This window comes from Simochromis diagramma, unplaced genomic scaffold (assembly GCF_900408965.1).
Source record: "Simochromis diagramma unplaced genomic scaffold, fSimDia1.1 OVJJ01000321.1, whole genome shotgun sequence".
NCBI lineage: Eukaryota > Metazoa > Chordata > Actinopteri > Cichliformes > Cichlidae > Simochromis > Simochromis diagramma.
Window position 1 is genome coordinate 8034487 of NW_024386772.1, and position 144179 is coordinate 8178665.

A 144179-nucleotide genomic window follows, 5' to 3' on the forward strand; every position below is an offset into this window, starting at 1 on the left:
TTAATATGTTAAGCACCCCTGAGATGAGAGCAATTTGTTAAAAGTAAGCCTTCTTTGCTGCTAATTATTCAAATTTTCTTGCTCAAAAGGTGAAGGGTCTTTCCAAAAAGACGCTTTTGCAAAAAAAAATGCAGAGGACTTGAGAGTGTGTTTGTAAGAGTAATCTAACAAGGACAAGTAGAGCATACATGCACTGCTGAATGCTGAGGAATCTGATGGTGCTGAACAGTTACCGGTTATGTAACCGGTATGTAACCCCTTGTGACTTTCAACCAAAGGATGATGTTTCACTTTCAACATGATGGAAATATTAATATTGCACAAAGTTCCCACCTTCACTCTGGTCTGGTCTACCCTTCTTTTCATTATGGATATTTCATGAAGTAGTTCACACAAACACTTTTTGAAACAGAAAAAAGACAATTTAATATATAATTCGTTTACAAAGCAATTTTTTTTATTAATTATTAAAATAAACATTTCTGGCACAAAGCTATTTCATAAATTCGAAATTTGAAATTAAAACAAACTAACTGTGAAAGTAAGATACAGCATGCCTTGTTTTACATCTTTCATGTTATGTTGTTTTTAAATATTAAATATTAGCAGTAGTTTTATGGCAAGATGGTTGAATGAGCTTTTTAGGGCCATTCTCCTGGTGTAATTATTTTATTGTTACATTAACAGTCGATTATTTTTTAGTATGTGATGTGGTATGGGTAATATTACACACATAATGGCAAGAAAACTATTTGCAGGTTCCATTGACATTGTTCTTTGCAATCTATTTAGTTTGTCTTTTTATGCAATTTCTTATATATATAAATCATATTAACAGTCATCAAAAGACAAAAAACATCTGTTATACTCATTATAACTTTTAAATAGTGATGCATTATGATTATCTGCAAATTAAAAATCAGTTTAGAGCATTAAAACTAAAATAATACCATTGATAGCTAAGTAATATACCTGTTCCTTTAACAGGTCTAATTTGAAACCTATGAACACAAATATTATGTGAGTTAGAAATTTTTATCTGAATGTCATGTTATTAGACAGATACCGTACTCAGACCACAGTTTGATTAAACAATTTCCTCACCATGCTGAGTTTGTATTACCTCCAAAGCATTAATGGCAGCTGTACATCAGCCTTGGGGAAGGCTTTTATAGGCTAACTATTGATTTGAATCTGTATAGACACAGTATCTGCCCTCTGTCTCCTTTACTGCTCTCTGCCAATCACAAGGAGGTGGCGAAGGAGAGATTATAGCATTTGCTTCAAATTTCTGAAGTACTTCAACCAAAATTTTGTGTACTTCATATGAACACTAGCACTTCAAAGATGCTTGAATCAGTCCGTATGCAGCATTTCCTGGAAATCTTTTTCTAGTTCCTAATCATTTTCAAGCAAATTTCTTGTGTCTTAACTGTGCATGATATGATTTCAGGAGTGGGGAACAGCATGAAACCTGAGACATTTCAGTCATAGCTGCATGTGTGCAATTCTGGAACACAGTAAGAAGCTCACTGTGACAAGGTTTAATGTTTATAATGAATTAAACTCCCATTTCTTTTCCTTTGAAAAATATTTGAATCTAATTTCTTTCATAGAACAAACTATACAAACTGCTATACATAACTTCTATAAATGATGCCTTCGATTAGGAAGTGAGAAATAAATCAGTAGCCCCCAAAAATGGATTTGTCAAGTGATTCTTTTGCTTTAATATATAAATGACTGAACAGTTGCTTGGTGTATTGGCCGCTGTTATTGAGAAGTTAAATATAAATGGAAAGTGGATGGGACCCTGGTCAATCATAAGCTTGCAGGCAGAGATTTTCTTTCTTTTTGGCTTTGATTTGAGAGTGATCTTTCAAATCCAGAAACTCTGGCCTGTGATGTAATCGTTAATTATTAATGTACAGCTCCTATCCCCCCCTAGATTATAGTCATCCTCTGCTGCTTTTACAAAGCTTTCAAACTACCAATTTCACACTGGCATCTTTCCATCATCTTATTAAATAAACTCTAATGAAATCATTTAAAAAATTATAGTAATTGGGTAGTTCTAAGACAGAAGAGGTAAATCACAGGCTGTCTGACATTTTGCCAGCACATATGATTTCTGCTCACTGTGGCTTGTTGTTGTCTCTGTTTCAGAAACACTTCGCGGATAGTAGCCCCAGTGGTCAGTCCCAGAAAGCAGTAGTGCAACTTAAAAATGTCATGATAAGGACGCTTTTGAGTTCTATCTGTAATACAGCACAGCACTCTAGTGGCCACCAGGGTAATAATTGTGTGTGTGTGTGTGTATGTGTGTATGTATACTTTTATGGCTAGCCTACTGAGTTTAACTTATAGAGTTTGTGAGTGAGGTTCAGGCTGGTCTTCACTTTGGAATAAACCTTTAAAGGCCTCTTTGAGGTTCACGACTTGTGTTTTTTTTGTTAGGGTATGTGTTGTTTATGAGTGGTTTTATGTAGAAGTTTATACATACAGGATGGGTGTGTTTGTAACTCACACTAAGGTGTGAAGGCTTGGCTCTTTGCTGCTCATCTTTTTAGATTTGAGGAAAATGTTTGTCAGTACTGATGACTAAATATTAAGGTACTTATTATTCAAAAAAGGGTGTAAAAAGAAACATATTCGGCTTTATATGCATTCAGTGTATTCAGAAGACATTTGATGAGACAAATCTAATGAAACAGAACATCAAAATGAAGTGATGGAACAGCCGTGGCTTCGTTCAGCAAAATAAGATATTTTTTACATGGGTTGACATTTTGACACAGACCGTCTGTGTGTGATACAGAGAAAACGCTTGACTACTCATACAGACAGAAGGATGCGATGTGTTTATAAAACTGAGAACACTTAAGTATCAGTAACTCTTCCAGAAATGTACCATGGTCAGACTTCACTTTTCCTTTTGAGAGCAAATCTATTTACACAGCTAGAAACTAAAATAAAATGTCCTCACTTATGTGATTCGAAATAAAAAAACTTTGTTTTCAAGGACCTCCAAAGCATCGCTCCAGAGCATATTCATTCAGTGCAGGTGCAAGGCTACTTTTAGTGACATCATGGGCAAAAGCAGCAAATATAAAAATAGATGAAGAGAAGAATACAAAGCATTGATTACAAAAACACATATTGCTGTCTTTACATGAATCTTATTTTAAAAGGGGTAATTACCTTGCCCACGGATTATGGCCAACTGGAGAAGAGAGGGATTGAACTACCGACCTTGTGATTAGTAGACAACCTGCTCTTCCACCTGAGCTACAGGTGCACATGACTATATGGTTTCTCAATTTACCTGGAAACAGCAAGAGCCCTTGAATCCCAGGAAAAACCAATATAGACGTTATTGTCTCTAAAACTCATTATTTACAGCAATGCCTTTAGTAATTTGCTATTTAATAATACACGGACACGCACTCATTATAAAGGCTTAGTGACATTTGCTTTCATTAAACCATATCCCAAAAACCTGTTGAAACCACTGTTTTTTCTTTGCTTCTTTGGACTCTTACATGTAGAGATCTGAAGTCAAAATCCGTGATGTGGAAAAAAACACAGCAGGCAAGATTTTTGAAACAGCTTGGCAACACATGCCTGTCCTTTCATGTCATAATTGTTGGCAATTAAAATAACAAGGACTCTGAGGACATATTCAAACTGATTAAAGATTGAATAAATATTACTGATGTAACTCAGATGAAGACAAAGACAGACAAAATTAAAGGATGAAAAAACTTTTATGAGAACCTTCAGTGAAGGGGCCATGTAGCTAGCACAGATCTCTGTTTTGTGTGTTGATCTTGAACGTAAGAACAACTTGAAAGTGTAGCTTTACACGATTTATATACAGCTGAAAGAAACTCCAAAGTACAAAACTGATATCCATAGTTTTAAGCTCTGCATCCTTTATTAGGAAAAGTGTGCTCTCTTCAAATAAATGGGCATCAGACCTAAATAGTGAATAATTAGACATTAATGGGCAATCTATATAAATAATAGTTTTTCCATTTTGTGCAACACAAATATTCAACAAATTCATTTTAAAGTCTTGCACAGGATTCACATTACCATAAAGCTTAAGTTGCTAACAGCTCATGCACATTTTGAAAAAATGACTTCAACTTTGAAGAACTTTGAAGAAAAAAATATGGTCTCCATTTTCAAGTTGAGAATGAAAAACCTGATTCTTCTTATGATGCCCAGAATGTGCTTACAACACAAAAATTAAAAGATCGCATAAGTCAAATGTTAAGACTGCCCACCATGACTGGTACATACAACATGCCTTATCCTAGTATTTCTGTTTCTTTCTTTCTTTTATTTCTTTAACGTGAATTGTCTTATTTTCTTATCATCTGTCATCTTTTATTTATCTGTAAAAATAAAATAGTGTACTCCCTGGATATCAAAAAGCTGAAAGCTGTGTTTGTAAGCAGCTTTATCCTTTTGAATCAGCTATGAAAGTAGCTCTATCAATTTTCAACAAGGACATGTTTATTTATTCCAACAGGAATGTTCACAATTTTCCCAAACCTTGTGCCCATTTGCTACTCGTGCACTTGAAGGCTCACAAAGTGTAAAACTCTAAGCCTTCTATTCATGTTGTGGAAATAAAACAGTGATTTTTAACTCACCCAAATTCAAAAGAAAGGATCAGTTTATTCTATACATTAATGTAGAAATACTATATATTGATATTTGCATTACAATTTTGTTTAGATCAGAATCATCAGTCAAGGACACAGATGGTCAGTCAGGGAGTATAGGGAGCGGTCCAACCAATTTCATAGCTAATGCTGCCTACTCAGAGTGCATAGCAATTCTGCTGAGCCTGTTCTATTTGACATTGTGAATGTGTCATGTTCATAGGGATGGCTCCTTTCGAATCAGCCTGATGCAGCACTCACAAACTTCAGTCAAGCCTCACATCCACTTGAAAAAAAAAAGTCATGCAAGCATTTTTGCCAACAGTGAAAATTTCTCATCTGCCTGTATCTCCTTTAGCTGTATTAGCAAATCTGACTGCCTTAGTTGGCCAATCTGTAGTCTAAATGTAAAGGGCCGACTTAACAGTACTTGCATGGCCTACACACAAATACTAGAATACGTTAAATGTCGAGGCAATACATTTGCAGGTGGTTTTCATCCCATGTGTGTTAGCTATTTTTTTTTTTATTACTGTCTGTCAGGCACAAAGAAAATGATGAAGTGCAAATACCACTTATTACACTGTAATGTCCATCCCTATCTGTTGTTTTCATCTCCTATTATAGTGCCATGGACTTTTACAGCCTCCTCATCAAACAAAGGGACTGTTCAGCCAGTAGTGTGAAATCACATTTTAACGAAACCCACAGCAAAAGTAAATAGTTAAATAAACTGAAAAATAAAAGGCGTAACTTTATCTGCTTCTTTAAAGCTCCATTGACAGTTAATTAAAAACATCCTGCTTCTGTGATTTCTTGCTTTGGAAAAGCTCTTTCTGTTGGCTAATATTGATTGAAATGTACCAGGCCAGGGGATCCGATTTAATTTAAGCTCAAACAAATTCCCTTTTGATAATACTTTATGAAAGTTGGCTAAATCATTCTCAGTATAATAATGCAAAGTGAACAATGCCAGAACCTTGAATATTTAATGTATGAGAAAAATAAAACTCAAAGATCTCTTTACGCATTAAGTGTTTTAATTCCTCAAGTCTGTGGGAAACTAAACTTCCCTTGTCCACAACATGTTTGTGAGGATTTTCTAAGGAACTGTTTTGTGAGAGCAATGCCAAGGGCATGAAAAGGTAACCTGCAAATCTTTCTAAAAGGAGACTGTTCTCCTAAACCAAACCAGAAACAAGAGGGCTGATAACAACTTTCATTGTGAGATGTATATTTACTTTGCTGCAGCTACCCATTTTGCTTAAACATATATTTTTGCAGGACTTTCAAAATGAATCATATTGACCATAACAGCTGTACACTTGGAAAACCAATAACTATGGAAAAAGTATACTTATTAAAATTTTTATAGAAAAAGTCTGTATTAAAAAAAACTTTATCATGATGTTAGACATAGTCACAGCAGGTGCAACTTCACGAAGCTTTTAATATAGCCTATTCCTGATGCTTGTAATTGTCATATGTTTGCTCTCTAAAAATTAGCTACTTATTTCACAACAACAAATAGTTTGAACCACACATAAAATGAATTTGAATCAAGGTTCTTTGCACTTTATGCTGACTTATATGCAGTTATTATAGTTTTCTGTTTTCTAATTAGTTTGTATTTTTATTTTGTTTTGGTTTGCCAAGCGGATTTTCTTATTTCAGTTAAGCTTTTATTTTTTAAAAATGCTTAGTTTTTATTTTAGTTTTTATTAGTGTCAATGTTAGTTTTAGTGTTTTTTGAATATTATTGTATGGAGGGCATGTGTCGAAGGCAAGATGTTTTATTTTTTATTTTATTTTAGTTAGTTTTTGAAATTTTAGTTAGTTTTTACTTGTATCTTTTTTCTTATCAAAAACCGAAATATTTTTTTAGTTAACCAAACTAATTTTTTCACATGTATTTTTGGTTTTTAGTTTAATTTTAGTTAACTATAATAACGTTGCTTATATACAAATCTATTTTGCATTCAACCTGACCGCGAGCGCTTCTTCCTTGCTCGCTTTGTCCTGAGGTGGAATGAGCGTGACGTCAAAACGTCATCACGCAGAGTACTCGCGCTCAACAAAACGAGGCACGTTCGTTTCGGTTTGTTTTCACGGTGGAGGCTGAATGACAGAGCACGGCTGAAGTTGAGTTAAAGTGAGGCGATTCTGTGAAGAGTAAAGTTTAAACTGTGGGCAGCTGAAGACACAGGGTGAGGAATTTGTTCACAGACGGGGGAAAACGTGTGTATTTTTATTCCATCGGTTAATACACTGTCTAAGCTCAGACTAGCTGTGTAGCTAACGTTAGCCTCTGAGCATGCAGCATCCCTTGTGGGGAGTTGATGACGACAGGGTAGGAAAATAACACATATAGTCAATTTTTGATCCAAGTGATTGAATGCGGGTTTTTTTTTTAGTAAGGGCATAATTCTTCAAAGCAAGCTTTTTCTAGCTGTACTTAGTGCAGCATTGTATCTGAAAAGTCTGATAGCTTATTAGTTTGAAAATGTCATTTACTAATAAATGAGATAATATTCATTGTCAGAAATGCCTGTAGCGCTAGTTTGAAACCACCAGATGTGCAGTTTAAAAACGAGCATGCACACAAAAACAACAGGGAGGATTCAACACATAGCAAGCCCTTTAGTAATCAAGAATACCTGAAGCTGACTGGAGAGGGATTTTCATTTGCACAAACCTAGAAGAACTCCACAGTTCACACCAAATAAATACATGAGTGAAACATTTTGGTAGATTATTTTATGAGATGATTAGCAGCACTAATGTGTACCTATTATACTTGAATAGTGGTATGATTTTTTTTAGAGAAAGGGCCGGTTTAATTGTCATATGAGATAATAAACTGTAGGTGTAATAGAAAATGCAATTTGAAGAATTTATCTTAGGTCTACAGAAATTGTGATAGTCATTGTAAGCATAGTTGCATGGTGTATAAAGTTCCAGATGTATAATTTTGCTGTGGGAAACTAAACCTGTCCACAACATGTGGCAGATAATTAATATATAAAATATTGTGTTTAAAATTTTTAAAAATCTGCAAATACTCTTGCATTGTAAACTCCATGTACATATTTTTGTCTTTTTTTTTCTGTGCAGGGTTAACAAAATGTCTGAGTCTGTCATCAGATCGAAACAAGCTCAGAGAGAAGTCAATGGAATTCCAACAGAAGTCGTCTGTACAGAGTTCAGTAATTACATATTTGTAGTTCTCACTCAGTATGGCAAAATTGGGACATTGATCTCTGTCACACCCGACTCCAGATCTAATGATCTAAGCACCCCAACGTTCTCTACAAAAGTACTGCTGGGCAAAGATGAGGTACACTGGCTGAAATTGTTCACACAAATATCGTGTCAGTGTGATGCAAACTTGTTCACGGGACATCAGGCAGACTTGTTGCAACACAGGGTATCTCATTTCATGCTGTTAAAGGGCAAATGAGATTGATTCTGGACTGCTCAGGCGGATTGTGGCGAAATTAGATGTGTGCAGGCCTGAAGCTCAGTGGTCTGTTAAGATTTACTCAAGAAAACCTATTTCATCTCTGCATGAGCATGTCATTTTCTCACAGTCATACATTGCAGGAGAAGTAGTATCAGTGTCTTATTGGATTAATACAAAGTTTACTTGCTTATGAATACTTTTTTGTTATTTTTGCTCCTCTAGCCATTTTAAATGGTGATACTTGCAATGCTTGTTTCTTGTAAAGTGAACAACTGTTTTAGATCGAGTGAGAAAGTACATAGAGGTCATTACACAGGCTTTCTGTGCGTTTTGAAGTTTACAGTCATGACACAGAAAATTAAAGTGTGTTGTATGATTTCCCTGCAGGGGAACCTCAACAAATGAATTAGTTGTAGTCATAATGTGTGTGATTTAAGCGAACTGAACAAATAATGCTTTGGTGATAATCTAATCCCTGATTTTTCTCTTTCCAGCCTCTGACACATGTCTGTGCCAAAAACCTGGCAATGTTCGTGTCGCAGGAATCTGGCAACCGGCCTGTCTTGCTGGGACTGGCACTGAAGGATTCCTCCATAGATGCAATAAAACAAATTAAAGAGATGATCAAAAGTTGTCAAGTCTGGTAGGAAGTAATTAAAACGGACATGAAGCCTGTAGGCGGCGTAAAATACAGCTCGTCTGGATACACTGTCACGTTTTATCTCTGCATCTTTTTTAAAATAAAACTCCCCCAAAAATTAATCTGATTAAAACAATTATGTCTCCAAGACATAAATGTGCAGAGCAGATTGTCTTCCACAAAACATAATTTATGAAATGCATAATTAACTGTTTGTTAAAAAGAAAGATTTTCTGCATGTTGTTTTCCTTTCAAAAGCTCAATGTGTGCTAAGTGATGGTTTGCAAAATGATGTCATCACTGTATATTTTTTTCATTATTAACACTCTGGATTATTTTTGTCATCATCCTCAGAACTTTGTACTTTTGTGGGGAAAAAAAGCCTTTTATAGAACATATGATTCATTTGTATTTAAAGATGCATATGAACTTGGTTAAGATAAGAGCCTTGGTTTTGTCAAGTACATTTTGTTATTCATTTGTTCTATAACATCTCACTACTTGAGCTTTGATATTAGAACAATAGCTAACTTTTATATGCATTAAATGTAATTAATATGCTCAATTTTGTTTTGCTTCGTCAATTTTTTTGGTTTAAATGTAAGATGGGAGTAAGAAAAGCCTTTAGATGTCTTATCCTGGACCTATAGACCAAACCCCTGAAATATTCATTTAATTTCAGAGAAAAATGACCAGCTTTCTTAAAAGATTATTTTATTATAGCCATCTAAAAATTATTTTATTTTCTGACAGTAATATACAAATACTACATTTTTGTTACATTTGTGAAGTTGTATAGTCAAGTCCATAAATATTTGGAAACTGACACATTTTTTTTCGCTTCACTCCCACAGGGCATTTTAAGTCAAGCAGTGAAATTGTGATTGAAGTGCAGACTGTCAACTTTAATTCAAGTGGTTTTACGAAATGATTTGCAATTGGTTTTCTGTCTTTTTGATTTGCAACTATTTAGGAGTTAGGCCTTGGATAAAAGTGCCTCTCCCACTTTCAGAGGCTTAAAATGCAGTTAGTGACTGACTGAAGTATTGAACCCACGGACATTACCAAATGTTTCTCACCTTGAGATGCTCTTCCAGACTTTTAGCTACATTCAGTTACTGCCTTTTTGCATTCAGTTTTGTCTTCAGTAGCGCAACAGCATGCTCCATGGGGTTGAGATCAGGTGACTGGCTTGCACACTGAATATCCCATGACTTTGCCCTGAAAAACTCTTAGTTTGCTTTTGCAGTATTCTTTGGGTCATTATCCATTTGTGCTGTGAAGCACTGTCTGATCAGTTTTGCAGCATTTGGCTGGATCTGAGCAGAGAGTATAACTCTATACGTTTCACAATTCATCCTGCTACTTCTATCATATCTTGATTGTTTGATTGAAATGGGAATGGGACAAAACTGTGGTGGCATAGAGAGAGAAAATTACAAAAATACTGAATTATCCTAAAACATAAATGTATATAATCTATAACTCAGAGTATACATTTCAAGAATGTAATGTTTACATGTTCTGTTGAAATCAATGTAGCAAAAATATAAATGCACCTTATTTAATAAATCAATTTGCATATTTATGTCCAATTTTCAATGTTAGTATCTTAATCCAAATTTCATCCTAAGACATGAAACTAAAACCCTCACAGACTAGCATTATGTAACCAGTTCGCACAGCAGTAGTGCCTGAGTGTGTGAATTTGTAAGTGCATCAAATGAAACTAAAAGGAATGCCATCTTATATTTTTAACATTCTTCATGGAAGAAAACTTTTAACTACCTGTTTTCTGAGTTGAGCATATTCCAGGCTCTTGCTTTACAAAAGAATATCTTTCTCATGTTTACAAAAGATTAAGCAGACATTTCAATGGTGTATTAAATTAACACGTGATGAATTCCTTGTGTTTCTCCTAAATCAAACAATTTGTGCCTTTCTAATGTTTTTGTTTTCATTCACGTTCAATAAGAACTTGCCTCAAAAAATATGATTTAAACAAACTGAAATACTGAAACTGCATTGTCGACATAAAAACTGACCACAAAAAGCCCATCTGAGAAAACCCAACCCATGTAATCTCACTGTTCTGTTTCATAGGTCTGCAGTCAGTATAAATATAACGAAAGTACTTTTGTTATTTTTTTCCCTTTTATAATAATAGGGACTTATCTTGTCTGAAATAAATAAAGGTGATATAATATCACTTGATTACCAAGGCTGGAATTTAGAAAAGAAATGAACTTAAATAAATATGGTTGCTTTCCATTTAAAGAGATGATCAATTTTAACTCTTGCACTTGTTAAGGGTAAGTATTATTAGCATTTTCTCAGCAACGCCATAATGCAAATTGAGATACACTACAGCCCTCTTCACTTTGATCATTTTATTATAGCTAATTATCTTTGTATAGCAAGACAGTTTTCTAAATCAACGTTACAAAGTGCTTCTCACAGGGCAACAACATCATTACCACCCGATTTTATTAAAGTGCTGTGGTCATAGTTTGCCTGTGGGTTAAACAACTTGTTGCAGTTTCAAAATATATTCATAAATTAACTAAAGTTAGTATAAGATTGAAAACAAAGCAGCAACTGAATTCTTTCCTGTTACGTTTTTTTTTTTGGTTTTATTTTTTTTAATTAATGATATTTTTCACTGTTATTCACTTTTATTCCAGCCAGCATAGTTTAAATGAGTCACATCAACAATGTCCGCTGTCACATTATCAAGTAAAATAAAGCACAAGCATTTTTGGAGCACTGGGCGTTATTTTCTTTCACAGCTTTTATTGCCCTCATGATTCTTTATACTAACGTCAAGGAAAACTTATTAGGAAAAGACAAAGACAACATTTTTTAAATATTCAGTCACAAGTTGTGAGTTCATAAAAATAGTATGAACAGGTACTGAATAGCACTTTTTGTCATATAACCCGATGTTCCCTTAATGAGGCCAGGTCATATTTTACATATTTTATTATCTTCATAGCCAAGTAACCTTCCTCAAATTCCTCCTAGGGTCTGCCTTGAAGAGAAGACAAGAAGTAACTATAAATTTATCAACTTTTGTCAAAGTATCATCATTAAATAAAACATCTAAAGAAATGAATAATGTAGAACTAGAAATAGAACATAATAAAGCACTGCGTTCATCCAATTTCCTGTTGTTTCATGTAACTTTGCATAGGGGCGCTCCTCATTGATGAGAGGCTAGTAGAGCTTTAGTGCACTTGAGCATTCATCTAAATCCATCAGAGAATACCATCTCATCTTTGAATCTTATCTTAGATTTTTCCCCATAAACAGGGCAGAAGGCAGAGCCCATAGAAACGGAAAGTCAATAACAAAAACTTTACAATAATATGACAACGTAAAGAATAAGATGATGTTTGTCTAATTATACAAAACCAGCACCAAGGTGTCACTGAGTTTGTTGGTCCAGGCTCCTTTAAAGAAAGTCCTGCCACCGTCTATGTGATCTTGCAGCAACAGTCAGTGGTCTTGTTATACATGATGTATATAATATGAGAGGAGGCCGGCAAATGCTGCTACAGTCGGTGCAATCATCCAGTTCACCAATAATTCTTGGGGTCTGGGTGCATATCCTTGGCTGTGTCATAGATGATGATGATGGGTGATCCTGATGTGCCTTTCACGTAACCACTGAATTCTATGCGAATCTCTGCCTCTAGCCTCAGGTGTAAGCGCACCTGTGAGCGGAAATGTGCCGCACTTTCTGTCACTGAAGTAACGCGATGACGACAGGCGTCAAGTCCAGGTCACGTGAACCTTCCACCTGTAAACCTGTTGATTTGTGCCGCTTCCCAGAGTCGCCACTCGAGGATACGTTCAAATCTCTGCTGTTTATAATTTTATTTGTTATTTCGTGGCATCTCGCAGTAAATTCGGGTTCTATCGCAATATTTGTATACTCTATAGAAGCATTTTTTTATGCTCTCCGACTGTGTGGACTTCGACCTCTGCGAGACACCTGCCTCAAACAAGGAAGTCTAGTTTGTTGACTGCGTCGCGGATGAAGTCAACGAGCGGTTAGTAAATGGGCCTAAATTGTCACGTTTAGCTGTTCTGAAAATATATTTCACCCTTAAAGCTCGTCGTGTAATTTTGGCTCGTGGACAGTGACTTCTAAACGCGATAAAGCTACTTCCGCCCTCTCCGGGACAAGGAGATCTCTTTGTTGACTGTAAAGAAGGTACGAGTCGATAAGATCATTTGAACCACATTCATCTCTTTTCTTTAAAAATGGCACTTCTTGTGTCCGTTTAGCAAACACTATTGCCTTTTTTGTCTCGTGCCTAATGGGCAGCATACAGTCACTCAGTCAAACACAGAGGGGCCGTGTGCTCACTGTCTGTAAAAAAACTAAACCGACTTGGCGTGTTTTCTTTCTGTTTCAGATGAACCTTTCTTCGGAAGACATGGCTTCATTAACCGAAAATAATTCGTCTGCCCTGGATGCTTCAAAATCAGGCATGTCCAACATGACCATTATTGTATCAGGCAACGGAGCAATCATACAGAACGGGATGTTTTTAAACACAGTGGCTGCCCAGGCCCTTTCAGGGATATTCGTCTGGTCTGCCTTGCTAATAACTTGTCACCAGGTGAGTATGCACCAGTTCACAAAAGGCTTTCATGTAAATCACTGTAAATACGTGAAAAGAACTAAAATCACTGCATTACAAAGCATCACACGCTCAAAGATGCAAACGCATAAAGAGTTCAGCTCACCATTTTAGTGTAACAGAAACAGATGTGCTGCACTTCCCTGTCCAGAGGACAGAAACAAATTATTCTATTCCTAAAGGCTTATTAGTGCACTGACTTCACTGTCCCTGCTTTTACTGTTTATTTGTTTTGGTTCTCACCCTGGCACTTTCTTATCTAATTTAAAAGTATTACTTTATTCCCATGCAAGCAAGTAATTTAGTCCCTAACTTGGTTGGACTTCCTCACTTGTTGTGAGTGTGAGCGTTGTTTTACTTTTTAGTTGTTGTTGACTACTAGATTAAAACTGACAAAAATACCCAAGCTTATTACAGGACAATGAATGCACAGTGAGCCCTCTCTGTATGGGTAAGAACATGGCCACGATGAATGAGTGGCTCACCACAGACTACCTTTACCCAGAAACCATTTTATCACTGCTGCAAAGAAGTGTTTCCGCATGTGTGGTTGATGTGCCCGCTGTGCTGAGATGATAGCTGATCATTATGTTTTTTTCACTCATAGTGAATGCCAAAGAGTGCTGTGCACCATCAGCAGGGAAACCAACTGATTTTTTTTAAATAACATTTTCCACATTATAAAGGAAGAGGATTTTGTGTTCATGTTCACTAATCTTATAGCCTAAATACTGATTATGCACCCATCCAGAATCATTGGACTAAATGTATACAGTGTCCTATTTATATTAGGTAGTGTGATGAATGAAAGACACGTTATTTATTTAGATAAATAAGTTTGCGACATAGAGAGCATTAAAATGTTGCAATCAGTGATCCAAAAGCAATCTGTGTTTAGGGATTTGTGACACAGTATCGAGCCAATTGGTTTTCTATCTTTTTAATATAGTACATGTTTGGCCAAACACTTGCCAGCAAGACATCTTAATTGAACAAATAAACAACAAGTGTTCCACAGGGAGGATGCTGGCTTGTAACCGACATCCTTTGTGTAGCACAGGAGGGAATAAAACGGTCTGCAGGAGGAGTGTTGCAATGCTGGTGGTGTTTCATCTGACTCCGCTCCAGAGGATTGCTATAGACTCTTAAACTCACATTCTGAATACTAAACACATATCGACGATGACCTTAGATTCTCTGCTATAATGTTTCCAGTGCATTTTGGAGTAGCAATCTGTGAAGTTTGTGTGTGTATGGTGGGCTTATTGGTCCCTTTGAAACGTGAAGCATTTGGGATTAAGAACATCAGACTGAATTTATGTCATGTTTTATGACTGTATTATGTGTTCCAGGAGGCATTCTCCTTTAGCTACCATGTATACTTTAGATTCAGTCCTGTTCTAGTTTATTTGTGTATTCATTTTTCCCTTATCCATACTGTGGGCTGAAGCCATTTTTCATCACACAACTACGATTTGCCTGCGGAGTCAGAAAGGATATATATTTCTGTGTTTTAAAGCAAATTTAGGGCATCATTCTACAGTCTGCTTCACTATATGTGAAATGATGGCCACCGTTTTCACAGTAATCAGCCTTTAATGTGTAGGCTGAAATGGGGATGTGCTGAGTAAAGTGCTATAAGTGAGATTTTTAGATCCATTCATGCCATTTTTTTGCATTCATGTGAAAAAAAAAAAAAATTAAATTGGTAATAATTTTCTCAATTTCCTACAGCGCTGCAAAATGCTTTTAATTACACCCATTACCACGTACACTGAAGGGTTGTCACAAACACCAGTGCCGTCACCAGTCAAAGCACTCATCTTTTTGGCTTTGCATAAATTTGTGACAAAAATGACTGAAAATGATATATCTGAAGGATTTCTTTTTTATGCTCTACACAAGGTTAGAGTTCATTTAATGTAGAGAAAGTTCTGTGATCCACAGACTAGTTGTGTGCTTGTCTAAGGTGAAGTTGTAATTATTTTCTGTATCAGTTAATGTGGCAGTTCTTTTTTTTGAGTGACTGGATTTGTCAATTTGTCTTGATAAGATACCCCAAAATTATATTAAAAAAATCTCATCACAGCTTTTCTAATGTCCAACAATGTTTGTTTTAAAGTCTTTAGTAACCTTTTAAATTGAAGCTATTCAGTTTACAATTTAAAAAGATCAAAAATAATGGACTAAATGGATTAATTCTTATATAGTGCCTTTCTACTCTCCCAGAGCACTCAAAGCACTTTATACAACATTCAACCATTCACAGAAGCACTTTCTATCCTTTAAGTGCTTTCTAGCTAACATTCACATATATTCATATTCCGATGGATGCATCAGAGAACAACTTGCGGTTAGTGCCTTGCCCAAGGATATTTGGCATGCAGACTGGGGGAGTCGGGGAACAAACCATCACCCTTCCACTCCACCTAATGAGCTACAGCCAATCCAGAAATAACCACAAAAATAATCATACAAATATTGGAGGCGGTATGGTCAGAGTTGAGATAATGATGTTTTTATTTTTAGGCTAGATTGACTTGAGCTTGGTGGGATTAATTGGATTACCTCTCATATAGAGGTATCTGACTGATGAGTCATAAGTGTCTGCGTTTACTGAGGAAATTTAAACTGCTAGTCCTTTTTTTTTTTTTTTTTTCTTTCTTCAAATTGTCATTTTATGAAGAATGAATCTTGAGTTATTACCAGAAAATGTCATCTCTCTTTATTCTTTAATAATCACTCTACTTTAAGAGGTCGTTGTGCTTGACTGCATCCATTTTCAGCAATAGTATAGCAATACTGAGGAGATAATTTGACTAATTTTTCAGTGAAATTTTATTTTTTAGCTGAAGAGACACTACTACAGATATAACTCTTCCATATTTCCCAACAGTTTTACTGTCGATTTGTTAATCTTGACAGTCTTAGCCACTGTGGTTACGTATTAGCGTTGCATTACCCAAGAGCCCTGAAAGGAAGAACCTTCCTCAGACTTTTCACTACTTATCTAACAGATATGTGTTTTATTTCCATTTTATTTATTTAAGAGCAGACTGGAAAATGCCAATCCCTTTCTTAACCATATTAACAGTAGTAATCAATAAATGTGACTCACTGGTGTAATAATTGTTCCGTGTTTATGTAAAGCTTTGTTTAAAAGCTAAAGGTCACTGATAAGAATGATAGCTGAATTGTCTGCCATATGGTGCATGTGTTAGTTTACGTGTCGTCAACCATGTTTATAGAGGCAACTGTGTGTGTATGTATGTGTATGCACATGTGTGTAAAAATAATAAGTTAAGACTTTTTACCAGTTTGTTAAAACAAAGTCCAGATAGCGAACATATACTTAAGTAGGAGCTCCTCAATGTAAGGTGTGGTTAGTAATTTAGTAGCAGGAATGTTCTGGGAGGGTGTGGGAGGGTGGATTATCTTTCTTTATTCTAGACAACATGCCTCTTTTGTATTTGTCCTTTTGTATTCCATTGTGGCAGTCAGAAGAGTCGCGACAAGATAAAGTGCCGCAAGAAATAACACCATACAGATTAAAAAGAAAAAGATGACATGGTTGCACTCAGGAGTTTGATATGTCTGTGTTCACTCTTTGTGATATGTCTTGTCTGTTCTATAGAAACAAAAGGAACATTAGTTATTATCGGTATAAGAGTGTCTGATAAGCTTAAAGTTGACACTTACACATCACTAACTTCCTTTTTTAAGACATTTTCAGAAAGTGAGTTACAGTTTTATTAAGTTTGTTATCAGTATACATGACTTCTGACAAGAAGTATGGGAGCCCTATGGAATTAGCTGGTCATAAAATGTGACATGATTTTCAATAGCTGCTAAAAACCATGTACTTGTGGTTTTGTAGCCCAGAACTCACTTCTAGGTAGAGTACCCACAGTACTAAATTGTCTCCACCTAATGACAACCTCTCTAACTGGGCTCATTAGTAAATTTTAACTCTTGTTTTTTTTATGTAAATATAGTTTATGCTCATAAGTTTAGTAACTGTTTTGACCAAGAAATATCAATGGATGCTGTGTAGCAAATGGTTTGCTTTGCTTGTGGCTTTTTTTTCCTTCTTTAGCTCCAATGCACACCTACAATTTTGTTTCATTGATTAGACTCCAACTTTGCAAGCTCCTCACTCCAATATGCTAATTTGGGTGTTATTATACGTCTTTAGACACTTTTTGAATGTTTAAATAATACATTTAAGCAAGAGAACCCTTTTTGCTTCAAATTGTTGGTAATTAATTACAGTAATTGTAAGGTTAGCTGGGCATGTTTTGTTTTTTTACTGTTGTCTAGGTAAAAAGTAACTTTGATAATGGCACTACAAGCGCTTGTAAATTAAAATGGCTTTTGATAGACTTTTTCTAGTTACAAGATATTGGGGAAAAAAATATGTTAATTGAAAATCAAGAACCTTTACATTGCAGTTACTGAAGTTACAGTTGCGTGATAAAGTGTTTGCCCCTTCCTCATTTCCTAGTGTTTTGCATATGTGTCACACTTAAATGTTTCAGATCATTAAACAAATTTTATTTTACACAAAGATGGCCTGAATAAATACACAATGCAGTGTTTAAATGATGATTTCACTGATTAAGGGAGAAAAGTTAACCAAACCTACCTGGTCCTGTGTGAAATATGTCATTGCGCTTATGTTAAATCGTGAATTTACTGTGATTAACCACATTTTATGGAAAACTGAGTTCATTTTCACTAAACACACTCAGGCCTGATTACTGGAAGACTGTTAAATCAAGAAATCATTGAATAAAACCTTTCTGGCAAAGTTGAGCAGGCTAAAAGATCTCAAAAGCAACACATCATGCTGTGATCTAAAGAAAAACCTGAGAAACAAAGTCACTGACATCTATCAGTCTGTAAAGGGTTACAAAGCAATTTCTACGGCTTTGGAACTCCAGTGAACCATGGTGAGAGCCATTATCCACAAATGGAGAAAACTTGGAACAGTGATGAACCTTCCCAGAAATGACCAGCCTACCAAAATTGCTCCAAGAGCACATTGACAGCTCATCCAGGAGGTCACAGAATAACCCAGAACAGCATGAAAGAACCGCAGGCTTCACATGTCTCAGTTAAGGTCAGAGTTCATGATTCAACAACAAATAAGAGAATGGGCAAAAATGGCATCCATTGGAGAACTCCAAGGATATAACCACTGCTGAACAAAAAGAATGCACAGGCTCATCTCACATCTGCCAAAAAACAAATGGACGATCCCAGAGATTTTGGGAAAATATTCTGTGCACTGACAAGACAAAAGTTTACATCTTTTGGAAGGTTTATCCTATTACATCTGGCGGAAAAGTAACGCGGCATTTCAGAAAAGGAACGTCATACCAGAATTAAAAACATGAGTAGGTCAAAATTCCTCTACAGTGTTGTCAAAGACTCATCAAACAGTTGTTGCTGCTGAGGGTGGTCAAACCAGTTATTAGGTTTAGAGGGCAATCCCTTTTTCTATGGCCATATAGGGTTGGATTTTTTTTTTCCACCTTACTAATAAATCCCTTGATTTAGAAAGTGTATTTTGTGTTTACCTTTTTTAATCTTTGTCTAATATTTAAATTTGTTTGATGATCTAAAACATTTAAATGTGATAACAAGCAAAAAAATAAAAAATCAGAAAGGGGGGGGGTCAAACTTTTTCTCACTACTATATATTAGTACTAACAGCCATTGTTTAGCTGCTTATTAAAGGCGTTATCATTATATTACCACAGAACCTGTGAACAAGTTTTTCTTATACAAAACAGACTCGTTTTAATCTGATATAAGTATAAACATTGGGTTTTGTTGTGTTCAATTGCTCCTATGATTGTAAGTTTGACAAGACTGTATCAGTTTAAATTTCAGTGATACAAACAGTTGGGATATAACCCCCACCATATTTCCCAACTGCTTTATGTTGCAGCATTTTGCTGTGGATTTCTTAATCTTGATGGTACTAGACAGTACTTCCGTGGTGGCATTGCATTACGTCACCTTTAGAGCATCAAAAGGAACAATTACATTTAACATTTTGTCATAACATAAACACATAGTAAAACCCAGTCACTTTCTTAACTTTAATTATCCATACTTCATTTTAAGTAGGAGCTTTGAACATGACTGTTTTACATGATTGTAAAACTATCCTGTCAGGTGATGATTTTTATATAAAGTCTAAAAACTACAGCTGAGTTGTCTGCCATGTGATATGTGTGTGTTGCCAGATACACTACATCACATTTTAAATATAATTCAATTGAAACCAAGTCCAGTTACCGATCATATTGTTAAGAGCTGTACAATGTAAGGTGTGGTCAGTAACTTTGTTTGGGGAGGTCATTAAAATGGGCGTTGGGTAATTTCTCTTTATTCTACACAACATGCTTCTAGTATTTCATTGTGGCAGACAGAACAGTCAGGGCAAGATACAATGTGGCAAGGAATACCATCCAGATTAAAAAGAAAATGATGACATGGTTGCTCCTGGGAGCCTGGCATTTTAGTGTTTACACTCTTGTGGTTTATATTGTTTCTTCTCTGTAGAAAAATAGAATTAGAATAGAATTCAACTTTATTGTCATTGCACATGTCACAGGTACAGGGCAACGAAATGCAGTTTGCATCCATCCAGAAGTGCTTTAGCCATGATATAGATATATTACAATATATATTAGCAATAATATAGATATGTAAGTATATTACAGGAAAAAAAATGAATTAGTTATGACCCCTATATTACCATTCTCCACTACGGATGTCTGATAAGCTGAAAAACTTGATAAGTAACCATAAAGTAAAAACTTCAAAGTCCAAAGACATTAAACAATGGTGAGTTACAGTTTTATTAAGTTTATTATCAGTATGCAGTGATTAAAAAAATCTAAGCCTTATGGAGGCTGAATTGACTCTTGAAATACCTGGTCATAAAATGTGATAAGATCTTCATCTCTGCTACTGATATACATAAACATATTGATTTTAAGATAATAACATACTGACATTTAACATATAAAACTTGGTGTTTTTAATGATCTAAATCATACCAATAAATCATCTCCACTTAATAACAACCCTGTTGTAAATCCTTAACCCTTTTCATGTTTATGCAAAGTCTAGTGACTATTCTAATAAATATCAACAGATGTTGTTTGTGAGTAGCAAGTGGTTTGTTCGTCTCTGTTTTGTACTCAAGGAGTGAGGAGTTGGCAAACCTAATGTGGATGTCATTAGAGTAGTTGTCTGCACACTTTCTAGTGTTCTATTAGTATTTAAATGATGGATTCAGTATATACAAAAGCTCTTTTTGGCCAGCATCTTCATTAAAATTGATATATTTTTAACTTAAAGTTAAATTTAGAGTTAACAAATTGTTAAAGAATTTATCAGTTAATTCAAAAAGTGAAAAGGAATAAATGTCAAACTGCATATTCTGTTCTTGATTTACATAGAAAGATAGATGGTTTTCTACTTTGTATTTGATTCATATGAATGTAAATATGTGTTTTCTTTGGCCAGGTAACAAGTCATTTTGACACTTCATAAATAATGAATTAAAAAAAAACAATTATTTTCAAGTTGAGGTTGTAATACTCCTTATAACAGTTTTTCGTTGAACAATAAAGGCAGGTCTGAACCAATTTTCACATGTAGGCAGACATCACTTCTATAGTTATAGAAGTTATTGAATTCATAACCCTTTTTTGTGGTTCTGTATTAATGCTTGGCAATAAAAGGGTTATTTGTTTCCTAATTGTTCTCCTATGCTTTAACTATGTTTTCATTGCAGATCTATACACACCTTAGATCCTACACCGTCCCAAATGAGCAGCGCTACATCATCCGCATCCTGTTTATTGTGCCAGTTTATGCCTTTGATTCTTGGCTCAGCCTTCTTTTCATCAGCAACAACCAGTACTATGTCTACTTTGATTCTGTCCGAGACTGCTATGAAGGTAAGTATCACAAGAACCAGTACTGTGGGTGATGGTGTTCTTCATGGGCAGTCATTGTTACTTCCCTGCCTTTGTTTTATATGGCTGCCAGGAGTAGAAACACAAGGAAGTAGCCAAACTAGTTTTTCACAGCAGTCGTTGTTCTCATGTGCGTAGACCTCATTATTTCAGGTGTTACATTTCTAGGGTGAGTTGAATTTTTTTGGTGAATTTGTTTTGTTCCCTGGTTTGCAGTGTTTGTCTTTCAGGAAAGGTAATTTATTTTGGTTTGATATTGAAAATCCTGCAGCAACTTTCAATATGCAAATCTAATTTAAACCCTGTTCTCTAGGTGGCAGTTAGGTAGAGTAGCCGCTTTCTACAGTGTACCTATAATTATGAATTGAAGTTTTGAGACTAAAGCACTTCACCGGTGGCAAAGGTGAATCATATGCAAAATGGATTACAAGTAATTTGAGAAAGAAGAAAAATAGGAAATGCATTATTCAAGCGATTAGTTTCCAGTTTGCAGGCCAATTTTGTGGCTGATTGATAGTGCGGTGCATCAGGAAGCAGGAAGACTGGAATACCACCAGCGGCTACGGCTAAAACATAATGAACCTTCTCTTGACTGGACACCATCTGCATTAGCTTCATTAATCCCTCTTTAAATAGCAACAAAGGATTAGGAAGGGATTTCCGAGACACAGAACCCTTAGAAGCTTCTTAATGTAAGGACTAAAACATTTATTGTTATAAAATGTAGGACTAATTATTTTTTATCATGTGAAAGTTTTTTTCCTCTAAAATGATTTGACCTTTTTGGTGAAGTTAAACTTAAAGGTGATGGAAAATTATCCTACAGTTTAAATTATTCAGTGAAATGTGCTTGACATTTGGTAAAAAGACAAATAACTCTTCCTTTTTTGTTACAGCTTTTGTCATTTACAATTTCCTGAGCCTGTCCTTTGAGTATTTGAGAGGAGAGAGTGCAATCATGTCAGAGATCCGAGGGAAGCCTATACAGTGAGTGCACTCAGTTCTATGTTACATGTACATGATGGAAAGCTTTTTTAATGATTACGTTGACCTAGGAGTAATAAATACATTAGTTCAACTGGAACCAACTATAGTTGTTTTTTATGATCCCAAAAGGTCCAAAGTGCGTTTTCTACTCTTGAATTAGCATTTTGTTTGAACAGCACAGTGAAAGTGCTACCAATAAACTGCTGTGTTGTTCATAGGTGAGGCTTCTCTTTATCTCTCTGCTTTTACCCAGTCTTCATAAGCTGTGTTTATGGCTGACTCAGCCATAGGGCAGCTAGTCTGGGCCAGTTTCTCGAGTGTGTTCAGACTCTAATGCCGATCTCTGTTAAATGATGGTATTTCTTGACAGAGCTGGTGGAGACAAGATGTATAATGCTTATCTTGTTTAAGGATCATTCACCCTTTAGGAATTCAATGGAAACTCTGATTTGAGCTTTGTGACATTATCAGAAGCAGCCATCAGAATATGGACACACTGCATATAAAGCTATAAATGGTTGCTGACCATGCTATAAAAGGAAAACATTGTCAGCAACAATACTCAGATAAGGTATGACATTTAAACGATCTTTAGTTTGGTTCCAATGGGCCCAAAGTCTGCCGAGAAAAAATCCCCAGTACCATTACACCACCACCACCAGTTTGAAACATTGATACAAGCAGGTTGAATCGGTGCTTTCATGTTGTTTTCACCAACACCCCTACCGTCCGAAAGGTAGGAACTAAGATTCATCGGACCAGTTCTCATCTTCCAATTCTGGTGAAATTGCAGCTTTGTTTCATGCTCTCCTCTGACAGCAGTGGCACCCGGTGTGTTCTTTTCCAGCAGTAGCCCATGTTCTTCAAGGTTACATGTGCTGTGCATTCAGAGATAGCCTTGTGCATATCTTGGTTTTAACAAGTGGTTGTTTGAGTTGTTGTTGCCTTTTTCAACTTCAGGCAGTTGGGCCATTTCATCTGGCATCAACAAGACATTTTCACCCAGAGAATTGACACTTATTGGATATTTTCGTTTTTGGACCAGTCTCTGTAAATCGTAGAGATGCAGGAAAATCTCAGGAGATGGGCAATTTTTGAAATATTCAGTCCAGCTGCTGTTACCAACAACCATGCCAAGCTCAAATTCTCTTAAAGCACTACTCTTTACATTCTAATGATTGAATGGAGAAGAGAAGATGAATTTAAACAGGTTATCCTGTGCTTGTCTACATGCCTAAATGCATTGGATTGCTGCAATGCCATTGGTTGATTTAGATATTTGAGTTAAACAGTTGAAAAATTAAAAATAAAAATATTAAAAATAAAAAAGATATATACCTATATAGGTAGATATAGATACAGTATGTATAGATCCTCATGATCCAGGTGATACCTTCTAATGTGTTTTTCTGTCAAACCAATGATCCAAAGCCCAAATATACTCAGTTCACAGTAATCTAAAATATAGGCAGATAAAATGTAAAATCTCCACAAAAGCTTGAACAAATTGATGTCTTAAGTTTTTGTTTGAAAAATATCTTTTGTGTACTTTGCTTGATTTTGTTATCAGACATTTCAGTATTGACACAACTTAAAAACTCCTCATGTTCTGTTGACTTGACAGATCAAGTTGTCTGTATGGTACCTGCTGCCTCGTTGGAATGAGCTACTCCATTGGCTTTTTGAGATTCTGCAAACAGGTAAGCTTCAATCATGCTTTTATCTCTGCTCTAAAAACTCTCCTTCGGGCCTCTGAAATAAACTCGCACAAAGTGAAAACAAGAATACATCCAAAAAAAAGAAAACGAAAACCCTTCACTGTGAGTTATTATTCACTTCAAGTCTTCAGACTGCTTAAAAATGACAGCTGTTATAATTGGCTCTGTGTTTTTTCAGAGGATAACATCCATTGGTTACAAAAAGGAAAACAAAAGCAATCGAGGCCAGGTGAAAGCAGTTTGATAATAAACACAGAGCGATGATATGAGCTGTCAGCGCAGTGCTTCATCCCAGTGTCTTGGGATGCTGCACAAGCTTCCAGTCTAACACTGATGGATATTAGAACTGTCTTCAAAAGAAAATGCATAAAATGAACATTTTTTTAATAAGAAGCAAGTGATAAACACTCATTGTGCCCTGGCAGAAGTCCTCCATGAAATGTTTTAAAAGGAAAATCTTGCAATTTCTTTGAGGTAAAGCTATAAACAAGATAATTCTCTACGAGGGGGTAATTAAAACAAGACAAGAAGAAGATAGATCCAGATACTCCAGTATTTTTTTTGTAATTTGTTGTGTATCAGTGAAACGTAGGCCTAGAGAAAGTGCTTAATACTAAGCTTTCTATAAATCTAGCACCTTACAACTGATTAAATTCTGTTTTGCTTATGTAAACCAAAGCAAAGTCATTGACAGTTGCTCCAAACAAGCTTAAGTGGCTGCCATACATATTAATATATTTGAACTAAATCACTGAAGCACTTCATATCGATCACACAAAGCTGTGGTTCAGAATAAGAAAACACTGTTCTCTGTGAGTTTCTTTACAAGAAAGTACTTAAACTGGAAGAACGTGACATCTGATAGGCCTCGATCTACATTTACGGGTGTAACGAGCATTAAAATTCTTCGCACATTTTGAGAACGCGTCAGTTTGTGATTATAAGGGGGCTTAACAAATGAAATACTGATATGAAAAAGCAGCCTGGAGTCATGGTGTTTCTTGAAGATAAGGTTAGAGGATAAGCTGCTCTTACATCCTAAACTGTTCGATGACATTTCAGTTTTAAGTCATTTATCTCATTGTCGGATGCTTTGGGGAATCATTTTCTTGAAACTGAGCACAAGTGAAATCCCGTGGATGTGAATTGTGGCTGTTTTGCTTCCAAATAAACAAATAAGGTGCAGTAAAACATGGTATGACCGCAAAGTGTTGTAGTTTGATCATTTTAATAGGTTGCTGTACTTAATATTCTATCAAATGTGCAAATTTGTAATCACAAGTTGAATTAGGCTGACATGAAGTCGCCCTCTGTGAGCGAATCCTTCACCAAAGCTTATGCCTTGTTTTGGAATTTGAAATGTCTGGATCTGTTTGTAAAATGAAAGATTCTTCTTTTGCCCACTGTCCTCTTCTCAACCAAGTTTCATGAAACTCAGTTTAGTAGTTTTTTGTGTAATCCTGCTGACAGACAAACGAAAAGCTCTGAAAACATACCTCCATCTCAGCTCCTTGGCAGAGGAATAACGTACATCTTCAGCTTTCCAGGGCTTTGAAGAGCTTCACAATATTTTTGTGTCCTCAGCTTTACTGTTTTGATTGTTTCTTATCGCACTTCTAGTGTGTAGTGTGAAATCTACATGGTTAACACCAAACAGCAAAGAGACTCACTGACTAGTTGTTAGTCAAGATGAAAAAACATGCAGAATTACAGTGTCCTCTTACATATGTATCATGCAGTGCACTCTCACATGTATCTGAGATTAGTATTTAAGTGTATGAAGACTGTGGATTGCTTGGACTGAATTAATTTGAACCAGAAACCATGGTTGACTGTTAATCCACTGCAAACTATGGCCGTGTATTTTGTTTTCAATTTTAAGCATGGCAGGAAGTATCATGCAAATTACTTGCTTTGGGGATATTCGGGGCGACAAGCCTGCACTCGAATAGGCGTACGGTAAGTGAAAACTGCTGGTACTTGAGCTTCAAAGTAAATCGGTGTTCTAAACGATTATCGATGCCGTTTTGCCAAGCTGACCATCGTCACTGGAAATCCCTCAAGTTGAAAAGACCTGGTCTGTTGCTTTCAAGTGTAGCGGCAGTGATGGGAGTTTAGAGCAACCTCTTTCAAATTGGTTAGTTCTGGCTTCAATACACAACACAGAGTACCTGTCACTCTTGGGATGCATGCATGCATGCAGGTCTCAAATCGCTGCCTACTTTGTTGTTTCATCCACCTTCCATCCAGATCAGCATTAAAACATGTATCCTGTAGGTTAATTTAGCCAAATAATTAATATTTTACAATGATAAGGTGTTTTAAGTCTTTTAATAATTACAGCAATGATTTGTTGTATGAAATATGCCTGCTTGTTTTGTTGCTGAGAGCATCTGTCAGTTTGATTTAAGAGCAGTTAGCGTAGTTCAAAGACTGGATATGATAAATCTGCACAGAAACTGATGTTTAAAAACAATTTGTTGTTTTATGGGACGATGCTGCAGGACAGTTTCTTACCTTTGAGCAATTGCCCAGCAACCAGAAGAGATCCCAGGAAGTTGTTTCTCAGAGCCAGAAAATGGTTCAGTGCATAACCCCTCATAAAACCATAAAACGGTTATTTGTCTTTTAACCTGTTTATTACCATGTCAGGAGATGGAATTGTGGTTTTTTTTTCTTTCTTTTTTTCTTCATTTGTGTAAGCTCATACATTTATTAGCTGTACTAAATACAAACAATAACTGAATTGGTGTATACGACATATAATGTAAAAAACCATACCTTGTGAGGTGGGAAAATGGCTGGTGATGACATTAAAGGGATTGGGGATATAACAGACTGTTTTCGTCTGTCAGATGTGCAAACAGATTCTCACATCCTCCTTCATAGTTTCTTGATGTCTCATTCTGAATTACAATTTCTTCTTCAGGCGACTCTCCAGTTCTGTGTTGTCAAACCCATCATGGCAGTCATCACCATCATCCTGCAGGCCTTTGGCAAATATCACGATGGAGATTTTAAGTGAGCACCACCTCTTTTTGCATTTCCTTCTCCATGTATCATATGCTTCCTCATGATAGCCAGAAGGCTTGTTTGCTGTTTATGTGCATGGGAACAATTTGCAAATAGAGATAATTATATCACCTCTTCACAGCTGGCATGATGAAAATAGTTGAATTAAAAGTATTTATTTTAAGCTGAAACTGATGGATAGAAACTTCACAGGTGCCCTGCTGCGTTTGTCCCAGTTGTGTCACATGTGTAGCCACACTCACAGCTTCATTGGCATTGTTGATAATGTGAAGTTATTGCTTTTTGCAACTTTCCCTGAAATGTAGTGTTTTGAAATGAAAGCCCTTCATTCTTTTTCTGTTATGCTTGGAGGAGAAGCATTGCTTCATTTCACATTTTTACTTTGTCTGTCAAAAGCTGGGGATAAATTGCAGACAGAAAGATTTAATTACAGCATACTTTAGTGCTTCACATGTGCCAATAATGTTTTTAACAGAACAAGGAGAGTGTGATATATTCAATAAAATTAGCTTTAGCATATAATCAAAAGCTATAAAATCTGCAGGCCGTAAATTCTGCCCGACTTATTTTCAGGTGCTCTTCTGTGCCTCTTGATTCACCGTCTCTCTCTGAAGATTCAGCTGTGACAACACTTGTTTCAAAACGAAGCACAGAGTTCAATGAGGGCTTTATATAGAAGTATCCAATCAGCTTTATATCATCGCCCGCTTTTTAGAAGTTTAAAGTTATTATTTCTTCATATACTTCAACAGGAAAAATGGCAGTCAGAAATAAGTGTCTTTCTTCACATCTTTCTTTAGGCTCTGCAGTAAGGCTATAATGATTCACAGATTGTTTACTTATACGCTTTCAGCCAACCGTGCACGGTATACTGCATGGGAGTAATTAGTGTAGTCACAGCTGAATCCTCAGAGAGGCTCTCTAGAATGCAAAAAGGGTAAAAAGGCAGGCTGACAATCAAAAATGTCTGTTTACTGGATGCATCCTAAAAATAAGAAGGCTGTGTATATATAAAAGTCTTAACCTCTTGTTCAAAGAAGAGGACAAAAAGATGCGATATGGCTAAAATGTCCTCAAATTTAAGCTTGAAGAGCTGAAGAAGTCAAAACCCAAATAAGTAGACACTATCAAAAAAAAAATCCTATATATGTTTGCAAATTTACTATGCCGTTCTTCCAACTTTCTTTTCATGCAGTGTGAATGGAGGATACCTGTATATCACAATCATCTACAATATTTCAGTCAGCCTGGCCCTCTACGCTCTATTCCTTTTCTTCTTCGCAACAAGTGACCTGCTAAGACCGTACGAACCGGTGCTCAAGTTTCTCACAATTAAATCCGTCATCTTCTTATCCTTCTGGCAAGGTAAGCTCAGTGTGCGTGTCCCCTTTTTTTCTTTTCTTTGCCAGCCTATAGAATTATATAAATTGATTTAAAAATGTTGTCTTTTTGAAGGAATGGTCCTCGCCATCCTGGAGCGCTGTGGCGTCATTCCCAATGCACTTTTCATCGACGGACACGAGGTTGGCGCCGGTACTGTGGCGGCAGGCTGGCAGAACTTTATCATCTGCATTGAGATGTTCTTTGCTGCCATTGCCCTCAGATACGCCTTCACCTGCACTGTCTACCAGGAGAAAAAAAATGAAGTGCCAGGTGAGGGATGTCGTTTTTACAGAGAACAGAGGAAACAAACAATTGATTGTTACCTCTTGTCCTCGCCTTGAAAATCTGTTGACGTCTTCCCAGGCTAATTGCCCTTCTTCCCTAGAGAATAAGGAGTGACACTGGCCTGAAAGCCTGGGAAGTAAAAGTAATTGAATTGCCCTGTACCTCTTTAGACCAGCAACTTGGAGGAGTCACAATACCTCTGATTTAAGCGATATAGAAACTGAAATGTGTAGCTATAGATTTACACATTTGCACTTGAGTTAAATCTAGTGCAAACATGAACTATGTGACTGTTGGAGTTGCTGAGCATATAATTTGACTAATAAGTTAGAGAAAATTTGCCTTTGAGCAAACCAGAGGAAAATGAGGGGAAAGGCACTGTACTTTAAAAAGGATGAAGTGAGCGATGCTGCTTGCAAGAAAATTGCAATTAGAAGCTAAAAGATGTGTCTTCTGCCATTTTGCAATGTTTCCTGATATAGGAAATCCTACATTCCTTAAAATTCGTACCATACACAATTTCTGGAAATGCTGATGAAAAGGCATAGTTTCATTTAAACTTCTTTGAATTCAGAATTGAAATGTGGTCCACTTGGATAGAACAGTGTTTCTCTATAGAGTACCTCATTATTAGATTAGTTTTAAGTCACCCCGTTCAAGAATACAGCTGAACTTTGGGACAATAACATTCATATTTCCTCGGGTGTTGATATATGTTATTTCAGAAGTTGCCACACCCCCTGGTTTACAGTTTCACCAAACCTTGGTCAGCCATGCCTAACTACCACACCTTACGCTTCTCGTTGCACACCTTCGTAAGCCTGAGCCAGTGACCCTGAAACCAAAATCTGTTTGGTTTTTTTACCAGCCCCCCACCCCCTTTTTTATTTTTTATTGTTGTCTTACAATAAACAGACAGTACAAATTAAATATTTAGTCACTTGATGGCGACAAGCCCTATTTTTGGTCACTTAACCAGATCAAAAACCATTTTGTCTCTACAATGAAATCAATACAATGATCAAACAATCTTGATTGCACAGATTAGCGGATGTTTGGATGTTTTGAACATTTAGAAGTACTAACAAATTATTAAAACTTGATCCCACCAATAACTGGAATTCATTATTAAGGGTTTATTAGTTTGTTGTTGTTTTTTAAGACATGAAATTACTTTTTGTGACCACTTGCTAGCATTGCAATTGGGACGTTTTGATAGACATTATTGTCAGTACATGAAAACTCTACTCCTTTATTAAATTTTCAGTGAAAATTTAATAAAGTATTATGCCGTTATTTTTAAAAAATAAATGTTCACTTCTTTCACATTTATTTGCATTCAGATGGCCAAATTGATCACTTTTGTGAAATTTTTAAAGCAATTATATTGCAGTCTCATTTTGTCTGATCGGTAATGTGCCCCTGTCCTCGTTCCTGCTTTTCTACAGAAATTCTCCCACCAATGCAGAGCATTTCCAGTGGTCTGAAGGAAACGATAAACCCGGGAGACATGGTGCAGGATGCCATCCACAACTTCTCTCCAGCCTATCAGCAGTACACCCAGCAATCCACACAGGAGGTGACCCTGCCCACCACAAATGGAAAAGTGGCCACAGGCAGCAAGAGCTCCCGCAAGTCTGACAAAATCATGCTGATTACATCTGATGATGAGTACTAGGCATTTTTCCAGCAAGATCCAGGTGTTTGTGCCCTTCCCACCCCTGTTGCTGACCCCCTGGAGGAACAGCTTTATCTTATAGTGCATAAAGCTGGATTGAACCCAGGTGTTTAATTTTCAGTTTCCCAGTATTTCAGATGAGCTTCCTACTTCTGTCCTGTTTCAATGCTAATTTGACCACATGATGGATTACGTATTAAAATGAATAGCTTAATAGCCAGATATCTGATCTGAGTTCATATCAGCAGTAATAATTGCATGAAAACGACATGTCGCCTTCACTCTATCAGAGAAGACTGGAGCGCTGCGTTTTATTTAAATCAAGCTGCTGGATTTTCAGCTGTGTCGCCGATGCTGATTCTGTCATTATGTCACTGCTCGCGCTCTGGCCGTCTGAAGTGTGCTCCCTCTGATTCATGTCAGTTTCAAAGAGGAGATGATTAATGTGTGACTCCAGGTGGGAAGCAGGGAAGCCAGCGATGGCTGGGAGTGGCACTTCATGGACCGTTTCCCGCATCTGCTTGTTTGAAGTATTTGCTGAGCATTCCTCAGCACGGTTTCCTGACAAATGGAAGGATTTGTTCAAAGACACATTAGTTTTGGAGCAGGCACTTCACAATGCTTTGTGTCTACCGTAGCAGGGATAAACTGGATAAACCTGCCTCCTACAGTGTGGGAGTTACATTATTCTCATTAATTTCCTCAGTGTGCTAAAGAGTGAAACTCAGTGCAACTAGACAGCAGTTTACTAGATTCATTTTTCACAGTTCCTGCAGCGTTGTAAATACTTTTAGTGGCGCTTTATTTTGTTTTTTAGGCTGACACGTGGACATCACTATTTACATTATGATTCCATGTTCCAGGGATTGTGAAATCTGTACAGAATTTGATTAGTTCGATATGATATGATATGATATGTTCTGTTTGGAGTATAATTTGAAAGATCCTAATAATATTTATTGTGTGTATCTCAGGCCTAGATAAAACCAAAACCTGTGCTAGGAGAAAAAGACTTTTGCTCATTTCTTTTTTCCTCCTTTAGCAAACATGAGAGTTGTTTTAAAGCAGAGGCTAACAAATGCTTGTGAATTTTTATACCCTCTTGTGCCAATAATACCTGTCTTTCTGGGAAAGCAGAAATTAATTTACATTTGGGTATAAAAACATTCAAAATTGTTTTATTCTTGTTTCTTAATCAGCCAAATAAAATAAGAGTTTTCCTCCTCTAACTCACATTTGTTTTTTGTTTTAATGAGAAAAAAAGCCTCATTTGGAAATACAAAACCAGACAGAGTGACTCTTATTTATAGGAATAAATTTACCACACATTAAATAAGAGCAGAAACAACATAGATTTTATTTGTACATGAGGGTAGTTCATTAAGAAAACATGTAAATGAATGTAAAAATAATTTAGGTGTTTTTTCTTTTTAATAAAATTACACAAATCATTGAAATAAATATAAAATATATGAGCAGAGTAATGACAAGTCATGAATGGTACATACTCAATTTATGCTGCCTTTTTACTGCTATTTGACAGTCACTCTAAGCCTCGAGACATTTATCTCAAACTCACAAACGCAGAAGTTGCTGCTGTTAAACTAACATTCAATGTATTTCATCCATAATTTTAGCCACACCTAATCTGTACACATGCTCCACTCTTACAATATTAAAACTGACTTTCTACATGGCTAAAGTTAAATACTATAGCTTGTAGGACTGGCAAAGCTTGTGTGTTGAAGCTTATTTAATCAAAGACAGCTGATCACCTCGAATGCTTACTCAAGATATACAAGCATGCACATTTCTGTACATGCATTTGCTATAATTATTGTATGAAAGATTTAAAAAAAGATCTGTTCTATTACTGCTCCTTGGTATTAACTGCGGTTTACTTCGATGTAGAAAGAAAGCTGATCAAACCAAGGTTTGTATTCACCCATGGCAGGAGGGTTTTTTTTTTTATTTTCACCTATAAACATGTCTACATTAATGTATCTACATCTTTAACCTTCTTTAAACTTGTGTGTCTACTAGACTTTTTTTGGGTAGCTTAAGAAAAGAGCATGAATAAACTCTCTGCTAGGTCATACTGAAATGTAGAACTTAATTCACCCAGAGGAAGGTTTGTCCTCATTTAGGCACTGTACATAAATATATACTTTAAAATTTGAAACAGTTTTTTTTTTTTTTTTCAGGTAATTATTATTTAGGTGTGCTCATAAAAAAGTATTCACCTCAGACTCAAATACAGTAATACGTGCTAAAATTAAAGAAACCCTGATGTAGCTTAGTTTTGCTTGGAAACTAAACCACAAGAGGTCACTGTAATGCTATGCAGAAAATGCTTTTAGCCACAAAGCCTTTTTAGGTGAATGTGCTCAAGAAATAAGTTATGTAAACAGGTAATATGTACTCATTTGTCCAAGGCTTGACACATTCCTTATCTGTAAGAGGCCTGGGTGAACAGTCGTAAAAGAGCTTTGGGGTTCTTTTTGTTTTGTTTTTTGTTAAGCAGTTACAAAAGCATTGCAGTCACTGAAATTTCTGGCTTGACATATTTAGAAAAGTATACCAGGTTTAGTGGCTGCAGGGGCGGACTAGGTTTGCATGCAGGTTGATCTGTTTTAAGAGCAAATTTTCCTCATATTCTATTTGCAATATTCTTAATAATTCCTCAGTTAACGCTGCCCAAAAGCCTATTTTGCAAACTAAACACTTGGTTGAAATTAGGCACTTTTGATATTAGGCAGTGTTTCATGTTACACTCGAAATGATCAAATTTGACATGACAAAATATGATAGCTTCTACAGAAGGTCATCTGCAGCCTGCATGTAACCCTAGTTACTGTCCAAGTCGTGCATTAGATACATTGTGAATATGCTGAGAAGAACTATTCTTGGGCCATAAATACTCACAAGACTTAAGTTACGAAAACAGTTCTCTCGTTGTAAATTTGAATACTATTTTTTTTTTCCTTTTTTTTTTTTTTTTTTTTTAAGAGAAAAGTTCAGCATCCATATAATTAGACTTCAAAGACCGATTACATAATCACACCACTCCCAGCATAGTAAAAGACATAAATATAGAAAAATATGTACTATATAATGTATATTTATATAATGTATATGCTTATAAAACTAAGTATCAGGAAAAAAAAAAAGAACATGGGCTGTATTGACACAAACCAAATGAAAAATACAAAATGAGAGTAAGAACACAGCAATGCCCCTGCTTATAAATCACAGCAGGTTGTACAGCAGCAAAGTTCCCCATACTGTTCTTTGCAGCTATGGAACAGGGGAAGAACAGTCATGTCCTCTTAGCCAAGAGAAAATCCTGACATGAACAATCTATTGACTTCACTCCAAATTGGGAATGGATTCTCGGTAAGAACAGCTCGATTTCAAGTGAATTTCATATTTAAATATTACAAAATGTACAATGAGAGCAAGGCCTTTACTGCATTTAGTTATCTTGACACCACAGTTTCTAGAGACGGGCGTCAGGAGTTCTCTTGTAGAAGAGCGTGTCAAAAGAAAAGTAGCTGGTTACTGTTTCGGAAATACCAACACCGGCAGCAGCACTTCTTGTGACCCAGTATTAGGAATGATTTCTATTTGGACGGAGTTCTCAATCTAAGGGACAACAGAAGCAGTGGGAGCTTTGCCGTCTCTAGTCTGTAATATACAGTAAGCATCTTGAATTGCATCATACTTAAAAGGTCTGCTCTTATTATTATATCCAATATGGATTACCTACCAAGAGTTGCATACAAAGAAAAGAGATTAAACACCACTCAGTAAGTGCCTCAGCAGATAGTAGTAGTTCACTATCATTAGTTACATTCGGCACAACTTTCCTGTAAGTGGTCCGACCACATTGTGTTTTCACTTAGTTAAGCTCCAGTAACTGCAGAAATGCAAGCCTAACTTCCTTCTTTAAACAAGTGGCCCTGTGATTTTTTTTTTTTTTTTTTTTCTACTCACTGTATCTTAACAGTCTTCTCTAAGTGCTATTTGATGAAAGACACCATTGTCAAACGCATGTTCCTTAATCACTTTCCAGTTTTGCAATTTAGTCTAACCAAGTTTACCATTTAAACAGAATTTAAAAAACTTTCTACAATATATATCAAGAAACTTCTGAGTCAAGGGGCCACACACAAATGCAATCACATGCAACAGCTCCAACTGCCTACACTGTCTTTGACAACATAACATAACAGTAATTTTCAGCTATCTGTCAACTAGAATGTAGTTGACAAGAGAGATCGGAACCCCTTCTGAAATCTGACAGTACTCAGACATGTCTTTTCTCAGTTGCCAGTAGGAGGAATGAAGGCACAAATGGCACTTTTCAGAATATTGTACAAGGAAACACAGTCCAGTCCGACAAAGACAAATTCTATCGTAATGGGTGATTTTAACTCTTTCCAAATATTAATTTAAGGTGTTTCTTCAAAACTGCCAGATTAGATCACTTTTAGCTGTATATGAACAACTTTACTGCATCATTCAAACTTCTCTGAACTGTACTGGTATTGCTTTCTAAATAAGTTACTTATATAGGTATCATGGTTAAAAGACTAGTATAGCTTTTTAGCTAAACATTGGTCAGTTGTCAACAGTATAACGCAAAGATCCCTCAGAACCATTTCTACATAAGATTTCATGTTACTCAAACACTTAGTCAAGTGACTTTACTGCTTAGCACCTCCTAAAAGTGCTAAGCATATAAGTTTCCGGTGCCGCGTTTGGCTAGCTTTCAAAGGCATCTGATAACTGTGGCCTTGAAGAAGTGTCCATTTGACCTCACAGTGGAAAGATATCACCTCTGTGTTAAAATACATGTGAGATATTGCATAGATCACATGTAGAACTGTTCAAGGCAACAGACACAGAGGCTCATTAATATTTATACAAAGAAAATGTGATTTGGCAAAGACTTTAAAAGTATCCATACTGTCTCATATGCGTTACTTTAAACCTCTCGTATTTTATTCTTTACATCATAAAGTATAAGAGGTGTCCCAGACCATGTGCTGCCACATTAAGGCGTGTCAAATACTTGAAATTTGAGTAAAAGCAAATCTCTGCTATTAGTCATGGAGGTAGGGTCACAGAGGCCCGATAACCTGCCGGTGCTGGTTGTCAGGAAGGGGGTTTGCACAGTGCACAGACAATGTAGATTGTGTAAAAGAGACAATTAGAGGGAGACAGAATTGTGAATGCAGCATAACATCACATAGAGCTTGCCACCCCGGCCACCCCTCAGTCTAACTACCGAGCCTCGTCTCAGTGTGGGATGAGTGGGTTTAGACCAGGTCAGAAATAGGAAGGACCAGGCAGGCAAAGGAGAGCCCAGTCCTGTCAACACTAGGAAGGTGTTGAGAAAGCGGATGGGCTGGAGTTGTTTTGGCTGGTAGATTTGACGATGGTGATGACGCTGGTAGGTGCAACTTTGCCTGGTGAGAGAGGCCCTCTGGTCACAGTCCGTGCGAAACACTGCAAAGCCTCATACTTGGCTCGCAGTGCATCCAACTCCAATCTCATGCTGGCATTCTCACGGGCCAGCTTGTCCACCTCCTGCTGCAGCTCGGTCTTTTGTCTCTCCAGCTCCTCCTTTTGGGTAACACGTTTGATGCGGCAGCTCGCGGCATAGCCGCGGTTTTTCAGGGTCCGCCGCCGCTGCTTCAATCGCACAACATCCTCCTTGGTGAGCCCACGCAGGTGCTGATTGAGCTCCCGCACAGACATGGCAACCAACTCATCATCGCTGAGCACAGGGGCATTCTCACCCACCTCCTTCTTGACCTGCAAGACACGAGCAGTGCATGAAGAACTGTGTGCAGGCGTGAATCACTAAAACATTTTTCAAACTTCTCATGCTTACCTTTAAAGCTTTGCTCGTCTTAAAAGTAGTCGTCATTCCCTGCATGAAGACAAATGACCAGAATCTCACAGAAGACACTGAAAAGTAAAAAACATACGACCTCAAGTAAGTGAAACAGAACATATTATTGATGGACGAAAGTAATTACAATTAAGCAGATTTACTCAGCTACTTATGTTGGCAATTTAGAAGCAATTGAGGTAGTGAAGTTATTCTACTAGAATGACTGGACAGCATGTGTTACTTTGCACATATCATTAGTTTATACTACTCGGGTTACTTCTGCTGCAGAGTGCGTTAACATACAGGAATTTTAAACAGTGCATTTTAGTTCAAGCACTATATTTTAAAAACGAGATACTGATATTTTTTACTTACATGTTATTTGACATTTCAGATATGACAGATAAGCAGAAATGACACCCCCAGTGGTGATACTCGAGAAGTTTACTGCACAGACGTCACATCCCAGGGTTACATCATATGTCAGTGCTCATGTTTGTTTGTTAGTGACATAAATACCAGCAGATGGCAGCATGACTCTATTAAGTGTCAGCACTGTTGCTTGTCTGTCTTTACATATTAAAAAGAGGGCCGTGACAATGTAGTTCACTAGACCAGGCAAAATTAGAAACAGGCAACCTCTCTCCTGCTCGTCACAGAACTTTGCATTTAAGCTCTCTGCCTCAGTGATTTTGCCAGGGCAGTATTTAGAAAAGCCTCTCTGTACTCATTACAGTGAGCCACATGCTTTCCAGACTGCTGCCATGGCCAAAAAAAGCAAGAGCGCTGAGCTGCGATCCTGTGAGAGGCACACATCCCCCAAAGGCTCCATTTCAAGACCTACAGACCAGCTTGACTACGAGTGCACTGTTCCATGCTCAACAGATACCATGGAAACGCCCTGCAAATGGGCGTGGGAGTGTGAGTCACATGGTCACCAAAAGGGTAAACAAGTCTCATTCATAACCGCAACACAGCCCATACATAGTACAGAGCAAAAGAAAAAAAGAACAGCACTAACTTGTGCTGCTAACTTCAAGGCAACCTGTGTACAAAAATCCTCAATTCTCCTCTTAAATCCATCATTTATCTTCTGATCTGACATCTCTGGATTTACAGAGCAGCAGTCTACAGGATTCTGCCTCCTCATCAAAGCAAATCATCACATCAGTATAACATTTATAGTTCTGCTGAACTTTACAGGGCAGCATGTGGAAAATTCCTAAAGATAGAGTGTCACAGAGAAATAGTTTCCTTTATAGTCACTGATGTATTTTTGCTGGGAGACAATGTAGTCTATCGATTTAGTGCCGTCTCTCTGTGGTTGGATCCTCTTACACTGGGCTTTCCTGAGCTGCCCTATGCCCTTATTTAACGCTCGTGGATATATTTAGCCCGCAGTGCTGACACAAATTTCTGCCAACTAAACAATTTAAAGGGAGCAATGCGATAAGTGATACCCTCAGTAAGAGGGGAAATATTCTCTTCAGACCTATTAGCTGAAGCATTCGTGGAAGAAAATACTGTGGGTGTGGCTGTTCATTGTGTGATATATATATTTCTGTTAATACAGGGCCTCTAGGGGATTCTAACTCAGACCAGTAGTGCAGTGAAAACTTAGAAAAACAAATGCTTTTTTTTTTCTTCTTGTCTTTTAAACATTACTAAGTCATTGTCCTGAAATAGAAAATCAAGTCAGAATCCTAACTTGGAAAATAAACACATGGCAAATGTGTGTAATGAGCGAACAGCTACAAACAGAATCCACATAAACTTCGGTTTAGAGATTTAAGGAACATCTGGTGTGCTCGCTGATGTCCTTTATTTATCTGCAAAACATGCTGCAAAGAATTACATAACTGAGATTTTAGAGGCATCAAATAAAGATGATGAACTAAAATAAAACATTCCTCAAAAGCAAGCTGGCTCTAAACGGTCTAATTTAAGTGGTATTGCGTCAGAGGGGGGTCCCTGGGTATGTTCCTTGCAAAAATCATGGAAAAGCGGACTGGGGCCTCTCTGATCTTTATACAAGAGGTCCCCAGTCTGAACCAATATGCCAGATTGTTTGCCTGAAATTCTTAAGGCATGTGCTTATGTTTTTGCAACTTGCACAGGGACACGGCTTTCTTGATTAAGACACCAAAGTTTCCTCAGAGAACAAAACAAACCCCAGCAACCACACAGAGAAGACAGACAAAACACGTCCTCTCACTATAGTCAAGAAAACAACTTACGTTAGGCTTTTTTTTTTTTCTTCATAACAGTAAGGAAAGGAGTCTGGGAAAATACCTCAAAGAAAAGCCACAGTTGGCGGGTAAAGAACAAAACCACATTCCTGAGCGAACACACATGTGCAAACCCTCACATGCACACAGGCGAACCTTCGCTGAAGAGGGAACATGCAGTCTGAATATATCCTGCAATGCGCTCAGCTACGGGGGTGGAGTGGAGACAAACCCACTTGTAAAACAATGGCTGCAAATTTCACAAAATGTCTGGAATTTTGAAGTATCGCACATCTGTCACTTGGCCAAATAAATGGAAAACAGCCTGCGCATGCTTACGTGTGGAAGTCAGGAGTCTTTCTTTCTTATTGTTGTGTTCCTTTGAGGGACAAATTGTAAACAAAGTGCTTCATTTTTTTTTTTTTTAATTCACTTTCTCTCATTTTGATATACAACAAGCAATACTGTTTTATTCCTAACGACACCCCTCTGACGACTGATAACCAAATAAGTGCTCACTGGAGTAAATGCTCCACTGTCTATCCACTATAAGCACAAACATTTCACGGCTCTGCTTGTTTGCTGGGGGATTTGAGCAAAAAGCACAATGTTGCCTGCTGTGTTCTTTGAAGATGTACAGATGCATGTTATGAATATTTTTAACTAGTTCAAAAGCAAGTAAACCAGAGCAGAAGCAAGAAAACAGTGATTTTAAAAAGAATCATCTCTAGGCAAACAATTGTGGGACAAGAAATCCATTATAACCTTGCTCCACATCTCCACACCAAGCCAGTTAAATAAATGTATGTACCTTTCCTTCACCGATACCTCGTGGTTAAAGTATAGCTTACTGTTTTTGAAGTCAGGGATCGGGTCAAGTTCATGGCTGCTGTTCAGTTACAGCAGGTAACTGTGGGGCCCAGCCTTCCCCTAAAATAAACAGCGTATCAAAGACTTATGCGCTCACACTTCACTAATAAATGCAGAGCTGGCTTGTCTGGATTCTTTGTTTTTCTTCTCTTTTTGTGCAGGTTGGGGAGGGGGTTCAGCGCAAAGCAGACTTAATGCTGCCCTTGACATTCAACTTTAGTCTTCATGAGAAAGCGCTTGCATTTCTTGCACTTTTCTAAGGGGAGGGGGGTGGAGAGATTTCTTCACAGACTGAGGCACGCAGCACTCTGCTCTTTCTCCAGCGCAGCACATTTGGTGGGATATTATGTGAAGGAAATGGAGAGCATAGCTGAGCAGTGAGTCATGCTGTTTACTGGTAAAAGCGACAACCAGCAGCAGGGAATCACACCCTCCTGATCTGACATTTCCTGGAAAATCCCGTTGTTTCAGGGAGAGGAAGGAAAAGTACAGAGAACCTCAGAAATGGTTGGCATGACCAGCGGAACTTTCTTGCGGAAAGGGAGGAGATCTCACCGAATATCTGTGAGAAGATATTCTCCCAGTCATGGACACTGGTTTTCAGAACGATGTAAAGAATGAAAAGTGGACACATCGGTCCTTTTTTTAATTATAACTAATAATTAGTGAATAAAAGAAGACATATTAATATTCAGTCACTGCTAATAATAGTCCTAAAGATTTCGATAATGTTCTTTCAGGACAGATAGGTTGAGCAAACGTTTCGAATTATTTGATTTGAGTTTGAATCACAACAGAATCGAGAGTTGCATCCAGCTCCATCAGGAATCAACAGAGAATTCCCGGCAACACAATCCAGCAATATAATTACAGGAGTACCTCTGACACTTGCCACACCTCTGACCATAATGAGGTGAAAGCAGTGGTTTGAGATCCAGTCTTTCTGACAGAAATGACTTGATACAAGTCGCTGCCGGTGGCAGAGGGAACAATCTCGAATGCTATATAACTGCCAGGGAGTCACGTTTGACAGATGCAAGGCAGACCTGTTCAAACAATCGCCTCTTATTGCCTGTGTCCACTCTGGCTGGCATGTTCGGCTGCAAATAAAAATCACTGGCTTCCACAGTCAGTAATCAAAACTTGACATCTTTTTTCCAGTAAGAGGAGCAAAACACATCACAGCCAACGTGTTCTGTGTGAGTCATAGCATTGCTAACCACAAACATTTCACTTTCACAATACTCCACCACAAAAACGGTCTCGCATTCTGCACTGCTTTCATCCATCACCACTGTCCGGCAAAATGAGAAACAAAGGGAAGACAATTTGACCATATGCTGCATCTTCAGGGGAATTTCTCCCCCCCCCTCCCTCCCACTGTCCCATCCTGGTATGATGAGTCAGCTGCTGTAACTTCTCCATCCAAAAAAGATATCATCACTTTGGTGATTGAACCACATGTTAACCTCATGACAGGAGCACACACTGCTCCTACTGCTTCAGACTGAAAGTCAGTGTGCACCCACCAGAAACAACAGTGAATCATAAAGCCCCCCCTCAAGACATCAACCTGTGACCATCTAAGCGGAACAAGTTACTCAGACACAAATATTTTCCATATATTAATCACAAGTTTTTAAGTAAATGGCAAAGGGCAAACTGAAAGGTGGACATACAAGACTGCAAAGAAGATCATTGTGAGCTATTTTAGAGCCATGGTCAAAAATTAAATTAGTCATTGTAATTCAAGGTTTTCTTATCTTTACCCAATTCATTAAGAGTTATGCAGAGCAGGAATTATAGCTAAACACAGCGATAAGATAAAGTCTCTAAAGTGATTCATCGTTTGTGGAAATATGGGTTCCTTCTGCTGTTTCTTCTTTGTAGGCTAGTCAACCCTGGTGGTCTACCTCCATTCCACATCGTGCCCTTTGTCCCACATGTCTAAAAATGCAGACCACGTGTCGATTCCAATGTCAAAAGCAGGCTGGTATTCTGCATTATAGCACCCGCTATCAACCTCGCTGCCATGAGCTGGGGAAGAGCGCGAAAATTAAGGAGGATGTGAAAAATGTTGTACATGGATTTGTTTCAATAGGAAAGTGAGGAAGTTTATTTCACTTCCATTTTCCGAAAATCTCATTCAAGTCACAGAAATGCTATAAATAAACACACATGTGGGGGGGGAAAATGCAATTTTGGGGTTTGGGTTTTTTTCGTTCTAGAAAAAGTTATAATCTAAAACCTTAGAGGTTCAGGCGTGCTTAGTAATAGTATATAAACATATTTTGTAACACATTCTGTAACTTTAGCTTTACTTTTAATGAGAAGTGCGAAGAAATAGTGTGATTTTTATCGTCTTATTTTTCTTCCCTCCCACAATGCTGGTCGAAAACGTCTCCTCGCTCGTTATACAGTTTATAAAATTTATTAGCTATAATTTTTTTTAAAAGGGACCGCATTCAATCAGTGTCATAATCACCGCTGTTATTTTCAAAGAACTATTTCAAATCGCAGGAAAGCGGCAAAACACACGTTTGTTCCCCCCTTTTACATATTTTCATACAATTTCTAACTTCCTATATGCGACTGCTCGGAGGTCTGCGCCACTTTTGAAGCACTGTATTATGTATCTCCAGCACAACACGTGTCCGCCCGAAAGCAACAAATCTACGAAATCAACATGAGCTTTCATAACTGGGATCAAAACTTATCCTACGAAGAGGATGCACAACACAAGCCTGTTTGCGTGCGCCACTATGTCACCGTGAGAACTCGAGTAATTTAGAAAGGAATGTCAAAACATCTTCCCGAAAAAAATAAATAATTAAAAAAAATACAACCTCACCTCTGTGGACTCAGATATCTGTGGACCGGAGTGTGTAAAACTGTCAAAGTATGTTTCCTCGACAACCGGTGAAGCAAGTTGACAAACTTGGTAAAAAGCGTCCAGCACAGACGGGCAGCGGCGTATCCTCGTACTAAATTAACTACAAAACAACAACAATGTACCAACATTCCACGCTCTGCTTCCGCAAGCACTCACGTCACCGATTCCTCGTGACCGCCCCCTCCATTCATGAAAATAACTTTGTGCTGACGTCAGTCTGGGGAGGTGGGGTGGGGAGGGGGGAGGCCTGGGGGAGGCCATAAATAGAAGACAGATACTGCTGGCGACTGCTTTTGCTTACTTTACAAAACTAATCTGCACAAAGTCAGCTCACGTTGCCAGCATTAGCCAAGAAAAACTTCAGATTTCTAAAGGAAGTCATAAACCTGTTGCTCTCTAAGTATGCTCACCACCCCCTCCTCCCTCTCCTCCTCCTCCTCCTCCTCCTCCTCCTATATTTTTGAGTCAGCTCTCCACTACAAGGTATTCAAAAAATACCTTTGAGTGAGGGAAAACAGCGACCTCCTCCCTCAGACTTGAGGAGCAGCAGCAGCATTCCATTCCTGAGGAAAGTATGTGGTGTAGTAGCTCAGCAGTCCCAGGATTTCTCTTATTTTAACTGCACTACTGCCAATAGCGTCACAGGTTATTCTGGGTAATTAAGTACTGAATGTAAATATGTTAAGTCAGTAGCCTTTTATGGCCTCTACTTGTATGGCTTTTCCTCTGCAGCTATATGGTATTAGAAGATCTCAGCTTTGACCTGAACTATGGTGCCTGTTATAGTCAGATGCAGTGTGCTGACACTAGAAAACACTTTGAGCTGGGCAGCTGAAATTGCTGAAAACTTTTCTTTTCTTTTCTTTTTTTTTTTTTTTTTTGCTGTACAATGCAGTAAAACCCTGGGAAAGTGAACATCTGGATCCAAAGCCATCCAAATATGTAGATTTTGGTTGGTTTTATTAAAGTGCATACTCAGCCATTTGTGGTTATTTATTGCAGCATGTCTAAGCATGGACATGCTGTCAGGACGTCAGAGAAGCTTTTTTTTTTTCTTTGACCATTTTAGGCCAAAAGCAGCTTCATTATTGAATCATTTTTTGTTCCATGATGTTTAATGGTGCTATCTTTAGCAAGTGGTGAGGCGAATGAGGAAACAGAGCGGCACACAGACACGATGTCAGATCCATGACAAAAGCGTGACCTTTAGATAAAGAATGAGTTGTAGTTTATTAGTAAATAAAGAAGAAATGCTGAGTTGGCTTCTGGCTGGGCGATTCAGTGCGCTGAGATCTTTCTGTGCAGACTTCTCTCTGGTGGGTGGATGGTTTAACATTTACAGTTTTTCCAAAGCACTTGACAAAAACATTGGAGACTGACAATTCTGAGTCAGAGAGGAGTAGTCCTTTATACGATTCACAAAAGCTTGCTTACAGAAAAACTGACTAATTCCTTAGAACTGGTTTTTTTTTTTTTTGTACTCTGGCTTTATGCCAGACAAGCAGACTGGGATAGATTTAAAATGAATGTCATCATTTATGGCAAATGACTCAACAGTTCAACCTTTTCCCCCGAATCGCATATGGAATCAATTGTTTACTAAGGATGGTTGGCTCCGTCCTTTCATCTGTGCTGGAACCTGCTTCGAGTAAAAAGCAAATAAACCAAATGAGTAACCTTCTTTGTGTACAGGTTACTTGCATCACATCACAGATTATAGATGAGATGAGACACAAATGAGTTATTAGAATAACTGTTATTGGACTGTATTAAAGATGAGCTTGAGTAAATCAGGATCACATATTAAGTGAAATAAGATGATGGGATACAATGCAGAAAATGTAAATACAAAAGTGTGGTGCATTGCTTGTTTTCTAGAGAATGTGCAGACAGAGAAAAGAAAGAGATCAAACTGGAGAGTCTCTGCAGGACCACCGCGAATATTCTGCACCAGTCAGACATCCAGCTGCTCAGTCAATGGCATAACCCTCTGTTACTGTCCATCTGGCAGCAGTGTATGCGGATGACCTGAAATACACCCGACGTGTGAAACAAAACAAAAACAGCAAAACCATGTGCGGCAGACTTGCCGGGGTTTTTGTCAGATCGACGTGCTGTGGGGTCTGGGTTCTTGCGGGCAGTTTTGAATTACAGGAAGTAACAGTGACTCACTAATCTGGGTTCTTTCTGACTCAGACTTCTGAACTCCTAAGAAATCTGATCTGGTACAAAGAGGCCCACTGTTGTAAGGGGATCATTCCTTTTCTTCCAAATACTCCAAATGATTTGTTAGCAGAAGAATGGTTTTAAGATATTTATAGGATACTTTAAACTCACAGCCAATTAACTCACACTGCATTAAAAATAATAATAATCCTGTTTTCCTCCCAACTAGATCCTTCCACAATGTCCAGGCACAACTTGCTGAAAATACCTGACATATTAGACAGCCAGCTCTGGCACAGTCTGAGCTGTACGTAATTTCGAAAGCTAAAAAACAGCTTTTTTTTTGGACATTTGTAGACTTCACATGTGACACAAGATTTAATTTGGAGCATTTACTGAACATTCCACTGACTTCACCAAAATGTGTTTCATATGAAAGCACTTTACGTAACCAGCTGGCAGCTTAGAGCAGCATGGAAATGAACATGGTGAGGTTACAGTGGTAGTGATGGCAGTACTAGCTGGAGCAAACACTGGTGGACTGTTTAAAGTCTAATACCAAGATTCTCTTTTACGCTTTAAATGGCAAAAAAGGGAGTTTGGGAATTTGCACACAGCAAGAGAGCAGAGAGAAGGACAGAGTTATTTCTCTTTTTTAGTCCTGTCACAGCTGAGCAATGCTTAAGGAATGAACAGTTCACTGCTGCTGACTATGGGCGGGACTAAATATGGGCATTATAAAGTGTAACACTTTGATGCTCTCATTTTTTTCCCCTAAAGCTACTGATAGCTGTAAATTTGAAAAAAAAAAAGTGAAGATTAACACATTTAAAATGAACACTGTTAATTCTTTATATTCAGAAAAGTTTAGTCACTGTTAGCATAAAATAAGCCTCCGCTTGCAAAGTGACAAGTGGAGCCTGTCTTAATTAAACCCATCTAGAGTTTGCTGCTTCACTTTGAAATCATCATGCCACAATCTTAAGTTTTCTCTAAGACCTCCAGAAGAATATAGCAAGAGATTTTTTTTTTTAAATTATTTTTTGCAGCCACGATTCTACTCTCAGTAAAAACTGTAGATTTTAGATGGCTGCCAGTTTTTACTGAACCGGCTGCCAAAGCAAATCCAACCCAAGAGTGACAAAACCCCTAGTTTTAACTGGAGGAGCTGCTGGTAGCTCATGCAAGTGTTGCTGTCAAAGCAAAGGTTTAGATAATCAGAAAGAGATGGTTCCCTGTATTGAAGATGTGGCAGGGAAAATACTTTGATGTTCGAAGCAAAAAATTTAAGATTAAAATACATTTTGCCAACAGGCTGAGGCTGGGAGTTCTAGAATAATTTGTTCTGTCTAGACAAATCAGAGGCAGAGCTTTTTGGTTAAAGTAACAGTAGACATGTTTGTCACACCGGGAGCTTAGTAGAAGAAGAACTGACAGAAATGGTAAGGTCTGGGGTTCCCTCCCTTCTCTTGGGGGACTGGGCGATCATTTATTGAACTATAAATTCTGCATCATAACTAAGATTATTGGAATATAATATGAGGCTACCTGTCTGAAAAGTGAATCAGAAAGGGACATTTCAATAAGGCAATAATTAACCTTCAGTCCACCCTGGAATAACTCAAAAGGAAGAACTGTAAGGTGATTAAAGCCCAGAGTTCAAAAAGGATTTGATAGAGGAACTGCTGTTTGAAAACCCTCCTGCCTAAGGTCATCTGGCAACTGAAGGAATTTTGCATAGAGGAGTGGTTAAAAAATTTCAACCAGCCAGTGCCAGATAGTAAGCAATTATGCAAAAACTCTTAAAAAAGGTCATTTCTGCTAAAGGGGGCAAAAAAGCACCTGCATCCCTCCACAGAAGAATATTTAATCATCATATTTTAGTAGAATAGCTGATTGACCTGCATCTCATTCCAGACCTTTGGCTGCGGTGTTTTTGAAAGCGAAATGCAGTTCTTTTATTAAGCTTAAAAGCAGCCAAAGTTTTGCTTGGATTTAATTTTTTTCAATTAATTTTCACAAAGGATGAAAGTAATTAAACGCATGATGTGAATCAAATGAAGTGATGAGAGCTATCTTGTCTCTTAATTCAGAATAAAGCGCTTAAAACTCACAGTTCAAATGCAATGCTTGCCTTTTTGTCCTCCGACTTCACAAGGGAACACAAAGGAGACTAAAAATGAAGGTTAAATGGGAAAGAAAAGGGGTATTTTTTTCAAGCTCGATCAGTCTAAAGCTGTAGTGAGGAACAGTGTGCAGAAATAATGATGACTATGATTATGAGATGGCAAAATATCTGCAGACTCTGGCACAAGTGATGATGAAAAAGCTTTGCAAGGCACTGACTGAAACCCATTAAGCAAATGCCAGTAACTATGCTTAAAATGATTCACGGTTTTGCAGCATTTGATAGAGTTAGAGTGATGACATCTGCTGGCCATTTTTTTCATCTTTCACTTGGGATTTTAGAAAAAGACCTAATCAAAAAGCTGAGTCAAAGTATAAAACATTGCTGTTATTCTCATATTTTTCTCCAATAGAAAAAGATTTTGGAGATTCTATTGAAAAAAGTGACATATTTAAATATAAATATACTTAAATACTGTAGAGAGTAGTAAAATATTATTTCTGTCTCTTTATGTGACACTGATTTCAACTTAATTTTACCATAAACTATTTCAATTAACACATATTTATTTTTCACAACATGCGTTAACATCAGTAATTTTGATACAAAAACATTTTTATCAACACATTCTTGTTTATTTTTATTTTCATGTTATTAACACTAAAGGGAGAAGAAAAATGTGTGAATCTTTAGCGCCCCCAATTGGTAATATCACGTAATTACTTCGCTTTTTAAAAAAAAAGAAAACAAAGGAAAAAAAAGTTTTTTTTATTTTGGAGGTGACCGGAAGGTGTTTTAAATTAAGTATTGACCAATGACAGTACACACAAATATACACGTTCCTCTGCTGTGATGGTGCAAACCCTGTGGTGTACAGCACGTTTCCTTTAACGTGTATTACATTAGCATAGATAGTACTGTGACAGCATTATACACACATTATCTATGCTATATCAACAGTAAATGGAAACAGTTATGTATTATGAATCTATAATGTCGTTATTTTGTATAAGGACGCCCTCTGACGATCACCGCTGGCTCGTCAGCTTACGGGAACAATGACATAATACGACTTCCGGTTAAAAAAAACTTGTTACAAAGTTTTAAACAAAGTTATAGGAGAAGATTTGTCATGTCTACCAAGGCAGATGTGATTAAATGATAAGTTTTCCCCCGCAAATAAAACTGGCTAAACATATATAGTTTTTATTATTAGATTTTTAACTTTTTTTTACATATTGTAAACCACGTCTACTGGTACTGAAGCTGGGGAATAAAATCATAAAACTGTGATGGCGCAGTTCTGTCGTAAATATTACAGATGAGGGTTAAAGATAAGAATACCACCATGATTGGAAGAGTTAACCATTTTAATCTGTAAAAGTAATTACACACAAATGTTTGCTGCATAGACATTTAAGGATACGACGAACTATTTTACTTTGAACTGATTGGAAATGCCTTAATAATAAAAAGTTGAGAGAAGAGAGCAAGTTCGTATACGGAGGTGACGCTCAAAGTAGATGTACATGATCCTCCCTGGCGCTTGGTGGCGCTTGTTACTTGTTACTTGTTGGTATTATCGAGTAATTTCAGTCGAGAAAAAGAAGCCACCACGGCTCTGTCCGTCTGATAGCTTTGAGGCGGTGAATGACTTTTTTGTGTGAAGTATATCGTCCAGGTATCATATCAGTATGACTTTTATTGAGCATATTAATCAAACGAATTACGGTTGATTTAAATTAAATGAAACCTAACGCCTGTTAGTTGTCAGTGTTAACGTTTAACGTCGTGCTAATAGTCATACTAGCCATAGTTTTCGTTGTTAGCCTAGCATTTTTTGTCTTGTGTGTTGTAAACATGTAATTAATAACCTTTATAGTGCTAAGCGGCATTGAACGCATCCTTCTTGCTAGTCTTCTTATGCTTTGATTTACTAGCTGTAGAGATTTAGAGCGATTTAAACTGCTATTTATTACTGGTTTTTAACTTTGCTGTTGTTACTAACCTCATGTTTATTTATTGTTTTGTTTTACACAGGCTACACATATGACACATACATGTCTCCCGCTCTACTTTGATTGTAATTGTGCCTACCAGTAAATATGAATCGTCCAAAGCCTACAACTCTTAGGCGCCCCAGTGCAGCGAAACCATCAGGTCGGACTACTTGTGCAACCAAATCCAATCTTAGCTGTGTGTTCCATGTTGAATAGCACCTAGGCAGGAGAAACTAAAATTGTAACATCTGCATTTTTGCAGGCCATCCCCCTACAGGAGATTTTATTGCTCTGGGCTCTAAGAGCCAGGGAGGAGAGCCGAAAGCCCCTGCTGTCCTCCTGAAGGCAACCTCTACAAATTTACCTGCTGACCGCAAGAGAGAGACTTCCTCCACTCTGCCATCCTCATCAGGGCTAGCCAACCTAACTAAGCGGCCCAAACTATCCACCACCCCTCCTGTCAGTGCCCTTGGACGTCTCGCTGATGTTGCTGCAGTGGACAAGAGGGCTATATCGCCCTCAATAAAGGAGCCATCAGTAGTACCTATTGAAGGTAACTTTGAAGCCTGTGCATTTCTGAAGTTTTGTAAAATTTGAGATAGAAATGTCAGAAAATCTTCAGGTGACAACTGACAAGGAAAGTAAAAAAATATGTTTCTCTATGGCAGTTTCTCCAGCAGTGCTGTTGGACGAGATTGAAGCTGCTGAATCAGAAGGAAATGACGATCGCATTGAGGGATTGCTGTGTGGAGCAGTGAAACAGCTCAAGATGAACAGAGCCAAGCCTGACATCACACTTTACCTTAGCCTCATGTTTCTGGCCAAAATCAAGCCCAATGTTTTTGCAACTGAGGGAATTATTGAGGTAATTCTTTTAACACAGTTATTCTTCAGTACATATACACAGATGAATAATGTATATCAGCATTGCAATATTTTGCCAAGTGAACCTCACTGATTTGACAAAATCTTTGTTACTTTCCGTGTGTTACACTTGTGTCACTAGGCGTTGTGCAGCCTCCTGCGTAGGGATGCTTCTATCAACTTTAAAGCAAAAGGCAACAGCCTGGTCTCTGTTCTGGCATGCAATCTGCTGATGGCAGCATACGAGGAGGATGAGAACTGGCCAGAGATATTTGTCAAAGTGAGAACACCCACAAAATTCAAACACATTTCTGTCATGCATGAGCTCTTCTTATAATTTGTCCTTCTGACGTATACTTTCAGGTTTACATTGAGGACTCTCTGGGTGAAAGAATCTGGGTGGACAGCTCTCACTGTAAGAATTTTGTTGACAACATTCAGACTGCTTTTGGAACAAAAATGCCCCCAAAGAGTATGCTGCTCCAGGCTGATACGGGCCGCTCTGCTGGAGATCTGAGTGCAGGTATGGTACATTCAGGTTTCTGCAAGTCAGGACTACTGATGTCAGAAACAAGTGCTGATTGGTCATGCTGCTTTTGATCTTTAGGTAGCAGCCCTCATCCATCAACCCCAGATGAGGATGACAGCCAGACTGAGTTGCTGATAGCTGAGGAGAAACTCAGCCCTGAGGATGAAGGGCAGGTTATGCCAAGGTATGAAAGCTACCAACATAAATGTGACGGCCATAGCGTACAGTCTGTGTGTTCAGATTTACAGCATATATAGGTAACGCGGTTAAATTTTCACAATTGAACAATGAAAAATGATTGAAACAATGCACTGAGCTCCTTGATCATTTTGTGTTTATTGTTCTTATTCACTGGAAACCTGTAGGTATGACGAACTTGCAGAGAGTGTGGAGGACTATGTGCTTGATGTCCTCAGGGATCAGTTGAACCGCAGGCAGCCGATGGACAATGTGTCCCGAAATCTGTTGCGTCTGCTCACAGCCACATGTGGCTACAAAGAGGCAAGACTCATGGCGGTGCAAAGGCTGGAGATGTGGCTCCAGAACCCAAAGGTGAAACCCTTGATACTGACAGCTGTGTTAAATAAATCCATAGTGTTATATAGTTGTACTAATAATATGTTGCAGGATTTGTGTAAATAAAAGGTGAAATGTGGCCTCTAAAGATACAGCTATTGCAATACATTAAAAGTAGGCGACTAAGCATTAGCTTACTTTTTTCTGTGGTTGCAGTTGACTCGCCCAGCTCAGGACCTCCTGATGTCTTTGTGCATGAACTGCAACACCCACGGAGCAGATGACATGGAGGTTATCTCCAACCTGATCAAGATCCGACTCAAACCCAAAGTTCTTCTTAATCATTACATGCTGTGTGTCAGGTCTGTAAAGTTGTTCTTATTGTCACACATCTATTTTGTCAACACAGTCAGTAATTCTCACTAACCGAAGCTTTGGGTGTATCTTTGCAGGGAGCTACTAAATGCACACAGAGACAACCTGGGAACTATGGTGAAGCTCGTCATCTTTAATGAGCTGTCTAATGCCCGCAATCCCAACAACATGCAAGTCCTCCATACAGTGCTGCAGCACAGCCCAGAGCAAGCTCCAAAGGTAAAACTAGATCGTTTGGAAACATTTCAACAGAAATGAAATTATTTTTTAATAAACTCTGCATTTAATTTTATCTTTGTCTCGGCAGTTCTTGGCAATGGTGTTCCAGGACCTGTTAACCAATAAGGATGATTACCTTCGTGCCTCAAGAGCTTTGCTCAGAGAAATCATCAAACAGACTAAGCATGAGATCAACTTCCAGTCCTTTTGCTTTGGTTTGATGCAGGAGAGAAAAGAGGCCAGCTATGTTGACATGGAGTTTAAAGTAAGTGGATATGAAAATTCAGCAGGCCTACTTTGTTGAAGCTGTTTCGTTCATGCATTTAAACTTGGTTATTTCTCCCATAGGAGCGATTTGTCATCCAGGTGACAGATTTACTCACTGTTTCTATGATGTTGGGCATCACCGCTCAGGTCAAGGAAGCAGGCATTGCATGGGACAAAGGAGAGAAGAAGAGTGCGTTCTGTCTATTTGTCCTTCTGCTGTATTTAAAGTAGCTCGACTTGGCTTGGGTTAAACATGTGTCTGGTTTGTTTCAGATCTTGAGGTCCTGAGGTCCTTTCAGAATCAGATTGCTGCCATCCAGAGAGATGCTGTGTGGTGGCTTCACACTGTTGTTCCTACCATCAGCAAACTTGGTGCAAAAGACTACGTTCACTGGTCAGTATCCGTAGCAGATGTGTCGATTGTCCACGTGGAAATATTTTTGCTGCTTTATAAATCATTTATCTGCTTCATGTCTGCAGCCTTCACAAAGTGCTTTTCACAGAGCAGCCTGAGACATATTACAAGTGGGACAACTGGCCTCCAGAGAGCGACAGAAAGTGAGCAACCCTGAAATAGTAGCACATAATTTGCTTTATGTTATTTCTTAATTTTTTTTAGCTTCTGTAACTTTATGGACCTTTTCTTTTCATTCCTCAGTTTCTTCCTTCGCCTTTGTTCTGAAGTTCCTCTTTTGGAGGACACTCTGATGCGTATTCTGGTGATCGGGCTGTCACGTGATTTGCCTCTGGGCCCGGCAGACGCAATGGAGCTTGCTGATCACCTGGTTAAGAGAGCTGCCGGAGTCCAGTCAGATGGTTTGTGGAAGACCCGTTTTGGTTGTAAATGTTTATGACTGCTGTTAAAGTTATTTATGATAAACTCTAGTCGAATGTTTGTAGATTTGTTAAACACTTGTGCCTCTCTTTAATGAGCTGCCATAAATATTTCAAGGGGCAACTTTTATGTTTTTTACGTTTGCTAAGTAATGTTAGGAACAAAGGAAAGACTATTTTCATTGTTATAGTTTTCTTGGCACGATGCGTGCTGCTGAGCTGTCTGCCTGTTTCTTGTTAAGCAGATCTCGAGGTCCTGAGAGTGGAGAGGATCCAGCTCATTGATGCTGTTCTGAATCTGTGTACATACCACCACCCAGAGAACATTCAACTGCCTGCTGGGTATGTCACTTATCCTTAATGGCTTTTAAGAACACATATAGGTCATACTGTTTACAGACTTAAGTAACAAATGACTACTCTTGTTTAAGGTACCAACCACCAAATTTGGCAATATCCACACTCTATTGGAAGGCATGGCTATTGTTGCTTGTTGTGGCTGCATTTAACCCTCAGAAGATAGGTACAGCAATCATATTTACATACATCTTCATATAAGATAAATTGTTATAGGTATCTGTTGACAGATGTGGTGTCTGATATCTTTTTTTCTTTTAGGTTTGGCTGCCTGGGATGGATATCCCACCCTAAAAATGCTTATGGAGATGGTTATGACAAAGTAAGTAAAGGTTATCAGTAACAGTTAAATTATTTAAATGTAATAATTCTGATTGGCTAACACTTTTGTCTCTGTGGTTTTATAGTAACTATACATACCCTCCTTGTACCATTGCGGATGAGGACACAAAAACAGAGATGATCAACAGAGAGTTACAGATCTCCCAGAGAGAGAAACAAGAGATTTTAGCCTTTGAGAGCCATTTGGCTGCAGCTTCAACCAAACAGACCATCACCGAGAGCAACAGCTTGCTCTTGTCTCAGCTTACCAGTTTGGACCCACAGTAAGATACCAAGACAGTTATTTGAGAGTGGACATCCATACTAGAATGAAACATTTTTGCTCATATATTAGGACATTTGAAATCCCCTATTTTACTGAAAAAAATTATATAAGCTTAATATCTTTGCATCACAATGTGAATGAAGTCATAACAAATAATCTTAGCTTTTATTTGATGGTGGTGTTTGTGTTTAGGGGACCTCCTCGTAGACCTCCTCCTCAGGTCCAGGAGCAGGTTAAAAGTCTCAACCAGTCTCTGCGTCTCGGTCACCTCCTTTGCCGCAGTCGCAATCCCGACTTTCTTCTCAACATCATCCAGAGACAGGTAATGACCATTTCAATAACTCTCCCAAACTCTGCATCCCCCCATCTCCATAAAATAACCAGTTTTTCCCCCCTTTTCAGTTTTTTGTTGCAGTCCCGACAGTTCAGCCACAGTATTGAAAAAGAGCAGTAGTTTATGTTATTAATCAGTGAGTTTTGTCTGTTGCGACTCAAATTTTTTTCAAACTCATCTTCAGTAATTGCCAAACAATGACCAAATTCAAGGCATTACATGGAACATATCGGTTTTAAAATGTCCAAAATGACCTGGTCATTGTTGTATTATATTGACTTCAGTACTTATCTAATGTTTCCAAGAACATCTAATATTAGATTATAATTATATTAGATATAAGAGATTAGATTATGCCTCAACAATCATATGATGTGCATATTAGCTATATTAGCTTGGCTTGGGGCTTAGGCTGTACCACCCTGAGTGTGCCCGATTCTCATCTGATCTCAAGAGCTAAGCAGGGTTTGACCTGGTTTGTATTTGAATGGGAAACCACAAGAGTGCTGTAAGCTTTAGCATGGTTGAGTTGTTGTTAGTACCATTGCTTCTGGGTTCAAATCCTCTTGCTGTCTTTGGCCTTTCTGAGTAGAGTTTACATATTTATCCCTGTACCTGTGTGGATTCTCCCCAGAAGTGCATGTACTTGTACTTTACTTGGTGTTTCTAAGTTGTTAGTGTGAGTGGTTGTCTCTCTCTTTGTGTAACCCCTGCAAACTGTTCAGGGTGTACCCGACCTCTCACATCCAGACTGATTGGATGGATGGGACTGATTTGGAAGAAAATATAAATTGTGTTGCTGTTGTAATGTCAGTGTTAAAATGTATATTTTCAATCCCTTACAGGCTTCTTCTCAGTCCATGCCATGGTTGGCTGATTTGGTCCAGTCCAGTGAGGGGTCCTTGGATGTGCTCCCAGTGCAATGCCTGTGTGAATTCCTTCTTCACGATGCTGCAGATGACAGCTTGCTCATAGACGATGATGAAGAAGGAGAAAGCAAAGAGCAGAAAGCCAAGAAGAGACAAGTATTTTAATTAGTTTAACATTATTTCTTAATTACAGGGCTTCATCCCAAATTCATACCCTCCATACAAAATGTATACATGTGCTTGATAATAGAAATTTGCATCTGGGTACAAAATAAGACTTAATGACTAATCCTATGATTTCTAATCTTTATTCCTGTCAGAGACAACAAAAGCAGAGGCAATTACTTGGGCGCCTCCAGGATCTTTTGTTAGGTCCCAAGGCTGATGAGCAGACAACATGTGAAGTACTGGATTACTTCCTGCGCCGTCTCAGCTCTTCTCAAGTGGCATCAAGAGTCTTAGCCATGAAGGTACCGTCCTGAAAGGATAAAAAATGTTTCATGGTGTTGTGTTGTAGGTAAATCATTATTTAAAATATACATTGCATATTTGTGTGCAGGGTTTGTCTTTGGTGCTGACTGAAGGAGGCTTGAAAGATGGGGAGGAGCGAGACCAGCCCATGGAAGAAGACTCTGCAGATGCTGAGCTCTTGCCAGGTTACCAGTGGCTGCTACAGGACCTCCCCAAGCTCCCTTTGTTTGACAGTGTCAGGGGCATGACATCCACTGCCCTGCAGCAGGTCAGTTTTTCTCAACAGTGGACTGGAAATAAGTGTAAAACTTTAATGAAGGTTAATAAGAGTTTTGATGTCTGTTAACTTTCTAAAGGCCATTCACATGGAGACAGATCCACAGACGATCAGTGCCTATCTCATCTATCTATCCCAGCATGCACCAGTGGAGGAGCAGGCTTCTCATAATGACCTGGCTTTGGTAATCACAGCGAGTTGCTTGAGTTTCCACATGTCACTTTATTTTAAACCGTTCTTTTTGTCAATGAGCAGCGCTGACATGGGTTTGGTCTCCCTTTTGCTCTCTGCAGGACATTGCCCGGCTCATCGTCGAGCGTTCAACCATCATGAACAACCTCTTTTCCAAACACTCCAGCAGACCTGAGTCTGACGCTGTGCTCTATGCTTTCCTCTCCATCTTCTCTACGTATATTAAGAGGATGAGGAAGACCAAGGAGGGCGAGGATCTTTACAGCTGGGTGAGCACTGGCGATGAATGCTGCTCTCTTGATCTTCTCACTAGCCCACAGCAATTTAAATTTTTCCTCATTTTTAGTCATATAACTACTGTTACAATGTTGGATTCTCTATTAAAGATTTCAAATAATTGTCTAAAAGTAATCCCTGTGATCCAAAAGCTCAGGCTTTAGACTCCACCCTCCTTCTTTAAGGGAGGGTGGTCTTAAAGGGAGATAAAACTGCCCAATGCTGCGCTTAAGATAAATAAGGGTTATTTTAAACCTAGCAAAGCTAGTCTAGTTAAGTGATAAGAAAGTTAACAGAAATTTTTAAAATAGCTCCCCTTTTAAATAAATGTTAAGATTTTAGGCCTTGTAAACTAATAATTTTTCTGTTTTCATTGAACAGTCTTGAGTTAAAGAAAAAAAATTTAAGTACTGAATAGCCAAGTACAGAAAATATTGAACTTCCACCTGAGAGTCATTCTAAATCGAAGAGTAATTTCTGTTCTTAAACTGTGGACATACACCAGGGAAAGATGCATTTATTTTGTAACTTCATGCTTTATTTTGTGTTTTACAGTCAGAATCTCAAGACCAGGTGTTTCTACGCTGGACTACAGGGGAGACTGCTACAATGCACATTCTTGTAGTCCATGCTATTGTTATCTTGCTAACTCTGGGACCACCCAAAGGTAGCCCTGTTTGCTTTAAAGTACATTTTCAGCACTGCTAAAGGGCTGTAAGAACAAATTTAGCATTGTGTATCATTACAGGAGAGAGTGATTTCCACATGCTTTTGGACATTTGGTTTCCTGACAAGAAACCTCTACCCACTGCCTTCCTGGTTGACACCTCAGAGGAAGCCCTGCTGCTTCCCGATTGGTTGAAATTGAGGATGATTCGTTCTGAGGTCTCACGACTGGTCGATGCAGGTACAACTTGTCATGTGGATAAAAATCTTTGTTTTTCATCAAATAATTCATTTTTTACTTTTTAATGAATGTGTGTGTATCCTTTTATCAGCTTTACAAGACCTCGAGGCTCAGCAGCTGCTGCTTTTTGTTCAGTCTTTTGGGATTCCAGTCTCCAGTATGAGTAAACTTTTGCAGTACTTGGATCAGGCTGTGTCCCATGATCCACAGGCTTTGGAGCAAAACATCATGGACAAGCGTAAGATTTTCTTTTCTTCTGTGTTCTACCTGTTTTGTTGTTTTTTTTTTACTTTTTGGGGGATTTTTTAAAATTGTTTAACATTGATCTTACTGTGTATATCCTCTGTCACAGACTACATGGCCCATTTGGTTGAAGTGCAGCATGAGCGAGGGGCCACTGGGGGGCATACTTTCCATTCTTTACTCAGTTCCTCTCTTCCTCCACACAGAGGTCAGTGTCTTTATCCTGTAAAACATTTAAGTAAACATTAAAATCACTGGATAGATTAAATGTTTATCCACATTATGCTTTGATTTCTAACAGTACACGGCCCTGGGCTTTAATTTGAAGTAGATTGCAAAGTTACACCTCAGAATTTATTGCATTTTCAACGTTATTTAATGTTCTTATTGCACTGTTCCCGGCAGATTCATCTGAAACAAGTAAGGCCAAAGTTACAGTGGAAACTCCTCACAGCTCTGTGAAGATGAGAGCAGCCACTCAGCTTCCTGTAGTCGGGCCTGACGATGATCTCACTGGCATGTTGCTTCAGGTAGGATGTACTGGCCATTTATTTCTCCACTCTTTCTGGCATTATTTAAACTATTAGCGCACTTAGTAGACAAGTTACAATTTCCTTTGGGCTGAATTTTATTATTTATTTGAGTTTTAAATCCAAATAAAAAGTAGTTTATTTCTTTTGAGACTGATGTTGGGTAACTTCTCCTACTTTTTTTTTCCTCTTAATCTTTATAGATTTTCCCCTTGAAAGTGGACCCCCGCTGGCATGGCCCTCCTCCCAGTCAGGTCTCCCTGGCCCTCCAGCAGGCCTTAGCTAAAGAGTTAATGCGAGCTAAGCAGGGCCAGATTCAGCAGGGTGGTTTGGCATTTCGACTCCTGCAGGCCATTGCAGCCTTGCTCGCTTCTGCTCATGCAGGGCCAATAGTAATATCAATGCATCGGAGTCACTCTCTGTCCTGCCCTCTTATGCGCCAGCTTCATCTCTATCAGGTGGAGCACACATACACAAGCAGAGTCAGTTCATATGTCTATGTATTTTTATAAAGCTTCTAAATACAGTATTCCCATCTTTTGCTTTTTGCATGTTCTTTGCAGCGTCTCGTTTCCCAGGACATTGCTTTCTCATCCCTGTTTCTCAAAGTCATTGTTGAGATGTTAATCTGGTTAGACAACCCAACTGTAGAGGCAGGACCACTAAAGACTCTGCTCAGATCTTTTGCTGGACAGAACTCTCACAAGCACAGGCTCAGTGATGGTGAGTATGCCAGTAATTTCTTTGCAGATGCTGCTTTATTCATTTTCTATAAACTGCGAGTAATGTGTTTCTCTGCTTTGCAGTACGTACAGGTTTCCTTCACCTGGCTGAGGCGTTGGCATATCGCAGAGATACTGAAGTTCCACTGAGAGCCATCATAGCAATGCTGAAAACTGGAGAGAAATGTAATGCAGAACCTGAACTTGTTGGCAAAGGTAATAATGAAGTCACTGGATTGTTTAGGAGATAGATAGATAGATAGATAGAAACAGCAGCTTGGATTAGGAACTATCACTCCCATACTCCCATTTATTGTGTTTAAACAATATAAAGGTGGTCCAAAGCCTATGATAAATACACTACTTATTAATATTTTTCAGTGCTACAAGGGCTGATGGAGGTGAAGTCGCCATATTTGGAGGAGCTACTGTCTCTGCTGATGACTGTTGGTACACAGAATGGGACAGCGGGCTCTGTTGCTATGGTGATTTCTTTGCTCCTTCAGGAAAGCGAGGAGCGAGCTGTGAAAAAGGAAGTGGATTCTAATAAGTGAGCGCTACAATTCTATTTCCCTCACAAGTCATGCAAGAAACATTTATATTTGACAGGACTAGATGGCAAACATGCCTGCCTGGGACAAATAGCAGAACAGCGCCTGCTGCCTGTGGCCTTATACTTTAAACTCCATTTGGAATTTAACGTTGAATTAGCTTTTCAGCTTTGTGGTGGCTTTTCAGATGCACGTGCTATGGACATCAAAGACATCTGTAATCAGTTCTGCCACTGAGAAGTTGCTTACTGTGTTATATATTTTCTGATAGGAGTACAAGTAGAGGGAGTAATAGCACTATTGGATGCTCTCTGTAAATTATCAAAAAGGGATGTAGCTCTAAAAGCTTTGTTGTCATTATTGAGGCTAAAATGATAATTAAAGGTGACAAAGACAGGTTCCATGTAACAACTTCAAAATTGGTTTGTTGTTTCTAATTGACCAGTACAACTTTGTTAACACTAAATATTATTATTGATGTGCCTTAGCTCGCCTGTTAGTAGTTAACACATGCTGAGTTACATTTGTATAAACTAATCCTTTGGTTTGATCTTTGGCAGTGGCTCAGAGGTGACAAAGTCAGGACTTAGCTCTGGGCTTCTGGTTGATTGGCTGGAGCGTCTTGACCCTGAGGTTACTTCAGTGTGTCCAGACCTTCAACAGAAGCTGCTGTTTGCCCTCAACAAGGTAAGATAAGGCTTGTGTGCAGATAGTGTTCTTGGCTTATCACACCAGAGAAGGTGTTTGCTTGGCATTAGCGATGCATCCTTTCTTACTGTTTATCTGTTTCAGGCACGAGGGACCCCAGCTTACAGACCTTATCTTTTGGCCTTGCTTACACATCAGTCAAACTGGTCCACTCTGCTGCAGTGTATCAGTGCTCTTCTCAGCAAGCGCAGAGACTACAAGTATGTAGTTTTATCACAACCTTTGTCTGCCACAGTCTTGAGGTTTTATTGAGGATTATCCTATGTGTAGAGAATTCAAAATTTCACTTTGCTGCTTTTATTAGACTGGACCCATCCTCTGCTCTGGATTTCTTGTGGGCGTGCAGCCACATTCCTCGTATCTGGCAAGGACGTGACCAGAAGATCCCTCAAGTAGGATCAAAAGCTTTCATAGTTACCACCTTTTTTTTCTTATTTCTTTTCTGCTGATGTTGGTGACTCTGGTGCTCTCCTTTTGGTCTTTTTAGAAGAAAACCGAGAAGTTTGTTCTCCGGCTCAGTTCAGAGGAGCTCATTAGCCTGATGGACCTGATATTGTCAGAATCAGAGCTTAACAGCCACGACACACTCCAGGATGACAAAAACAGTGTGGACCAGGCCCCCTGCTCCCTCATCCAATCCAGACTGCCCCTCCTTCACTCGTACTGTAATGGAAATTTAGAAGACATCAAGAAAGTATCAGAGTACCTCATCAACTGCTCAAAAAAATGGGAGGACAGGTAAGGTTTATATTATTTAAAAATTTGCTGTATTTATCGGCAACGCCTCCTCTGTTTCTTCATCTTTTTGGGGTTTTTTTTTTTCAGATTGATTTTTTCTTTATCCATTCTTAGTTGGTAACACATATGTTTATTGCATTTAGTTGTGGATATTTTACCATAGTAGTCAATTAATCTTATTGTGACACATTGTATTGTTCACACTAATTGGCCCCAATACTGAAAGTCATTTTTTCCTTCTTATGCTGTGCTGATAAACTTGGGGTAAATCGCACCAGATTTTCCTTCTCAGTGCAGATGAACTTTTCAGACTTCCTCTGTCAGCCACAATGCTGTGGACCAGGGAAAACTTGATAATTAGGTCTATTGGTGTGAAATTAAAACCAGCAGAAGTCGTCTGTACTGTGATCTCTTTAAAAGCTCAGTGTATTATAATGAAGGCAAGAGGATTAAGGCTGAAGCTCTAAACTTGCCTGTGTTGTGAATTCCTGCACTGACTTAGCTGTCAGAGATCAGGGTGCAACTCTTTGTGGAGGCAAACCCTCCTTTCATGAATATGTCTCTGGTTATTAAACCACTTTAATGAGGAAACTTTGGCCAAGGTCAAGGAAAATTAGCTTCAGAATTACAGTAATTTAAGTGCAGTTAAGCTGTTTGGTGAAATGGTTGCTAGTGAAAATATGGCGGGATAAAAACATGTTGAAAGTAGAGGGTTTCGGCCTTGTGTCGAGTAAATACTTGATTGTATGTTAAGCATTCTTCTTGCGAGAGCTTGCTGACAGATAAGCTGGTGTTTATTCCAATTACACAGAAACTATTGAACAGTGAGCCGATGTTTTACTCTTGGTCAAGGTCGCTCTGATTTGCTTAATGCATAGCTGTAATAAACTGCTCATTTAGTAGAAGTGCATCATTTGAGCCTGACAAGAGCCTTAGCAAGTAAGAGGATTTTATAAAACTGCATTGACTCGAAGGTGAATACCTCTGAATTGCATCAAGCTATTCATGTCAATAGCTTGTGTTAATATATGTTAATTGTTGTTGCCTACAGACATAAATAATAGGGAACTACTATATCGTGTTCCTTAAACTGGTGTCACGTCAGCTCGGTGTATAATCACTTGCAAAAAGATTAGTTTGAGTGAATTTGATAAAAGTTACATTATAAAGTCAGTGGGACTCTTGCTCGCTTGAGCAGAAAAGCTGTGACAAGTGTTCTGTGACTGCACAAAAAGTAAGCATCCATTTACTGTCAAATAAAAAGGTCCAAGTGACACAACTCCATAACATGAGGGATTAAACTCTTGATTATTTTCTTGCTAAGTTTGGAGCTTTAGGATGGACAACTGAACAGTTCTAAGCCAATAATGCATTAATGGTGTCTTCCCCCCGCCCCCCAAAGAAACTTTTCATGGTGGAACCATAACATATAGCATACTTAGCGTTTTGTTTATTTTGGCTTTCAGTGCAATGAGTAAGAGGTGCCAGAACCTGCTGCTACAGATCTATCTGCACTTCCCTGAGGTCATCCAGCACGTTGCCCTGCCTGAAAGCACGTTCAGCAGCGGCGGGGCAGCAGATGGCAGCAGCTGCAAGGTAAAGATGTCTTCCCTCTGTTATAGAACTTCCTGCCTAATCTTGTGTAGGCTCCTCGTGTATTTTTTTTGTATCCAACGACGTAAAGGTGGACTATAAGTATAAACAACATCAACATGCCAGGATCCAATAATGATCCAGCTTTGCAACAAGATGTTACTGTAGACTGGATGGTATAGTTCTTACTAAATACAAGTAATTGAGTGATTTGATTGTGTCTTTAAATGTAATTATTCTTATTTCCCTTTATTCAGTGTTACAATTAGTTATAGCAATATCATGCTAAAGGTCCCCTTATGTGCAGTTCACATGGCTACAGCATTACAACATAACTTAATACTGGATACTGTTGGGAATTTTTAAGTGCTATATAATTAAACAGAAGCAGTAGATCACAATGATGTTGTGTATTAGAAACGGGTCACACATCGTAACTTGCAGCTTTGCTTAATGGTTAAACCATCTCTGATGTCCCCACTAAAAGTTCTCATAATGCTGAATTGTGTTTTTGTCAAATATTTTGTCTCTGTCTCCCTAATAAATAATGTTTTCTGAATTCTTAAAATCACAATTTCACTACTACATATCACTTACTGCCAAATGTTATGTTTCTCAGCTTGATGTCCTGGTGCATCGCCTGGTCACACTGCTTGCTGATATAGGAGACTCAAAGTCTGCCGAGAGCCGCGTGTCTGATGCCAACCTCGCTTGCAGGAAGTTGGCTGTATCGCACCCTGTACTGTTACTCAGGTGAAAAAGAAAGACTAAACTATGATGCCGTTTTTTTGTTGCATGAGCTTGTAAATTATCCACCACTATAGATGTGTGTGTTGTGTTTAAGCTGATTACTGATGCGCTTTTGTTTCTTTGGACCTTCCAGACACCTGCCCATGATTGCAGGCCTCCTACACGGTCGCATGCACCTAAACATGCAGGAGTTTCGCCAGCAAAACCACATGACATTCTTCAGCAATGTACTCGCTATTCTGGAGCTTCTGCAGCCACTTGTTTTCCACAGTGATCACCAGAGGGCGCTTCAAGACTGCCTTCTGTCTTTTATGAAGGTCCTTCAGGTGGGCAGCTCCACATTTCCAAATCTTCTTTAGGGGATTTAGTATCGGGATCCTACCAAAAGGAGCTACAAATAAGATTTTAATAGTGTCTTTTTTATGTTTGTGCCTCTCTCTTGCCTTGTAGAATTTCCAGAGGACACGTTCGCCGTTGGTCTTCATTAACAAGTTTCTTCAGTTTACACAGAAGTACATTACGCATGACGCAGCAGCAGCCATTCCTTATCTACAGAAGCACTCTGACATCTTACAGTAAGTGGCATCAGTAACTTTAAAAAGCATTCCTGATGGGTAAACACCTTAAAAAAAAAAAGTCTGTACTGCAGAAAGATTTGGCAAATTTTTCTGTTCTCGTTTCAGGAGTTTGTGTGCAGAAAATCCAGATTTGGTCCAGCTGAAATCTCTCCTTGCTGGACTCACTTTGCCTGTAAAAAGCTCTTCTGCAGAGGTGTCTACAGAAGAGAGAGATGGTAAGAGTTGCTGTTGTCCACATTTGATCCTCATGTGTAATTAAATTTGTAGATACACTGAAGCTACAAGTGATCACCTTGTGCCTGCTGGCATACTGTATATCTGAATACATTGCTACGTTTTCAGTGATACACTTTGAGAGCATCTTTTGTAATTTCTCTATGCAAACTGTGGTTTCCGCAAAAGCGTGAATTCTTTAATCTCATTTTTTTTCTCTTTACCAGACGACTTGGCTGCAGGTTCTCTGCCCTTAGTCAACATATCGGCCTCATTTTCACTGAGCGCTGCAGACATGACAATGTACTTGAAAAAGATGTCAAAGGGAGAGGCAGTCGAGGGTAACTTCTCTCCTCTATGTCCTACAACATACTGAGTAATGTAGTGTTTTAATACCTATAGTGAGTAATACACTCATTTTTTTCTCTCCCCCTTAACTGCTATAGATGTGTTGGAGGTGTTGACAGAGGTGGATGAGAAGTCAAGGAGGAGCCCAGAGATCATACAGTACTTCATTGTGAGTCACAGAAAATGGACACAAAAAAGGTCAAGTGCAGTGTCTCAGTGTGAAACACCTCAATCACCACCTTGTGTTTCTGTTGGTAGAATGATCTGCAGAGGCTCATGACTTCGCCTGAGGAGTTGTGTCGGAACATGGCCTTCAGTCTCGCCCTACGCTGCATTCAGAATAATCCATGGTAGGTTCAAAGCATTTCAGGACAAACCACTCAAAGGAAAACATGCTGATAGCAAAAGAAAATGTGTGGCAATAACTGAGAGGAGGAAAAAGGCCAATAGTCATGAAAAAAATATGTTGATCTCTATCTGTCATTGTTCTTTAGTTCATATATTTATATAATTTCTGATTGCTTACATAAGAGTGTGTGTTTCTTGTGTTGTAGCCTGGCAACAGACTTCCTGCCAACTTTCATGTATTGCATGGGTAGTGGCAACTTTGACGTGGTGCAGACTGCTTTAAGGAATCTTCCGGAATATGTGCTTCTCTGTCAAGGTAAGAAGACACTTCTGTGAGTCCTGCGCTGGTATTCTGGTCAAACGAACCGCATATTAAACATTTTGTAAATTGTGTATTTTTAAATATTTTAAGTGATTTAACCTCCTAGGACCTGGCGTCCACATATGTGGACATCACATTTTGGGTTATTTAGACCAAAATACTCAATTTTACTCCACAAGGGCCTGATAACCATTTACGAGGACATCATACTGCTACTGTTCTATCAAAATTTTAAACGAATATCCTCATATGTGGCTCTGATTTTTCATAAAAACAAAAATAAGGTAAAAAAAATAATAAAAAAAATCAGGTAATTCTTTGTTTTTACATTCATCGGGCCTCAATATGCCCAAATATCAAAGAGAAATTAAAAATGCATGCCGTGGAAGAGTTTGGGTCTTAGGTTAACAAAGGTCTTTGTCGCACATTTGTAGCTGAATGATGCCGTGTTCTCTTTTCCCCCCCTCCCTCTCCAGAACATGCAGACATCTTGCTCTACAAGGCGTTTTTGGTGGGTATCTACGGACAAATCGACACCAGTTCAATGATCTCAGAGTCCATGAAAGTCCTTCACATGGAAGCAACAACCTAACGATAAAGTGTTTGACTCAACGTCTGACTAAAAATGCTGTCAGTCATTCTTTGCGTTCCACACCTTGATATTATGTTTTTTCAATCCCTTAAGTTCAGTTCAGTAATTTCAGGATAATTTATTAACTTCAAGAAATGCATAAAAAATCCCATTGAATAAAATGAAAATAATATAATTAAAATGGTAAAATCAGCGTAATTGTAATAATGGAACAGGTATTACTGTGCTACATTTTAATAGATATGGATTATTTAACTTGGTTCGATTACTTCAACAATAAAGTTAAATGGAACATCAAAAGGTCATATTATTATATAGGAATATTAGTTGGAGACAGCAGAGCGGATAACGCTGAAGAAATTCTCAACAGAAGATAATGAAAAATAAATATAATATAGGAATTCATATTTCATAATTTGGGGTGTAATTTGGAGAGAAACTTTTGCATTTCTGAAGTTATTAAATTATTTACAGATGCACTATTTCAACGCTTCATGAAAAAAGAAAAGGGTTTTTTGGCTTCACACTTTTAATAGTTTTGAAAATGAAGTCCTTCTTTGAATTTTTGAATTTCCAGAATTTGAAATTAAGAGTTTAACTTATTTTCTCGACTGTATTAGTTGGGTTCAAGAAGAGCTTTCATTTATTAACTAGTTATTAAAATGTTCGAAGAGCTTGTGAATCATTAAAACTAAGAAACGAAAAAGTGTAACTGTTTAAACAGTGCTGTGAATTCCTTTCAAACCTGCGCACCATTTGGAAGCAACCTTATTGTGAACTTAATAAAATAACTTTTGGAAAATGCCACTTTTTTATTTTTCATTCAACTCAACCTGACAGGATGTGAGGAGTGTAATATTTCAGTAGTTTGGAAGCTCAGTGGAGACACTTTGATGGAACTTAATATGGAAAGCAGTTTAAAGTTCAAAATGTAGCAACAGAAATTTCACAAGAACCCATTATTAGCTTTCAAAATAATATTTTAGCACCTCAAAAAAAAGATTGAACTGAGGAAAAATTCATGCTGTAAGGATTCATTTCATTCCAATATTTCTTGGATCCTGATAAAACTGGAAACAGCTGTCACATGTACGCTTGCTCTTCACTGGGGTGTAACAGACAAATTAAAGGCGTGATGCACATGCTGTGATGGAAACCATTTTGCCATGAAAGTGTGAGTTGTTTTGCCCAGTGCCAGTGACTTCATCTGGAAACCTCTTGATGGAGTCAAAGGGATAAGTTAAACAATGTGCAGGCATGCCGGTAAACTAGCAAAGTGGACGTCCACATTTATGGTAAATTAACCATGGTGGTAATTGTTCAATCACACAGACCAAAGGCTTCTTTGAAGATGTGATGTGGGTAGGCCGTTTTACAACGTAGAGTGCTCCTGGTGTTTTGTTACATAGGAGGACGTGGAGATGCAGTCGCAGCACGGTTGAGGATCATCAGTGATGGTAAGACATGCCCACACTGGTGGGTCAGTGGAATCTGTCATTCAGAAATGTTCAGTCACCCATTGAGATATATGGGCCTGGCAGCTGGAAGCAGGTTTTCTTCAGATCAAAATAATGTGTTTTTTCTTATAAAAAAAACAACAATAACAAAACTGTTGGACAAAGTGCTATAAAAACGTATTGGGGGACTGTCACAGGGTGACTTGTGACAACAATGATGTTCATAATTCAAATTTTAAACGTTTTGAAAATCTATATCGTGCACCATACTTGCTGTGTGATATGTTAATTGCACCTGTAAGGTGTCCTGTAACTCGCCAAAAATTCTGTTTATGGTTATCAGTCAACAGACTACACAAGTCCAAGCAGCTTGGGCTCTTGGTCCGGCGCCAGCATCCCATTGGCTGGACAGCAGTGAGGCGGAACAGAGATGAGTGACAGCGAACGAGGAAGTGGTGGGAGGGAGAGCGGGGGGCCAAGCCTATTGCTGAATAGCCTGATGGACCACTGACAAGTTAACAACCTCTGTCTTTATTCATCATACCAATCCAGATGCACTCAAAGGCAGCTGCAGAGAGCTAAATGTTTGCGTGATCACAGTTAACATTTTTGCTTCATGGTAAAATAAAGAATCCTTTCAAAAAACCAAATCTACTGCAGAAAGTAATTATGCACTAAATGTATTTTGGCACCGGCTTTAACTGCTGATTTAAGGGTAAAGAGTTCAGAATAAAAGTAAATGTTATTCTTATTTAATGCCGTGAACGTCAACTCTGGCTCGTAGTCATGACCACTTGCAAAACAACAGTGGCTAGTTGGTGCTCCTTATCACATTTCAGATTTCTCCCTGGTTGTTTGCAGCTCCAACACCGAGGCTTCTCATATGGTCTCCAGCCCCCAAAACACACACTCTTGTGTTAAGGCCGTGACCTTGGTGGGGGTGGGGGTGGACTAATCTACCAAACGGTTTAAGTTGTGGTTAAAACATTTCAGTTCCATCTCAACCTGCGGTACACTTTTCTTTTTTTAACAGCAGTCACTTGTGCATAACAAGTGCTTGGAGTTTTCATTTTTACAGAACATTTTGCTGTAATTGTTTGGTACTATACAATTTGAATGCTATAATTGGTTTGCTCAGTGTAAGATCACTTTAATTTGAATACACAGTCTTAATATTTCTTCCAGCACCAACCATGCAAGTGTTGGAAAAATCACCGATTTTCCCCGTCCATGTCAAAGTGGACAGTAAATGAGCAGCAAGCAGGAATGCCGACCACTGGAGGCCTTTTGGTCTTCCTCTCAGCTGCAGGAGGGGCCCTGATGTGCCACTACCTGCCCATGCACATCTGTCTGCTCTCCGTCTTCCTCTCAATGGCACCCTCGTCTTAGATCATCTCCTTTTACTCCACGCTTGAGTTGCGCTTGGCTTGCATGGAAAAAATGTGGACCGTCTCTCGCCTCTCTTCTCCCTGGCACTTTGATGTCTCAAGTGTGATTGCTTTTGGATTGTGGCCGCTTTCCCTTGAAGGTTTTGACATGAAAAGCAGGCTGGGCTCTCAGGTTTATCCCATGGCCAGTGATCCAGGACTAAAACAATCAACCAGCTCACTGTGGGATACTGTTACCAGCGAGAGTGAGGCACCAACCATGGGGGCTTCCTCAGTCATCATACTTTTTCTCCCCTCTAAACTAAAATATTTTAGGTGTGTTGATTGAATTATACAAATCCAAGCTCCCATTAATAGATTTTAGACTTAAGTTTGTGCTGACAGTTGACACTAAAATATATAGAAGCTAGAGAATACATTACAATACATTCCCAATGTGTTTGCAGAGGTGGACAACTGAAATGATCCAACATTTTTAATGAATTAAAAAGAAATGAGGCTAGTAATTGCAGTTAAAATTGACCCAATCAGATAAGTATGATAATGTGACACGTCATTAACAGCAGAGGCATAAGTGACAACCCTTAAGCTTCACTTATACTTTCATTAAATATTGAATCTGTGCTCATTGCTGTTCCAGCCTGCAAATTACACCAGATAGATAAATTCCCATGACAGTGGAGCTGACGATAATCATCCATCTTCGCATGACATTTGGCAGAACTCTTGTTTTATGAGCTAAAGTGCCACTGGAGTGGATCAGAAAAAATAATAATGCACAGTGTTCACGATCTCTATTAGAGCAGATGGTATCTTATGACAACGAGGGCAGAGCGTGACAGTTAATCCACTTCAGCCATGTCTGTCAAGGAAAAAAGTGGGTAAATAGCCTGAGTGATTTAATTTAAATTTCAGCTTAGTGAAAGTGGTTTTTTTTGTGCAACAAATTTAAAGATATAAAAAGTTTCATCAGTGAAAAAGTCTTGTTAATAGCTTTAAATAGAGTTATCATGTCTTCAGTAGATATTTAAAAACTATATTTTTAGGTTATTTTATACATAGGTTTGTTTGGAGGTATTGAGATTATTATTTTCCCCCACTAATATTTATATACTTGAAAACTGAACCTACAGATAATTATCAGCTCCTGTGTCACGCAGCTCTTGTAATGTTGTTTTTGGCTGCGGCCAGAAGCTGTTTTAGGTTACAAAGTTAAAGAAAAACAAATTGCAGACAGACTCACTCTGCAACTTCCTGATGTGCTTGCTATAGACACTTTAAGTATTTTGTTGGAGGAGACCAAAACTGACTAATTCAAGAGCATTAATTATAGACAAAGATTTATCAGGAATCTGGATATTCAATTCATACTTCCCTTATGCTTATTTTTAACTGGATCTACTGAAAAGCAGCTGTTTGATAAAATGTTTGCCATCTCAACCCGAAAGTGATAAAGTCATGGTAAAAAGGAGATGCACCTTCTGCCAGTTCTAAGGGTTTACATATCAGGACATAATGAAAGGTTATCTAGTTCTTAACAGGTCTTAAAATTAGATATGTACAACTTCAGGTGAACAACAAAACAAGTCTTATTACAATGTGTCATTATGTATTTGGCAAACATTAAGTCAAACTGCAGAAGACGTATCTGAAAACTGGTTCCATTGGAAGGTAAGTAGTGGAGGGTAAGTAGCAGCCAGGTGCTGATAATCAATTGCACGAGATTAATTGATCATTAGCAAGTGTGAGCACTTCTATAAAAGCAGGATTTTGCAGATATGGAGCATTCAGGTGTACGTTAACACAATGCTAAGGGGGTGGTATATCAGCAATGATCTTAAAGAAGCACTTTAAGCAAATCAGCACAAACACCTCAATCCAGCTGTCAAGCACGGTGGTGGAGGGGTCATGAACACAACTCCTCTGTATACTAAAGTATTCTAGAGTGAAATTTGAGGCTGTCTGTCCAATAGCTGACTTTTGTACCAAATTGGGTGGATTGAACTGCTTTGGTGGGAACTTAAAAGAGCTGTGAGTGCCCACGTATCTTTATGAACTCAAGCATCGCTGTAAATGAGAGTTGACAATGATGCAAGAGACCGATTCGGTCATACACGAAATAATTACTTAACGTTGTTGCTGCCAGAAGTGCTTTTGTAAACTGCTGACTCATGAGTTGTACTGTAGTTTTCACACACTGCTTCTGTATTTTGACTTTGTTAAATAGTGACATGGCATAATATATCAAGCGTTGTTCATCTGGGATTGTATTTACCTAATTTAAGACCTAGTAAGGTTTACATAATTTTATATTATGTCCTGATATGTGAAACTTTGAAGAGGCAGCCGGTGGACTTTGTTTGTACCATGACTGTATATCCATGTAGTGTTCATAATTTATATACACTGCTGCCAGATGGCTATATAACAGTCACACTGGCTTTCAGGTGTAAACAAATTTCAAATCTGAATAATGATTTTTGTCTAATAGTACTTTTCTGCTTCTTTATGTCAGATAGAGTTGATGATTGGTTTTAAATTCAAGTGTGACTGAAGTGGAAGAAACAAAACACTTTACTTCACTTTGAGACCGAAAAACTGATTTTACTTTTTTTTTTTTTTTTTAAACTTTCACAATGAATAATTTCAAGCTCAAACATGCCAATTTCAAGCTAAAGACACGTGAAGAGCATCCCACTGGTGACTTACTAAAATCTCAGATAATGTGTAGTCCGTCCCTTCACTTGAAGGTCTGCTAATAATACAATGATTGCCACTTTAGCTGTGGATCTCCAGTGTTGTCATTCAAGAAGCTGGAACTCCAATACAGGCTGGCATTAGCCATTACTATTGTTGTCTTAATGCCTCCTTCAATTATCCACTATCAGGCTTTTTGAGCAACTACTGTCAGAACCTCCCCCGCTGGTTTTTCACCAATCTTGTCCCTGATTATCTGGATCAATGGGCATTAAAGGACCCCGGCACAGACAAACAGAAGTAGTTTGAGGGTGGGAAAAGGGGTCTACTTTCAGACAATCCAGAAATCCCTGTAACTATCTGTGTGCCAGGGACAAACAGAATGGCTATTCAGTCGTCAGTCCCGCCACACACAGTGTTTATTTAGCCACAGCTCAAACCAGACACTTCTAATCTATTTTCCTTTTCCCTGCAAACCCAAGAAATTATTTCTCTCAATCGCTGTCAGTCCTTTCCCATCCCTACATGCATACGCTTCCACGTGAGTAGAAAGTAGTGCTAAAACCTGTTAATTGTTGAGTTGGCTCACTTAAAATGATAGATCATTCATATTGATTAATAGTGCAGTTAGAAGTGCTGTTTCCTTTGGGTTGGGGTGATTTGATTGCTAAAGAGATGCTAAAATGCTTTATTAGCTGACATTTCATTGCTGTTAGGTTTTTGTTATGGAATCATAATGTAGGGAAAACGAGCAATTTTTATCTGCAATTCAAGACAAGACACTCCACCTAAATACTGGCTTTCAGGTACAACTCAGGCTGTAAAGACATCCGAATTGCTCAACCCCTAATCCTGCCTCCTAATTTAGTGTTTGAACAGGTGCAGATGAAAGGGCCACACAGGTGATGGATTTGCAGTCCTCACAGCACGTATAGGAATGACCATCCTGTGACTCACCTTAGCTCTGACCAGCTGCCTCTTGCAGAGATCCCAGGCTGATCAAAGCCACCTCAGCCCGCCAGCTCTGTGGTGACAACACTGACAGCGGAGTGTTTTCACCACCGTTTGAGCTGACGAGCAGTTAGAAAGAGATGTTGTTAGGTGATGTGTAACTTTGGATTAATTGACACACCTGGGTTTAATTCTCACAGACAGTGCTGGAGATCATCTCATCAGAGAGCCATCACCACTAAGCTACAGCTGTCTTGCTTTTAAAAAAAAAAAGTGTTAATAATCTTCGTGCCTTGGCTGTTAATGTGTTGATGTGTTAGCTTTGATCTGAGATGGAAGAATCCCATCAGGGCTTGACTACTGACTACATACTTTACAGCTGTGGAAGTAAGATTATCATTACCAAACACATGATATGATAAAACTATTTTGCTGTAACTACAGAACATTTTTAGATTTTATGTCTCACTAGTTCGCTTCTAACGCGGGTTTTTATAGGGGATAAGTGACAGAATACAAATACACAAAAATAGAAAATTGCCTTTTTAAAGATTTGCTATCAAGGACATATCCTTCTGATGCAATGTTTTTTAAAAGATATATTTGACAATTTGGTTCCTCTTTAAAACTTGTATTTTATCAGATGTGAGAAAAGTGGCATTTTTGATTTTGGTTTAGTGAACAAGTGACAGTGTTGTTATTATGAGGGAAACCTACCCTTACATGTAGATACCCTTTGTTATGGACGCTTGGTTACTTCCTTAAGCAAGTAACCCTAACACAGTGCAGTTAGAGTACTTATGATCACCATTTAAAGTGTGCTAGAATTTCAAACATCCACAGGAGACCATTCATTTAAAGAAGTGTTATAAAATCTATTCCAATTCATGCAGCTGTTGATGATATGCTTTTAAAAGTTGTAAACCTTTAAGTTTATCATCTTAAATGTTAACTAACCTATATAGATAACATGCTAAAATGTACCTATGTACCATTTTTTTCAAACACTGGCTCTGTATGATATCAGCGAGAGTCGATATACCTACTATGGTCATTTTAGGCAGGGAAACCCCACCCACCTGTGGATGAAACCTGCAGTCTGCTAACAGAAAGCCAAATGGAAGATGGGCTATACAACAAAGCAGTATTGTGAACTATAAATGCAAGAAACATCAGTAGAGTGCAAGAATAAAGGTTTGAAAAATTACCTTAATAGGCTTCTTCTAGCATTTTTTTTAAACTCAGAAGAATACAAAGTACAGCAAACACAGGTGAGACAAGTTATTATTTTTGATCTTTAGTCATCTACAGAAGACTGAGATTATTACATTAGATTTTCAGGAGTTATAATGGGAGTCTGCCAAATTGTAAATTAGTAAATTAGACAAACAAACAAAAAAACACTGTCCGGGACCAAATTTTGCAAAAGAAGATGTCTAAGATATAGAGTATAGAATATGTATAGGATAAAGCAAAATGCACACAATAAAAATACTTTATGTTTCTATTGGGGTTTTTTTTAGACATTTTAACTAACTTTGTTTATCTATTTGAATATTTAAATAGTTTATTTTATCATGTAAAAATAATTTGTGCTGCACTTCTGCTACTGTGTAAGATGAGTGGCATGATGTACAGCTATCCTTGCTGTTGTTAAAAAAACATAACAGCATTCATTTACTAAGAACAATAAACTCAAACCAGCATGGAGGCAACTGATCCACCGTGGTGAGCCCTGAAAGGGAACAGCCAAAAAAAGAAGAAGAAGAAAATCAAAAACAATAACACTGAGACCTGCTATTCAGGTTCAGCTACCGTTGTATTTACTTCCATTCCACAAAACTGAACAACTGCTTTTATTATGTCTCCTGTACAGTAATTTGTTGCTATTATATCTGACAACCGTTGAACTAGTTGTCTGAAGCGTATGCGCCTAAGTGAACATAAACATCTCTGCTACTTACTGAGCTGCCATTCGTCTCACTCACTGAAATTTCAGGAGCCAAAGATGTTGCAACTTGTCCCTGAAAGGCAGAGAGAGCGAGAGAGAGTGAGAGGAGGTTTGGGGCATGTCTGAAAAAGACTGCAGGATGTATGTGGTTGGAGAAGAGATGACAAATACAGTAAATAGTGATGGGGTGATACTATTAATCCTGTGAGAAACAAATCATAGGTTTTTTGTTTTTTTAGGCCATAAACCTACATCTGTTTAGATGTCATGTGACTGGGAAAAGAGGGGAAGATGATTGGAGGGGAAGGGAAGAAAGCTAAGGTGAGCCCACCTCCACCGCTCAAGTCTTACCTTTCCTCTTCAGGCAACACCTTGTACCTGGGCTGAGCGCCTCAGCAGCAAACAGCAGCTCTGACAACCAAGTGGATGCATCTGCTGGACAATCGTAGCTCTTTAATTTTCTCTTCTATTTGTACCCTGGACCTTGGAATGCATTTCACATTTCTACCAGCAAACCTCTAGAAGTCAACCAGACCCTTTTCAGTGGACTGACGTTAAATATTGGACTTGGACATGTTTGGCGCAGGGCAGCTGGTATCCTCTCTCCTTCCTGCAGTTTTCCATTCACCTGCAGCTCATTTTTTTCCTGCCTTCCCAGCCAGACTGGGCTCTCAACCTCAGTTCCTGATCCCGGGGCCTTTTATCAGCTACGAATCCCTGAGGAATTATCTGCAGCCAGAGCTATGCAAGGAAGCTTTGCTAATGGCCACACAGGCGGTCAGGATTGGGCCACTCACAGAGAGCATAGGTGAGTTCAAGCCACAGCTGCTGTAGCCAAAATGGGACTGATTGTATCATACTGGACTTGTTCAGATAGAGCGTAGCCAAACTGGCACAGTATGACCAGTCTCAAAGACAGTCTGTGAGCACCATCTGATTGCAGTGTAAATGTTTACAAAAGACTGACTAACAGCTCGTAACTAACAATCAATTATCAAGCAGTGTTAAATTGGGCCTAATGATTGCTGTGCTAATTATCCAATCTAGAGCCATTAGTTCCTTGTCACCCATTGGCGATTGTGTAATTGGTGCTTGTGGTGCGCTTTCCAGATGAACAGAGGCCAGTGAAGCAGCGTCGTGCACGGGCCAACTACAGCAGCTGGCAGCTGGAGGAGCTGGAGAAGGCGTTCGAGACCACCCACTACCCGGACATCTTCATGAGGGAAGCCCTGGCCCTCAGACTGGACCTTATTGAGGCCAGAGTCCAGGTGATTGGCACGACGAACTCCTGCTGGAGTTGTTAACTTTGTACTCATTTAGCTGATATTAATTTTTACGCACAGTGTGCAAATTTGCCTTTAGCCCTACTGTTTATTTTCCATCATAGGCATGTTTGACAATACTTACAATAATTCACAGTGAAATCATCTTGCACACCAAATAAAGGAAAATGCCTGGAGAAAAAATAGTATTTTATTCTATATGAATACAATAACTTGACTAGATTAATCTGTAATTTTTTGCTATTCATATGGGTCAAGATTCCTTTCTGTCCCAACAGAAATGTAATCACAGTTTCAGCTGACACCAGTATGAAAGTAATTCTTGACTACAGATACATCAGAGCCTGTTTAGTGCAGTTACATTTCAACTATTGTTTTTTAACTATATAATCTCCATGTTATTTACATTCATATATTATATCTCTTTCATTTATTCCAAGGTTTGGTTTCAAAACCGCCGCGCAAAAATGAGACGGCAACTGAAACTCCAGGGCCAGTGTCCAGGGCCTTATGTGAAAAGGGACAACGATGAAACATCTCCAAAAGCGAGCAAGAGTTTAAAACACACAGAGAGATCGGACGGTGAGCACTGGGAGAAACAACAGGAAGCTGAAGGTTATCCATGGACAACCCAGAAGTTGGGGAAGTGGGAGAGGCCGGAGGGGCCGAGCTCAGAGGAGCTCCGCTCCTGCAGCATTGCTAAGCTGCGGGCCAAAGCCAGAGAGCACGAGGCTGAGATCCAAGGCAATGTAAGCATGTCAGGAGGCACCAAACAGTCACAAACACAGGAAACTGATGCCACGCACAATGACTGATCATTTTCAATCTTCCTGTTTATACATGAGTTGAAACTTTTGGGGGAAGTGGAACTTAAATATTTAGCCATCATTAGCTGAATATATGTATGTCTATATATTCTGTAAGATTTTATATTGAAAAATAAAATAAAATTTACATAATGTCAAAGTTTAAGGTTTTGGCTTTACCGTGCATTCCAACTGACTTTTAACTTTCTTTATGTTTTCTTGAGCATATATATATATATATATATATATATATATATATATGATCATGTCTTTTTATATGCTGAATACAGTTTTAGATACACCTCAGATATGTGCAGTGGCATCCACTCCCAATGAATGGTAGATGCTTCATGGTGGGGCCTCAACATGTAACAATGACAAATGATAAATGTGGACGTCTTATTGTGTCAGCCTATCAGGGCAAAACTGAAATGGGATACACTCAATCTGTAAATGATTTCAGCACGACAACCATCCCTGACCTCTTGGGTTACCTCCACACACAGGCAGGATGTCTACATGCAGCCACACGTCCTCACAGGAAAAAAACTCAAATAGCTAAAAAATGAAATCATGAAGACTAACTGCAGTATTTACACTCATTTATTAGACATTTAATACTAACTAATACAACATTTCTGTTACAAAATCTACATTTATTCATTTCTGATCTCGGGTCAAAACTACCTCATGTTTAATATTGAGGTTAAAGGAGATAAAAGTGGTCTACAATACATTTAAAAAAAAAAAATTCTCATATTTGCATAGTAGCGCTTGTGAGAGGGATGGTTTGGTTCTCTTTGGAACCTTCAGGTGTTTTTGGATCAACAAACCCTGTTGTTTATACTAAGTCCTCTGTACTATAATTACAGCCTATTTATTTAGTATTAGGAAATTGTGCTCTGATGTGCTGAATCACACACAGAAGTGTGGAAAGATATATGGTTGATGATATGTGCTCTGTGCCTCTTGAATTGTTCCTGCTTCACCTAAACGTCTAGATTTTAAAGATACTAATTATGTTATGTGTGCCTTGTTTATAGAGTTGACCACAGGTTGAAAGCAGTATGATAACAGTGTGACACTGCCCCCTTCTGGGCTTCAATACGTCTTTAGACAGGACAAGGCGACAAATATTGTTTGTCTTTCTTTTGTTTTGTTTTTTTACATGTACCGACTGAATGCGGTTTTTTATTTGTATTTTATTGTAACGTATTGAAACTTTTTTTTAAATTGTTGTCTGCAATAGTTTTAGACTTTGCTTTCATATTCTGAGTCACCCTGTGTCAATTAATAAACAATTCATGTCTTACAGTAATTGTGACATGTATCGATGATGAGGTCAGTGTGGGTTGCTCCCAGTTCAAAGACTCAATTTCAGCTCTGGTCTCACACTAATTACATTCTCTGTGTCAGAGGTTTGAATACTCATGGATGAGGTCTGGGTCAAATTTGATTTGGGACTACTTTTCAAAACGGACCAGGGAAGCACACAGACTTATTTTGTTCCCAGTTAAGGTGAAATCACTCTGCAAGCTGTCTTTGCAAATCAAATGTCTAAGTATTCAGTTTACTACATAGAAAAATTGCCCAGAAATTAACATATAACTTTTCCCTAAGATTTAATGGGACATGGCGACATGGGTTAATTGGGTCAGAATCTTTAGATGAGGCTTGCTGGCCTCAATTAGTCCCCAATTAGGCCGCACACAAAGAACAATAAGGTTAAAGAATGCATGTAGAAGAGCATTAACTATCCTTATGTACACTGTCTGAGGTAGCAATACTGGGGTTTTATACTCTAGATATCCCAGAGCACACTTGTTCTTCAAAGCTTAGCTCGAAGGATATTTTTATTTAGCATTAAATTAATATATTATGGCCATAAAACTTCTGTCCTCAAAAAGTTGCAGCTGTCGCTTAGTTATGTCTCTTATGTCTGTTTAACTATAACTGTCATGTCATTATGTTCAATTAATATCTTTTATTTAATTTGATCTTTTTAATTACATCTTTAAAGATATAACTGAAAACTCAATTTCGTAACTGGCTCACGTGCATATAAGTCCAACACCGTGTTTTACCAGCAAAATAAAATCAAGAAGCGCTTATTCCACGATCATCGTTTTGGCTGTCATACCAGGGTCAATAAATGCAATAAAGACTATTAGAGAAGATGGTTCAAATGTGCCATAATTGTGGGGGAAAAAAAGGTCAGGTGAGATAAGCACGAGGATCTAAAAACACTAAATAACAACATGTGCTGTCTGATAACAGATTACACTAACCTACCTACTAACTGGATTTAACCTTCATTTGGTTTTCTTAACATCATTTAACTCAATAATCACACCCCAGGGAAAATAAATAAATAATAGGTCAGCATGATCCACTTCCTGGGATTAAAACGTGCATGAATTATGAACATCAGACTTAGCCAACTATTTCCTTAGCTGAATGAGCTTTTCTTCAACTGTCGTGAATGACGAATCGGCAGTGGCGTCAATTAGTGAAATGAGCCGAGAAACACACACCAGCAGCAGCAAGCAGCAGCACTTCGAAGAGTCTGTGAGTCAGACAAGCAGGTGAAAGAAGGAAACAGGACGCAGCTGCAGTTCGCAGATCACGGTCAAAGCCAGCACAGAGACACGTTGTTTTATATCTGTCTTTCCTCTCACTCCGTCACACCTCCTGCCTGTTGCACACTTTGTCTGCAGTAGTGGTTCTGTCGCGCTACAAGCATGGCTGCCATCAAGGCTTTGGAGCAGTGGTGTAAAATGCAATGTGAGGGCTACAGAGATGTGGCCATCACCAACATGACGACTTCATTCAGGAACGGGTTGGCTTTTTGTGCGCTAATACACAAGTACAGACCGGACCTGATGTAAGTATTGAAAGCTTTTTCTTTTCTCCCAAAACTTTACTTTGGTTTGGTCAAGTACTTTAATAATTGTAATACATATAGACAGCCTGCCTCCTCCAATAATTTACCCTTATTTTGTTTTTAATATGTTAGTTGTATAAGTACTAACTTAAGTGATCCTTATTCTTATTTCTGTGTTTTATTAATACATTGTCATTTGTCCAGTTTCACAGTGCTGTTTTTTTCTTCTTTTAAATATATATTTTTTTCTACATGCTGTAAAAGAGCTATTCTGGGTAGTTGAGGTAACTTCTCTGTGTTCATTGTATTCCTGTTTTCCCAGAGACTATGACTCACTCAGAAAGGAGGATGTGTTTGAGAACAACAGACTGGTAAGATGTCAAGATGTTCAGCCTTCGTCTTACTGAGAGGAGCAGACTTCATACACAAACTGCAAAATCTGATGTAGCAGAAAACATCCACTTCATTAACCCCAGACATGACGGGCCACGCAGCAACACGCTGTTTGTTCTTGCCTTGGCATCTATGCAGCAGATTGGACAAATATTTAGCTGTTTCAATTTTCACAGCACAGCAGATTAAGCAAAAGCCATATCTCTCTACTAATTTTAGACTCCTGTCAAACTCAACCTTTCTCAGTCTTTGCTCTTGCTCTGTCCGTTTGAACTCATCTATTCGGTTAACCCCTGCGTGACATGAGCAGCACAGCTGGGACTTCTCCATTATTTAGTTTTCTAACCTCTTGTCGGCTTCCTCTGAGGGTTACAGGCCCTGCAGTAAGTGTGCTACAGTACGCGCTCCGTACGACTTCCTTGTTGTTTTCGATCATCTCGGCTGTGTCAGCAGCAAACCTGACCTCAGGGGAGAGGCTCTCAAGTCTATTCATTTTGAATGAGGCTTTACTGTCGTCTGCCACTCGGTCCTTATGGTGACTGTTCTCTTGAAGACACTGCTGATGCATACATCTTGAATGGTATATGAGAACAAAACGATTTGTGGGCAAAGAGCTGTGTGTTTGGTCAAGGTTAAGTTTGATACACTGCTGAAGATGCTCCCTCTACTGAAACATGAGAGAGCACCTGGTAATTCACACCCTTTCTATATTTCATGAATGGTGTCACGCTTCTTACAGGTAGGGCTGGATGATAAATTGGATTTTAATTTCAGGTACAATCTAGTATGAAATTGCTTCTTAGAATTCATTTTCACCATAAAGCTCTAATTTTGTTTTGTGTTAGAAATAAAGCACACCCCTTTACCTGACAGTGGTGTGTTTTTACACTCTAAAAGCCTAAGCTATTTAGTTCAGCTCAAGCCACGTGGACAGAAAGCAAGCCTTTTGTTCAACAAGACCTATCGAGAGAAGTAATTGAAGGAAGGATTCTGTAGGAGAACATGGTCATTGGAAACCGATTTTTTTTTTAAATTTTTATTTATTTATTTATTTTTTATCCCAGCTGCCTTTATTTCCAGGGTCTTTAACACGGTCTGCAATGGAGGAGTTGGCCTATGCTCCTCCTCCTGTTGCCAGCAGCGGAGGTCTTCTGATGTTTATGAGTTCACTGGGCCTCTTGTTGCCCTTATCTGAACCCACAGACGTCTCACAGTGGAGGCCAGCAGAGCAACCGGTTGCTTCATAGTCAAAAACATCCACTATTCTGTACCTATGGGCCTAACTCCTGATTGAACACCCATTTTCCCTATCTCCGATACTCTGTTATTTATTTTTATATTACTGGAGGTTTAGGAAAATCCCCCATGTACAGGGATAGGGGGTGGTGGTGGGGTTAAAGGTGAGTAAATTCTATATATTTTAATTTAATAAATAACCATGTTAGACTTTTTTTTTTTCCCTCCCCATGAGCTGAAATTTGTGGTTTTGTCCACTTAAACTCCTCAGTATCCCCTTCTTTTATATATGTCCACTTGCTATTCCGTAAGGCTTTTCTTTAAATTTAATGAGCATATCCAGGCTGATCCTAAACAATGCACTGATATCTCGCTCTTCCCATCCTCTTTCTTATCCCTACAAGCTCACAGGAAGTGTGCCATTCATTATAGAGCCCTTTCCAAACCTCTTAGGGTTGTGCCACAGAATACCGCCAGTCTATTTAAAGTAAATTGTATTGTGTGACATATTTACACATGCTGTAACTGTAGGAGGTAGCCCAGCCAATGCCATGTTTTTACATGGAAAAAGTGCTTTGGATATGCCTACTTTGTTTGTCATATTTAGTTGGAGTTGGGGGCTGTTGGTTAAACTTTGATTTATTTTTTTTCTCTTAAGGCTTTTCAGATCGCTGAGGAGAAGCTGGGGATCCCAGCTTTGTTAGATGCAGAGGACATGGTGGCTTTAAGGATCCCAGACAGGCTGAGCATTCTTACCTACGTCTCCCAGTACTACAACTACTTCAAAGGACGGCCTCCCAGTGAGAATATGTCTGCTTTAAAAATCCCTAGCAACTGCATTTGAGTAGTTCATCCTCTTTAATTCTGAGCTTTTTCTTTATATATTTCTTTTTTATGTACAGGCTGAGGTATTTTTTTCCCCCAACTCTTTGACACTAATGATGTTTTACTGTCTTCAGTGGGAGGTGTAAAAAGGCCAGCAGAGGGCTCCAAGGAGGAGCCATCGGAGAAAAAAAACCTCCCAGTGGTTGCCAAAAGCTTTGTATCTAAAACTGCCACTGAGAGTTGTTTACCTTCCACTCACACAGCTCAGACCTCACCCAAATTGGCAAGAGCTTCTACTCAGGTCAGTAGTCATGTCAAACGGCATGTCATCAGTCAGCTAAAATTAAAGCTGTGTGTTAAAACGTCTTTCTTTTACACACCTTTGCTTTTTAAAGGAATAATATTTAGGATTAAACATAGCATTTATTTTCAGTGGGTCACCAAAGGAATCCTAGGGGAAATGGGATACCTTTCTGGATAAATGTTTTCTCACTTTTGATTCTTTTTCACAGAAGGTAGTTTTGGCTGAAAACCCCAACAAAAACGGGACTCTCAATAGCAAATGTGTTTCATGCAAGGGCCATGTTCATCTTGTTCAGAGGCACTTTGTGGAAGGCAAGCTCTATCACAGAAGCTGTTTCAAGTAAGAATTTAATCTATATTCATAGATGCTTTTTCCCCCTGCACAGGGGCTTATTCCATTAATAATTTAATATTAATAAACTTCCACCACCAGGTGTGGCGAGTGCGCCAGCGTACTCCATGTAGGCGGTTACAAACCTGGGACGGATCCAGACACTTTTATCTGTAACTCCCACCAGAACGCTTCCAAGACTTCCTCCTCTGAGGCTCTGATCAAAAATGGTCTCACCAGTTCAGCTGCGCGACCACTAAATGATGCCAGCCTAAAACGGCCTTCACCACACCCCCCTTCGGTGTTGTCAGCCCCACTGAATAATGTTTTGAAACCAGTTGCTCCTACTCCAACCTCCCAGTCCTGGACGGCCTCAGCCCAGAAGACACAAGCTGCCCGGCAGAAGTTTTTCCAGACTGTGCCACAAGTTACTGAAATCTCCAAAGTCAACAACAGGAAGCCAACAGAGCAATCAAGTGTTCAAGTAAGGCCAAAGGTCCCGACTGATGATGATGATGATCGAAAGAGCCAGTCGAGGGTAATGGTTGGAAAAAAACTAGCAGAACAAAACTACAACAATAATAACAAACGCCCATTTACAATCCGATCGGCGGATGAGAGATGGTGAGCATTGCATTAATATACAATCTATAGCCATGAATGCACTGTCCTTCTGAAGGAAACTTTCCCACAGTCTTTTTTTTAAAGCTGATGGTGAGGCCTTTCTCTGTCCCCAGGTTTGGTGATGAGCCAAGTTTAGCTGACAGCTCTGCTTTGAAAAAGGATAAATGCAGCCAAGCCTCAGCAGGAAACTACGCAGGACAGCCCTCCACCACTCAGGCAAACAATAAGGAATTGCCATGTCTAAAGGCCATCAATAAAGACAACACAGGGCCAACAACTGTACACAAAACCACCAAAGGCAAGCTCCACTAAATTCATTTTACTTGTGTCTGATCCATTATTTGACATCCAGCCAGCATCCACCCACCCCCACCATTCAGTCTGTCTCTCACATTCCTAGAAAACAAAGCCCTTTTGTCATTTTTGCCCTATTTATAAAACCAGTGCATCTCGCATGCTGATAGCTGACATTTTAATTCCTGTCTCACACTAATGAACTTTCATAGTTGAACTGTCATTCTCCTGGGATGGATGTGCATGCACGGGTGTCACATTCTGACTGTCGGTGGGTTTGTAGACAGAAATACAATTACTGGTGGGTCTATTGAGAATGGTTTTTCAGTCACTTTTACTTTTAGCATTGATGGAAGTTTTCCAGACATGGAAATGAAGTCTGTTTCTTACTAATATTAACCATATGTTGACTGGACATTACGCCAAGGTCAGTGATTAAAGCATCATTTTGGTCTTGTGTACAGACGAGAATGTGGAGCGCAATCGTTTTATTGGAGTGCTGTGAATACCTAGATAATGAAACCAGTAACTGTGCGCTTGACAGCTGTTTAGACGAGTGTGACACACGAGTCGAGGGAATTTTTTTTTTTTTTTTTTTTGTTTGTTTTGTTTATTGTGTACAATAACTTGGAAGTGCCGCTAGTGTGCACGTCACTGACAAAGCAGATGTCTCATAAGCTGCAATGTGCCATCTTCTCTCGTTCTAAAAGTTTTAAAACGGTAGTTACACAAGATTATAAGGTGAAGTGTAATGACGGATTTACCATTGTGCTTTTTATTCGCCAAGGTTAATGCAGAGTTAGACGTTTGTGATCATTGCGATTCGTGTTCTTGTTGTCAGCAAGATTATGAAAAAGACTGCCAAGTGAGATGCTGGGAAACTTGGTGGCGATGTCGATCACAGGCACAAGAACCACCTCTGAAATTTTGAAACGCTTTCTTTGAATTGAGGAAAGTATCGTTGATCTTTGTGGAGGAATGCCCTTCTGCTTCAGCAAGAAAAAAATGAATCGTTGGAATCAACATCATTTTAATCACGGTTGTTTCAGCTGTTTATCAAGCAAGTCCTTTCTTAAATGCAGTGATATGCCGTTATAGTTTTCACATCTAAGTATTCATGGTCTTTGGAGACTAGCAATAATGATCTTATTTTTCATTTTTGGTTTTACTTTCTGTCGTTTCTCTGCAGATCCAGTATACCATGAGTGGCAAAGAAAACCTGTTAAAACCGAACTCGGGCTAAAGTAAGTATTTACAGTTACTCGGCTGAAAGTTGAAAAGCTGCACAAGTGGACCAGAATGTCTTGAAAGACTTGCCTTGAAATACATCTGACCTATCAGATTATTTACTCTCCAGAACGCAGAATCATCTTCATCCACCTCTTTTATTGCTGACTGGCTCAAAGTGGAGCCGCTAGTTCTATCCCCCATCTTAACAAGTCCCGAGGAGTGCAAGGCCTGAACTCCTGCTTTCCTACTCCTTAACACTAGATTTTCTCATTTCTAACCCCTGCTGATGATTCCTCAACTGTTTTCATCACCTTTTTAACATTTCAAAATTTAAGGTGAGGTTGTTACTCGTCTGACCTATTAGTACATTTCACCTGTGTCGGATTAATGCCTCTGTATTAAAATAATAAGTTCATTTCTTTGTTTATATCTTACAGAGATGCTGAACCTGAAGCTTTTAGTGAAAATCATAAAGCTGAATTCATGTCCACACCTCCATCTAATGTCTCAATTAGTCCAACAAGGCTTCCTCTGGCTCAAACACCTGCAGCACCAGGAGTTAGCTTTGCTCTGTTTGATCCTGCGTGTTTTAGGGAAGTCAGTCCCCAGAAACCTCAGCCTGCCTCTGAAATCCTAGGTGAGAGGCTTCTTTGCATTATAATGAGAGACATTTGTCTGCTGATATATTAAATGAATTGAGTGTTTGATGTCAAAGTGAACCAGAACTAGCTTGCAAGGAACCTCTCTGTAAAGGTTTTGGTGACTCAAGCTGTTTTGTCTTGGCCATTTTCATGTTTAAATAACAAAGTTCAGTCATGTGTTAATGGAATCAATTAATACACACTGAGAGCAGCAATACCCAAGTAAAGCAAATGTATGTGTATTTTATTTTATTTATTTGGCTAACTTATTCAAGCTCTTGAAGAATCTAAAGCGACATAATGAAACTATGAAGTTGGTGGAAAATTTGCACTTTCATCTATTAAGATGGTAAAATAGATGTACTTTGAATTTGGGGGTAGGGTGATTGGGTTCTAACCAAAAATATTATCTATAATCTAGACTGTATGAGAAGTCGAGAGCATCAACACAAAGAATGAAATACATTCTTGGTGGTTTGTATAAATTTTATGCCAGTTTTAGTTGGCTTATTTTAATGAAAACTATAAATGTGAACCTCATGGTTTTGCTTGAGGAAATGCTAAATGACTCACTCTAGCCAATGGGACCCATCCTGTGTATGCTCTGAACGTCCACAAAATTATACACACCCTATTGTATTAGTTCCCATATTAAACAAACAAAATGAAAACAAAGTTTTGTGAACTCTGCACTTCTGCAGTGTTTAAGGCCTCTTCTCTTTATTTTAGATTTTAAATTTGGGAGTTGCTTGCCTGTGAAATCCTCACCCAGACTGCCAGCTGTGAAATCTATTAGCTCTTCAACTACTTTTCCAGCCAATCATGGAAATCCATCAGGTTGTTTCCCATCTTTTTAATAGCTATCAAAGCCAAATATACATGATTTCAGATTTCTTGTTGATTTCATATGAAAAGTGTATAAATACATTTAAAAATTGTTATTTTACTGAAAACAGGTTAAGTCATATGTGACAATACTTTTCTAAAAAGCTGCCATGAAAGGACTATCTAATCCTATTTTATCTACCTCTTAGCTGCTAAAAAGGGAAAGTATTTGTCACCCACCAACGCCTCCAGGACTGAAATGAGGTCACCCTCTGTAAGTTCCCTCCATTAAGTCTCTTAAGAGATTAATTAACAGCTCTACAAATATGCTTTCATTACATTCCCAGCAAAAAATGGATGACCTTCTTTACATTAAAGTGGCCAAAGTCAGAATTTTCAAATTACGATAATCTTTACTTGACAGTGACTCTTAAATTCTCTGTTTTGCACCAGGTAAGGTCTTATCATATCCCAATGGAGCAGATTGAAAGGCAGCTGAATGATATTGAGACAAACTTGGCTCATTTGGAGAAGGAGGGTGTGGAGCTGGAACAGAAGCTCCGAAGCTGTGAGGAAGGTACGTTTTATGTCTTCCACTTCTCCTTTTTACTTGTAAAAACATACAAATATTAAACAATGCAATCAATAGTCCACTTTCAGACATGGTTCATGAGACATTTAGTAGCTGGCTTTTCACTCTTAACTCTGCAGCGTAGTTCCATATTATTTCTGAACAAGTGAGGGCAGTAGTGTGGTAATAAGCTGGATATGATAAGTTAAAGATATGGAAATGGCAAGTTACCACATCTTGATTACAAATGAATATCATGTGATATCTTACATTACTAATTACTTTAGTAATATTACACTGAAATTTAATAAGGGGCCAAAATCTAGGGGCAATACAATGAAAACATACATGCCTTTGAGGCAAACCCAATTATTAATCATAGAGTATATTGGTAATGATATCATAACTTGTTAGGAATACATATACGTTGCATCTGTGCATTTACATTTTTCATACACTGTTTTTTTTTTTTTTTTTTTTTTAAAGTGGTAGTAACCTCATAATCATAAGGTTATTTTGGGTGATGCTTTACCATATCAGGATAGTATTATCATACTATGATGATGGGGATTATGGGATCTTGCATTTCTCCTTATTCACAAGGTCACAATGCAAATATATCTTTTTTCCCCTTCAATAATTATTATTATTATTATTATTATTTGTAAATATTATGTTTAATGTTGTGGCATATTGTCTATTGTAGTTTCTTATTTCTATGGTAATGTAAAAACCAGGAATCAGGGTTTCAAAATACTGATTTGTATCCAATTCCATGTTAATAACCTCTTAAAGCAAAAGCTGCTACATCTTTCCATACAATCATCACATTGCTTGAAGTATGATTATCTGGAAACGTGAAGGATTTTCTGTGTAATAACAAGAAGTTTGAGCTGCAAGATGTTTATACTAAATTTTATTGCGGTATCTCCTTTTTTTATTTTATTTTATCTTATCCCATCTGTAACATCTATATCACTGAATATGACCAATTGTGACATCTGTATATGTGGATCGGACTAAGCTAGGTAATATTTAATACCTGGCCATTTCTGAACAAGAGGGGGGTTGGTAGACCCTTCACCGCTATGTTGGTTTGAATGAGGTAATATTCTAAAGCAAAATGTGTCTTGCAATAACCTTAAACTAAAATTTGACATCACATTTTTGTTTGAACTGCTGAATCACTCTGCTGCATTGGTGAGTTGTATCTTGGGTGCTTCACACATGTGCTCACCATCAGCTGAAGGTTTGTGTGTGTGTGTGCGTGTGCGTGTGTGTGTGTGTGCGTGTGCGTGTGCGTGCGTGCGTGCAGGGGACTTGCATGCCATTTCTATTAGTGTTTCTGCAGTCAAATGAGGTGAGAGGCACAGCTAGCCCACGGGGATGTTGCGTCTTCTTTGAGGTAGTAGGAGTAGGGGGCCTTATTGCATTGCTCAAGGTCAACATGACTTGGATATAGTAATAAATTTTTATATATATATATATTTATATGTGTGTATTCTGGTCGATTGCTTTTTTTTTTTCTTTTCTACATGCCACCCAGGAAGCCTGAGCATGTCAGTTGGCCAGAATTTAACATCATTTCCACACTACCTAGGAGATCATCTACTTCTCAACTGGAATTTGTTGGCATAAAAACTAAACCCTGGCACTCAGGTTCAGTTCAGAATCAAATCATGTTTGTTCTGGTAATGACAGGATGTGTGGGGCTCTGTCCTCTGTCTCTGCAGCTCGCTCTCTGTTGTAAATGTGACTTGACTGATTGGTCGCTAATTAGGATTAGCAAAATATTCAGCCTAAAATCAATTGATCCACCTACTCGGGTATGACTCGGTGAAGCAGCAAATTTAAGCACTGTTTCAGTGCATGTCGGAGTACTGTGGTGGACCAATACTGAAAAGTATACACCGTATCCTGAAAACCTTAAATACTGAATCATCTTGGATGGTAAATTGCATTGTTCCCTGCATCATGTATCCATAATTCATCCATTCTCACATTTTCTTTAAAATCTGAGTAATAATATAACTTCTCAGGGCTGAAAATGAAATTTTAAAATGCTTCTTTGTATATGTGTGGCCACCAGTTTAACCCCACATAATGAAAGCTTTGGAAAAATATAAGCAGTATTGTTGTGAATGATTTAATTAGTAATTCATTAATTTTTTTTACTGGATTGGTTTTTGAGTAAATTGCAAAAAGATGTTTGTCAACAAAACATTGTATTATATTCTAAAGTCGATGCCACAGGAATGATGACTGACAAACTAAAAAGTGTCTATAGACAGGTTTTTTGTAACATCATGTTCTGTGACATACATTTTGATATTATTAAAAAAAATAGATTTGGGTTTGGCAGGCTAAGCTCCATTTTAAGATTGTTGGCTGTGACATAGTGTCTTAATAAAGGTGACAGCGTGGTTCCAGGATGTGAGTCACTTCTTCTCTTAATAAAAATTGAGAACCACCTACCTGCATATGAGCCAAATTATCCCCAACCCCCCCCCCCCCTAATTTCTACTTAATGTTTTTCTTGCAAACAGTGAGGTTGAGTCTGCTCAAGTGGGGTATATTATTTTTTTTTATTTTTTTTATTTTTTATTTTTTAATTTTTATCTTTTTTAAGTTTGCTCTTGGAGTATATCAGTTAACATCAGAACAGCACAAAATATTTGGCTTACGTGAAATGATAAATGTTATGAGCTTGTTAAATAAACATCTAGTCAGTGATTATAATTGCTTGATTTACTACAATATATACACATCAGTGATTGAATAACAAGACCAAGACCATTATAAAACTTTTTATTTTATCTTTTGAATAAATTCAGCTGAGTGTTACTAACTTGTTTTGCAGATGGAGAAGGTGACATCTTGATGGACCCACTGATGGTCGACTGGTTTAACCTCATTCAAAAAAAACAAATGTTCATTAGGAAAGAATCAGAGCTCGTTTACATGTGAGTATTATTGAAGGATCGATGTAGGTTGAGAATATTAAATGACCCTTTCTCTATTATTCAGGGAATTATTACTCATTTGGATAATATTTGTTTACACTAGAAAAGGCTTTTGAACAATATTCTTACTTTGACTTGACTTTGAGACTTGAAAGTTGGATTTCTCTTTATATATTTGATTATATTAATTCCAAACCTTATTTATTTTACCTGATATTTTCTTTAAAGATTTTTCCCTCATTGCTTGTACTTTTACTTGCATTTAACATTAGGACAAAAATCAAACTTAACTGAGAAACTCAAAATTTTTAGGATTGTTTAGAAGTTTTAGATCTAATGTGAGTTTTGAATTAGTATTTGATGTTAAAACTCAGAGCCAGGACTCAAGAGCTGGAGCAGCAGCAGCCAGGTGTTGAGGGGGAACTTCGCAGGCTGCTCGAGAAGCCAGGTAAGCGCTCGGTCTCTTTGCCTGTCAGCATCTGTCTTACTTCCTTTTCCGACATGCGGTTGTTAACATTGTCACAGATCATTTAAAGTCCAGAGAGGAACAACGGCAGGAGAAGAAACTAATGCAGAAATTGATGGAGATCGTGGATGGCAGAAACGCAATTGTGGAGGGTCTCGATGAGGACAGGCTGAGGTAACATTATCAATCTTCTAATTAATTCTTAAGTACAATGCAGTTAATCTTAAAGATTGATGTGGTAAAAGGATATGACAGTGCTTAGTTTGATTTTTGGCTAATTTCAGGGAAGTGGAGGAAGATCAGCAGTTGAATAAAATGATGCAAAACCTTGGTAAGCAACATATGAAATGTCTTTTTTTCTGTTTCAATTTGATTTGAGTTGTTAATATACTGGTTTTGTTGAGAACAGGAGTGAAGAAAGCCAAAAATGAAAGGAAATCCTCAATCTCAAAACTGTTCAGGCGAAGAAGTAAAAGACGCTTTGAATGATCCTAAAGGGGATTATTTGATTTATTTATTTTTATTTTTTACTAAATTGTCATTATTTCTATTGTATTAATATTCCTTTTAAAAATTTAACTTTTTTTTTTATGTATAATTTGTGCTCATGGGAAAGATAACAGAAGAGATCTCAAATTAGGAAGGATGTACCAAGCCATATTTTGTCTATACACCATTTGAAGGAAAAAAAAAAAAAGGAAAAAAAAAAAAAATCGGTGCAAATGTTTTTGTTTAGAAAATCACTTTCAATTCTTGGTTTGTTGCTACTCCACTGCTGTTCCACTGTTAAGGTTGTTCGTATAAAAAAATTTCTCATTTTTCTGTTAATATAATTTCAGTCTCACTAAAGTAAAATGAATATCACATTTGGGGATATACTAATTTGTATAGATATATATATATTCTTGGAATAACGTAACCATTTTAAAATCGCACATGGTTTAAAATAAAAGCAGCGTCGAATCAACTGTCATAATGTCAAAATGATGAGGGAACACTGGCTCTTCCACGTGTGAATAGGAGTGAGAAGGATAAATGTGTAATCCTTTGCCAGTCTTGAGTCAAAATGAAATTATTTCAGTATTTATTTAATAATGGATTTTAACAAATTTCCTGTAAGGATATTAGAGGGAGCCTTGACAATTAAGTTTGAATGGCTGTGGAGTGTAAAATGGGGAGCCACACATGTTGAACTGTTGGGCTGTAGTTCCTCTCTCAGACTGTACTGTAGGTGGCAGCCTGGGTATGCTGTATCACACGGCAAGAACTTGGAAATCCTATTTGCCACAGTACAGACAGTTAATTTCTTTGCTAATTTTATAAATGCTGCAAAAATGTTCAGCTGTGCTGATGCAATAATGTTATGTGAAAGAGGATTAGGAAGAGCAGTAGCTTATGGCTGGCAAAGGCTTATAAACTATAGGATGTATTGAGCTCTTTATCTTCAAACCTGGTTTAATTAAACATTACTCTTTACTAATATCTGCATCAGAATTGCTCCATACCTGAGCTATTAAAATGTTGAAATGACGTGCGAGGGCACTCATCTGTGAAAATGGCATTTGCTGTGTTTGTAAGGAATGCTCTGTAATGTTGCATTTTAGAAGTGTTATTAAAAGGTGTGTGTATGCGTTCTCCTATTTATAGTATTTTAAAACTTGAAATCTGTTGTCCAATAAATCCTTTGAAGATTAGAACGAACGAGAGGTTGAATTATTTACTCAATAACCGCCTCCTTCCATTTTAAATAGATCCCCAAACTTTTCATCTCTTCCCTCCCCATGTTACAAGCTTCACCAATGACTGTTGATGCAATGACACTACAAAGATCAGACATTGCTTTCAGTAAGAAGCCAACAGCACTGGAACTCCTTTGCATTAAAGCTGCGCAGCGATCACGGAGCAGCATCGATGTATGCTTTCATTAAAGCTTTTTAAAGACGGCATCAAGATAATTCACTGGCGTCAATATATCGCAGCTTCTTATAAACTACATATCGCTCATTTTGAGATGCATGAAATTGTGATCATGAACTTGGAACACAATCTTTCTAGCTGAGCACAGTTGAGGATGATATTGGTACAAAATGCCACGCGTGATGTGGGTGACAGTCGAGACTGAATGTGTGATATTAGAGTTAATTAAAGCTTTGCGCCCCATCTACTGCAAATGCTTGCACTTCTGCAATTAAGAATCAAAGGCGAGGGCTTAGTGTCAGGGGGGTGTCTAATACATGGTTTTAACAGGAATGGGACCTGATTTGCCGAGCTCCTAGCGACAAGCATTAACAACAGCCTCAAATTAGAGAGACATTAATATTCATAAGTAAAACAATTCATCCTGTGAATGTGTGATGAAATGGAATCCTCTGAGGTGAGCTCTTGTGTCCAGGCTGCCATCGTTCATTAAAATATGCCATTACCCATGAAGTGCTTAATCTTTATGAAAGGGTGGTGAAATCAGTTTGAACTGCTCGAACAGAAAGGTGGAAATCGTAATATTGTTCAGAACCTTACATTATGTTAATCTTGTGCATTTCGTGACGACGCGATGTCAAACAGTATAGGTTTCTGTGTGTCTCATGAAAATGTACAAAGCATTTTTTTTTTTTTTTTTTTTTTTTTTACTGAAATTAGTCTGTTATTCTATTAATAGGGCGTGAGTTCTTTGTGATGTTCTAGGTTGGCTGTTAGTCTGCCTCTTCCAACACCATCTAAATTCTGTGTGTGTGCGTATGTGTGTTTCGTCTTATTCCAGTCACTGCCAGAGTCTCTGCCACTAGCCTGTAATTATGATCCTCGAGGTAATTTTATCAGGCTCATTAGCTCTGATGAGTAAACGAGAAGCGTGCCTCTAATTTATTGGCCATCCAGGCTGGAGACTTAATTCTCATCAGAGAGATCATAATATTTGTATAGAGAGTGAGAGTGAGACTGATACAGTATACATATACACACTTGGTTGCAAAGCTCCTAGAACAACACCAAGGCCAAGACTTTGTGACTTAAAATCAGTAATTACACTACTAAGACAAGCCCGTTTGGATAACTGGGCACATGCTTTAAAAATTACAAAAGATGTGTCTGTGATGAGCAGGGCACAAAACATAGTCGTCTTTTTTTCTTTCTTTTCTTTTTTTTGGGGGGGGGATTCAGGCATGATTTCAAATGAAAGCCATTGTTTGCATTCTAGGGAGTCTTGAGAGTTTATCTTTCTGCACAAAATTAGATTCTCACACCTCTGCAAACAAAATTGCATTGTTTTGTTCCCTGTTCAATAGAGATTATCCATTTTCTGTGTCAGAGAATGTGTTAAGGGAGCGGTGTAAATATGCTCACCATTTTCAGTGTGTAGAAATTTGCATTGAGGGGAAATTATGCATGCTGGCTAGTGGAAATGAAATGTATAAAGTGCATGACTGGTAGACTTGACAAGTGCAGCTTTCATCCATCTCAAATGAATAATTTTCACTTCCCTTAAACATCCTTAATCCAACCATGTTATCAGCGGGCATGCAGGATTCTGCCAGACTTTCTCCTTAACGGCACAGCAACTTTCAACTTGCCTGAGATTTTGCACTGCAGTTGCTTACCACATGGTCTTAGGGACTCACTCTTATCCTTGCCTGCTGGTTTTGTGGATCAGTAAAATTCCTTCAAAACACAATATATACATAACGCAAGTCTTAATAGATAGCAGAATGTCTCACTCTACCCTCCTCTGTGCAGCCTCAGAGGTCGACTTAATGCACTGTATTTTACCTCTGATTCACATTGGCAGAGAACTCAGAGGATGGTGTCTAAAAAACCTATTTGCTCCGTGGCCCTTTGTCCTCTATTTCAAATTTCAGTGACAGACCCCTCCATGATCCTATAATGTGGTTTGGAAACTCATATGGCCGTAAAGGGATAGAGAAGGATATTCATGGTAAATTACTCATTTATAGCCCAGCATTCAGCATTCCGACTTGTTATTTAGGGACATTTCCTTGTCTTCTTTACTGAAATCCATACTGGTAATGATACTGTACAGCGAAATACATCCCCCACCCCTCACATCCCGGTGCTTTTAATTTATGCATTGTGGCATGTTTTTAAAATGCTAACAAACAATGAAATGTGTAATTGGTGTTTATGCTACTAATCCGCCTGATAGCCTCTAATATGAAGGGTTACCTGGCTATTTTCAATATCCACTTTCTCAGAAGCCTCAGTCTGCGATAAGAATATTAACCTCATCAATTTCAGGTAACTTTCAACGCTTTAACATCTTGTCTTAAAGACCTACGTGTTAGCAGGAGTCTCAGCCTTGGCATTTAGTGACATTTTAAGCCTTTTAACAGAATCCAGACAGGGATTTGCCGTTTCCACCAAAGGAAAATAATTTATATCCTCCTTTCTGAGAAACTGTGGGTAGAGGGATTAAATACACCAGAGAGATTTGTATGTGGTGCAAGTAAAACAATATTGTGACTCAGTTAATATATTTCCTTCCATCTACTGTCATGCTTTGAGGAAGTCGGGAGTTGTTACTCATCGGGCTGAATGATGCTCGATGCTTTTCTTGTTTCATTTTCTCACTTTCGAGGTTTTAAGTGTGTAGGTCATAGCGATGACAGCAGCGTGTACCTGAACTCTTCTTATGACTATGCAATGAGACAATGCGTGTTAGGAGATAAGTGTTGGAGGCAATGAAAAGTCTGACCGAGACCAATTATTTTGCATTCCTCACAGTCAAACTCACTTAAAACCTTTGGAACAACCAAATGCTTTTGCTCCACCCGGACTTATATTTAAAACATAATGATGTCATGTGCACAAGAACAGAAAAAACCACCACATTTGTGAATGACAGTTTGGAACACAAAAGGTCTTTTCTGTGAGTTGGATGGGTTTTGGACTGTGTATCTGCTAGTGTGTGTGTGTGTGTGTGTGTGTGTGTGTGTGACGGCCGCTGTGTAGTGGAGACATGCAGGGCTCTGTTCTCTCTGTGGGCTGGCAGCTTTGATGCACTGCCTCTCTTATCTCATGCCTGGCAAGGTTAATGAAGTGGTGGCACTTTTGGAGGAAGTAGAAATGGGATGAGTAGCAAAGACCAGAGGAAGCTTGGAGATGAAACGTCCTGCTCTTAGCGGCTGTAAGTGGCAATTTTGGTGAATTACATAGACAATGAGAAAAGGGGTTGTCATCCTCTTAAACACAACAGTCATCTGAATCGGGGAATGGTTGATTGCATCTCTTTCAGCCTGGTTCATATGAAATTACATTAGCATTTAGGCATCACTTGCAGCTTGATCTGTCAAACATCTCTTTATAAGGCCATATTAGTGTTACTACGCAGCACTCAGCCAACATTTAAATCACTTCCTTTTTTTTGCTTGAATTATAGTCACGTAGACTAATACACAAACATAATGTAGCACCTTAAATCGACTTGAATGCTCCATGCTAAAGAGAAGTTGCCTTGCGCTTTTTGAGCGTCGGATCATTTTTTCATTCGAATCAAAGGAGTTTGTATAGCTTCGAGCCTGGTTTAGTCTGTTCTAGTCCTTTGAAGGACTTCTAAAAAGCTGCGGCACCTTTGTCAGTGGCAACAAGTCCCACTTAAGTGAAAGAGTTGGCTTATTTCATTTTGAGTCTTGGATTGTGGTGCTGGTTACAGCTTAAACAAAGGGCAGAAATGCCACCGCTTCTATAAATATAATAACAGCTGATGCCCTGTAATTTTTTTTTTATTTTTTTTTTTTACTTTATTTTAATATTCCAATTCCCTTTGCATCTATAAGAGCTAATAGGTAAACAGTCCTGAATGGTAGAAATGAAGCAGGTCTACATGCCAATGAATTAGCATATAGATGAGTTCATCTCATACAAATAGTGCTCTTTTGCCCAGAACTCCCTGTGCTGAGCAAAGATCATGTATGTAAAGTATGCATGCCGGAAATGTAAATTAATCCATTTCAATCATCATTCAATCTAATAACATTTCCCCCCCCATCCTTTTTCCTCATTTGTCCCACATTGCTCAAATGTCCAGTATCATTAAGAGGGCAGTCAAACCATTACCCCAAAGTAGCTTAATTGTTTAAAAGAAAAGGAAAAAATAAGAAGCAAATAAGCATTATGATCAGAGCAAAGTTTTACCTCAGTGTTCTGCTGAAATCACACAATGCAATGATTTTCTAAAGCAGAGGTTCCATAAAAGAAATGCCATTGACCGGATGTTTTGTATTTGATCCTCATTATTGTAATTCCATAAACAAACACCGCCTCTGTGAAACATTACTATTTGTTACATAGCTCTTGTTAATATGCTAAAAGAAGCTTATAGAATTAGGTCAGCTAATTAAGCAATTAGCTTATTCCAGATCCGTGGTCAGGCTGTTACTAATCTATGGCATTGTGAGCCCAGATCTGCCAAAACTGAGAAGCGCTCGCGACTGTGTCCCCCATCCTGACTGACAAAGAATCATGTTTGAAGCCATCGTTCCCCTCTGCAGAAATGCAGAAGACTCTTCAGTGTTCGCTAATGCTCACGTTTCTCATGCAAATCCCTGGAACTGAATGGGTTTGTTTATTGTCTAGTTCGGATATTGAGACATTTATGTAGTGTTGTTGAAGTGTATGCTCCCTGCATTTGTAGCTGTGTTAACACACATGAAATCCCAGACAGATTAGAGTTTGATAGCATTAAAACCATGATGAATGCTGGTGGCTTTTAGCAGAACCCACCACGTAGCTTCTTACCAGGATCCTGTGAAGGGCTAGAAGTTAGGCAGCTTGACAGTAGAGTGGTAAATATATCACTGGTATAATTTAATGAAACTTTCTTTCTGTGAGCCAATTTATTATCCTGAAACTTTTCTGTCTTGAAGAAATTGCTGCTACTGCTGGTCATGTCATCTTCATACACTGATTAACAGTATTTTAAACATGAAAGAGTTGTATTTATGTGTGGGATTTTTTTTTCAGTTATCAATGTGTTATTTATGTCTCTATTTACAGTTTGAAGAAAGGTACGCACAGTAGGCCCACTTGTAGTTGGATTAATATTGCTATTTATGCACAACACCTGACCTGTCCAGGATATACCCTACCTCTTACCCCATGACAGCTGGCGTAGGCTCCAGCCCCTCGGCAATCCTAAATTGGATAAGTGGAAGAAAATGGATGGATGTATGAAACCCTAACTGTTAGGTAATTAGATAGGTAATTAGGTTTCACTAGATATTGATGCATTACTTTCATGTGCACATTGTGACAAAGAAGTTTTGATCAGTTTTCTATGTTTATCCAATCACATCTGGCAAAGCTTTATTGCAGTAGATGATAATATGACCTTAACAAATGCGTCATCTTTGCAGTAGTTGCAGAGAGGAAAAACTTGCACATGAAAAACTTTATTATATATTTATGCATCATTTTTAGCTTGTGCAATAACTAAATTTTTGTAAGGTGCTGTTTTACAAGGTCTAAACAGCCAGCAGAGGAAAGGGCAACATTAGTTTCATTTGGAATTGTGCTGATTGAGCTGATTTACTTTTTGCAAAGTAGATTTATCTCATCTGTTTCATTAAAACTGCCTGCTGTGAGTAAAAATATTAAAAACACTAAAAGGTGTGGGTTTTTTTTTTTTTTTTTTTTTTTTTTTTTTTTTTCTCCCCCCGTTTGTTTTACTGGCGACCAGTTCTGTTACACAGAGTACATGTAAGCAATTTTAATCTATTATCTATTACAGCAGTGATTGAGCTTGAGATATTTTTTGATTAAGTTTTATTTCTATTTCAAACAACAATAAACAGACTTGCAGAGACAAATTACAATATCATAATCCATAAATACACTTCCACGCACCCAAGCACCCACCCAACATTAGTCATCACTCATAATTAATTATAAGCACATTTCATCATTAAATCCAGGTTCATCCAAAAAATAAAAAGACAACAACCAAGATAGATTCTGCAACTTTTTAAAAATAATTTTTCAGCCTTCTAAATTGTTTGTATGAGCCAATTTTTAATATATTTACTTTCTCTCGACAATTCTGTATCATCACCCAGAACAGACTTGGATTGAATGGATTTGAATATATAAAATATTGCAAATATTCAGATACACTGGAAAAAAACAAACAAAAATACAGCATAATATCACGTTTTGTTTTTTTAATATTTTTTTTCAGATGTTTTCTGTATTTTTTTTCTGTATGTTTCATTTATTTTATTTTTACCAAAACATTTCTATAAACTTTCATAAAATAAAGATCATGTACAGGGAGTGCAGAATTATTAGGCAAATGAGTATTTTGCCCACATCATCCTCTTCATGCATGTTGTCTTACTCCAAGCTGTATAGGCTCGAAAGCCTACTACCAATTAAGCATATTAGGTGATGTGCATCTCTGTAATGAGAAGGGGTGTGGTCTAATGACATCAACACCCTATATCAGGTGTGCATAATTATTAGGCAACTTCCTTTCCTTTGGCAAAATGGGTCAAAAGAAGGACTTGACAGGCTCAGAAAAGTCAAAAATAGCGAGATATCTTGCAGAGGGATGCAGCAGTCTCAAAATTGCAAAGCTTCTGAAGCGTGATCATCGAACAATCAAGCGTTTTATTCAAAATAGTCAACAGGGTCGCAAGAAGCGTGTGGAAAAACCAAGGTGCAAAATAACTGCCCATGAACTGAGAAAAGTCAAGCGTGCAGCTGCCAAGATGCCACTTGCCACCAGTTTGGCCATATTTCAGAGCTGCAACATCACTGGAGTGCCCAAAAGCACAAGGTGTGCAATACTCAGAGACATGGCCAAGGTAACAAAGGCTGAAAGACGACCACCACTGAACAAGACACACAAGCTGAAACGTCAAGACTGGGCCAAGAAATATCTCAAGACTGGTTTTTCTAAGGTTTTATGGACTGATGAAATGAGAGTGAGTCTTGATGGGCCAGATGGATGGGCCCGTGGCTGGATTGGTAAAGGGCAGAGAGCTCCAGTCCGACTCAGACGCCAGCAAGGTGGAGGTGGAGTACTGGTTTGGGCTGGTATCATCAAAGATGAGCTTGTGGGGCCTTTTCGGGTTGAGGATGGAGTCAAGCTCAACTCCCAGTCCTACTGCCAGTTTCTGGAAGACACCTTCTTCAAGCAGTGGTACAGGAAGAAGTCTGCATCCTTCAAGAAAAACATGATTTTCATGCAGGACAATGCTCCATCACACGCGTCCAAGTACTCCATAGCGTGGCTGGCAAGAAAGGGTATAAAAGAAGAAAAACTAATGACATGGCCACCTTGTTCACCTGATCTGAACCCCATTGAGAACCTGTGGTCCATCATCAAATGTGAGATTTACAAGAAGGGAAAACAGTACACCTCTCTGAACAGTGTCTGGGAGGCTGTGGTTGCTGCTGCACGCAATGTTGATGGTGAACAGATCAAAACACTGACAGAATCCATGGATGGCAGGCTTTTGAGTGTCCTTGCAAAGAAAGGTGGCTATATTGGTCGCTGATTTGTTTTTGTTTTGTTTTTGAATGTCAGAAATGTTTATTTGTGAATGTGGAGATGTTATATTGGTTTCACTGGTAAAAATAAATGATTGAAATGGGTATATGTTTGTTTTTTGTTAAGTTGCCTAATAATTATGCACAGTAATAGTCACCTGCACACACAGATATCCCCCTAAAATAGCTAAAACTAAAAACAAACTAAAAACTACTTCCAAAAACATTCAGCTTTGATATTAATGAGTTTTTTGGGTTCATTGAGAACATGGTTGTTGTTCAATAATAAAATTATTCCTCAAAAATACAACTTGCCTAATAATTCTGCACTCCCTATACTAGCGGAAAATCACCAGGACATTTTTTAAAGCCCCGAACTTTATTACATGACCATAAAACATGGAGTAAATGACCCTCCACACCGGCAGTTTGGTATATCCTTTAACCCAAGTCTAAAAGCAATGCACAATCTTAAACTGAAGGTCTGAGAATTTCAGCTTCAGGTTAGACATCTAACAAACAAAACATCAGTCTAGTGATGAAATATGTCATCAGTGCTGCTGAATGAATGATGATTTTGTCATTTAGAATAATTAAAGGCGTTTGCTGCTCTATAACTCTAGTGTATTTTTAAGCCATAGTTTGCTAATAATATTTTGATGAGAGAAATCTGAGGGAGAAGTGTACCTAATTAAAGGAAAAGGCTTGAAATGCATTGTTAACGGGTCATAGAGACACCACTTATGGTCATGATGATGATATGCAAGGTGTGGAAATGCATTTCCAATCTCCCTGCCTTGAGCTCATCAGTTTCCATTCAGAAGTGTGTGCACTTGTTCATTAAGCTTATGCATATCATCAACTGGTGCACTCATTCTATCAGGCAGATATGGCAGGGATAAAACGATGTGAAGGATGGAAATTCAAACAACCATTCTCATTTGCAAAGGTCATTAAAGCCTGGCATACATTAGAAAATCTGCTAATTATGAAATGGCTTAACTCCACATTCAGTGGGATTATGTCTGCTCATTTAGAATATGTTGATCCCCTCCCTTACTCGCCACAAGACAGTTGATGTGAGGGACTTGTGGCACAGAACTAATGTTCCCAGTGCTTGTCGGTCATCTTAACTGACTGTAAGAAGTCCATAAAAGTGGCCGTCATGTACTGAATGAGTCTTCATCAACACTACAAGGCAGACACGAGTTTTAGAGCTGCTCGGAATATTTGTTGCGCTGATTATATTTGACTCTGTCGCCGATCATCGTTATTTAACATTAGACACATCATGTAAATTATGTTTTTTTTTTTTTTTTTTTTTTTTAAATAAGCAAATAATTAAACTTTTACTTATTTTACCTGCAACGTTAACAAACTGCAGAGCTTATCTTTGTTGTCACTGATCATCTGCATTCAGATTAATATTGTAAACAGTTATAAATTTCTTTATTCGTACAAAAAACTTTGTGTGTATGATATGAGCCCCCGTTTATGTGTGACTTTTTAAAAATTCAGTGAAACCCAATTACCTGCATTTTCTAAAATGATGTTACAGCAGAATTTTGATTAATACAAAGTTCCAAATATGATCAAAAGCAGCGTTTTGCTCTGAAAACAGCATTTAAAAGCACTGTACTGTAATTGCCCCAGTTTAGGTCATTATTATATCACTGAATTAACTGGTGCAGATAAAATGCGCTCGGTGTTTCCATGATACTCTTAATGAATTCAGATTTATTAAAAAATGCTTTTAACAGACAACCTCTGGAAACTATGTTTTAGGAATTACGATGACACGTGTAAATTTGCCAGACTCAAAATAATTAACAAGTTTTGTTAAAGGCTAATCTGTATTTATTTAACATATAAATGAAGGTGTTTTCAGCAGCTCAGATCTTTTTGTAAATGTTCAAAGAGTAATCATATGTTGTGGTATACTTCTTAATATGCCGGCAACCTTCATGGCTGTATCATTTAGTTTATTTCAATTATGTTTTAATGAGCTGGATTGACACCACTACTGGTACAAATAGTTGTGCTTTCAAAGAAACACTTTTTGAAGATGGAGTTCAAAGTGATCAACCCGGTGTCCATCTTTTGTCGTCTTCTTTTGATATAATTTTCTCTCTAACTTATAATTCATGGGAGCTGATTCAAATTGTACTACCGACGGTGTGATTCACAGTTAACCTAATGACTTACCTCAAATAAGGCTTGTTATAGTCCTGTAATAGTTTGAAGATCTCAGAGAATATACTTTGGAGGATTGAATCACGTACATGGATTGGATGCACACATTGTCACAGACTGGACCTTCCAAAATAGCCTCCACATTGTAGACCTTGTTGGATCAAATCACTCTGAATTTGGTCTGTTTAATAGTCCAATTGCCAATTAAGACAGGCGGCAGTGCTTAGATCTATAAAAGGTTAATAAGCCTCAGCTGCAGTGTGTTTCTCTTGGGTAAATGTCACTTAGACATAGGCCACCATGGGTCAAGATATCCCTCCAGATCTAAATTTAATCACATAGCCTTGCCTGGCCCCGTCCTCACCCTCATTAGTCCTTGGCTTGTGCAGGAGTCTGATCTGCCCTGTTTTCGCCCTGGCACTGCTTCCAGCCCCAGCTTTGACCCAAACGTGCGAGCAGCATCCACGCAGGCACAAACTCAAAGCTGAGATTCCAAAGCACAACTAGTTGGAAGATCCACAGAATAGCACGACGTGTGTGTGAGATGAAGTGTCTTGCACCAGGGGATGCTATGAAATTTGCCCATACCAGCATATCATGTGATCTGTTGGCTTAGCTGTCACCTGATGCAGGCCTGTGCCACCTGTCGGTCTGCCCCAGATAATGGCAAAATGACCAGAGTGATTCAAGCAGCCATCTCATCTTAATTATCTCCTCAGAGTTTAATTAACTAGCTCATCTATTGGCCAAAAGGAAAGAGGGGGAAAAAAAAAAAGCTGCCTTGAATCACATGAAATCACAGCCATGGAGACGGCATGGATCATCATAAAATTATTGTTTTGTTTAAAGCTGTTCAAACGCACGAGGTGCTTCATGACAAATAAATCCTGAGAGGCTGTGTATGATTAGAATGGATACATTTCCATATTGTTTGTGGGAGTACCGCAGGGAAAGTGCTGTCATACGCCCTGTACGAGTGTTATGAATGTGTCCCCTTATTTTTCCACTGTATGCTGAAAAGATGTCATGGTGTAAGGAGTCCATATGGAACAGAATGCAAAATCATTTAGTTCTGAATGTTAATACGAATTACGTACAAAATGGGTAATAATTCTTTTGCCCTACAGAAATGATTAACATAATTCTGATAAATAGGCAGATGGCAGAATGTGTGAATTGAGGTAGATTTATCTTAATTAATATCTTGAACCTACTTGGAGAAAGGTAAATGGCTCCACCGGGGCCAGAGATGTTCCTCTGTCTTGTGTGTGTATCTTTCTCATGGCCTGACATGTAGTAGTGGCCCGAGGATATTAAGTTGCTCTCCAGGTATGCATCAAACCCAGGCAGCCTGCTGATAATGAACATATACCCAGGCAAGCAAGCAAAGATACACACATATACACATGCACGCAAATGGATATACCCATAATCACATCCCCCACGTTTATTCTACACACACACACAGACAGATGCTAAAATACATTTTAACATGTTTTTTTTTTTCCTGCAATGAGCTATATGTGGCTAAAATTTATCATAATTTTCCTGCTAATACTGCGAGCTCGAATTCTTTGCTTTATTGCTGGTGTCAAATAAAGTGTGAATTTCTTTTACTCATCACAAATTAAGGCAATTAAAATGTTAATTATTACAAGTAGAAAAGGGACAAAGGAATTCAGATAAATTGATGTATTGACGTTTAATTAATTCATTTGGGTTCCTACTGTGTTGGATAATTATGCTTAAGTGTTTAATTACATATTTTGATGGGATCCTCAATTACTCTGGCTTAATAAAATATCATTAGCCTGTCTCCCAGGTTGTAAGCTGTGGAGACGTACAGTATTAGTCGGTGTATTTAAATAAAATATTAAATTACAGGCTGGTTGGAATATGTGGCAAGTCTCCAACTCTCAATCTCCACTAAATCTCTGCTAACCTGGAAGCCACTCTTCACATCAAAGTTCGACACAGCTGTAAACAAACAATGTTAAATTTACATATTAATTAGAGACAGGCTATCAGCACAGGTGATGAATTCAAATGTGTGGCCCTTCGCTGCGTTTTTGCAGGGATCCACTGTCACAGTGCCACCTTGCGGGAGGCTCAGTCCTAAGCCCAGCAGAACAATAAGAAATTACCTCGACTTAAAGGCCAAAGAAGCCCTCCTCATCGGAGACATGATAGGTTTTATTACTGTGCGAGTGTACATATTCAATATCCTTCCACTGACTGTGTCGTACAAATCAATTTGCAGTGTCACAACATCAACTGCAAAATATGCAAAGCACAGATAAGTACCTAGTTGTCACCCATCCAGTGTTGCTCAGTCAACTTCCTCTGTCAGAATTGCACATAGGGAGCGATTGCTGCCATCTGGGTGCTGTATGAAATTATCTTGTTTAAATCCTCTAAAGGTTATTGCAGTTACGCAAGTGATCCGTCACTTTCCCAGCTCTGTGTTACAGAGCAATGGAAGCACTGAACACATTTCCACTTTGTATTATGTAGGCTCTACCACTTCAACATTTTTTTTTCTAAATGTGTTTTACATCTTGTGAGGAACAAGGATCTTTGGGAATGGCTCAGAGGCAAGATCCTATAATTAGAACACAGTTCAGTTGGTTAGCAGGTAATTTACCTTTAGGGTGGAAGTCTAATTATTGTCTTTGAAAAGCTAATTTAGCGTCAAACACTTCAGGTGTCTTTTCCCCTCTCTTTAGCAAAGGGAAAGGTATCCTGGAGCACTGTGGGGTCGGAGCCATCTCTTGTGCATGGTGCTATTACTGCTTTATGTTTTCACGGCTGATTCCTGGAAGAAATTAGTTGCTGTTAAAGCAGTGCAAAGCAGCTTCTTCTTTTGTTTCCTTCAGCAGGTGTGTGGGCTTTTTATGAAAGGAAAGCACCACTCCTTGACCCGTTGATAAACGCTCTTTGCAGCAGACCTGATTCCTGGCAGATGGTGTTTGTGAGTGACACTGGTTCCCAGTAGAAGCAGGCCCAGGGAAATGATCACAGTTGAGTCTCGGTAGAGCATACCGGTCTGGTTACCTGACGGCATATGGTCTGCTGTGGCCTACACCTGCTGAAAGATGGCGTTTACACCACAGTCCCCGGACTCCACCTCTGAGAAGGCTGTTAATCACAGCTCACCACTCATTCAGGCAGTTTTAAAAACAGAAAATAACTGAGTAGCAGAGGGGATTTCTCACTTGGACTTGGCTTTGTTCTTTCTTGTTAGTTGCAAATGAGATGTATTTATTGCAAGAGACGATGCAAACCCCCCCAATTTATTATGTAGTTTGCTTATATTTAACATCAGTGTTGAAAATGCAGTGAATAATACAAAAAATTATTTTCTTCTCCTTTATCTTAGAAGGTTAAGATGACTGAAGCATCCTGTTTATCCTTTGTTTTGTTACTATATCCATTTCTTCCCCCTTTTATTTCCATGCACCCCCTAACTGGGAGCTCCTTGAGTCCAGTTCTGCTGGAAGGTTTTCCTTTGCACTGTTGCCAAGTGCTTGATCATATTGTGATCTCTCCACATTCTTTATCTATAGAAGGACCTTGAAGAAACTGTTGTTGAGAATTAGCAGTATATCAGTACAATTCACTACAAAATTTGTAGTTTCAGTGCTAATTATACTACGGTAGTTAGTAGTATAAAGTGGTGAATACGGATATGTTTTCAACAGTATAAACCCTTTGCCCTCTTTGAGCACCTAAAACAAATGCTTTAACATCCACAGCTTGGGCATTTCAATGTCAGGAACTAATTAGCATTCCAAATGCCTCTTTGTTTAGATTATTTTTGAATGATAAATGCACCTAATTTATCCATTAGATGTGTAAACATTGCATATAAAGCCATAGCCACTTTTCCCTCTGGCTCTAAGACTGTTTATTCCACACTGTTGTGAATTCCAGCCACACCAGCAGGGACTGAAGGACAACAGTGTCCATAGCCACAGGGATCAGTAACAGGTCTGCTGCTGAAATATGTGCAAAGTGTCAATAGTCTGGAGCCCCTCTGTCCAACTGGAAGCTATTGAGCTGCTAAAATAGAACTGGTGATTAGGACGCAGTCACCCCAGTCAGTGCCAATTCAGATGTCTTAGCAACCCTGGGCACGGCAGTTTGATCTGCCTTGCTGTCATTGATTCACAAGGCTTCCAGCTGGAGCAAAGATTCCCATTGAAGCGTGAGATAGAAACCTCTCCATCTTGGCACATCTTGGCTGGCTCAATCCCCTGCAGGCCATTAGGGATAGAATATGTTGTTTTCTATTTTTTTTTTTTCCTCCAGAAGAAAAATACAGTCTGTCTTCATGCTATAACAGCCATTACTTAATTGTGCCGGATTTTCCGAGCAGAGTGTTGCTTTAATTAAGCAGCTAATTGCAATGTAGCTCTTGATTAGCTTTGGGGGATGGGAATGTTCAGACAGGCTGATATGTTGTGCACACTTCAGAATCATTTACAGAAATTGAAGCTAATTTCGCTCTCTGTCTATTGCTGCATTAATTTAATTTGGGTTGCTTTTAGCTCATTAACACTTCTAATTAATACGTTGACATCACTATTAAGATGTCTCTTTGAAACTGGTGTCTCCTGATAATCAGGATGGAAGAGGCTGATGGATGGAGTGAGAAGCTGACTGGGGGAAATGGAGAAAACTCTTTCAGACTGAAAGGGAGCGAGACACCATCCGTATTTATAAACCCCTAATACTGTATCATAGTGGACACTAATAGGAAACTGTGGCAGGTGACTAAATTGGAAATGAAAGGGATGCTGATTGTTTTAAAATTTGATTGGGGTTACTCTCTGTATGTGCGTGTGTCTGTGTGTGCGTACAAATGTGTGTGTGTGTGTGTGCGTGTGATGCTCTGGGGAGTTGGGGGCGGAGGTGCATCAGGGCCAGATGCCATACACAGCTGAAGATCACGCCTGAGTAACTGTGTGTTTGGGTTTGTCATTTTAATGAGCAGAATTTAGTGACTATGGGCTGGTAACGCTGCATGAGAAGCCCCATTGCATTACCATCACTTTAACCAACCTCCACTGACTAGTATGTGGGGGATTTTCTTCATGTGTAATCTTAGACATATAAAATGTCATTTTTGTCCTTAAATTCTAATATGGCCAAAACAATAATTCATCCTTTCTGAACACTGTGTCTTAAGGGTATTGAAGTTCTCACAAGCGTTTAAATTTTTTTCTGTTTATCCCAAAACATCTAACAATAAGAAAGCATAGTATATCCTAATTAATACTATATTAAATTCAGTAATGGAACTCCAGCATGTTACTCAAATTAAAGTTAAATTATGGGGACCGTTACCATCAAGAGGTAGAAATCTGCAGTAGTTTTTCTCCACATGACAACCCTGTACTCGTTCACGTGCCCTAAGCAATATAACGCCCCTCCGATTGACTTCCTCTCATGTTGTCTTCTATTAGGTTCCATAAATAAGCATTGATTGGGAAGGGATTCAGTTATTTGGCATGGCAATCAATAGGGGACCTTGCTTTCCTGTGAAGTGCTTTCTTTGCCGTGTATTCCTGAGGACAGACCACACTGTAGGAAAGCCTTCTGTTTAGCACTTCATTAAAACTGCCTCTAATAGGAGCCACCGGGGAGATGCTCCCTGCATCGTGTGTAAAAGCGATCAACATCTGCATCAATTAACCCCTTCATCCTCACGGGGCCCATTAGGAAGAGAAACACCCTTTAAAGCTGCATATGGCTTTAGCTCACAATGGAGGGTGAACAAGTATAATTGCTTGTTTGCTTTACTTCTTCTTCTTTTTTTTTTTAATTCTTTGAGTATTTCAAGAATATGTTCATGTAATTTTTTTTTTTCCTAAATTAGACAAAGGCTACAGTACATGGAGATATGGAGCACATTTTAAGAGTCACAGTAGTTACAGCTCAGTATCAAAAGTAGTGAATTAAACACAGAGCAACTGACGCAAGCGGAGAATACTATGCTAACTCAAGTTTTAGTTAAAATGACTGTTGTTTTCTTAATCATGTTGTTTTCCGATATCAGCGTCCACCTTATCGCTGCGCTCGACCGAAAAGGTTTAATTAGAGAGACTTCTTGAGCAGCAAGAGCGGTATGGACACCCAAGTCACTATTGGCAAGATATAAGCTTGTTTTCAATTCATTTGTAAGAATTTAACAAACAAAACATTTGACGAGCTGCACGTGACAGAATAAAATCTTTTTTTCATTTACAATATGCCAGATTATAACACATTTTTATATAATAATAACAATAGAGTCATGATATTTGACTGTTAAAGTGGTTTCTGCCGTCATATATATATTTTTTTAACAGAGTAATTAAAAATACAAATACATGAAGGCATTATATTCAGGATTCCAGGTAAAATACAGCATTTCATTTAGAGCATAATATTATATTATGCTTAAATTGTGAGCAGATCTTTGCAGCGCAATAAGTGACATCAGGGAGGGGTGAGCCCTATGTGATTAGATCTGAATGGAAAAAAAAAGGAGAAGAAATACAGTTAACTTTACCAAAGTAAGAGAACACTGTGTACCTAAAGAGCTACAAGGTGTTTTTAAATTCACAGTTTTATAATTAATGCAATATAACGAGATGTTTCTCTCATCACCTGTCCGCATATGCCAGAAGTGTTTATCCCTCAGTAAACAGCGACAGCTGGGCTCTGATATGTTTAACAAACCCCAAACCAAATCAAGAGTAATAAAATCACTCATTTTGGTTAATGAGTATATTAACAGCAGAGGTAGTGTTTAAGCACAAACAAGAACAACAACATTAATAATTGCAACTCTCTAGTGCCTGGCTGATGTAAGCTTTAATAATTAACAAGTCTTTGTCTTATCCCCTTGAGGCTGTATTCCTATTATCCAACTAAGTTACAAACAAGTAATTGCGCTGTCACTGAATGGTCACAACTGTTTATCTCACAATATCCCCCTGGTCCCCATTTGATACCGACTTTCAATCTACACATATCCGGCTTACCTGACAGATGCCTCAGTTAAAGGCAAGGCATGGCATTTCAACTTATTTATTTCACTTTTTCTCCTCTCATTAGAGGATTAGTCCTCTTACCTCCTGTGTTTACATATTAGTGCTAATCCAATTGAGTCAACAAGGGCACTTAGTGCAGGCTATGAACTGAGTCTGAGGGACTTAAAATGGGAGGGGAGGGGATATTAATTTACTTCTTCAGATTTTAGGCTTCCAGGGAAAATAGTTTTGAACATCTGCTATGACAAATGAAGCATTGCAAGAGAGCATGCTGTCAGTAAGCGCCTCAGCTGCTTGCTGTTGGAGTTAGCGGTCGGCCTGTAGAGGGAGCCCCTCGTCATGACTCTGTCTATAAAGTACACTGGCTACACTGTATATATATATATATATATACATATATACATATATATGTATATACACTCTCTATACACACACACACACACACACACACACACACACACACATTTATTTATATATATATATTAAAATTTTTAATTACTTTTGGGGAATGCACTGAAAAATGATTACATTTAAACACTATCTATTTTTGTCTTCTCTATATAACACACACTGAAAGGACTGAAAGGAGAGGTATTCACATAAGCAACTCAAAGTTCAGATTTTTTTTCTTTTTTTGAGTCTAAAACAAGTGATTAGAATAAGAAGCATGTTCACTATGTTACGGTTGGCCTGGGATTTGATACAAAAGCAACAATATCTGTTTAATGAGGATTCGGATCCCTCGGCTCTTCCCTGCTTCTCCCTCTTTCCGCCATCATCTCCATAACATCAGTCATGATCTTTGACCTGAGGGCCATACCCCGTGTCAGCTGAAACTAATTAGCCTTTGATCGCTGGTGACTGCACACAACACGAGTCACACCCGAGAGGTGGTTTTACCACGGGATCTGGTTGCTACGCTGACATGAGCCCAAAAAATATCTTGGTACGAAGGTTAGACATACTATTAACTGTAACTCGAAATCCACATCAGTTCAGGCTGCAGGTATCTGCAGAGTATATCAGTCACACTGGTTCATGTTGAACACGGTGCAAGTTCTAATACAGAAGAATAGCCTCATATGCAGAACTCAATTAAAACGTCTTGCTAGACATCGGCTCATTACAGAGCCTGTATTTGTACAGTTGAACCATTTATCTTCTCCTAATTAGTTGTAGATCAATAAAGCTATTTATTTTGCAGTATGCTCAGAGATCCAGTGGAGGAGTTAAAGCATGAAAAATGCAACTCAGCCTGACCATACAGACAGAAACATGTCACATATTTTGTGCCACAAAATATGTCTTATCAATTACTGACTGTGAGAAAGAAAATGGTTTCAGCCTGTGTGCATATATAGTGCACACGCTTGATCAGCATCAGTGCAGGTAAATAAAAGTACTTCGTGTTGCGTCACAATTTTTTTTCCAGGAATTTTTTTTATCATTAATCATTAGCCTGTCTTCCTTTCTCCAGGGCTCAGCGATGATGGCAGCTAATTAAGTAGTGGCTGGTGTCAAGTGTGCTAGGAGACCATGTTAGGCAGGGTGCTGTTCCCTCAAACCACTGACTTAAAAGATATTTGTTCTCAGAGTCTTTCGTCTTTCTTAAACTCATCTTTTGTCACACATTTCTTTGAAATGTAGCAATCCACAGTTCTTTTCCCTCAAATTCTCTTGCTTCAAAATAAAGAGCAGCAAATTATGCAGCAGACATGCACACATGCAAAATAGCCCAGCTTTGTTCACAGTAAAGCTGGTGGAAGACAGAATTTGGCAGTATGAGTTGAGGCATTTCAAGTGCCTAGCTTAGACTTGGAGCATAGAGTCATAACAAAATGAATAAGCTTTTTTTGTTTTGTTTCCAGAAGTACATGTTTGTATTTTGATTTGGATAAAATGACTAAAATTTATAATAGCTGTGTTGTTTTTTTTTCAAGTGGAGGAGTACAGTGACTGAAATGGCTTTGTGTGTGGTACTACCAAGATAGTAAAGTAACACCCATTAAAACCTAATTTGCACCTTTAGGCAGTTCATTAATATACTGAATGGTAGAATCACACCAATATACTCTGTCCTCACCTTAGGGCACCATCTCTATTCATCAAAACACACAGACACACACACACACACACATTTCTCATTTTCACTAACATTAGTCACCATTGTTGAACTAAGGAGCAGCACTTGTGAGACAATAGACACATATGTATGTAATGTTTTACAGTCACTGTCAGCCCCTCTGAAACCTCCCATTATTTATCATGTGGATGCTAAACATGGTTCGGCGTGATCTGTGTTTGAAACGGTGACACATTTAACACTTTCAGACATTCATTTCTGCCACTTTCACTTTGCTGCCCAAGTGATGGTGATGTAAAGATAATAGGAATATTTATTATATAGTCTTAAAGGTAATATCATTTTATACATGCTGCAGGCGTGTCATCATTCTGAATGGTTTGTATTATCATTTGACTTAAATATCTTTTTCATGGAGGTTATCACTTCAGTAATTGCCAGAGGCATTGGTGATCCAATCAATCAGAGTGACTGAACTTCTTACACTTTGGTATTCCCAACACTCAGACGCAGGCGTTCTCCTCAGAGAAGGCCACACATAAACAAATATGCCTTTTACACACACACACACACACATACACACCCTGAGGCTAAAAAAGCTGCAGTTCTGATCTTCACCGCCAGATGACCGATTCTGTCTTTTCCCGAGTGGACTGTTCTGTCTGGGTTGTCCATGAATTTCCCTTTCTTTTCATCACTCTCTGATGTCCAGCTGCTCCTGTCAACACCTTCTTACAGCAAGCAATTCATTGCAACATACTGGCAGCTGAGACCCCTGTGATGAACTTCAATCTGCCGTTTGCAATGGGGGCTTCACCCTGAGTCCGGCTAATCAAGGGGAACACCCCCTTCCAAGAGGGAGGGCGTCGACAGACAGATTGAGCCCAAGTTACCCCGTAATTACCCTGCCACTGCCCCTCTGCTGCAAGCTGCTGCATCTGAACCCAGTCAGCAGAGGGAAAGACACTTTGGTGATTACTTTCCAATCTGTTTAACAGTGAACAACAACAACCTATGTGCTTCCATTACGCTCATAAACCACAACTTGTTTTTTTTTTTTTTCTTACCGTACTTGAAAGCATTTTTTAGAGGCCAGAGCACTAGGCATTTTGTTATGCTTCCTACAGTAACACAGTGCAAATGTCTTTTGCCTCAGGTTTCGATTATTTCCAACTTGGTACAGTCCCCGGGGGGAAGTTCTCGGGGCTTTCTGAATTTTATTAAAGCCTCTACAGCTGATTACTTGGAGTGAGGTGCACAGGTTGGCGCATTTTAGGAGTGGAGTGGAGGCCTGACAGGGTCATGTTTAACATGTCCACAGGCAATCAATTCACCTTAACCCCTCCTGGTACTCCAGCCCTCTCCACCTAAGCTGTCCTTAATAACCAGGCAATGGCGAATTACTGATAAGGCACTGGGGTCTGTGACCTATATATCCCTCCCTGTATGTATTGGAAAAATTCACCCTGAAAGAAGTGTACATTTATAATGCAAAGAAGTGACCAAATTTAACAATCGTGCATTAAATGGCCGTGAAATTCACTTTATTCCTTAGTTTGTGCCTAGCTGGGTGAAGAAGTGGAGAGAATTATCTAGATGTAAATATGTGCAATAGATGCAGCACATGAAATCATGTATAAAACATAGCAGCTATTCTGTATAACTCCAAAATAATTCTCTTTTGTGCTTATGCTATATACTAAATTGCTTATAAAGAATCTTTCTTGTTTTTTGTGTTTTGCTGTACATTCAGTTATTAAGGCTATAATAGATTTTGTTTTTAATAACAGATTTATTGTAATGCTGGACTTTTGTCTGTTACTCTAGAAATGGTCTATATCTCAGTGGTTACACTGCATTTCTCTTACATGTCAGTGACCTCTGTGTAAGTTTTTACTTAACAAGCATGCAAAGGGTTCTACATTTGCCCTCATATGACAGTGACTAATTGCCCTGAGGATGCGAGCTGCTTGTTAGGCTAAGAGAGGATTCTCTTGCTCTTCAGCTGGCTAAATTCATTATTTCTCCTTTTCAATTCACTCTACCTCATCTTATAAAGGTTAGAAGCCAGATATGAAGGTTTTCTTCTTCTCTAATTGTATGTTGCTAATTTTCTGTGTAGACTTGTTCCCGGTTGTGTTTTTCCCAGCATGGCTAAGCTCACACGAACTGCAACTCTGAGACCACTTCAACCATAATGTGGTGATTTTTAATTCCTTTTTTTTTTGTTTTTTTAAGCTATCAAATTAATAGGATTCCCAAACCAACCCAGCACATTAAATGTAGTTGAATCGTTTATTCTAAAGCTGAGCTATGATCAATTTTTGTCATGTTCAACAATTTTGTGCAAGAAGTGAGTGTTGCAGGATTTTAAAGCAGCTGTATATCTGCAAAGCAATGTGGCATTTATCCTCATATTATATCAGTTTTTTAAAATGCAACATTACTTATATATGTGTGTGTAAAAACACTTTATTTCTCATAAAATTGAGCCTGTAAAGACTAGTTGTGTACAGTGTCTCATCTACTCTATTTAGCATTTTGTTGCCAGCTGTCCTGCCTCATCTCCCTGGTCCGATCCTTGTCTTGTTGTTCCTTCATTGAGGTACCTGTGCAGCTGTCAGGGTCGGGGCTGTTTAGACAATTAAGAATGTTAGACAGAGGAGGTTAGTGAATCGTCGAGAACATCAATCTGGCTGGACATTGTGCTCCTACATTACCACCCTGCTGTTTTGGTATTTATGCCCACTGTTTACACAGAGCACACAGAGGGGGTCCTCCAATCAATGCCATTATCTTTGCTAATACTATTGGTGCAGGTCTCTCATCCCTTAATGATCAAAATTAAGGCAAAATGCATCACAGAAACTTTGCTCACATAAAGCAGTTAGCATTAATCTATTGCACCTCCTTTCTTCGTGTTGTGTTATACAACAGCTGATTTTCTGCATCAATGCTCCTTCTCAAGGATATCCTCCACCCTCCACATATACAGCGTCTCAGCCACCTTCCCTTGTGCTCGGCACCGTTTCACCCCACCTTTCTCCAACCTTTGCTGCCCCTTGCCTGTCCCTGGACAGGTTTCAGCATATAAATTTGAAAATGATTTGTCCTGCCCTCTTAATAATAGATGAGAGAGCAGAGTCAGGGTCCCTTCAATAAACTCCATCCTCGCTTTAATTAGTGAACAAAAACGCCAGGCCTGCTGAGGACTCTGGCTTTGGCTCTGTGTTAGTAATTAAAACTGAAACCACCAAAAGGAGAGAAGAGGAGAAGGCTCTATTTTTAACGGGCAGGCTGTTTGGTGCCGAGTGCCCGTATAAGGTTCTGCAATAAAGAGTGATAATGAAGGTGTGAGACCTCTGGGGGCTGACTGGGCGCTCGCTACAATGGCTGCTCTCACACCAGACTGAAATACAGGGAGCAATTAGAGGAGGCACTGCATAGACTGGCCACCAGAGATTAGTTAACACCTCAGGAGCTCCGCTTCAGGACAGGCACATGCTTGTTTTCTTTCTCTCTCTTTTGCTTTCAAGATAACGCACTAAGGCCTTAATGATGAGATTTATTTGATTCAATTGTCATCTCAGACAGTGAACATTTGAAGTGTTCTTGTTGCAGGTTGTGTTTAGTAGAGATAATGTCATTGATATTTTAAAGATTTCTGGTGTTTCTTTTAAGTTATTCACACATGTATATAAATATATAAATATATAAATATATATATATATATATATAAAATCCCTGTCACAAGCGTTTTCTGCACATATGGATTTTAACACTATGACAAGCCTGAGTTGGAGGAGACCTTAAGCCTAAGAACCAATCAAGAGGACATTGTTAATGGAGGCCACATATAAGCCGTTAAGCCAGTATATGCATAATGTTATTTAATTGGAGTCATAAAAAGCCAATTAACCCCCCCACCCCCCCTTGCTCTTTCCCTCTCTCTCATTCTCTGTCTCTTTCTCTGTCAAATCACTATGAGTATGTGATGCTAATGTACAAATGTGTATTCTCAAGAAAACATTACATTATTTAAAAAAAAAAATGCTGGAATAATTCCTGCAATATTTAGATATGTATAGGTCCTTATAGATAGGCAAATAAAAAGTACTTTTTTCCTTTTAAATATTTGTTTAAAAAAGGGGGGAGACCACAAAGGTGAGACTTTTATGTGATCACTCTTTTTTTGTGCCTTCTCATTCTCTCAATATACGGATTTTGACAATATATTTGCTCCCAGGAAAATAGCAACAGTGGGTCGCAATATTGGATCTGTCAGGCTCGGGCCATTTAAATTTCAATGCCAGTAAAGTGGGGGAAGCAGACACTGTTAAATATGATGCTTGAATGAAAATCTAAACCCTCCAATACCTCTAAGCAATGTAACTCAATGAGATGAATTAACTGTAAATGCCTTATTCTCTGTGTGAGTGTCTTCCAATTTAAAATCTCATTATTCATATAAGATCCTGAACAAGGTGACTCTTAGGATAGATCGAATAAGTGAAGATAATCTTACCGGACAGTTTTATGCAAATAGGAAATGTATTGAATCAACTATGAGGAGAATGGGGAATCAAATAAGCTAATAAAGTAGAGTTAGGATGAAAAACACCATGAATAATGTTTCTTTCCGATCTCAGCTCAGTGCTTATATCGCTGCCTGTGAAGTTACAAAGTGTATTAATTCAAAGGATGCTGTCATTTAATGTGCATTCTCTTTAGTATTTTGCGAGTAGTATTAACAGTCTGCTTCAATAAGCTTTTCAATGACACTGAACCAGTGAGCTGCTTAATCTCTGTTGCCACAATCTTCAAATTATCACACTAACAATATCTTAATATTTATTCACAGCATTACTTTTTCTGCAAATAGTAGTGTAATATACACCTTGAGTGCAGGTAAAAAGAGTAATCGTAGTAATAATTATTGTTCTGCGAGGTTTTTCCAGACAGACTTGAAAGAGTAACCACTAATAAATGTTTGTCGGAGAGGTCCATCAGACAAGGATTGATTACAAGCCATCCCAGTCAGGGCTGCATAGGTCTGCAGAAGTTCATCCATAATTCATAGCATAAATAATGTAACATTCATTACACCGAAAATATGAACTTTTGTTATGGTTTGTGTAGCCGACGTTCTGCTTATATAAAGCTAACATACTCATAGTCCTTTAATTTGTTCTTCACCCCAAGGGTGAAACCCAATGACAAATGCAATGATATAATTATATAATAGAGTCAAAGACAAGGCTTGTAGATAAAGGAACTCTGACATGGCCGTGTGTGCTATTAAGAGGGGGAATATGTTGTATTTATTAACCTGCAGGATTAACCTTGTCTAGCGACTACACGTTAGAAGTCAGATTTGTTTACTTATTTACATTTGGTCACATACGCGTAACATGAAAGAGCTGCTTTGTGATAGGACGGGGTAACTCCATTGGACTAAAATGATTTGCTCAGTAATTGTGTATACAGGAAGATTCGTGCTACACTTTCTTTCAGAGCTGAAGTAATTTAGCACTCAAAGGCGTCTCAAGAGACTTTTTTTGTGGATTTGTAAGATTTATAGCAAAGACAGCTGTGTGTCAACGGCTCTGAGGCTACTGAAGGCCCACCCATCAATCCACATTAGGACTCCTTTGAACATAAGTATATTTCACTCTGAGTTAGTGACATGCCGTGTGAATCTGCGGATGTGAAATTATACACATTCGAGCAAACAGTGGTTAGAGCAAGATAAGAGTGGAGGAAAAAGCTAGTAATTCTAAAGGAGATCAGAGAAATTATGTGCAGTGCATTTCCTAGGCGTGAACTAATTTCCTAGACAAAAATGTGCATGATTTGCTTTGGCATTCCAGCTAGTACGAGCACTTTTGTCTGATGAATAAAATACATGTTTGTGAACATGCTACGTTGTTCCACAACCCACAATGCTTCCTCTGCAGCCCCTGAAATAGAAAATTGTCCTTCATTCAACCACACAGGTAAACAATTTCACTCTTACTCACAGGAATGTGACAAAGTTTGGGAATAGGGCTGTGAAAGGAAGTGAGAAGAAAGACTGTAAATCTCAAACAGAATGTGCCTGGCAGAAGGTGAAAACAGATATAATAGATTGAGTAATGCTGTAAATCTGTCAAAATAAAGGGAAACCTGTGGCGAGAACAAGAAGCCTCTCCTTCCGCTTGTCTCATCTGTCTCCACTAGACTGACCAGGTCCATCTGGATCGAAGCATCTCATGCAGGTGTGTCATCTGCAAATCTCTCCACACATACGGCATACTTCCAAAAGAATATTTATCTCTTCCCTTGAAAGAATCAGTCTTATAGCTTCCCGTGTTACATTAAAATTTATTCTACACAGAAACTTTTGTCTTAACATCCAACATCAGCAGGCTACGCTTTTAACTAAACATGCATGTGGTTTGAATAGACCATATTTTCTCGGTGGAGAAGCACTTCCTGGCTCGCTATCCCATTTGATTTGATGGGTTATTAAACACTTCTGTCAATAAGAAGCGTGGTGAATGCTAATTTCTGAACCCTCCATCGATAAATGACCATGAAACCAGTGCAAATTAACCTCTAAATGTCATGGGAAAAGCTAGTGCCACAATCATTACTGTATGTGCTTTAGAGATAAATCTTGGTGACTGCACTATAGTGGACATATAGATGCATATCACAGGAATTGAAGTATCTATTTATGAACCATATATCAATATTAATAGGCTTTTATAAATATTAAAATCTAATAAATACATGTAATTAATATTGATGCTTTATCAGAAGGCAACAGATTCTGTTGTATGTCATCTGGGTTGTGAGCTGGTGAGATGATAGAAGGCAGTAAAGTCCCGTTATATTATTGATGTTGAGTCTGTGGTATCTGCAGTGTATTGCTATTAATGAGAAGAAACGAGATTATAAAATGAGTCAAAAATATGGAAGATTCAATGACCATTTAGACCATAATATCCTATTAATGAGTTCTTCTTGAAGAAGCATCCATGTTGTCCTGATGCTCTAAGTAGCCATTATGGTTGCCAATTACATGTTTAAAAATAGTTCTTCGCTTATTCACTTACACTTGCTGGAGCGACCTTTTTTTTTTAAATACTGTTTTTCTTAGTGGTAAATTAGTTGCCTGCATACTAAGAGTAGACCTTCAGACAGAGAAGCAAAGCTTGGCAACTTTACAGCAAACTATCCAAGTACCCCCCATCATTCAGTAGCTTGTAGAACCAGATTTAGCAGCAAAAAGGTGAAGTAATAATTTTCTGCCTGACTATCAGTTTCCTCACATCATTATGGAGAAAATTTGGTCTACTCTTCTTTACAAGATTGGTTCAACACATTAAGGTTTACAAGCATTCAGTTATACATAGCATTTCAGTCAAGTTAAGGTCTGGTCTTTGACTGAGCCATTGCAGCATTGATTCTTTTTCCACTCTGTTGTAGATTTGCTGGTGTGCTTGGGATCATTGTCTCGGTGAATGATGTCTTTTCAGCCAGACTTTGTCTCTGCTAACTTGACTCTAGAATACTTTGGTATACAGAGGAGTTTGTGGTCAACTCAGTGACCGTAAGGTACTCAGGTCCTGTGGCTGCAAAACAAACCCTATGTCGTGTTTGTGCTGATATGTCTCTTACTGTGAACTTCTCCAAACACAACTTCTGGCACAACTTCAGCTACTTCCAAGGTGCACTGAGAAAAGTTTTATCACTTGGCCAACACGTTTTGGGTTGCGGCCTTCATCACAGTCATCAAGGCTGTACTGTAGACAGGGCTTGTATAGTCAAAGGTCGAGGGAAAAAGCTTGACTTGTCAGTTGTTTACATTGCAAGTGTTGTCACATGAGTTTTTTGGAATTTATCTTTCATTGATCATTGATGTGAATTTCCTGGGACATTCACTCCCAGGAAAATGTAGGCATTCTGTTAACACACCCTGAATGTTCCACACCAGGAAGCTGTTTTTATAAACGGTGCTCACACTTGTTAATCAAGTACATTTGATTAGCAGCACTTGGCTGCCGCATACCCTCTTAATTCCTCTAGAAGCAATAAGGGTGAACTTTCAGAGTAATGTATATATAAAATATGTGTTTTTGGATGCTTGACCATCATTGATGGTCTTGTACATATAAATGTAGTGTACCAACTAAACCCAATGTTACTTGTTGGATCTGTTACATGTCGGATCAAACCCGAAATTTATTTCAGCATAAACTATAATACATTATCGACTATGCTACCATACAGGAGGTGTGGAAAAATGGTCTTAATTGTGCATTTTTGGTTTTTAGTAATACAAAATTATCTATTCATAGTCTCTTAAGTTGTGCTTTTAATATTGCTTTGTATTCATGAAACACAGATTTGCTTCCACACAGAATTATGTATGCTTTCAGATAATATTCAGTAAAAATAAAATCCATTAGGGCAAAAAAAGCGATGGAAATGCAAAAACTGTGGTTTTAATGCAACAAATCATTTGCCATTAACCTCACCTGTTATTTTATGGTAAGTAGGGTCTGTGCTATTCTAATAATAACTTCTAACAGAAACCAATCAGGTTAGGATCCGACCACAACATAAAAAAACCGCTGACATTGTGACCCTCTATCCATTACACATACTACTTTTTGACATGCAGCTCTACAATGGGGCTTTTACATTTTGCATTTGTGATGTTTCAGCTGTTCCAGGTGTCAGGCCTGACCACACAACTGTGATGACAAAGAGAAAACAGTCCTAATGTACGATCCTGGTCTGTCACGACAGGTCAGTAGCACAGCTCATTCAGTTGCAGATGATACGCCAAGTCCCACAACACAGGCCTACAAAGAGAAAATACAACTGTTAGAGCCCTGTAAGCGCTGTAAGTCTCTGCTATTGCTGACTTTTTCACTGCCAATATGAACAGAAATGTCAACAGTGAGTGTCTGTCAGCACCTTGTGTCAGATAATCACAGGAAGCGGGACTTGTTATAGCTGAGTTCATAATGCTCACCTAAATCCCTGACTGGGCATCAAGTGGGGCAATATTATTCTCTGATAAGCCGATACACTGTTTTACCGTAAAACGATTATCAGTTACAACTTACTCCAAAACAAACATTGGCTGAAAAGTGATCATCAAAGGTTCACACGTGCTTACTAAAGCTCACGCCGCAGATAAGCAACATAGTGCTGAGCACAAACATACACATAAAAAATATTTCCTTGTTTATTATGCCTTGACATTTGAAAAACAACCAAGTGTATCTTTTTTGAATGTTAATGTCTGTGATTCGGGAATATGAATCGACCGATTGTGGCTTCTCTGTGATGTGCTCTTTAGAGTCATATCTGAGTGCAGAAGTAACCATTTATTTGCAGAGCGGATGAGAGTCTGCAGCAATATTAAATTTCTTTGCATAAATTGTTCACAGGAATTTATTCGATAGATCCAAAGTTTGTTTCCTCACTACTTTTTATAGACGGTGAATAGACAGAAGTACAATACAGGCAAGAGCTCTTTCACAGTAGGGAAGTCATTAATTTGGTTGATATTGATACTGATATTGTCCCATTGGTATCACTATAATGGTGTGAGAGAAAATCAATCCGAACTTTATCCTTTTATGGATGCTAATGTTTTTGTCTCATGTATCCTTGATGCTGTTATACTCTTGCATAGAAACTGGATTTAGATGTCTGCGATTCAAAGGTTTGTGATTGTGCACGAGTGTCCAAGACTATTGTACACGTAGATGTTTTTCTTCCTAAAGACAGTACTATTCGGAATGACACTTTTATTTTTCAGCGGTCAGTTATCATCTATTTATACTGACTGGGTTTACTTCCTGGTTTTGTTTCATTGTTGAAACCCAGCCTGGCAAATGTGACATCTTGTTGAGACTTTGGAGACAACATTAATCAGACATTTGAAGAGAAGTACACCATAACAATGACGCTATACAGCGGTGTAGCATTTTTCAGGCACCTCAGTATTCATATCTGTAACCTGCAGGTTTGATATATCTAGTCAAGGAGATGCAGCATTATTAAGTATTGCAAAAAATAAAATAAAATACAGTACATACAGTATGATTAGAAATCTGAGCATCACTAATAAAGAACTGTGAATGTAGTTTTAACTACAGCCTGATATTTCTGGTAGTATTCATATTTGAAATGCTGAATTATAATATAATTATAATAATAGTAATAATAATAAACAGACCAAAAAATAATTTTTATAACATTAGCTGTTGTTTTTGTGCACCGGTGTAAAAAAAAAAAGAGAAAAAAAAATAAAATCACACATTTTATGTGCCATAACTATGGAACACAGGTTGTGTCCAGACCTTTGAATTAAACTGTGACTCAAACTACCATACTCTGTAAATAAGTGTAGGTTTACCATGATTATTGTCTGAAAGGCTTGTCTGCCAGAGACAGACTGATACTGCACAAATCAGCTTGGTAAAACACCCTTGTTAACATTTTAAACCTACGGCATCATAAAAGGTGATGCCGGGGAATTTTGGACTCCCATTCCCCCTAAATCACACACTCTTGATTTGCAATTCCAAATCTAGAACATAAATAGGGCTTCACGGCAACAGCGTGAATCCAACTAAAAAAACCTTGAATAGATTTAGAATTTTAAAAGCTAGATCAAATGAAAATCGCACAAAGGCACCAGCAAGTGGAATTGAAAGTGTGATACAGATGAGGGGGGTGTTGAAGGGGTACGGATGAAAACAGGATTAGACTCCACAGGCCTGGTTCCCACAGATTGCCTGAAATGGGGAACAGATTTAAAGCAGGTACTGTGTGTTGACAGGTTTGGAGTTTTTTTTTTTCTCAGGCATTTCCCTTTCCTTTTTTTCAGCATGTCTTACACATTTAACTAGACCCATGTCAAAACCTGTTTACATGTCATGAAAAGAAGCAGAACATGTTCAAATCGGGTAAGCTATTGAAGAAAAAAAAACTTGGATGATTTGACAGTTTGAGTCTCTTTAATATTGCTCACTTTGAGGAGGCTGAAACAAATAATGTGCGTGCGTATGGTGTTGCTGTTCCGGTGCTGCTAAATGACGCTGTAATTGATGTTGATTAAAATAATGCAGTTTCTATGTTGAGGCAAGTGTAAATTCTGCTTATGTCTACATGTGTTACGCGCATACAGACGCGTACAGTAGTTCATGTTGTTGTATCTTGACTTTTTTCTGCAAATCAAATACAAGCTGCACGCTTAAGCGTTTCCCTGTATGTCAGCAAGTTTTAGAGATTAAACTGTTTCATGTTTAATGGGATAAGGAGGAACATGAGCTTCTATCCAATCCTGGCCCAATTGAGTGTTTTTAATGCAATTTGTCAACTCCCTCTGCTAGTGGGATTTGTTCCATACTGTTAGATGTGGAGTCAATTACATAGTATCTCTGAAGAGTATTTTGCTTGAGATATTGCTCATCTGGCAATATTAAAGCTACTTAGTATATGTTTGGCTGGAATGAAGGAAATACAGTTAACAGGTTTTTAAAAAAAAATTCCAAGCAGCTTTAAAAAAAATATAATTTAGTGGATGTTATTTGAAAAGGCACAATTTTCAGTACATATTAATATAGAAGAATATGTGACAATAATAATATGGATTGCTTCTCTAAAAACAGAGCGAGTAAAACATTCACTTAAGTCTATATATGATTTTGAAATGTCCAATATGATTAATTACAGACTCCAAGCATTACAAATGACTCACCGGTTAATGTTAACAAATATTCTCCCTTAAGGGCCTCTATTAATAATTTCATATTCTCTGCAAATATTATTCTATCCACCTGCTGCGTGTGATCCTACCCCCCCCACGCCCCACTTTTTTTTTTCTTTTTTCGTTTTGTGATCATACATAATTTAGTCCCTGGCCACATCTAATAAATGATGTTGACATATGCTCTTGCAGAGAGCACTGCCTGGAAGTGTTGGTTGATAAGCTTCTTTGCATTCTCACTGGATCCAATTTTGCCCTATCAGAGCATGAGTGTGTGTGGCTCTGCTCACATGGTCCACCAGGCCTCGAGATGTCCCGAGGCTTCCGATTAGTGACAACTGTTCAAGGAAGGGGGGGAAGAGATTTGTGTAAAATTCAAATTTGTCACCAATAGTATGGTTTGTTTTAGTTTGTTTGTTTTTTTATTGGTTCCAGGTTTTTGACCCTCACCCTTTTGTGAACAAGGTTACACTCAAAGTCATGTAAATGTGGATTTTCATGTTTGAAAACCTCTGTTCATTTTGTTTGTTTTAAAAATAGACGCTAAGGAGAGTTTTCAATTGCATCCCCATTGCATGGAGTACAGAATCACATAAAAACCAGTGTTTTTCAGGCGTAGGTGTGTGTGTACATGTAGAGGGTTTGGGAAGGGCTTGTTGTGTGTGGGTGGGGGGTCATGAGCCACTTTCACACCCACCCAATACTGCAAGCGTGCTGCGTATAAACTGCGCCCACAGAGCCACCAGAACGTGGAGATGGATTAAAAATTGAAATTGCTTTAAGCGCTTATATCCAAATATTTGTCCATTCTCAGCCTGAAATGAATTCCTACAGTTCCAACTCAACTCCACCCCTCCCACCTCGTCCTCCTCCTCCTCTTCTTCTTCTTCTTCCTCCCCGGCCCCAAGCATTACGCGAGAGAATCAATTCGATCAATTCCGCTCTACCAATTGTTTGTTGTATTTTTTTTCTGCTGACCACACCTCAAGGATTAATATTTGATTAGCCTTTAGGAGGGGTGGAAAGTACTTATTAACCTTATTTGTCAATCTGTCAGTACCACTGTGTGAATTGTGCCTTGTGGCAGGGAGTGCAGGGCTGGAGGGGGGGAGGGGATCACTTCAGGGAATATCATGTCTTCCAATGACTGCTCTCCTTTGGATGTTTCATCATAATTATCCTTTTTAGGCTGCTGCCACAAGCATGACAGTCATTTCTGCATTTTGAATGCATTTGTTAATTGATAGTATGAGACGCTGTTCCACAATAATATAATGGTATTGATGTTTAGCTGCTGTTTCCTTCCACAATTTTCCCAATTATGCCAACTTCTTTTCTCAGTGAATTACAGGATGGGGTTATGGTCGGTAATTTAAATTCATGATGATTGTTTGTAAACAGAAAAATGGAGTGTGTTGCCATTCGGGTCATTTTCATCACATTCCACGAAGACAAAGCATTTAGTCATTTTGAAATTGACACGTAAACCTCCATACTGTAAGCAGTTCATTTTTTTTTTTCATTAGTGATTTTAATTAAGTCTTCCACACAACACTGAAATTGACTTTATGTATAATTGTTCATTATATGTCTTGTTTTCCACAATGGGGAAATTAAGGGGCCTCGAACGGATGAATCTGAGACATGATTAGTCTTGTTCATCCCAAATGTATAATTTTTTTAATGCCTGGCGTGAGCTTTGCTGCAAAGTGAAATTGATACTCGGTATATGAAAACATTTAATGAATTGCCAATTTTATTGTCAAAATCAAGCTAACAGATATTCTTTGGGGAAATTTAAGGGGGGAGTTGGATGCACGTTTGAACATTCAAGCTTTGCAGTTGGACATTCAGGTTGATTTTTTTTTTAAAATTGACAACAACAACAACAACAACAAAAAAAGAAAAAACACTGCTTTCCCAGAGTTTAAAAGAATCAACGATGCTCAGATGTGTGAAAGCCAAACACACGAAAACACATACGCATTATTTAATAGCCAGTGGCTTTATCTGCCTTTTGTTTAAGGAGTGCAACTCTTGCATCACAGCCTTTGCACGAGGGCCTGACTGCCTCTGTTTGGGTCTGAATCTGCTTGTGTCTAAATGATAACACCTCTCCATATTCAGCGGAGGCCTCCCAGATCTGTCTCCTCAACCTCTGTTTTATCTGTGATCATACGCCCCCATGCTATCGAGCTCAGTCAAAGACCATCCCATGGTTTGCAGTGTTAATTACAGATCCTTTGATGTGATAGAACGTAGCCCTGTAGAGATTGATTACTCTTTGAGCTAAGTTGTCTTCCAATTACTTAGACAATTAGCCAACTAATTAAAATACTTACCCTGTGCATTGAAAAAGGAAGAGGAGTACTGCTGTGAGGATCTCCCTTGATATATGAGCTGCCAGGGATTCTCAGAGTGTCTCAGCTGAGGAAAAGTAGGCCTGGTGTGCTGACTGCAGCTCAGGAAACGGGCCCAAAATGAGCCACTGCAGCAGACCGTGATAATAATGTGGATCAAGCATTTGGAGACGTTTATCACTTCTTGTTGATTGAGGATAAGGATGTTAGATCAGAGGATGAATTGATGTTTGACAATCCATTTTAGAGTCGTTTTTACCATCTGACAAATGCCAACTTCTCAATGACAAGCTCAAATATTCAATATTTCTAAATAGTTATTGGTTCTGTTGATCATTTGAATTTTATCTGTGCAGACTGCAGATGAAAAAGAAGTAAAGAAGCAATGTTCAGCTTCTCCTGACAAATAATTAGTCGGTGGACTTGAAGTCACCGAAGCGTGTCTGAATATTTACACTCCAATCATTTGTAATTAGTCTGAAAATGGCAGTTTGGGACTCTTTCATTAATGGATCCGTTAAAGAATTTGGTCCTCTGATTAAAAAAAAAAGACGAAAAAAATTTATTAATTTCTCAAGAGACTTCAAAATAATTCTACTTTCTGATAGCAAACTGTTAATGTTCTTTCACTGTTATTAAAACACTGAATAAGGTGCTCATTCATCAGCATCAACAGTATTTCTGTTGGCAGTGTGCAAAATAACCGACTCAAACTATTTCTATGGCTAATGACAAACCAGCTTATCTGACTGACCTATGTTGGTCTTAACACATTATGACAGAGCAACTCATAATGAAAGTTTTTGTCTTTATTTGATAGATGCATTAAAAATGAACACGTGGAATGCAGGAGGCTCATAGTTATGGTATTAGTTATTTGTAATCTTCTCCTGGTAACAAATTTTTAGCCCCAAAATTTAAACCTATTAGCTAAGGTAGAGTCTCAGGAAGACTTTGGCAATGACAATGAACGATATTTCCTCTTTTGCTTACAACCAAATCAATAATTGGTGTTTTTTTATGTCATTTTCTGACTAATGCTGTTAATTGTTAGAAGTTATGGCAAGATTTTATATCTACACCTGTTAAATCATAAAGCATTATACAAAGACTGGACCTGGAAGTGGATAGTGCACAAATTCAAAGTAAACGGTTATAAAGAAGATGATGCTCAGTGGTTTTCCTCATGGCCTCTTTATATGATTAAACTAAAACTTTAGCCCAGTGAGCATCACTGTCGTCTTGCATGTTTTTTTCATCCACAAAGGACTAAAAGTATATCTATTGCTACACTGAAGTTCTTACAGCATTTACTTTTTAATTACTATGACTTATCCTCACTTACTATCATGACTCATCTCAGGATGATAAATAGAACATTTAAATCATCTTCAGACTGTTGAGTATAGTTCACGTTGTTTATGCTTGTCATGGCAGCTCATATCTTAAACCACGATGTGTGTGAGTCTTTTGACTCTACAAGACAACATTTTGATGGGTTAAAATTATTTATTTCTTTTTTGTGCGCTGCATCTAACCGCAGCTTGTCACGCCTATTGTCACGTCCCTTTAACCCCAGCTGGGCAACTCCATTATTGCCCCTCCATTGTAATGTTAATGCTGCGTTATCTGTGCAAGGGACAAATATGCCAGGGACAATGGGGGTGTAGACATGCATTCAATTTATGCTTCCATAATTGCTTTTGATGATGTAGATAATTATGTTGTACTCTGGAGAGTTTTTGCACTAGGAAATTTACAGAAAAACCTTGAATCCTTTGTATTTTCTGGACAAGTATCCCGTGTAAATAATATCTTTCCAATTTTCCATCCATTTTTGGTTTCATACCATGTCGAATTTTGAAATGGCTACGTTTTTCGCTAAATGAGGGTGTTTTAATTATTGGGTTTGCAAATAAAAATCATAACTGCCAGCAATTACTTTTTAAACTTGGCTGCAGAGTTATCAGAACTAAGTTAAATGCCTGTGGTGATGGCTAGAAGAGCCTCATTGTACCATATAGAGTATGATTTGTACCCGTCGGACTTGTGTTCTGACACTTTGGAGGAGAGATAACACTGTGTGTAACTACCCATCTGAATTGTATATAAAGCAGCTGGAACCTGTTCTACATCAACCAGCTATAAAAGCAGAATATTGCACCATGAGAATTCAGTAATTCCTATATAAATACCAAATACATATACATTTATGTATTCCCATATATCTCTTCTTGTAAAAGGAATGCAAAAACATTGATTTCTTTCCCTGTTAGTTTTTCCTTTTCCCTGCTGCCAGTTTTAAACTCGCAGAGTGTGTCTGATTGAAGTTGTTGGTGCAGGCTGGATCGAAAGACCCCCTGTGATTAGGAGGTCAGCAAGTCTGAGAGATCAAACTCTCCTTCCTCATCCCCTAATCACAGATTATATAAAACAATCTTAGCACCACTTAACCTGTGCGGGAGCCCTGATATGGCTTGGCATGCTCTGTCTCTATTAATCAATCAGCTTCATGCCTTCATGAGATCTGCGATGCAAATTTGTGTAATGGCTGTAGTCCCATTTCTATGGATTTCCTTGGGTGCCAAATTCCTGTGACATACATGTAGGGCAAATACGGGGCTAAAACAATAAATAGCAGCAGCAGAAGCAAATCTCTCACTCCTATTTCACAACTCACTCCGGTTACATTTGGAAAACATCAAGCATGACCAAATATTTAAATATTGCAACTGCTAATGACTGAATTGGCTTGCAGATAGATGTTACTGTGTGCTTAAGGATTTATAATCAAATAAGGATTTTCTCAGTTATGCTGTACAATAGCATCTTCCACAAAATTCATCCTGGTGTCTCTCTCTGTCGAATCTGTCATTTCTTCCTCAGTTTATTCTCACTGGAGATGTGTAGCATGATGATACTGACAACACAATTTAGGGAGCAGAACAAACTCAGCTGGTTTTGTTTTCTGGTGGCAGCTGTGTTTGTCTCTGTCTCTAGTAAGCACTTAACCGATGAGGAAAATGATAAATATGTGAGTGTTTATATTCAATATCTTTCACCCCTGTTGTCAGACAAAAAGGCATAAATGGTGACTTAGAGACTTTCAAGCACAAGGGTTTTTTTTTTAAAATATGAAGCTGTTGTGATTAAAAGAAAATATGTTTTTTTTTTAATCCAGCTCCACAAGTAGAAAGCATAGCATTTAAATGAAGAATAGTGATAATATACTTTTTTATTTAAAATTAGCACCACATAGTGAATTGAGGAGAAGTCAAATGTTAAGTTAATTTATAAGAGTGTTACACTCACAGAGGCTATTATTCTACTGCAAACTTAATAAGTGTAATAATAACAATATATTGACTTTTAATTTTTAATTTTGATTTTATTATTATTTTACCATACTTGGTAACACTTTAGGATGTGCATAAGCGCCACTGATTAGATGGTTATACCATTGAATTTAGCAGCATTTGAAAGAAATTATTATTTTGAATGGTCATATTCATGTCAGAACCATTAGACCACCACTGTTTTCCCCCAGTGACCTCATAATAAATGCATACTGGTATTAAGTAAGGACGTTTTTGTACATTTAAGGTTGGATTGTAACATATAGATATTTAATACATGTGGTCCATTCATGTAACAACAAAGTGCAATTGTAAATGGTGGTTAGGGGTGTCCACAAAATCCTCAGATCCTTCCTAACAATATGTACTCTAAAATAGTGTCTTGTTATCACTAATTATCTAGTAGTTTGATACCTTTGGGCGGTAATTAGGAAGTTATGAAGGGAAAAAAACGTAGTTGTGAATATTTTAATGTAATATATTGCTCAAGCCTTTTTTTTATGATCACCAATGTTCCATAATGAGCTTTTAAGCAGATGTGAATGAGGACATTTACATAGCTATTATCATTCACTTGTTGTGCATTAGTGATTAGTGATTAGTATAATGTTCACCTTCGGTTTTCATTGTTTACTCGGTCCTGACAATGTGCAGTTAAATGCTATACTGCACTCACCAGCCAGCCTCTAACTGTGGCTGTCTGCTTTTTAGTGCTGAACAGGTAGTGCATGTTCTGTTTAAAGAGCTTGTTCTCTGAAAATAGCTGCCTGCTGTGAAAACAGCTAAACGATGATCTGAAACTCTCTATGATACTTGTAAAGCTGAGGGGAGGTGAAGGTTTGAGCAATAGTTTTGATAATCTGTTGGTTCATCTCTAGCGGAAACCTCTTGCACAATGCCACATCAGAATGTAAATTGCGGCTCTTTTAACATATAATGTCAGATTTTCAACAGTAACTGAGTGTTTTTACAGCATATGATCAACACTTTTTAAAAATGTAACTTTAATAGTTTTTTGTTTGTTTTGGGGTTTTTTTTTTTTTTTTTTTGGTTTTCCCATTCTCTATGTCATCATTGCTCCTGGCATCAATCAGAAGTAAAAAGCAAGAAGGTAAATGGTGCCTGCTGACTATATCTCAAGTTTAATGTTTGAATGGTGTTTTTTTGTACCATTAAACTCTGCAGTTTTCTTGGTATGACAGCTCATTTTTTTGTTTCTACGCTCTAAATGTTCATGATGATGCTACTGAGGGTCAGTTTCAATGTGAGGAAAAAGCACATGTTCCAATATGCACTTTGAATCTCTAGGCCGCTTCACTGAGGCCAACCATGTAATGTCCCTCCCTGCTGCTGTATACAGTCTAGGAGCTGCATTAAATGGCTGCTCCATCTTCTGAGGCTGGCTGGGCTGCTTATGAGAGGAACATAAACTACCACGCAATGTCCCATTGTCTCTGGCCACTTAGTTCCTCTCATTGTTGGAGGTTATTTTGCCCTTATGAGGGGCAGAAGGTTTTCAGTGTCAGTAGCGGGTGATTAATGACTCACTGTGGCTCCCTCCTGCTGAAAAGTGCACACTCAGTCTAGACTAAGATTTCCCTAACCTACCACCTCCCTACCAAGGGGACATCCATTCACCAGTTGAGGAATTTTCAGTCCCATAGAGGCATGTGTCCCCCTAACTTATTTAACATATTTGTTCCCGTGTCTCAAAAAAAAACTTGATTGATTTTGAAGTGAAAAGTCACATTTACATCTTGAAATTCCCTCGTGGTTAATCACGTCTAATTAACAGGACAAAGTGGAGATATTACGAGCCACAGTAAATGTTATTTTTGGGGGGGTTTTAACAGGAGATATATGCTGTATTTCTTGAAGCTGCCCAACAGTAAAGATATCTAGTTGCAGTACTGGGGATGAGCAGTGGTTGGTGTATAAATATGATTTATAGCGCATAGACAATGAGACAGACCTGCCTTCTGGTTGGCACCTTCGACAATCCCTCAAATCTCTTTGTATTTTGAGCAAAGACCAAAAGAAAACACTCCTGAATAATAAAGGTAGCGTTCCTCGTATATGAGGCGCATTACAAAACAGGAACAAAATAATGAATACATTTGGGTGAGAGGCTTTTTCACAGAGATGTAGTGACTTCCAACTATGGAAACCATGAAGGGAGCCACCTTTGTCTCCTGACCTTTACCATCAAACACTATTCCTGTTTCCAAATCCCTTCGAGTGCAAGAAACAACCAGACTCTGTTGGGGCCTATATGACTCAAATTATATCATTTGTCCAATTTGCTATTGTTTCATCCATGTCAGGATAATTTGCTTTGGGTTTCTCTGTAATGTCTTGGGTTTTGTCTACCCCCCTGAGAGCCCTGCTATACACTGTGTGCCCTAGATAGACTGTTTATCAAGTGCCCTGTGTTCTGTCAAGTTGACTTTCCAACCATGATGCACAGATAAAATGTACAGCTTCATTTCACTGGCAGTCTCAGGAGGAATAGGCCCATGACCGCAGCAGGAGCCTGTTTACCTGGGGTATTAATTGGGTCACAGTTAAAAGCGCGGCGCAGACAGTCTCGCTGAGGATAAAGACAAGGCAGTCATCATTACTCAACACCTACTGTATAATGACAGCTTCATCTCTCCCTCAGTAGCCATCCCACTCCTAATTAATCTCATCATCTCTCCTAACAGTTGGACAGTCAGCAGCCAAACAGATTTAACATATGTTATTATCACTATTGCTCTGAAACCATTTCACTTACAAAGTGAAAAGTAGATCTGTCATTATATTTTTGCGAGCAGCCAAGTCAGCCTGTCAAGATCACAGTTGTATCAGTGTGAATTCAGCCAATTCTACAAAACGTTGCAATCTATTTCATTTTATTTTGAGTCTAGGCAGCAATTAGTCTTCTAAATGTGTGTTCATGATGAGGCTGTATGAATCATAATTAATTTTCGGCGCTAAATTGATTCATCAAAGGACATATTTCAGTATTTCAGTTTTTTGCCACATATAAGAGCTTGAAGCTTCACAATCAGTGTCAGATTTTGACAACTGGTGGCAGAGCACTCATTAATCAACTCGTGAACTCGGTCATTTCCTGCCTCCTGGGTTCACTAGGCAAAGACAGCAGTCAGAGATGGTGACTACCAAACGCAGTGGACTCCCTGACAGCTCCGTCTGGCTCCTCCAAATCATACAGACAACCTTTCCTGTGATGACTGCAGCCAATTCACAGGAACGGGGAGAAATCAGTTGTCTTTGCCATTAATAATACTGAAGTGTTGAAGCATCATCTTCTGCCTCATCTACTGCAGGCAGGGTGTCATGCTTCTTCAATTAATTGCTTGCTTGCCAAATGTATCTTTGCGCATTATCTTGTTATATCTTTTGATTGCATGTGCTTAATCCTTATCATAATTGGAGTTGCACACTGCCACTGGGCCAGTTATGTCTCATACCAAATTAGGCTTAAAATTGTTTACTGAAATATAGACGCTGCTCACTTTAGCCATGAATTCCACAGAAAACAATGTTGGAAAATAAGAGATTAAGAATGAGAAAGAAGCATAGACTTACTGACATTTCGGTTGGGCATCTGTTGTTCTTTTTTTATTCTGTCAGGCAATGATTTGCTTCCACAAAAAGCAGTCCAAGCTCTTTGTGTGTTTTATTGGTTCTTGATTGCACATGAACAATTCTCTGGGCAAACAAATCAGTCTACTCAACCATCAGGGTACCGGTAATTCAGTGAAACTAGTCCTCCCTGGAAGTGCTTTAAGTCTCAGGCAGAGACCAAAGAGGAATAACAATCATAACCATGAATGGGCTACATGGGTAATGGAGCACCACCTCTGCTGCTGCTTGCTGTGTGAGTGTGTTGTTTTTACACAAATTGTGAGACGTTGTCACATTGTAAAGGCAGCAAAAGGTCACGACAGCACCTAAAGTCATTAGCAAAGCTCAGAGATGATGCATTAATTCAATCAAGTAGCCTGAATTCCCTACTTTATAAATATACTAAATATACCCAACCGTAGATATTCACATTATTTCAAAGTGTTGGAGGCAAATGTTAAATGGGCATCCAATTTGCCATATATATATATATATATATTCTTTGCTGATTCCTTGAGCATGAGTTAATTGTATCACTCATGTAATATAATTAATTCAAATTTATTAATTTAAATGACTATAAATTTGTATTATAACTCTTTATTCTAAAGTATTACCCCATCCATCCATTCAGATAGCAGCCTACATGTCCGGGACACACGTGGAGTATTCCTGGGGGAACACAAAGACATTCCTACTGAAATACTCTATAGTCTTGAGTCTACTTGGGTCTCCCTAATCACCCCCATCCTACAAACTTGATAAAGCCACAGGGATTATACCCATATTTATAAAATATCTTTGGTATCGAAATATATCAGCAAACAGTTTCCACCATACTGTTAACATTTAGATCTATCAAAATCTATGGCAAAATGACTTTTTGACTTGACCTCTGTGAACACTTCCCTGGTCAGTTTACTGGTTCGGCCACTCATTTTGGGTCACCTGGAATGAAAAATAAAGTCTGTTTTGTAAAACTTAACCATACTTTTATTATGGGGGATTATTTGTGGTATGAAGCTCTGCATTCATTGACCAACAATTTGTCAATCATAGCTCAGTAGCCAACAAGCATGTGGCTACTGAGTCAGACCCCCCTCCTCGTAACATCCGGAGGGTTTTGCAACAGAGATTTTAGCAGGACTTCAGAAACCAGTCTCTGATGTCACAGTAGCTACATCCATCTTTTATTCTTTCTATGCTAAGAACACAGAAGCCATAGAAAAAGAACGCTATGTAATAAAGTTAAACCACATGTTAAAAATAATCAATCTATCCACTGGAGCCACTGTTTTTATTGTATTTCTGTGCTTTTTTCTCTTTGTGGTAAGCTTCATTGCTTCACCCTTATACCTTTGCACAGTATCATCAGGCTAAAAAAGTTGGAAGTTTGTGGGGTTTTTGGAGGTTGTTTGCATTGGTTGCATACAAAAAAATCCTTAAATCTGCTTAGCCAAACACCTGACATGATTTGCGCTCAAATTACTTGAAGTGGGTGAGACTGATTTCGAAACAAGTGATGTTACATACTTTTATCATTCGGTTTGGCCCCTATCAGTCCAACCATATCTCACACAGTGCTTATGAAGTATATATCTTAAAAGTGAAACTCTCAAGAATAATTACTACAAAGTATTATTTTTAAGGTGAGGGGGCTTTGCTTATCTTTGGATAATGATTTGTAACTTTAAAAATAAAGGACTGTTTGTATCACTTCAGCTCCAGCTTGCGTATACTGCGCATGTTAAGTCACTGTAGCAATGTGAAGTGTGAAAATAGTTATTATTAAAGTAAGTTTATCCACAAGACAAAATAAAGTATATTGGATCAGAAATACAAAGAAAGCTCCTCTGAGGATTTTCAGTTTACTTTGGCACAATAAGAGCAGCAAAGAAGAACAGCGATAAAGTCAAGTGAGCAGTTTTACTTAAGATTGAAAAAAGACTCGTGAATTTAGACAAATTATTAGAATTACTGTCTTTCTGAAGCACATGTTCTCATTTTTGTTCTCAAAACTTTGTAGCTTTCATGACTTTTATGCTAATTTATCCATTGTTTATGCTATGTGCAGTGTACCCTTTCTATAGTCTTCATTAACCGCATTTCATTTTAAAGGTGTGAGTTAAAAGCTTTCCACAGGGTTGATGCTATGTGCCCAACTGCTGGTCCAGTCTTAAGACAGTATTGCAGGTTCTTGTTCTTATCCTCTGCGGTCTCTATGGAGGTATATTGGCAGACGCTGTTTGCTCTGTTAATTAAATTTCCTCTTTGCAGCAAATGAGGTCATATTCCACCATTGGTGTAATGTGTCTCTCATGTACAACAAAGAGAATGCAGAGAGTCCAGGAATCTTTACTGAAACAATCAACTATATCATTGTTTGTCTGTGGATCTATATTTTTGAGGAGCATCACCATGGTGAAATCTGATGCCACTGCTTGTGGTTTTTATTGCTTCAATTTTACAGACAGTTGGGATTAATGTCAGTCTCTATAGCTTCCAGGAAAAAAAGGGCAATAATATAGGAGTCCTTTCTATTATTCCGTGGCTATACAGGATGAAATAATTTGTTCTTAACTCAGCCTGCAATGCTGTTAAGATTTTTACTGTATGCCATTTAAAACACTATTTATTCATCATGATTCTTGTCATATTGACATACTTAGAGATGCTCTCCGGGGTGATTGTTAGTACCAGAATGATTTTTCAGGCCTATAAATAAGAATATTTTCTTCTCAGATAAGGATGATTTTGACATACACTATGTCCTTATAAACCAGGAAATGTACACACGTTTGACAGACACAATCAGGGTTAGGAAAGGACTCCGCTGAATTTGTAGATGCTGCCATAGCTGAATACCACAATAAAAGACATATTCTTCAACTAAGAAGAAACAGTTATTCCCTTTAACTGGAAGTGCTCACTTCCATTGAATAAGTTGGACTGCAAAGATAAGTAAAATAAAAGTGGCAATCCAATTAAACAGCCCAGGAAATTTCCATTTGGATATAATTTTCTGTCTTTAGCCATGTCTTTTTTTGTTATAAAACACTGAGGTTGAAATGAAATCACAGGCTTTTATTTACCTGTTCCTAACCATTTAAAAAATCCAGGACCTGTATTACGCAGATATGACAATGTCATTTTGTTGAAAATCATTTTGCGTGTTTTAATTAGTTTAAAATTCAGCATGACAAAAAAGAAAATAATAATAATAATAATATTTGGGAGCTAAAAAAAAAAAGGTCAGACAAGTATAAATTTGATGAAATTTAAAATGTGTCAAAACAAACCAGTTGTGCATTTAGATTTTTTTAACACTTGACTGATTGGAATAAATTATATTATCAAATTGCTTGAGAGGAGCATTGGTCTTGAGCCAATCAAAAGTCACAGCCTGTGGTAAAACTAACAGGGTGGTTTTACTCATGAGTGAAGTAAGAAGAGAGCATAATGCTCTGTACTGCCTTCACCACCAGTGGCAGAACACTTGATCACAGGGAAGTTCAATCATATGCATTTACATAACAATACTCCCACTAGAGACTACTGATGCATATATGACTGGTGTAGTAGCATTGTGGCTCTGCATTATGAAGCAACAATGGGTCTGACAGGGGCAAAGCAAATAATAAAGAGACGGTCTTGGCAACACAATAAAAGTGTATTGTCTAATGAACAAAAGCATCAACTCCTCCTCTTAAAATGAACCATGCAGATAGATGAAGGAAAATGTAAGACTCTAACATTTCAGAAAAACTTTTTAAGAGTAAAGCTTAGAAGTTAGAGAATCCTTAAAATAGATAGATCTAATAAATAGATTTACTGCTTAAGGAAGTTTTAGAACACCGTTGTCTCGGTGTGAAATATACAGTTATACACTTGCAAAAACTTAAACAGTCTCACTTTCAAGAATAAAATAGCCAACATAACCAAGGATTATGAGCACTGTGAACATAGTGTAGTTCTGCTTTGAAATGTGCTATTGCTGCACTTAGAATAGCTCAAGAAACACATTCCAAAATTTCTGCAATAACTGGAAACAAGAGAGGATTTTCCACACCTTGTAATCTCTGATGTCACAGTGATGTGTCCCTTCATAGAGAATGGGGGTGAAAAAATGTAAAAAGGTCATAGAGAGAGCAGCTTGGGCAATTTTCTGGTCATCAGACTACATTTTCTGGCTTTGAGAATAAGGACTAATAAAAGTATTTCCCATTCACTGACTCCCCTTCAGGCTATATGGCTGTTCTTTGTTCTCTTACCAAATGGTGTTTAGGATCAAGATGGTCCAATGTGCTTTACATCATGACTGTATTGTGATCAAAATGTTTCCATCTAAAACCTTAATTTTAATAAATACAGTGTTATAACAGTGTTTTACTCTTTGTAGAAGTGATTTATACATGGTTTTCATTGTCTTGCTTTTATTATGTGGATGTTCAAAGAACGTAATATTTCCCTAATTGAAATTAACGATAGTAACATCGTTAAAAAATGCCAGTGTAAACATAATAGAGAGAAAGGTGGCGATAACACTGTGGGCTCACAGCTAGAGAGGGGCCATTAAAATCTTAGCAGGATGCATGAATTAATTAAGCAATATCTTTTAAGCGTCCCAAAACTTCTTAACTATGGCCCTCGTGATATATTCCACCTTAATGAATAAAGGGAATATTTTGGTAAACAAACCTGAAAGTTACTTTTTAGGGATTTCACAGTGGAATTAGACTTCTGTCTCCCCCCCACAAAAAAGTAAAATACAATATAAAAACCATTATGTCAGCGGATTATTTGTCTATTTAAATAAAATGACATTTATTTGGTGTCTGTGATTGTACAGTAAAATCAGTGAGCTACATCACTGGTTGACATGCGTCACACCAGACAGCCACTAATGTTAATTTAACTAATGTACAAGTCTGCACTCGTGTAAGACTCTTGGGCCTGTGCCAGTATTCAGTCTATAGCACTGACTAAAATATGATCCGTGACACCAGCATGTTTTTGCACATTTTAAAGAGACAGAGTCCAGAGTTCAAATGAAATCCACTGCGAAAGATCACTTATACGGTCAGCACAGTCTATCTTCAATCCATGAATTTTACATATGAGACAGGACAACAGTTTACTAGTTTTTAAGTACAATTTAAAAAACGATAAAATAAAAAACAAAATAAAAAACAAGAATAACATTTAAGTAGCTTTATAAACTAACACAAATATATTATTTTGGGATAGTAAGCTGTACTTGTTTAATTAAATGTTACACGCTACTGCTACACCAAGCATAACTGCCGATAAAATATATTTAAATTATGTGTTGATTTGAAGAAAAAGAAAATCCTGGATCTCTCCACAGCAGCTGAATATATACCGAGATGATTTCCCGTTGTAGTGTAGTTTTTGGTCAGAATGACACTGAGAACACATGGAAGATTAAAGAAGCTGATAGGAAGTCTCTATTAAATTTGCATTAACACATTGTGTAAATCTGCTGATGATTGCCTCGCAGAGACCCTGTGGTTCAGCGTGCCATCCCCAGCTTCTGTACACTGGCCAGATGGCCACTTCAGAATGAGATTGACACAGTGTTTCAAGCTGATTTCATGCTAACTCTCTGGAGAGGGAGACAGACCATCCGCTCTGTTGGGAATCAGGATTACAAAATAGCCAATTAAAAAGGAAAGTGGTGAAATCTTGGCCTGATAAGGTGGAGATTAAATCGGTTATAGTTTATTAGGCAAAATTACTTATTAGAAACTATTCCTCTCCAAACAGATTTCCATTACCAGCCCAACTCCTTTTTATCTGCACTCTTTTATCTGATGGCTGCACTCTGTAATTATGAATCTTCCAAATAGCAATTATGACACCAATTGGACAGCATTTCCTCATACATTTCATTTATTCTCCATTATGGCCTTGAAATACTGAACATCTTGAAAATCTTCTTAGAAGAGAACAGCTGCGCCTGACCTCACTTCTACATAGAAAATGCCATTGAAATTATGGTGGAAATTATTTAAAAGAAGAGGGATCTCGTTTCATTTGTTACCATTGAACCCTAAAAAAACAATCATGTCAGATTTCTTTCCTTATTTTTCAGCATCCATCATGTGCCCACCCGGTGCCATGTGTAATTACTCCTAGAGAATGGCTGAGCAGATGCGAGGGCTGTGGGTGAGACTGAATCAGGAGGCTCCAGTGGGTCCCACCGTCCCTGGATAACTGGTGCTTGCTCTGCTTTGGAGGCATCTGTGCAGCACCTGTGGACAGAGCAGCACCCCACCTGCTACCAAACATCAGCTGTCTGTTTTTCCTCTGAAGCCGTGGGCCTCCCCTACAGCCTGTCTTCCAGGTCAGCCAGGTTCATGAGAAAGCCCACTTTAAGCTTTTCTCACCTCCCCCTCGTTCTTGAACATTAAAGATCTCCTCTGCTGGTCTGAGGTTGATCTGTTACCTGGGACATCCTCTGACCCCTATGCTGCCAGGCCTGCTTCCTTTAACATTGTCAATCTCACCATACCTGGGAGCTCTGCAGCGATTGGCCAACTGCAAAACACACAGGCAGTTTATTATACCTTCCCTCTTTGCTCAAACCAAACACTGAGCTCATATCTGAAGTATAACGCCGGATCCCTTCATTCTCTTCTAAGGACCTGGAATAGTCGCTGAATCAGATTGATATAGATTGAATTCTTACCCTGGCTATTGTGAACAACCATTTGTATTCATGAAATCAAAGTATTTACCTCAGAGATGAGCATCTACTATGTATTGGTACATATACTGGAAGCTGAAGTGTTGATAACATGAAGCAATAATACCCGATCGCATTTCCATCTCACCTTTCATCTGAGAATCCTAAAGCCCTTTACTTTGGGTGGTGATAACCAATCCTCTACCAGTACAATGCACATGAAAGTAATTGCAGCAGGCAGATGAAGATTCATTAATTATTTTATTTTTGTAGAAATTAGAGCAGTGTGATCTTGACAGTGAATTTAATACCTATACGTGCAAATGCTATGGCACACATTATTTTTTAGCATCCACTCCAAATTGCATTTTAGCTGAATATAATGATTTCCATCAGGAACTAAGAAGCCTTATCGAGCGATTAAAATGAAAAGGTTTGAATTTTCATTGGATTTGGTGGAGCATATTTAAAATCCAGGAATGAACACTTTAAATGGACGTCTGACTGTTGATATTTATGGATCATCATAAGGATTAAATTGACAAAAAAAAACAACAACAATTGTGCAGCCTGTTTGTTTGGGTTTTTTTTTAAATAATGGAGTATTATGAAGCTAAATTTGTCAAAATTACGCATTATGTGCAAAAAAATAATCTGAAAGAAATCTTTCAAACAAATATTGAAGGGAAAGTGCTGTTGCTGCACTGCATTAGCATCAGTGCCTTGGAGCTAGAGAGTTTGGCTAGTGGTTGTTGGCAGGTCTTTAAAGTTACAGTGTTTTCAGTCCATCAGTCTGTTGGCCACATTGGTTTAATCTGTTGTTGGCATATTCAGAAAAAAATGCTTCAGCTGTTCTATCAGTTCAGTAAAATGGCTTAATGAAAAACTGGCATTGTTTCATTGTGCCATTCATGGCATCGCAGCATATGTGATGCTGCTGCCTTCAGTAATTTTCATATGCATGTTCATATGTTACTCTATATGGAGAAAATAAAGAGGAGGGACTTCAGCTGTTGGAGCAGAGGCTCTCTGTGCAGATATTGCACAAAGCGCTTTGATGAGGGATATTGGGAGACCCTATTTGATTTCATTAGAAGGAAAAATTAGATGAAAGTCTTGATCTCAGAGGACACTTAGCAGTGCCTCTGGCAAATTGACAGACATAATGCTGTTTGATTTGCAACTAAAACAGAACAGCTGACTAACAATAAACGTATGTTACAAACAGAGCATTTGGTTAAACAAATGCATGCCTTGTACTGATTAAAAAAAACCACAAGTGGAGTATCACATGACTGACAACTAACACACCACAGTGCCTTTATATGCATCGATGTTGCCACCCAAAACATCTACTTTACCACATATGACAGGCAAAAATTATTGGTATTGACAATAGTGCCATTTATAATCAACATAATTATGTTCATTTGTTCAATTTTTTAATCATTTGTTTGTTATATTATTCAAAGCTATTATAGAATTAACAAAACTGATGGCATGACCATCAAACTGCTCTGGCAGTGGCAAATATTTACACATAGTAATCCTCCAAAAGAATCAATAAGCATCCCTTCTATATCTTTCCACTGAAACAATAATTGCAGATTTTCATGTGCTCGGTAACACTTTGATGTGGTACATTTTTAAACTAATGGTCCATCTTATGCATAGTGGTCTTCTGATGAACACAAGTGTGCCTTTTTGCACAATTACCGATCACATTTGCCAGCCCCTGGCCTACACGGAGATCTGTTTTCACATGGCGTTTTGGTCTGAGTGGCTGTCAGGGTCTTCTTTATTCATCCGTAGCTGACAATCATACTTTATTGAGAATGGAAAAGTGACGGCTAATTGATTTTACAGTGATACCGATGGAGAGACAATGAATGTGCCATCAATTCAATCCGCTATTTAATGGTTCCAATTTAGTCTGTAAATGCTCACTAAACTAATTTCACTGGGTGCGCCAATCTGAAAAGCTATCATATCTCTAATCTCCTCCTATATATTCATAAGGAAAAGGGAATTTAGCCAATTCCAAGGTGTGGAGATGATCTGTTAGTGCAGTGTAAATGTTTAGAACGTGGCAATTGAGTTCATTTATAAGGATATGAAAAGTTTTATTGGCAGGGTCAGTGAAGTGGAACTGTTGGATAATAGGCAGTTACCGAGAAGTGTTTGAAGGCTATGAAGCATAGAGATGTAGGGAATAAAATGCCGGGACATACCGTAATCGGAAGCTAAACTGAAATTCTGAAACGGCACGGCTGTTAGATTCCCACTGATAAAAGGTTCAGTGGCAGAGGCCATTGCTATTCAACCATCTATTTATTTTCCTCTGTGCAAGCTCTTCAATTTTGGCCAAAAGTGGGAGGCAGTGAGCCGCATATGCCAATGTGGTGTGAGATGGTGATGTGGATGCAATGGGCTCTATTTTTCCATCAGAGCATTTCCCAAACCCAATCATCATCGGATATGGCTTTGACTTCACAAAGAGAACAGGATGTTAATATGGCTATTCTCTCAATAAAGGGAAAATACACAGTAGTCCTTTAAAGATGAGTTCATTCAATTCACAATACAATTCAGTGCCCATCAGTGTGACCCCAATACTTCCTTTCCCTCTCCTATCATCTCCCTTCTTTTCAGCCCCCATCTCCCTGTTTATTTTCCCCCTTTGGTCTTACATAAACCAGCATACCCACATGTTTTATGTCTATCTCCTCTCCTCTCTATTCCTACCCTCATCCTCCTTTTCTCCAAGGTCTTGCCTTTGTTACATCTTTCCCAGAATTGCTTTTTTTTGTTTTGTTTTTGTGAGATATGTGCGATTGAGGTCAACAGCTACACTGTTTTCTTTCTTTCTTCTTCCTTTTTTAGAAAAAAAAAAAACATTCTCCTTTGCTTTGAGTTTCATGTAACCTGGATAGATTTCAGCAGGGACACCTCTGATCACATCCTGTCACTATGGAGAGATTCCACCCACAACCCCCTAGAGTGACATGCTTTGCGCTATAGCAAAGACCATTCCCACCCCGCTGCTGTTTGTTTACGAGCTGCCGTTTAGACATCCATTTAGGCTATTTGAGCAGTAATGTATGTAGGCCTAAATAGATGGAATCAAGGTTTTGAAATTGATGTTTGCGTGTTTTCCAAATGAAGGCCTAAAACGAGATCCTCTTTTGACCTTTCCAGATGATTGCACAGAAAACCAGAGATGATGATTCATTGTTTTTGCTTTTTTTTTTTTTTTTAATCATGAATGTTAATAAAATGACGAAGACGTGTTGAGTGATGTCCCAGCGGATGTACATAGAGCAGGTAACTTTAGAAATTAGTTTGCAGGAGAGTATTCCACTTTGGGATGTACAGACAGCGTTTGTGTCAGAGCTTCCTGATTAGTTTGCGGTGATATTCCTTTCGGAGGAGGTAGCCCCACATGCATGCACACTCCCATGAGAAAGAGATGTAAATATAGTAGATATATTATTGCCGTCAAGACAACACTTGCGCCTGTAACTGGCCTTTCTGAGTCTGTCAAACCGCCATGAAATATTGATGAAAACCCTCTTGGAAAACATTGTTTTTTGTCAGAGGTACCACTCCATAAATTATTTCAGTGACTGTAGATAATGACGGACAAACAAATATATGACTTTGATAAATATAAAACACGGGCACATTTAGACTAGTTTTTGTATAATTTTTAGGTTAAATGTTTAATCCTGCACATCTTGTAGGCCGCCTTTGGTAATTTCACCGAGGAGCAAAATCATTTCTTTATTCATAAATTAAAAGTGGAATTTAATAGGCTTTTCTTTCTTTTTGAGGGGCTTGATTAAAATATCCATTATGAGATCAGCTCTTTAGTTTCTGTGTTGTGGATTACTTTTATCTAGGCAGACATAAATTATGAAACTCTGCTCTGCTCTCTGAGGTTATTGCCTAAAATGTATCCTTTGTCCCATTATTTTCAGTCATATCCCTGCAACATTTATCCCATAGCTTTGATTTCATTCCCGCCTGTTTCATTTTCTCATGATGTTAACACACCATGATTAAATATCCACCATTAAATTTTTATATTTAATTCATAGCATTTTATTTTTCTCGCTTGGAAAGTTGGCCACTCTTATATTTGTCCAGTGTGATTTGCACAGTTTTATGGGAGCCAATGTAACTTGGAAAGTGGCCTACAGTTTGTTGATGAGAGCGATGGCGCCATGACCTGAATTAGAGGGCCACTGTTGCCAAATACAGATGCTGTGACAGAGGCAGGGAAAGTACCTTTAATCCCCGACAAACAAGCATCTTTGGCTGTGGGTGTTTTTTTGTGTTTGGTGGTGAAACCATGTGAGGGCCGGGGTTAAACAGAGGCTCCAGAGTAGCCAGGGGAGCCCAGCTCAACACAGATAAGGGTGATCATGCTGAAAATGACTTAGGTAAGACCCCTATCTCTGGATACCCAGCTAGAACAAGCTTTATCAAGCCTCGTCCTGATCTAGATCTTAAAGACCAAACTGCATGAATTCTCCCAGCAGAGAGGTTATATAGTAGGGGCAATGGATGCTTAGCTTCTTTCAGAAGGAGGGCTTACCTTTTGCCAGATGGGCGCTGGGGCTGCCAAGAGAGGTCATCTTCAACTTACAGATCCGACTAATTTATCTATTTATCTATTTTTTTCCCACATCCCCCCCTGTAGAGTTTGGCACTGAAATTGACTGGTTGGCCAAGAATTTTAATTTTACATTTGCAATCTGTCTATGACAAGGTTTTAACAGGACAATAATGCCATGTTTGATTGGAGAGGAAAAAAAATTAAAGCAGTGTTATTGTTGATCCCTGCTGAGATCTGGTTTTAGCTGCCTCTCCTGTAATTTCATTTCAGTTTAAAAAGATGACAGTTGGTGATTGGAGGCTTTTACTTTCCATTATATCCTTCTGCTTTACTTGGAATACATCGTGTGCCAAAGCACTTGGCTCAGGTCATCTGAGTGTGTGGTGCTTAAGAGCACAAACCTCATTTTCAAATTTATTTCAATAGTGGAGAAGAGATAACAGTGTTTCAGTGAATCAAGAGTATTCCCTTTCAAATCACATCATCCAAGTCCCAACACACTTGACTCTGGATTAGAAGAACCAGATTAAAAAGCTCAATTTAATTAGAGTGAATGGATAGATCTACCACTTGAAAGAGCAATAAGTAAGGTCCCACTTATAGAGAGATATCTGCTGGCCCGCTGAGGTCTCTACACCCCAGGTAAAATTGAAGATGTAATCTTTCCAGTGCAAGAATAAACTCCTCTGGCTGCCAGCCGGGGATACACAGTGCCTCATGATGTGCCTCGCTTTCCAATCACAGGTTGACGCCTTGTAGCCCTAATGTAGATCAATTATAGGGCAGAAGAGTCACTGTCACATATGATTCACAATATCAATTTCATGCTCTTGGAAACTGTTTGGCAAGTGTGTTCCCTCTTTTTACATCTGCTAACCAATCGGAAGGAAACATGTCAACGTGAAAGACAATTTAATGGTGTGACAGTTAACCAGCGACTGCAATGTAGAGGAGATTTTCCCAGCAGTCTCTGTCTGTCATGGCCTGATATTTATTTATTTGCTGCATAGCCCCACATAAATAAAATGTCACATCTCATTTACACATCCCACCCTTTTGTGATGCAAAGATTCGCTTTAAATGCTAACTGAGGGGACCGCTCAGGCTGATTAAAGATCCCTTGAAGAATGCTCAAATAATACACAGCTGATGTTTATGGGGGGGGCAGCGAAGATGTTTCAGCAGTGAGCAGCCACAAATTGTTTGCTGAATGAATGTCAGTGAATAAATAAGTAAGAAACCTTGCAAAACCTGCGCTTCAAAATGAGTTGACACTAATTTGATGGCTGGAAAATGGAACGTTTATTGCTTAAAGAATTCATTAGACAGTGTAGAAAGCAATTATTGTATTATGGCAAAATACCACAAGAGAACATTAACAAAATCTTATATTTTTTTATCAAATACAAAGCTATGGTCATTTAGGCTAGCTTATTTTAGCTTATTTTAGCATATCTTAGCGTAAAGACGGGAAACAGCCGAAGGATGTATCACGGCTATCCAAACAGAACGCAATATGTCTACCTGATTATCTACAAGTCATTAATGAGCATCTTATTTTTCAGTAAAAACAGTTTGTGAGAAAATTACAAGTTGTTTTTTTTTTTCATAGGAGGCAAACAGTTGTAAGTACAGCTAGCAAGAGATGAAGAAACAGCTGCAAAGCCCCCAATAAAATGGCAAATTACCTTTTTTTGTTTTGATACACATTAAACATAATGCAAGCACATATACTTGCTTTACATTTTTTCGCTGAACCTAAATTAACTATTCCCCCCGTTTTTAGCACTTATTAACAGCAAGCTAAGCTAATAATTTTTAGCAAATTTACAAGGCAGTCGCTCATAAAGAAAGAGTACAAAAGTTTCCTACAAAATGGCTCATTATTGCTTTAATAGGGGTATTTTGTCAATATTTAGATAAAAATCTGGCTGCCTTATTTGAATC

General features: G+C 38.3%; 6 protein-coding genes across 17 annotated transcripts; 5 read left to right on the top strand and 1 right to left on the bottom strand.

Moving 5' to 3' along the window:
• Nucleotides 1-6744: 6744 nt before the first annotated feature.
• psmg3 (proteasome (prosome, macropain) assembly chaperone 3) lies at nt 6745-10682 on the top strand. Of its 2 annotated transcripts, none has more exons than XM_040046496.1 (3): nt 6745-6914; nt 7791-8013; nt 8634-10682. In XM_040046496.1, the coding sequence occupies exons 2-3, from the start codon at nt 7801-7803 to the stop codon at nt 8784-8786; spliced, it is 366 nt and encodes a 121-aa protein (XP_039902430.1). In that variant the 5' UTR covers nt 6745-6914; nt 7791-7800; the 3' UTR covers nt 8787-10682. The 2 variants fall into 2 exon arrangements, with proteins under 2 accessions (XP_039902430.1, XP_039902425.1); XM_040046491.1 differs by having other exon boundaries at nt 6914-7026.
• Nucleotides 10683-12542: 1860 nt separating this feature from the next.
• On the top strand, nt 12543-32908 carry tmem184a (transmembrane protein 184a). 2 transcript variants are annotated; one of them, XM_040046460.1, is made up of 10 exons: nt 12544-12834; nt 12926-12998; nt 13204-13410; nt 21251-21416; nt 22331-22421; nt 24046-24121; nt 27069-27160; nt 28368-28537; nt 28628-28825; nt 30289-32908. In XM_040046460.1, the coding sequence occupies exons 3-10, from the start codon at nt 13204-13206 to the stop codon at nt 30516-30518; spliced, it is 1230 nt and encodes a 409-aa protein (XP_039902394.1). In that variant the 5' UTR covers nt 12544-12834; nt 12926-12998; the 3' UTR covers nt 30519-32908. The 2 variants fall into 2 exon arrangements, with proteins under 2 accessions (XP_039902400.1, XP_039902394.1); XM_040046466.1 differs by lacking the exon at nt 12926-12998 and having other exon boundaries at nt 12543-12834.
• Nucleotides 32155-42563, bottom strand: mafk (v-maf avian musculoaponeurotic fibrosarcoma oncogene homolog K). 2 transcript variants are annotated; one of them, XM_040046484.1, is made up of 3 exons: nt 42368-42563; nt 36421-36497; nt 32155-36341 (listed from the first exon to the last, which is right to left on the bottom strand). In XM_040046484.1, exons 2-3 carry the CDS (start codon nt 36463-36465, stop codon nt 35904-35906), a joined length of 483 nt encoding a protein of 160 aa, XP_039902418.1. In that variant the 5' UTR covers nt 36466-36497; nt 42368-42563; the 3' UTR covers nt 32155-35903. The 2 variants fall into 2 exon arrangements, with proteins under 2 accessions (XP_039902418.1, XP_039902413.1); XM_040046479.1 differs by having other exon boundaries at nt 42373-42561.
• A 5690-nt stretch (nt 42564-48253) lies between these two features.
• ints1 (integrator complex subunit 1) lies at nt 48254-65645 on the top strand. Of its 4 annotated transcripts, none has more exons than XM_040046506.1 (48): nt 48254-48389; nt 48749-48868; nt 48971-49261; nt 49377-49573; nt 49715-49852; nt 49936-50095; nt 50180-50285; nt 50467-50653; nt 50834-50979; nt 51070-51211; nt 51300-51476; nt 51560-51668; nt 51752-51872; nt 51959-52036; nt 52137-52294; nt 52555-52654; nt 52744-52835; nt 52931-52991; nt 53077-53274; nt 53469-53598; nt 54456-54635; nt 54800-54949; nt 55039-55218; nt 55307-55411; nt 55521-55688; nt 56251-56362; nt 56444-56602; nt 56694-56840; nt 56955-57053; nt 57251-57375; nt 57579-57833; nt 57939-58098; nt 58182-58313; nt 58479-58647; nt 59209-59335; nt 59441-59556; nt 59661-59748; nt 59844-60094; nt 61561-61690; nt 62307-62440; nt 62571-62763; nt 62888-63012; nt 63121-63230; nt 63456-63569; nt 63675-63745; nt 63835-63926; nt 64131-64240; nt 64723-65645. In XM_040046506.1, the coding sequence occupies exons 2-48, from the start codon at nt 48814-48816 to the stop codon at nt 64836-64838; spliced, it is 6564 nt and encodes a 2187-aa protein (XP_039902440.1). In that variant the 5' UTR covers nt 48254-48389; nt 48749-48813; the 3' UTR covers nt 64839-65645. The 4 variants fall into 4 exon arrangements, with proteins under 4 accessions (XP_039902440.1, XP_039902453.1, XP_039902461.1 ...); XM_040046519.1 differs by having other exon boundaries at nt 52558-52654; XM_040046527.1 differs by having other exon boundaries at nt 48986-49261.
• A 4709-nt stretch (nt 65646-70354) lies between these two features.
• Nucleotides 70355-76110, top strand: si:dkey-43p13.5 (visual system homeobox 2). 3 transcript variants are annotated; one of them, XM_040046581.1, is made up of 4 exons: nt 70355-71718; nt 73941-74090; nt 74393-74550; nt 75006-76110. In XM_040046581.1, exons 1-4 carry the CDS (start codon nt 71664-71666, stop codon nt 75378-75380), a joined length of 738 nt encoding a protein of 245 aa, XP_039902515.1. In that variant the 5' UTR covers nt 70355-71663; the 3' UTR covers nt 75381-76110. The 3 variants fall into 3 exon arrangements, with proteins under 3 accessions (XP_039902515.1, XP_039902507.1, XP_039902512.1); XM_040046573.1 differs by having other exon boundaries at nt 70362-71718; nt 73522-74090; XM_040046578.1 differs by having other exon boundaries at nt 70362-71718; nt 73647-74090.
• A 1683-nt stretch (nt 76111-77793) lies between these two features.
• micall2a (mical-like 2a) lies at nt 77794-89690 on the top strand. Of its 4 annotated transcripts, none has more exons than XM_040046549.1 (18): nt 77797-77956; nt 78089-78255; nt 78578-78626; nt 80543-80684; nt 80844-81010; nt 81222-81352; nt 81446-81967; nt 82081-82265; nt 83451-83505; nt 83929-84128; nt 84862-84969; nt 85167-85231; nt 85411-85534; nt 88389-88491; nt 88866-88939; nt 89017-89131; nt 89242-89288; nt 89367-89690. In XM_040046549.1, exons 2-18 carry the CDS (start codon nt 78113-78115, stop codon nt 89444-89446), a joined length of 2310 nt encoding a protein of 769 aa, XP_039902483.1. In that variant the 5' UTR covers nt 77797-77956; nt 78089-78112; the 3' UTR covers nt 89447-89690. The 4 variants fall into 4 exon arrangements, with proteins under 4 accessions (XP_039902496.1, XP_039902483.1, XP_039902491.1 ...); XM_040046557.1 differs by having other exon boundaries at nt 77797-77939; XM_040046540.1 differs by having other exon boundaries at nt 77798-78255.
• Nucleotides 89691-144179: the final 54489 nt, after the last annotated feature.

What these genes read in the sequence shown, in the direction of transcription:
- mafk (XM_040046484.1), bottom strand. Translation starts at nt 36,465, where the DNA reads ATGCAGGGAATGACGACTACTTTTAAGACGAGCAAAGCTTTAAAG. An exon ending in AGACGAGCAAAGCTTTAAAG is followed by an intron (nt 36,342 to 36,420) that starts GTAAGCATGAGA and finishes CGTGTCTTGCAG; the next exon opens with GTCAAGAAGGAGGTGGGTGA.
- tmem184a (XM_040046466.1), top strand. Translation starts at nt 13,204, where the DNA reads ATGAACCTTTCTTCGGAAGACATGGCTTCATTAACCGAAAATAATTCG. An exon ending in TGTCCGAGACTGCTATGAAG is followed by an intron (nt 21,417 to 22,330) that starts GTAAGTATCACA and finishes TTTTTGTTACAG; the next exon opens with CTTTTGTCATTTACAATTTC. An exon ending in GAAAAAAAATGAAGTGCCAG is followed by an intron (nt 28,826 to 30,288) that starts GTGAGGGATGTC and finishes GCTTTTCTACAG; the next exon opens with AAATTCTCCCACCAATGCAG.
- si:dkey-43p13.5 (XM_040046573.1), top strand. Translation starts at nt 73,856, where the DNA reads ATGTTTGGCGCAGGGCAGCTGGTATCCTCTCTCCTTCCTGCAGTTTTC. An exon ending in GCCACTCACAGAGAGCATAG is followed by an intron (nt 74,091 to 74,392) that starts GTGAGTTCAAGC and finishes TGCGCTTTCCAG; the next exon opens with ATGAACAGAGGCCAGTGAAG. An exon ending in TTATTGAGGCCAGAGTCCAG is followed by an intron (nt 74,551 to 75,005) that starts GTGATTGGCACG and finishes ATTTATTCCAAG; the next exon opens with GTTTGGTTTCAAAACCGCCG.
- micall2a (XM_040046549.1), top strand. Translation starts at nt 78,113, where the DNA reads ATGGCTGCCATCAAGGCTTTGGAGCAGTGGTGTAAAATGCAATGTGAG. An exon ending in TGGCAAGAGCTTCTACTCAG is followed by an intron (nt 81,011 to 81,221) that starts GTCAGTAGTCAT and finishes TCTTTTTCACAG; the next exon opens with AAGGTAGTTTTGGCTGAAAA. An exon ending in TAAAATGATGCAAAACCTTG is followed by an intron (nt 89,289 to 89,366) that starts GTAAGCAACATA and finishes TGTTGAGAACAG; the next exon opens with GAGTGAAGAAAGCCAAAAAT.
- psmg3 (XM_040046491.1), top strand. An exon ending in TACTGCTGGGCAAAGATGAG is followed by an intron (nt 8,014 to 8,633) that starts GTACACTGGCTG and finishes TTCTCTTTCCAG; the next exon opens with CCTCTGACACATGTCTGTGC.
- ints1 (XM_040046506.1), top strand. Translation starts at nt 48,814, where the DNA reads ATGAATCGTCCAAAGCCTACAACTCTTAGGCGCCCCAGTGCAGCGAAA. An exon ending in GGACAAAGGAGAGAAGAAGA is followed by an intron (nt 51,669 to 51,751) that starts GTGCGTTCTGTC and finishes GGTTTGTTTCAG; the next exon opens with ATCTTGAGGTCCTGAGGTCC. An exon ending in ACCTGAACTTGTTGGCAAAG is followed by an intron (nt 58,314 to 58,478) that starts GTAATAATGAAG and finishes AATATTTTTCAG; the next exon opens with TGCTACAAGGGCTGATGGAG.